Source organism: Pseudocercospora fijiensis, assembly GCF_000340215.1.
Source record: "Pseudocercospora fijiensis CIRAD86 unplaced genomic scaffold MYCFIscaffold_4, whole genome shotgun sequence".
NCBI lineage: Eukaryota > Fungi > Ascomycota > Dothideomycetes > Mycosphaerellales > Mycosphaerellaceae > Pseudocercospora > Pseudocercospora fijiensis.
The window spans coordinates 5,544,476-5,649,236 of record NW_006921535.1 but is presented as its reverse complement, the minus strand read 5'-3'; the positions used below and the strand labels follow the sequence as shown (position 1 = coordinate 5,649,236).

The 104,761-nt window shown below is 48.2% G+C and overlaps 20 protein-coding genes across 20 annotated transcripts in view; 9 read left to right on the top strand and 11 right to left on the bottom strand.

Moving 5' to 3' along the window:
* Positions 1-8,915: 8,915 nt before the first annotated feature.
* On the bottom strand, positions 8,916-12,641 carry MYCFIDRAFT_215378 (uncharacterized protein; the record flags this gene model as incomplete). Its single annotated transcript, XM_007928619.1, has 1 exon — positions 8,916-12,641. The coding sequence occupies one exon, from the start codon at positions 12,639-12,641 to the stop codon at positions 9,099-9,101; it is 3,543 nt and encodes a 1,180-aa protein (XP_007926810.1). The 3' UTR covers positions 8,916-9,098.
* Positions 12,642-14,468: 1,827 nt separating this feature from the next.
* Positions 14,469-16,009, bottom strand: MYCFIDRAFT_211380 (uncharacterized protein). The gene is made up of 3 exons (XM_007928618.1): positions 15,455-16,009; positions 15,162-15,404; positions 14,469-15,112 (listed from the first exon to the last, which is right to left on the bottom strand). Exons 1-3 carry the CDS (start codon positions 15,683-15,685, stop codon positions 14,735-14,737), a joined length of 852 nt encoding a protein of 283 aa, XP_007926809.1. The 5' UTR covers positions 15,686-16,009; the 3' UTR covers positions 14,469-14,734.
* Positions 16,010-18,235: 2,226 nt separating this feature from the next.
* Positions 18,236-19,727, top strand: MYCFIDRAFT_137302 (uncharacterized protein; the record flags this gene model as incomplete). The annotated part of the gene is made up of 2 exons (XM_007928617.1): positions 18,236-18,874; positions 18,924-19,727. 2 exons carry the CDS (start codon positions 18,236-18,238, stop codon positions 19,725-19,727), a joined length of 1,443 nt encoding a protein of 480 aa, XP_007926808.1.
* Positions 19,728-21,079: 1,352 nt separating this feature from the next.
* Positions 21,080-23,295, bottom strand: MYCFIDRAFT_47080 (uncharacterized protein; the record flags this gene model as incomplete). The annotated part of the gene is made up of 4 exons (XM_007927644.1): positions 21,080-22,577; positions 22,685-22,891; positions 22,953-23,158; positions 23,215-23,295. 4 exons carry the CDS (start codon positions 23,293-23,295, stop codon positions 21,080-21,082), a joined length of 1,992 nt encoding a protein of 663 aa, XP_007925835.1.
* Positions 23,296-24,131: 836 nt separating this feature from the next.
* MYCFIDRAFT_175065 (uncharacterized protein) lies at positions 24,132-26,132 on the top strand (the record flags this gene model as incomplete). The annotated part of the gene is made up of 5 exons (XM_007928616.1): positions 24,132-24,193; positions 24,227-24,328; positions 24,568-24,661; positions 26,002-26,034; positions 26,064-26,132. The coding sequence occupies 5 exons, from the start codon at positions 24,132-24,134 to the stop codon at positions 26,130-26,132; spliced, it is 360 nt and encodes a 119-aa protein (XP_007926807.1).
* A 36-nt stretch (positions 26,133-26,168) lies between these two features.
* MYCFIDRAFT_175064 (uncharacterized protein) lies at positions 26,169-29,906 on the bottom strand (the record flags this gene model as incomplete). The annotated part of the gene is made up of 30 exons (XM_007928615.1): positions 26,169-26,206; positions 26,234-26,332; positions 26,370-26,435; positions 26,477-26,482; positions 26,515-26,526; positions 26,565-26,599; positions 26,643-26,734; positions 26,761-26,857; positions 26,900-26,915; positions 26,954-27,002; positions 27,057-27,068; positions 27,093-27,136; positions 27,179-27,197; positions 27,233-27,275; positions 27,306-27,386; positions 27,445-27,553; positions 27,586-27,958; positions 28,003-28,043; positions 28,076-28,107; positions 28,149-28,395; positions 28,443-28,532; positions 28,562-28,612; positions 28,640-28,783; positions 28,813-28,945; positions 28,969-28,997; positions 29,022-29,342; positions 29,366-29,409; positions 29,445-29,484; positions 29,528-29,666; positions 29,697-29,906. The coding sequence occupies 30 exons, from the start codon at positions 29,904-29,906 to the stop codon at positions 26,169-26,171; spliced, it is 2,712 nt and encodes a 903-aa protein (XP_007926806.1).
* A 22-nt stretch (positions 29,907-29,928) lies between these two features.
* MYCFIDRAFT_175063 (uncharacterized protein) lies at positions 29,929-31,092 on the top strand (the record flags this gene model as incomplete). Its single annotated transcript, XM_007928614.1, has 7 exons — positions 29,929-29,976; positions 30,000-30,030; positions 30,092-30,143; positions 30,172-30,602; positions 30,638-30,678; positions 30,711-30,993; positions 31,025-31,092. The coding sequence occupies 7 exons, from the start codon at positions 29,929-29,931 to the stop codon at positions 31,090-31,092; spliced, it is 954 nt and encodes a 317-aa protein (XP_007926805.1).
* A 2,794-nt stretch (positions 31,093-33,886) lies between these two features.
* On the bottom strand, positions 33,887-36,822 carry MYCFIDRAFT_154172 (uncharacterized protein; the record flags this gene model as incomplete). Its single annotated transcript, XM_007928613.1, has 2 exons — positions 33,887-34,730; positions 35,169-36,822. The coding sequence occupies 2 exons, from the start codon at positions 36,820-36,822 to the stop codon at positions 34,018-34,020; spliced, it is 2,367 nt and encodes a 788-aa protein (XP_007926804.1). The 3' UTR covers positions 33,887-34,017.
* Positions 36,823-36,846: 24 nt separating this feature from the next.
* On the bottom strand, positions 36,847-37,153 carry MYCFIDRAFT_175061 (uncharacterized protein; the record flags this gene model as incomplete). Its single annotated transcript, XM_007928612.1, has 4 exons — positions 36,847-36,938; positions 36,968-37,026; positions 37,055-37,094; positions 37,135-37,153. 4 exons carry the CDS (start codon positions 37,151-37,153, stop codon positions 36,847-36,849), a joined length of 210 nt encoding a protein of 69 aa, XP_007926803.1.
* A 22-nt stretch (positions 37,154-37,175) lies between these two features.
* On the top strand, positions 37,176-40,305 carry MYCFIDRAFT_85435 (uncharacterized protein; the record flags this gene model as incomplete). The annotated part of the gene is made up of 2 exons (XM_007928611.1): positions 37,176-39,963; positions 40,286-40,305. The coding sequence occupies 2 exons, from the start codon at positions 37,176-37,178 to the stop codon at positions 40,303-40,305; spliced, it is 2,808 nt and encodes a 935-aa protein (XP_007926802.1).
* Positions 40,306-41,057: 752 nt separating this feature from the next.
* MYCFIDRAFT_182857 (uncharacterized protein) lies at positions 41,058-41,679 on the bottom strand (the record flags this gene model as incomplete). Its single annotated transcript, XM_007928610.1, has 1 exon — positions 41,058-41,679. A coding segment is annotated over exon 1 (481 nt), but the record flags the coding sequence as incomplete, so codon positions are not given.
* Positions 41,680-44,427: 2,748 nt separating this feature from the next.
* On the top strand, positions 44,428-48,420 carry MYCFIDRAFT_85437 (uncharacterized protein; the record flags this gene model as incomplete). The annotated part of the gene is made up of 1 exon (XM_007928609.1): positions 44,428-48,420. One exon carries the CDS (start codon positions 44,428-44,430, stop codon positions 48,418-48,420), a length of 3,993 nt encoding a protein of 1,330 aa, XP_007926800.1.
* A 348-nt stretch (positions 48,421-48,768) lies between these two features.
* MYCFIDRAFT_175057 (uncharacterized protein) lies at positions 48,769-49,197 on the top strand (the record flags this gene model as incomplete). Its single annotated transcript, XM_007928608.1, has 4 exons — positions 48,769-48,819; positions 48,879-48,944; positions 49,053-49,137; positions 49,172-49,197. The coding sequence occupies 4 exons, from the start codon at positions 48,769-48,771 to the stop codon at positions 49,195-49,197; spliced, it is 228 nt and encodes a 75-aa protein (XP_007926799.1).
* A 42-nt stretch (positions 49,198-49,239) lies between these two features.
* MYCFIDRAFT_175056 (uncharacterized protein) lies at positions 49,240-50,379 on the bottom strand (the record flags this gene model as incomplete). Its single annotated transcript, XM_007928607.1, has 10 exons — positions 49,240-49,436; positions 49,462-49,545; positions 49,616-49,630; positions 49,666-49,680; positions 49,717-49,771; positions 49,797-49,806; positions 49,844-49,878; positions 50,074-50,137; positions 50,187-50,281; positions 50,368-50,379. 10 exons carry the CDS (start codon positions 50,377-50,379, stop codon positions 49,240-49,242), a joined length of 582 nt encoding a protein of 193 aa, XP_007926798.1.
* A 218-nt stretch (positions 50,380-50,597) lies between these two features.
* On the top strand, positions 50,598-51,577 carry MYCFIDRAFT_203694 (uncharacterized protein). The gene is made up of 2 exons (XM_007928606.1): positions 50,598-50,910; positions 50,982-51,577. Exons 1-2 carry the CDS (start codon positions 50,818-50,820, stop codon positions 51,417-51,419), a joined length of 531 nt encoding a protein of 176 aa, XP_007926797.1. The 5' UTR covers positions 50,598-50,817; the 3' UTR covers positions 51,420-51,577.
* Positions 51,578-52,022: 445 nt separating this feature from the next.
* Positions 52,023-55,496, bottom strand: MYCFIDRAFT_175054 (uncharacterized protein; the record flags this gene model as incomplete). Its single annotated transcript, XM_007928605.1, has 5 exons — positions 52,023-52,035; positions 52,075-55,185; positions 55,240-55,336; positions 55,377-55,446; positions 55,488-55,496. The coding sequence occupies 5 exons, from the start codon at positions 55,494-55,496 to the stop codon at positions 52,023-52,025; spliced, it is 3,300 nt and encodes a 1,099-aa protein (XP_007926796.1).
* A 24-nt stretch (positions 55,497-55,520) lies between these two features.
* Positions 55,521-57,313, top strand: MYCFIDRAFT_175053 (uncharacterized protein; the record flags this gene model as incomplete). The annotated part of the gene is made up of 17 exons (XM_007928604.1): positions 55,521-55,534; positions 55,564-55,582; positions 55,611-55,643; positions 55,673-55,880; positions 55,906-55,925; positions 55,952-55,994; positions 56,032-56,065; positions 56,100-56,137; positions 56,171-56,298; positions 56,336-56,378; positions 56,409-56,573; positions 56,601-56,848; positions 56,874-56,956; positions 56,983-57,064; positions 57,107-57,170; positions 57,215-57,227; positions 57,283-57,313. The coding sequence occupies 17 exons, from the start codon at positions 55,521-55,523 to the stop codon at positions 57,311-57,313; spliced, it is 1,266 nt and encodes a 421-aa protein (XP_007926795.1).
* Positions 57,314-57,374: 61 nt separating this feature from the next.
* On the bottom strand, positions 57,375-73,416 carry MYCFIDRAFT_175052 (uncharacterized protein; the record flags this gene model as incomplete). The annotated part of the gene is made up of 11 exons (XM_007928603.1): positions 57,375-57,459; positions 57,525-57,545; positions 57,575-57,593; positions 57,624-57,769; positions 57,799-57,808; positions 57,834-57,905; positions 57,930-58,233; positions 58,267-58,361; positions 58,385-58,466; positions 66,622-66,635; positions 73,404-73,416. The coding sequence occupies 11 exons, from the start codon at positions 73,414-73,416 to the stop codon at positions 57,375-57,377; spliced, it is 861 nt and encodes a 286-aa protein (XP_007926794.1).
* A 28,375-nt stretch (positions 73,417-101,791) lies between these two features.
* MYCFIDRAFT_71168 (uncharacterized protein) lies at positions 101,792-102,644 on the bottom strand. The gene is made up of 3 exons (XM_007927751.1): positions 102,476-102,644; positions 102,272-102,332; positions 101,792-102,221 (listed from the first exon to the last, which is right to left on the bottom strand). The coding sequence occupies exons 1-3, from the start codon at positions 102,567-102,569 to the stop codon at positions 101,924-101,926; spliced, it is 453 nt and encodes a 150-aa protein (XP_007925942.1). The 5' UTR covers positions 102,570-102,644; the 3' UTR covers positions 101,792-101,923.
* Positions 102,645-103,239: 595 nt separating this feature from the next.
* The window catches only part of MYCFIDRAFT_136844 (uncharacterized protein), a gene marked incomplete at both ends in the record, with an annotated part of 1,998 nt that continues 476 nt past the window's right edge, over positions 103,240-104,761 (top strand). The window contains 3 exons of the mRNA XM_007928602.1: positions 103,240-103,327; positions 103,383-104,169; positions 104,242-104,752. Of these exons, the coding sequence (XP_007926793.1) occupies positions 103,240-103,327; positions 103,383-104,169; positions 104,242-104,752 (1,386 nt within the window). The remainder of the gene's footprint in view (positions 103,328-103,382; positions 104,170-104,241; positions 104,753-104,761) is intronic.

Sequence of the window (104,761 nt, the reverse complement as noted above, 5' to 3'; positions counted from 1 at the left end):
TTAAACCGGGAAAGAACTTACTCTAGCGTACCTACCTATAGCTAAGGATTTTGCTCTTAAGAAAGTAGATAAGGTTCTTATAATCCGAGCTAACCTAGATCGGTAACTTAGAACCTTCGAGTTCCGGACGCTATTCTTCGAAAGCCTTAACGATTGCGAGGAGCTCCTTATCGTAGATGTCGTAATTGTATTCCGCGGAGGACATTTTCTTAGAGAGGTAGGCTACGGGTAGCTACGCATCTTCCGGGGTCGTTCGTTAAAAGAGAACGGCGCTAGTTATACTGTCGGAAGTATCGGTTTCTAGGCGCGTTTCTTTATCGAAGTCGAAGTACTATAGGATCGGTATAGTCGTAAAACTTTGCCGTAACTAGTCGAAGGCTTCTTAATAGGCCGGTAACTATTTAAATTTAACGTCTTTTCGCGTAAGTACTATAAGTAGACGGGCGATTCCGCTAAAATTCCGTATAAATCTCCGGTAGAAGTTAGCAAAACCGAGGAAGCCCTAGACTTCTTTTACGTTTCGTAGTACTCCCTAGTTTAGAACGGCTTCGATCTTACCGGGATCTATTCGAATACCTTCTAAAGAGACAATAAGGCCGAGGAATTTTACCTCTTGCTTATAGAATTCGCACTTATCGATATCGATATATAGTCTAGCTTCTACGAGTTTCTTAAGTACCTTTTCGATATGTTCGTAGTGTTCCGCTTTCGTTTTGCTATAAATTAGGATGTCGTCTATATACGCCGAGACGAAGGCGTCTAGGAATTCTTTAAGCGTATCGTTAATATATAATTAGAACGTACTAGGTCCGTTATAGAGCCCGAACGGCAAGACTAGGTATTTAAAAAGGCCGTAACAGGTTCGGAAGGCTATTAACTATTCGTCTCCCTCGGTAATACAGATCGCGTTAAAGGCGGCGATTACGTCGAGCTTAGTAAACTAGCGAGCCTTCGAAAGGCGTTCGAGCGTTTCGTTTACGAGAGGGATTAGGTAGCGGTTCTTTTTCGTTAACGCGTTAAGGCCCCGGTAGTCTACGTAGAAACGGAGACCTCCGCCGGGTTTCTAGGCAAATATAACTAGTACGGCTGCTTCGGAGGAACTAGGGCGGATAAAGCCCTTTTATAGGTTGTCTTCTAGGTATTTCTTTAGTACGAGGAGCTTATCTCGAGATATCGAGTAGAGAGGGCCGTACGGCGGCGGCTTACCGTCGATTAGCTCGATTTTGTAGTCGATACCTAGCCGGTATAGTAGTAGAATGTCGGCGTTCTTCTTCGAAAACTAGTAGAGTCGGTACTAATACTCCTTCGGTAGTTTCGTTCTTAGATCCGTTAGTTCTTCGTCGAACTTTCGGATAGCCTTCTCGATATCCTATATTATTATAGCGAAGATCTAAGTACGTTTATCGCGGGTAAGACGCGAGAAGGTAGCCGCGCTAATAGCGAATACAGTACGATCTCGGGGAGTATCGGAGGTAGAACTAGATTCGTTAAAGTAGTGCTTAGTGCAATACTTGCTCGTAAAGGACAGAGATTCGGAGGCCTAGTCGATAACCGGGTTATGCTTTTTAAGCTAAGGAAGACTAAGAATAACGGGGTAAGTCTTCGGGAGTTTCGTAAGGAAAAATATAATATATTCGGTATACGGGCCGATAGTAATAGATAAGTAGTAGATCTAGGTTACCTTACTAGCGGCCGCGGTCGTACCGTTAAACATTTCTAACTCCCGAGCGTACGTAAGGTCTTAGAACGTTAAGCCGAGCTCTCTCGTATAGTCGTAATCTATAAACGAGTAGCCGGTTACGCTGTTATTAATAAGAGCTATAGTTTTTAATGATTTCTTTTAATTTCCTATTAACGTTTCTACTACGAAAGGCTAGTAGACTAATACTTTCTCTATAGCCGAGCTAGAGAAAGGGAAGGTAGTAGTAGATACTCTTAGTTTTAGAACGAATAAACCTTATAAGCGACTATATATAAGGTTTAAGCTTTTCCCTAGCCGCTCGGAGTAGCGCTAGCTAGTAAAGGCGTATCTAGAGTTATAACATTCGCGGCGGCGACTCGCTATATCGTTAGCGTGTTTAGCCGGCCGACGAGAGACAAGTAGAGGCGAGCAATATATCCTTTTACTCCGTAGTAGATGCATTCTCCTACCGTATAGCGACGTTACTTCTCTTCTTCCGAAAGCTTGCTATTTACTAGGGGCGCGCGTAGACGGGCGCCGAGCGAGGCAGCGCTTAAATCTATCGGATCGGCGGTAGGCTAAGCGCCCGGCGGTGTTAGGGCTATAGCCGGAGCTAGTACTAAAGCCGGCGTCTAAGCTATCTATAACTTCGACGGTAGCGTAGCAAACGGCGACGTAAAGCGACCGGTATTCGTACGGGCGCCTCCGCGGTTAGCGATAATTTTCGCGAAGTTTCGAGTCGTATTATCGATACGCGTAAGTAAGGCGTATAGTTCGGTAATGTTTAGATTCTCCGTATCCTTATCGCGGACTTATAGTATTATTTCTTCGCTAAGGCCGCGCACTAAGATCTACTTAGCGACGTCCGGGGGGTATTCGGCGTACCTAATCTCGTATTAGAAGGCGGTATAGTATTCTTAGTAGGTCTTGTTTGCTTGCTTAAGTTTGTCTAAGTTTAGGCGCGTAGTTTACTTACGGTCGGGGTCGCCGAAACTAGCGTCGAGGGCCTTCTAGATAGTAGCCGTTATAGTTGTTTCTATATTTTCTAAGAGGCTACGGTAGGAATCGAGGGCGGAGCTACCGAGTAGAGAAAACATAAATCCGGTTTTTAAGGCTTTAGTCGGATAGTAGTCGGCGTTAGTAAGAAAGCGGATCTTAACCTATATCTTAAATTCTTCGTACACTTTACGCTTACCGGTAAAGCGTTCGGGGTCGCTTAGCTTCTTACTCTTGTTCGAAGTAGGTATAAATAGGTAAGAGGCGGGTACCGCGGCGCCTAGGCGAGCAGAGGCGAGCTACGACTAGAGGCGGCCTACTTCGTCTTCTTTTTCCGCGATAGAAGCATTCGCGTCGCTAAGAGCCGTACTAAGGCTAGTACGGGAGACCGAGAGGAAACGAGTAGCATCTTTATAAGCCTTAAGCAGGTTAACGAGCAGTTCCGGGTCGGTAGCGTAGGCGTAGTCTAGCTATTCGCGCGTAGCGGGGATTTTATTCTATACTAAGCTTAAAAAATTAGGTACTTCGTTAGGTCTTGTGTTTTAAATCCATTCGTCGGGCGTGTCTATCTTAATAGAGGCGTTTTTTAAGGCAGTTCGTAATATAAGGGTTAGTAGCTAAGTAGTAAGAATATATACGAAACTTTAAACTAAACTAAAGGGAGCACTAAATTAATATAGCTGCTATCTATATAAGACGAACTACGAAGAAAGGAAGAAGGGTACTTTAGAGGGAGAGCCCCTTCCTTAGTATTCCGCCCTACGGCCGTCTAGCGCGTCTAACGCGTAAGCGCAAGTATGTATATCTGCTATCTCGTAGCGCCTTTATCTCCTAGCTAACTTATATAGCGCGCGTATACGAACTCGTTTAACCGCTCTTAAGCAAATATGTTTCTCCTAGCTCTTCCCTGCCTTCTAGTTCCTTCCTACTACTCGGATCTGTCCTACGACTCTATATATCTCGCTTACTATCGTCCGTATATATATACGCGTAGTTTAGTATAGTCCCGTCGTTCGTATATTAATATATAACGTATTGTTCTACTATATGCGGCCTCTGCGGGAGTCCCTAAGATATTACGTTATACGGCTAAGTAGGCGGCTAACTAGGCGACCTAGGCGACCTAGGCGACCTAGGCGACCTAGGCGTACTAGGCATACTAGGCGACCTAGGCTAACTAGGCGACCTGCTTCGCTAGAGGCCCCTACTACTAAGGCAACTCAAATCCGACATTACTTTATAGCATAGCGGCTAGCTTATAGGACTTGTCGGTGCTTTCTAGGCAGCTACTATAATACTCGTGCTTCTTTACTATAGCCTCGATACGTTATATCTACTCTTCGGTACTATAGGCCGTTACGCTATTAAAAAGTTGCGTCTCCTTAGTAGGGTTCGGTATATCCGGTAGCGGAAGGCCGGCTACGCTATAATCTTTAGGCGCGATATAGTAGCAACCGTAGTAGTTACACTCGCGTATATACCCTATCTTTATATATCGTAGTAGAGTTTATAGCCGATCCGTATCGTTACGGACCTATACGAAATTTATAGCGGCGTCTACTACTGCGGCGTAGATAGTTAGGGCCTTATTCTTAAGCTCCTAGTTTTGCGGGTAGAAGGCTACGTCTCGGTCTATAGGAAGGTCTATTCTAAACTAGACAGGTACCGAAGTTACCGTCTACGGCGCTAGAACGACGTTCTCCTCGCCGGAGTATATAACCGTACGGAACTTAACCTAATCTTTGCGGCCTACTAGTAGGGGAATCTTCGCCTTTTTATAGGAATTAATCGTTGCCGTACGGTATAGTATATCAATCTTAATGCCTTCCGGGCCGATAATGTCTATTACTATAAGGAACTTAGCGCTAAGCTCCTTAACGATATATACCTTATAACGTATATAGGCGATAACCTTAGAGCTCTTAACGATTCCCGGTACCTAAAAGTCGAGATCTACGTACTCGCTAATGTCCGTAGATCCTACGCCTTTAACCTTTAGTAGAGCTACTAGACGCTTACGCTCGATATCCGGGCGTATCTAGCGTAGGAAGGCCTCGTCGATAAGTAATACTATAGCGCCTATATCTAAGCAGACCGCGTACTCGGTACCGTCCTTCTATAGGCGTACGACTATACGTAGATAATAATAGCCTCGAAACGCGTATCCTCCTTTAATCTTTAGTAATATAGCGGACTTAATAAGCCTAGCGTCCTCTTCTACGCTATCTCTCTTAGGCGTTAGCTCCGTAGCGTACTTAGTACGCCTATAGTCCTATAAGAGATTATTGCTATCGAATTTTATACTACAATTTAAGTATAAGAACTTTAAAGGCTATATCGTAGCGAAGGGTTCTATAGCCGGGGGAAGGTACTTACCGATATATAGGGAGAAGGGCGATAGTAGCGGAACTTCGCTATAGTATACTAATACGGAGTCCTATAAAGAGGCGTTATTATCTACGTCGTCTAATCCCTAGTAGATGTCTACCTAGTCGTTAAAATATATCGGTACGGAGTGCGGGCTTACTAGCCTCGTAGAGTAGCGTAAGCTTAATCGCGGGCGTAAGTATAAACTCGGGTATAGGATAGAGGTAGGATCTTCGCCCTAAGGCTCCGGTTCCTACTTATTAGCGTAATAGTTACGTAGGGCATTATTGTCTTAACGGCCGCGTTATTGCTAACCCTAGGTATCGCGTACGTCCTTTCGTATACCCCTATCTTATCGTCGTCTACGATTAGCGTTCCCTTTGCTACCGCGCGCTTCGTAGCCCCGATTATTATTACGTAGCTCTACTCGGTTATTACGGTTAGAAGTGTACTCTTTTTAGCGTCCCTCCCCCGCTAGGGCTTGCTTATCGTTTCCTTAGTCTCGATACTAATACTAGTTTTAATTAGTATAGCTACTATTTCTAGGGCGCTTATTACCGTAGCCGCCGCTATAGCCGCCGGCGTAACCGCGACCTAAGTTGTCGCAATATCCGCGTACTACTACGGCGTACTAGTCGTCGAACCTACCGGCGTAACCGCGACCTAAAGTATCGCAATACGCGCCCGAAGAATTAGCGTACTAGTCGCTATTACGAGCGTTTCGATACTATAACTTACTATTATATCTATTATAGCCTCGCGCCGTACCGTAGGTATCGGACTATATATATCTACGGTACTATACTTTATACTTGTCTTCTACGGCTCGCGTAAAAGTATAAATCGTATCGCTTAGTAAGGGCTTATCGAGCTTATCCTATAGGCGCGGTTCGAATCGTAGCTATGCCTAATAGAGGAGGGCGTACGGCCTATTTAGGTCTATCTTAAGACCCGCCTCGCGTGCGTAGCGGATGCAGTTTATAATAAATTACTAGGGTACTCTACGGTTACGTACGTCCTATACTATATAGGATTCGGCGTATAGCTTATCCTAGGCCTCGACGATAGATCTGCTAAACTTATCCCTTAGTGCCTTATACTAGCGCTTAATGCCCTCTCCTCCGCGGATAGTATCGCGGTTATTACTCGTTAGCTCGTAGATAAACTATTACTATATAGCTCTACGTAGGTACTTAGTAAGCTAGGTACGTACTATGCGGGCGTAATTAACTGCCGCGTAGTCGTAAGCCGCGTCTAAAAACAGGTATACCGAGGTAAAGGTAACCTTGTTACTATACGTATAGATGTCCTAGCCGTCTAAGTCTATATATAGGGCGTCGGGGTAGAAGTACCCGATATCTATCGGGTTAAACCTCTCTAAGCGCTAAGAACGTTACGGGCTATAATAGGGTAAGCGGCTAAACTAAAAGTTGTCGATATAGTACGGGTTAACGCGGTAACCTCGAGGGCTAAAGTTCCTACCCTAGGTACCGGAATTACCTAGGCTCGGGCTTAGAGGGCCTCCGCTAGCAGTACCGCCTTAGATATAGCGGCGTTCTCTAGCCTCGGTATTACGTTATACGTTATAGCGTAACTAATACGGCTAGGCCTTAACTAGGTTAGGTAGTAGGGCTAATAGGACTTGTTCCTACGGGACCTATTCGTTTAAACCTATATACGCGAGGCGTTTAGCTCTCCCGGTATCGAGCCTGTCTTATACTAAGCTTAACGGGATGCTCTAGCGTAACTAGTCGATCTCGTCCCTAATTTTATCCCTAAGTTACTATATTTAGATAACTTGTTAATTTAATAGTTGTCTAAATAGCTAGCGTATCTTATTGCGTAGGACGGCTAGGTTAGCGGCGTTTAGGATTTCGCCGTTAGCGTCTTTAGCGGCCGTATTAGCGCTAGCGGCGTTCTAGTTCTCGCGTACTAGGACTTCGCGTAGCGCGCCCTCTCGTAGGCGTTACGGCTAGGGATTGTCGTAAGCTAGCTGCTTACCGTTACGCTAGTTCTAGGAGGATAGTCCTACGGCTGTATTACGTACTCGCTAGCGGTCCGCGACTAGACGCCTAGCTTCCGTACCTAGGAAAGCGTTAACCGATCGGCGGCGCTATATCTACTATCGAGGAGGTAGGTCCCGCTCGATACTAGGTTCTACGTATACTAAGTCCGTACGCTAGAATTCTAGGTCTATATTTTAGGACATGTCGGCTGTATCTTTAGTAGAAATAGGTAGAATTAACGGTACTTGCTACTATGTCTCGGGACCTCGATACTAGAGCTTAGGACCTAATAGAGAGGACTCTTAGTAAGGCTTAGTACCTAAAGAAAGGGACTCTAGACTGCTCGGGGCCGGAAGCTCCTACTATTCGGGCTTAGGGCTCTCTCGCTCCGGAGCTTGCTACTTAGGACTCTACTGCTCCGTATCCTAGTACTCGGGCTTAGGACCGTATTGCTTAGGACCTTACTATTTAGGGCTCTACTACTTAGGGCCGACTAAAACCGGTAAGGACAAATTAGGACTACTTATAGGTAACAGCTCTAAGGCACTAAGTTCTCGCAGACCTAGGGGAAAAACAATTAGTAAGGACCTATAGCGTACGTACGTAATACGTCGCGTACTAGCTACTAAAATCGTCCGACGGCGACGTAGCTATAGGCTAGTATCCGGACTTAGACTTGTAGGCACTACTACATCTAGAGAGGGTAGTACTAGTTCCGGAGTAGGAGCCGCTAAGTCGTTAGGTCCTATCGTATCTAAAACTATAAGTTCGTTATAGAGAGCAAGTAGCGTCTTCGCTACTGCCGTAACTAAAGAGCGGTTAACTGCCTAATCCTAAGGGAAACCGAGAGTAGTACCGCCTCTAGTATCCGAGAGTTTTCGTAGTATATATTCTTCTAGGGGCTAATAATGCGTAGTAATTTTCGTAACGACTACTATAAGCGGGTCTCTTTACTTCTAGTACACTAACTTAGCGTAACCGGCGTTAGCTAAGAACTCCTTAAAGCAAAAAGCGATATTTAACGAGTAGGCGTCTAAATCGGGGCGTGCGGAAGCTAGCGTATTTGTAGAATAAGCGTAGGCTCGGTAATCTTATAAAAATATAGGATAAGTATAGAGTTAAGGAACTAGACTAAAGTCGGGAAACTGTTAGGATACTTATAGGCTCTTACCTCGACTAGTACCCGCTTCGGTAGGTGCTAGTATAGAGTAAACAAACCTAGATAAGGAAGGCGGGCCGCCTAGTCTAGCGATTAGAGGGCTATAGGGCGCCGTCGATTAGAGGGCTATCGATACGTAGCTATATATATACGGAAGATAATATACGGAATTTAGAGGACTATTATAATCGTATCTATATCGAGCGTAGGTAGTTATTATAGTTAGGTAGGTAGGTCGGTGCCGCTAGCACGGGACCTCGCGGTCGCGTTAAGCGGCGGCGGTAGAGTTTTTTAGTTTTTTAAGGTGCCCGTTCGTCTAGTACTTAGGTACTATTTAAACGGAAATAGATCTAACTAAAGCGAAGCTACTAATTGTTATACGAGGGACGATTAGTAGTTAGGCAATAGTATAGTATTAGGCTAAGTATCTACGGTTCTACGGAAGTATATATAGGCCCGGCGTTCCGTACCTACCGTAATAGCGGGCGAGTTAGCCTATTACTAAGCGCTAAGCCCTGCCTAAGGCATTAAGACCCTAGCTTTACTCGAGCCTAGTTATATACTAATTACGTATAACCTCTTTAGTCCTAACATTTAACTTTAATCTCTTAGAAAGTACTTTAAATTAGAGTTAACTACAAAAAGGAAAAAGAAAAATCCCCTAAATTTCTTATATATAAATTATTACTAGACTTGAATTAACAATATCTATACTTCTTTTCAATTTAGTCTATATATACAAACACATTATACTACATAAAACATAACACAGTCTTTTCGGTTTCATGCATGTCTGTCATTTATTACCCACTTCTGTTTATCGTGGCCATCCAAACGCCACGCTAAACCTCACAAAAAAAAACAAAAAACCCCTCCTCCCCCCACCTCCTCACAACCCTTCATGCCTCTCATTATCATTATCATCAAGAAAACTCCCCCTCCTCTCCGGCGTCGGCGTCCCAAACTCCAAATTCCCGGACGTTTCACGCAAAGCGGCAGCGGCACCGAAACTGTTTCGGGAAATGCTGTCGGCGGCTCGGCGGTGGGAGACTTGTTGGTGGCTAGGAGAGCCGAGTGAGTGGCTTTGATTGTTGACTGGGCTGAGAGAGAGGTCGGGGACGGAGTCGAAATTTTCGAAGATGGTGGCAGTGGTGTCTGGGTATCGGGTTGCCGCGAGATCCTGGGAAGGGGTGCGGCGGGAATTGCGGCGGGGGACGGAGGGGGCGGGTTGGGCGGGATGATGGGTGGGTTGGGTGGTGGGTTGCCGGCTGTGGTTGGGCCAGCTGATCTGGTCGACGGCGCGGAGCCAGGATTGGTCGCCTTCGGTCTGGGTGAAGGGGTTGTTGTTGGAAGCACTCGAGGGGAAGCGGGATGGGATGTCGAGACTACCAACAGAATCGATTGGTGCTAACGCAGGAATCGGCTGGTCGGAGTATCGCAAGGGGCCAGCATGAGCCCCTTGGCTTTCTTCTGAGCGGCGTCCAGTGTAGCGGCTTGCCGTCGTTGCCTGACTAGGGCGGCGCTCAGGAGTCGCTGAAACGCCCATCGAGTCGGCATGTTCGTAGCTGACCGGCTCCAGACCAGGCGCGCCCAGTGCATCGCTGTCAGGACGAACGTTGGTGATGCGGCTGGCGCGTAAGCTGTCTCGAGCGCTGCCAGGAGTATCGTCGAACCCGAATTCAAAGTTGTTCGTCGGCGGATGTTGTGCTATGTTGTCAGTCGGGCTGATCGATCGTTCCACGCTCGACTTGGCAAGAGCTCCGTCCATCCTAGGCGAATCTGGAGTGTCTCGATAGGGTTCTTGATGCATCACAGGGCTGGTCTGCATTTCGACATCGTCTACAGCTGGATTCTGCTGCATCCCCGGCGGCATGCGAGCTGAACGCACCACCTCGAAGCCTTTGCTTTGATCCTTTTTCTTCTTCCCTGCGAAGCCGGTGAAAAATGTCTGCAGCCAGCTGGTGGCGGCGGATGCCGGACCTTCAGGATCAGCAGGACCAGTCTTCAGCTTGCGGTTCTGCTGCTCCTTAAGCGGCGGACCTCGATAGTACTGGTCGACTTCCCGAACGGCATAATCAGTGCGTGGCCCAGTCTCGTCCGCGGAGCCTTGTCGGTCGCGGAGATACGCGGGAGCTGGAGAGCCATGAAAAGCGCCGCTGTCGTAGCTGGTGTCTCGGTGATGTCCAGCGGGGCCATGAGGCGAGTCAGTGTAAGGGAAGTCAGCCGTGCTTCTCGTCTTGGCTCCAGGATTAGCCAGAGTTTCGATCGTCGTCTTTCGTGGTCTCGGAGGTCGATAGAAGGCGTCACCTTCGCCCTTCGCAAGAGAAGTCCTGCCATTTGCGACGCCAGCAGAACCAAACGTCGCCGTCTGCTCCAATTCGTCTCCAGGGGAGCTGACCGCCTCGCCGCCTTGGCTGAAGTTTTCGAAGCCGCTCATGCGATTGAGTAGTTGCTGGCTACTAGCCGAGATTGATCTACTTCGCGTTCCGTAGCCTTGACTTCTGGTGTCGGCCTTGTTCAAGATGGCAGCGCTGCTCATCATACTACCACGATCAGCGGTGCCTCGATCTTGACGTTTCTTGAGCATGCGCCAGTTCAAGATACTACCTCTCACTGCGCCACTCGAGTCGCCTCCAGCACCCAATGCTCTCGCGATGACCTCGACGAGCGTTTGCGCGGCGTTGAGGAAGAAGCCGAAGATCAAGACGCAGGCATGGAGCAGCAGGATGATATAGCCAATCCAACCTTTCGGGGCTTCGGTCACGCCAAGCGTGGGCACAAACGCGATCATGAGGAGTACTGTCACCAGACGTACGCTGGCGAAGAAGGTATGGTATAAGTTCATGCTTGTCTGGCCTTGGAAGGGTCGGAAGCCGTTCAATGTCAGGATGAGAATGACTTCGCAAATGGCGAGGACGATGATCTGGCCAATGCCTGAAGGTTGGACCGCACCGATTGCAACTCCGCGCATGAAGGTGATGAAGACCGGGACGAGCGCGAAGGGAGCTGCGCTGTCGCTGTATGTGTTGTAGAGCGGGCCGTAGAGCAAGACTGTCGACATGTCATCGAATAGCAGGGTCCGAGGTTTCGTGGAGAAGATGATCCTCAATATCCAACCGGCCCAGACAATCATGATCAGAAGTAATACTGCAGCGCAAGCTACGACGCTCGTCGAAGAGTGCGGCGCGATGACCAGCTGGAAGAAACTTAATGCGACGATGGGTAGGATGAAGAAGTTGAACAGGAGCCTGACCATGTTGCCCAAGGTGAAGGGCAGATTCTTCTTGCGCAGGTCTTGTTCAATCCTTTTGGTGGCGATATGAAAGATCCAGCGACCCAGGAAGCCAGCCTGACAAAGCAGGACCACCATTCCTGCGATGACGAGAAGCCAAATAGCCATGCACGCCCAAGTGTCCTGACCTTCCGACATTCCAATGAGCTGGCTCATCCCTGTCAGGCCATAAGTGGCGTTTGTCCTGTATAGTCCATCCACGAGACTCTGCGTGCCACTCCCGCCACTGACATAGCTCTCGTTGAAAAGCAGGACCGACCAGCTCGTCTGACGGACGGCCGGCTGGAAGAAGCCCGGGTATTGAAGCGTCAAGCTTCCCGTCAGGACGACAAATTGAATGTATTGCAAACAGTCTCCGAAGCCAGGTGTGACAAGTCGAAGCAGATCCTCGTCCCTACCGTAGTTACTGCTCCATCGGAAAATATCCGAACTGCCCCACGGAGACCATATTGCGGCCGAAAGCGTTGCGACACCCTTGATGATGAGGATGGCAGCCGGAAGCCATGTCAAGAGGCCAGCGATGCTTGGTCCGAGATCCGGTGTAATCTGGACACTGACACAAGCGACGTCCGATCCACCAGCATCGCCACTGATAACGTGGACTGTGGTTGAGATGGTGCTGAAAGAGTACGAGCTGCCAAAGTCGTGCGATATGAAGAAGGCAGGTAGATCTTGTGGATTGCTGGCATTTGCGCTGAAGGCCGGGCCCAATGGACACGAGCCATTGACCAGAGTCGGACAGAATCGCTCGCCGCGATTGTCGTAGGCAGTGTATGTCAAGATGTGGTAGTCGGCGGTCAAGGTCGCATATTTGTTCGCATTGCCCACATCCACTATCTTTCCATTCTCTTCATCATCGTTATCCCAGTAAGTGGTGTCGCTGGCCGGCGGAAGTTCGCTGTCGAATTGGCGACCGGATACATTGCCATAGATGGTAAGGTTGAGGCTGTGAGGTTGGTTTTCACCGAAATAGGCATCAACGAAGTACGGCGTGAACTGGAGGAGCTTCGGATTCGAGTGCTTGGTGCTGTCCGGGAGGCAGTCCTCGAAGGTGATGAATGCGGCGTGCGTAGTCGATAGAAGTCGGAGGAGGAAGAATGCTGCGGCGAAATGCAGCGCGCTGCGCGAGAGCGCCGTCATTGCGTAGGTGTCATGGAAAGCGTGAAGTGAAGCGGGTTGAGTCGGCGTAGGGTGGTTGAACAGCTTCGGGCTCGGGCAAAGATGCTGAAGAGTGGTGGCGTGCGTCCAATTCAAGCACTCACCATACACATACAAAATCGCCAAGAATGTCCAAGAAGTGTAGGTATTCTAGTAGCCAGAAGCAGAAGCGACAGTATCTCGTACAGCAATCGTACGCCCCCAGAGCAAAAGCCGCGAATGCAGAATAATGGGAGAGGGAAAGGAAGAGCTGTGCTGCCGGGTGGGACGAGATCTGCCTGCTCCCGTAGTGCTACCACTGGATGTCAGCGGCACCGTGTGGCCGTTCACCACCCAGCCAAAGTCGTCCACGCGCTATTCTAGAACTACAGTAGCCTAAAAATGTTAAGAACTGATCCCAGGCGCAGTTCTGCTTGGCATTATTGTCTGGCCCGGGCCCTGATGACGCCTCCCACCTTATCTATTATCAGATTGCCTACTTTCTACTCTATACTTTTCGTCCCTTATAGTTAGGTATTGTATATACTACCTCTATCCGCCTCATTTTCGATCTCTATAACAAGCATCTATCGATCTGCTACAGCTTGCTAATTAATCTAAGTTCTGTCCCCGCTATAGGACAAATAGAAACACTGCCCGAATGCGAGCGAGTTTTCCGCGCCGAGGCCGAGCAGAATACGAGTTCTATGTACATTCCTTCCATGTCACCTTCTTTGGGTACATGTATAGATTTCGGATGTACTCAGGGGATAGAACTACCACTACTGTAGCCAGCTTCCAATTCGAGAACACTCCCACGAAGCGCCATCGTTTCAAGCCTCGACTGTCCCGTAAAAGATCGTGGCTGTGTTTTTTTTTTCGGGATGCCCAAGCTTCCGGCACCATCGGCAAGCCGCGTATCCATTCTCAACAAGCCTTCCACGTGATGAGGCTCAATGCTCGAGCTGAGCGTGAAGCTCCGTTTCACAGAATTGCCGCAGACAACACCAATCATTCACTCGCTCGATTAGCCTGAGAAAAGCATGGGCAGAAGAAACGCCAGCCACGACTTACGACGACGAAAACCAGCCGTTCCCCTCATTCAGTCGGACATCGTTGCGGCAGTGCTGATTCCTCGGCTTGACGGAATCCAGGAGAAAGGAGACGCGACTTGCGATCTTCCAGACGAAAGAGCATGGTAAATGAAAAGAGGTGCATAAGTTAGCAGACGCTTCTGGATCCATGGAATATCGTGGACAGTATCGCCGTCTGTCATTGCCTCTGAGGATGTCAAACAGCGGACACCGCCTCCAGCTCAGCTCCTTCGTGAAGAGATGTTTATACCAGTGCAGCTGCATATCGCTCAAAGAAGTGGAAAGCAGTGCGATCATCTGCATCTCTGCTCAAGCAGTAGTATATGATCCTATGCTCTTACTTCTTATAGGTAAGTGTGCTACCAATCTTTCGCCGTTCACCTTGTTCAAATCGACCTCAACATGCTCTTCTTGTCTATCATCCTGCTGGCGGCGAGAAGCTTCGCGGAGACATTCGACTACGTGTGAGTAACGAATGCTGCGCCAAGCTTGATCACTACTTTGCTCACAGCATACAGCATCATAGGCGGAGGCACTGCCGGCTTGACCGTCGCTGCCCGTCTCAGCGAAAATCCAGACGTTACCGTTGCCGTCCTCGAAGGTACTGCGTTGCTTGCATTCCGCGCCGAGTCCACCAATGCTGACATAATCCCCCACACAGCTGGAGAATGGGAAGGGGGAGGGGGAGATGGGTGTTGATTGGGAGTTGGGGGTGGGAGGGGCAGGGGAGAGGTGTGGATTTTCCCGCTCTGGGGTTATTGTATTGGGATTTGGATCTACATATGCCTTTATCCAGTATCATGCTTTTTTGCCTTCTATAGGTTCAGCTCACGGCTGAGTAGGTCGCAGCTCACTATACGAAGAGGCGCGAGAGCTTCCAGGTCGTCGCATAGATGTGATGGTTTTGACATGTCGTCGCCGTGGAGAAAATGCAGGGGGCAAGTGTGCGAACGAACGAGAGGAAATGCCACCCTTGTCGTGCTCGCCTTTGACCCTTCTGATCTACGTGAAGGTGACTTTACGCATCCACCGGAAACGCCCAACGGCGAATCGGAGATCATCGGGCGTGGGCAGCTGGTTCTTGTAAAGCCGGCGGTGCTTGTGGTCACTCCATTTCCAGGGCACAGCTTCAGAAAGGGTGAAGGGGATCTTGCTCTTGTGCTTCTTCCGTCCCAGCAGCTGATTGATGGAGTCGGTGTGTCCCGGTTCTCTTAAAAGCAGATACGCTCTTCCTAATCGCCTCCGTGCCTCTGGACCGATCATACGCAGCCATTGCGGAATATTGAGATCGGCCCACGAAAAGGAGAATTCCCAGAGCTCGCATGTGGCCTTCGTGGCGTACCAGTATGGGAGGAGCTCGTCACGGAGCAGCTTGCAAGTCTGTGGAGTGTTAGCAGTGGCGAGGTCGATGGAGCAGTCGCTTACATACCCGAGTGATGCCAGGTTGGCGCATGAGTGCGTTCTGTTCCCTCTTATCCTTGCTCCAGCGGTTCGAGATCTCGTCTTCTGCATCGATGGCGAATTTTCCAATGGTGTACCATATCTCGAGGGGTAGGTGAGGGAGCGCGACGACCTTCGAGTCCTTGAGTAAAGCTTTGCGCTTGGTCTTCTCGCGCAAGGCCTTCTTTTCCTTGGCTTTGAGGATTTTAGCGTTCTTAAGCTCAGAGAGGAGCTGCAAGGCTGTTAGTATTCATATTCGTCAAGCTCGTGAGGTGCGCTGACCTTTGCTGACTCCTTTGATAGCTTTTGGAATGCCATGCTGGGCGCAAAGAGGGTGTGTTGTAAGTGCGTCGCTCCGAGGCTTCTTAGGATCGAGGCTGTTTGGAGCTGGAGCTGGTCTTGAAGGGGTTGATGGTCGACAGGTGATGATAGCCGGCTGCAGTCGCTACTTGTAGGCAGCATGTTGAGCATTGACCAACCTCGCTGCGGGCCGCTCAAGCTCGGAGGCAGCATGTGCGTCTTGGCTATTGTCGACGCTCGTGAATATCTCGTGATCGTCTTCGGGCTTGCCTTGCTCGCACGTGAATGGGGTCATTGTTCTTACGCTTCGGGACTCGTGTGGTTGTACATTGGCGTATTTCCAGACTGTCTGTGCAGTTCCACGCTTGCTGCTCCTAGCAGATTTGCGATGCAGAGGGCGATGGTCGTACTCTTGAGACGTTCGTAAATTCGGAGCAGAAAGTCGTCATTGTCGACGGGTCTGAGGTCTGAGGTCTGTGGTGCAGATTTTGCGTATATAGGCAAGCAGTCGTATGTGAAAACGACCCAAGTCTCGCCGAATGTACCAATGGAACAGGACTTTCAAGAGGATGTTGAAATGCCATACTCAGCCGGCCTTTTCACATGTCTGTTCGCACAAAGGCAGTTCCTGTGGTCAAAGCGAGGTCGGTGCTTGGTGTGCCAAGACTTTGTGAAGCCAAACACCAGCCAACTCCCACTCACGCACCCCCTTCACGATCCCAGCATGTTCTACATTTTTGCCAATCCGGTCAGCGGCTGAAGGAATCATTGGGGGGCCCAGGGTCCAATGGGGGACGGCATTTGGGGCCGGGCCCAGGAACAGGCGAGGACGAAGCCGCGGGTATCGAAGCAACGAACGAGAAAAGGACGCCATCTGCGCGTGCAACAGGCGAAGTACCACTGCCTCGGCTCATTGGGACCGGGCTATCGGTATGTCAGGCCACCGGATATAACTAGTCGTTTGAAGAGGCGAGGAACTCCGAAGTAGAGGCTGATATGGATGCAATACCCACATCCATCTCTACTGCGCGGCCACTCGGCCAGCGCTTGTTGGCCGGACCTTCTCCACGTCCTGAGCACGACAACGAGGCCAAAAAAGGCATATGTTGGGCGGAAACCCATGCCATTTGTCACTCGCAATGGTGCAAGGCAAGGATCGTTGACGTGCTCGTGATTTGTATGCTGAGGCCAAGTCACATGCATTAGGCTTTCAGCACTCTGGCACAAGGTGGCGGGGAATCGAGCACGCCATCACCACCTCGGACCCAAATGCCATGGTCCATTGGATTTTTTCCGAAACATGCTTCTTCCACTGGCGCTCGAGCACAACGGCAACGCCAACGATGCTGTCATAGCATTGGACCAGCTGACCGGCCTGCCCAAGTTGCCAGGCCTTCCCGGAAACTGACCACCCGGGCCCTCTGGCATACATATCAGCGGTTGATGCACCCTGCGTTGGAGTGGGTTTGGATCACTACCCATCCTGACCTCAGAGCTCCTCTCATTACTGCTCTCGCTCTCTTTCTCTTGGCCACGGCGATTGGTCTCGCAGTACACATAGCAATGCCGTCAACATTTAGCAACTCGCCCTTCCTCTCCCTCAGGCCCGACTCCGCCTGTGGGAGGACGAATGGGCATTCGTCAAAGTCCTTCTCCAGCCTCAGTGGCGCCGCCAGTCCAACCACGAACGGCACGAACGGCTACTCACATGCGCACGGCAATGGCTACACGAATGGCTCCTCGAACGGCGCTGAGTCCCCACCACCCAACGACGAATTCCTGCGACTCGACGCACCACAGCAAGATCTGCTCCTGCTGCATGGTCCCAGACAGAAGTACAAGCTGGAGAAGTCGAAAGACATCCCAGACCTGAAGGGTGATCGCGAGATCTTGATTCAAGTCCTCGCCATTGGACTGAACCCGGTCGACTGGAAGGGGGCAGACTATGGCTTCAGCCAGCCGAGCTATCCCTGGATCAACGGGCGAGACTTTGCCGGCATTGTGGTCAGAGCTCCACGAAACAGCAGCCGCATTCAGCAGGGAGACGTGGTGTTCGGTCCATCGACCGACTACCGCGATGTCAGGAAGGCAGCATATCAAGAGTACGTCGTCACGACAGACTACAATGTCACAAGGATACCACAAGGCGTCAGCGTGAAAGAGGCTGCAGCACTCGGCGTGGCCTACGTGGCCGCTACTGTTGCTCTCGGCATCAGCTTTGGCCTTGACCTCACAAACCTGAGGAATGGCCCGAGAGGACCGGATCTCTTCAGCCTGACCAAGCAACTCGATCCTCGCGACGTGCCCGAAGACATCAGAAATGAGATCTTTGGCGGCATCGCTCAGTCTGAGCGGCCACAGCCTGGCGAATGGCTCGCGATCTGGGGTGCAAACAGCATGACCGGCCAGCTTGCCCTTCAAATCGCAAAGCTGGCAGGCCTGAAGGTTGCATGCATCGCAGATATCGCCAGAGGTGGACCACGCCTTTCTGAGCTTGGAGCCGACTTTTTGGTTGACAAGTACGATGACAAGCGCGCCGTCGACATTTTAAAGGCCGTGACTGGGGGCAAACTTCGCTTCGGCATTGATTGCAACGGCAAGGACTCTGCCACATCATTGCAAGACGCTCTCACTCAATCCGACAGCGGCCTCAACTCTCATCTTCTTGGCCTGAATGGCATGCCGAAGAGCGTTGGCCGCGGAGTCGTGCATCACCAAGTGCCGATCAAGGCATTCCACGAATTCCCACAAGTTGGCGAGGCCATGTCTGTATGGCTCGAGGATCTACTGGTAGCACATTCTCTACGACTTCCTGAGGTTGAGATTGCCGAGGGCGGTCTGGCAGGCATTAACGACGCGCTCGATCGCCTGCGTACTGGAACGATTGGCGGCAAGCGAGTGGTTGTTCCTGTTGGCGAGGAGAATCACAAGCGAGAAGCGGCCTCACCTGTGAATGGGAGTGTCCCCAATGGCATTGGTGCTGTGTCGAACGATCACCACGACCTGAGCTATGCCGACACACTGAATTCAGACCCCGACCGCGTCCGTTTCGCATACTGGGTGCCCAATGTGTCTGGTGGTCTCGTCATCTCCAAGATCAAGCAGAGGACCTCCTGGGACCTCAAGTCAAACATTCGCTATGCGAGAATCGCAGAGCAGGTTGGCTTTGAATACGCTCTATCACAGATCCGATTCATGGCTGGATACGGTGCCGACAACCAACACGAGCCTGTGTCATTCTCACAAGCTTTGCTGATGTCGACTGAGCGCCTGAAGGTTATCGCTGCGCTTCTACCAGGTCCTTGGAACCCAGCGGTCGCTGCTAAGCAGATTGCATCGATCGACAATTACTGCGAAGGTCGCGTATGCGTCAATGTAGTATCTGGTTGGTTCCGTGCTGAAGTAAGCGTGCATAAACTAACATGGCTTCATTCACTGACCATCTTCGCAGTTCGCATCCATCGGTCAGTGGTGGCTTGACCACGCTGAGCGTTACCGGCGTTCGAAGGAATTCATCCAATGCTTGAAAGGCATTTGGACCAACGAGAAGTTCTCTTTCACAGGCGACTTCTACCAGTTCCACGATTACCCACTCAAGCCAAAGCCGCTCAACCTGCCTGGCCGCCCATACCCCGAGATCTTCCAAGGAGGCAACTCCGACGATGCCAAGGAGAACGCCGGCTCCGTATCGGATTACTACTTCATGAACGGCAACACTCTCGAAGGATTCCAGAGCCAGATCGGCGACGTCAAGGAGCGCGCGAAGAAGAACAACCGCGAAGGAGAAGTCGGCTTCGCATTGAACGCCTTCGTCATCTGCCGCGAAACCGAAGAAGAAGCCATCCGCGTCCTCCAAGAAATCCAAGGCAAAGCCGACGCCGAAGCCGTCGAAGGTTTCCGCCAACAAGTCCAGAACGCCGGTTCATCCACTTCCAACAAAAGCGGCATGTGGGCGAACAGCAAATTCGAAGATTTAGTGCAATACAACGACGGGTTCAAGACCAAGTTGATCGGAACCAAGGAACAGATTGCCGAACGCATCGTTCTCCTCAAGAGTTTGGGGGTGAATATTATTTTGACGGCGTTTTTGCACTATGAAGAAGAAATCGAACATTTTGGTCGAGAGGTCTTACCGCTGGTTCGGAAATTGGAAGAGCAAGGGAGGGGGAGGAATACAGAGTTGGAGATTTCTTTGACTGGCGATGTTTATAGGGCGAAGGATCAGAACAAGGATCTGGAGAAGGAGAAGAAGTGAGCGGGTCCCTGTTTCTTATTCTTTTTTTTAATGTGAAAAAGTTGGAGATTGGATTTTTTTTTTGGGTGATTTGGTACTGGTCTAATTTGTGATACCATATAGTGAGATTGAGATTCCTGCCGATGAGCGTGAAGACAGTTCCTCTTCGATTCTTTCCGTACCCACTGCTGCAGACAGTAGTACCAATAGACCTGTCGAGACCGAGCCTTTACCCGCACCGGTAAAGCCGAAATTGGAAAGACCGAAGCCGTTGAAGCCTTTCTCGCCCATGTCAGGAACCCGGGACGAGGTCGGCCAGCTCGGAGCTGTTGATCTTGCGGACAACGACGACGATCTTTCTCAATCTTATCTGTATGAGAGAGCTACCGAGGAGGTAGGACCTGCGGCTCTCCCTTCAAATCAGGATGGAGATTCTGGCCATGACACGTCGTTCTCTTCACGAAAGTCACGCTATGGGGATATGTGTGTCGATTTGAGGACGAGGATGAATTCGGGATTTGTGACGACAAAGATGGAGGAGGAGGAGGAGGAGGAGACATCCAGGGAAGGAGAGAAGAAAGATGGATCGGAAGAATTTTGTTTCAGAGGGCAGGATTTCGTGGATGATGGGTTGCTTTATGAAGGGAGAGCTAGGGAGGGGAGTTTGAGGCATGTTTTTGGTGTCGGGGGAATGACAACGAGTGCTGGGAACGATGAATTGCCTTCCTCTGTCGAAGGATCCAGTCTAAATCGTCAGGAGTTTGTGGATGATAGCTTGCTTTATGAAGTTCGAGCCGCTGCTACGACTTTGAAGACGAGATCGCAGCCGGAGAAGAATCAAGAGGGAGATGGATCGAGGATGGAAGGACGTGCAGAGGAAGAGAAGGCTGAAGATACTCGAGTCGGCAGCGCGATTACGAAGGTATCGACTCCAGTAGCCGTGCCAGGGGAACAGATACTCGCCACGACGAAAGAGAGAGGAGATGTATCAAAAACGATACCCACGACGTCTACAAACGCAGTTCGAAGTCTGGCTTCTCCCAGTGAAGCAAGCCGACCTGTTTCGAGGCGTGAGAGTGTCAGAACTTCTGGCGAGGGAAAAGATCGTGGTCTGTTGAGACGAGTTCGGGATAGTATGAAGAGGAAGAGTAGGAGTTGAGATCTCTCTCCTCCCCGTCTTACGGGTGACGTTCCAGGTCAATTGCCAGAACGCGGTCAGAGCGAGATTCTCTGCGATTCGATGGTATTCACGCTATCTCGCAGTCATCCATGTCGATGCCATGCTATGCTATTCTGCGCTCAAGACGCTTACTGGAAGATGCTGGCCTTCGCCTCATCTGTGTCGATGCTATGCTATCCTGCGCTCAAGACGCTTACTGGAAGATGCTGGCCTTGGCCTCATCCGATGCCTTGCTGGACTTGTGGAGATGGGCCATGGTATCGATGACCGTCTCGACATGCTGGTATGCCAGGACCTCCTTCTCGAAATTCGCCAGCAGCTGGGCCGACTTGAGAAAGTTCTTGATCTCTCTACCATTCAACTGCTTCTCGGCCAGCTTCTCGACTTCCTTCTCACTCATGTTATGTTCCGGCAGTCGCTTCAGGAACGTCTCCCAAATGCCCTTCCTGCTCTTCTTGTTCAGCTCCGGATACTCCAAGCTGAGGTGGATGCGCGATGCGAAGGCGGTGTCGAAAGTCTCGACGCGGTTCGTGGTGAGGAACATGATGCCTTGGTAGTATTCCAAAACGCGGAGGAAGATGGAGACGAGCTTGTTGCGCTCGAGCTCGTGCATGTTGCGCTGCTCGAGGAAGATGTCGGCTTCGTCGAGAAGGAGGATGGCGTTCCAGCGAGAGCACATGGCGAGGCAGTCGTTCAGCTTGTGCTCGACGTCGGCGGAGCTGATGCCGAGGTCGCCAGCAGCCATGATGAAGAGCGGCACCTTCATGCGCTCGGCTACCGACTCTGCCGTCAGCGTCTTGCCAACGCCTGGCGGACCAGACAGGAGAATGATAAGGCCTTGACCCTTGCCGGCAATGACATCGTCGAAGTTGCTGCCATCGGTCTTCATGTGTTCGCAGAAGGCCAGGATCAAGGACTTCTGTGCCTTGGGGAGAGTCAGAGCGTCGAATGCGTCGTCCGAAAAGGTGTTGTCTGAGACGCAGTTGACGAAGAAGTTCAGCCAGACCTTCTCGCGGAGGGCGTAGCCACGCACGAATGGCGAGCACAGCATCTTCTGGTCTTCTGTCAACGGTGCGCGCTCCTTGTCGTTCGTCTCGAAGAAACCATCTGCGGGCATGCCTCCACCACCGTGAAATGTAGCTGCAAAGGTGGCCAGCACATCGTCGTCGTATTCACGCCGGAAATCGATTCGAGACTGCTTGCCCGCAGAAGACGGCTTGGCGTTGAACGAGGTGACATAGACTGCCTGGTCCGGAGCGAAGCGATTGAACCCGAAGCCGTCAATGACCACTCGACCGCAAACAGTCGTCTTGTCCTTCGTTCCGTAAAGCGCGTTCTTGCGCCAGCCCACGCCGTTGTACGAGCGGTAGTGTGTGCCTGCCAGTGCCTCGACCTTTCCGCCTCGCTCGATCAGCTTTGCTTGAATGCCCTTGACATCGTCGTGGAAGTCAATCGGGTATGCGCTGAGGTTTTGGATCAGAGCAGTGCCCTCGAAGTTCTGGATGCCAATGCGGTGGGGCTGTGTGCCGAAACGCTGGCCGTCGTAGTCGACGTAGACGCATGTCAGCCAGAAGCAGGGGGTGCCGTCTTTATCCGCGCCGTATGTGCTTGACTGGAGACGGAATGCGCGGTCCTGGTTGTCGCTCTTGGCGTAGATTGTGGTGCTGGGATGGAAGAGGACCCACAGGTGGCTAGGGAACATAAGTCAGCGGCGGGTTGAAAATGCAGTGTCTGGTTGTGAACGTCTGTCTGGGAGATTGCAGGGGGCATGTCGATAGGTCGAAATGGATGAACTTACTCGTAGGTGATGACACGGTTCTGCACCATGTCGCCCATCGACTTTTCGACATCGGAGAACTCCTGAACAAGCAGGCCGTTCAGCAGATTGGCGTGCTCGATGCGCTTGGAGAGCTGGTCAGAGTCGACGTTGGGACGCTTGCGCTGGTCCTCGAGCTCGGCAATTTTGGCACGGAGGACTGGCCACCGATGGATGAGGCTCTCGCATCTGTGCAGTGTCGATTAGCATGTAGTACAGGACGAGTGGAAGAATAAGAAGGTCGGCGTACCGACCAGAGAACTCGAGGTTCTTCAATCCAGGCGTCACGCCTGGATATCCCTCGAGCACCTCCGCAAGCAGCTCGCGCAGGAGAGGGCTCTGCACCGAGATCGAGTGGATCTCGAGAACTTTCTTCGGATCATTGTAGACGCGCTGGTGCCTCACAATGATGGCGAACTTCTCGCTCTCTGAATCCTCGGCCGGCGCTCCAAGGTCCTAAAATGAGCTGGTTAGCACAGTCAAGCGCATCTGCAGAGCTGAGATGGTCGCACCTCTGGCATCTCCGTATGCCATTGGAAGTTGCCAAGGCGGTCTTCCTTGCCGCTATACAGCTGCTTGATGACGGCCTCCATCTCAGACCGATCGGGGGTGGGGTGGCAGATGGTGTGGAAAGGTTTGAAGGGGAAGTGGAAGAGAAAGCGGAACAGAAGGCGATTGTCACTTGCACTTTTGTAGGGGCAAATTCAGGCAGATGGAACGAGAAGCTGCCCGAACTGCGAGCTGTCCCTGCGGCAACCAACGGCGCGGCCAACCTGCTGTCAATATGGGAAAGACGTAGAATACGCGGTCAAATTAGAAGGAGAAGGCAATAAGGAGCAATCTCTAGAACTTCTCTCGACCCTCTTCTGCAATCAACCGGGTACACGCAGCAGTTCTCTTTATCATGACATGCAAGATGCCGCGCATCTATGCTGTATGTCACTCCCCTGAAGTGGTATAGCATGGTCCTCTTGCACGAGCCCCTTACGTCGAGACCTTGCCAGTACAACGGTCGACCTGTCACCTCAACTCGACCGTGAGAGATTTGCCCGAACACCGTTCGATCGACAGCAATACCTAACGATTTCGTGTCATTCTTGGACCTTCCGCTCATTCGCCTCCGATACCACAAGCTCCGCCACCGCAAAACATAGCCAACGCTTCGAACCTTCCGACAAAATAAGACTCTAAGCGTCACAGCTCCAGAGAGTACGATCAAAGCTGGAGAAAGGACGATCACAGCTGGACAGAGGACGATCGCAAGGGTTTCAATTTCAGACAGCAAGCATGCCGCTTGATTGCGATGGCAGCGAAGTCTCTGTTGCCGCCTGAGCGCCACACTATCGATCTCCGGCATTGGAAAGAGTCGTTCATAGTTGTCCACGAAACGTCCATGAACTGCAATCGCGCCCCTGAAGCCCCCGATGCAATGCAAACGATACCCGGAACACCAAACTCTTCAGTAATTGCTCAGAGTATGCGTTGGCGACCGTGAATGAAATCGGTACGCCGGTATGGGATCAGGCTGGATACTATACTACCATTTTCCGAGACCGTAGAGACCATCAAGACTAGAGTATACCAAGAGGGATGGACACTTCTTTTTCATCGCTTATGCAAGCAGACGTAATAAGTTCAGCTACCGTAAGCTCGTCAATTCGAGTAGAAACATACTTTAGGGGCTCTATACAAGGGGCTATCAAGCTTAATTCGAGAAGGATCTGGCACGACATTCTCTATAGCTCTAGCTACGACGAATTCAAGGCTATAGGATAAGAACGCGTTGGTCCCTAATAGCTACAACTCTTATCAGCTTTGCATATCGCAGAGGCACGCTTAGACTAGTCGATGCAATAGAAAGCGAGCGGAGATCTTGCTACGCCCGGGAGTGGTCGTAAAGATAACCGCAGACCAAATTTCGCTCTAAAAGCGAATGCTGACGCCCCTGACACAGCTGCAGTGCGTTAGCAGATTCGTAACTTACACCGTTCGATATATTAAACTACTCTTTCGACTTATCGCGTCTCTGTTCAGGCTACGGAAAGCCTCTGCGATCGTAGTAATCCCGTACTATACGCCAAATACGCCAATTAGCGTAGATAAGCGCGAATGTAACGGTTACTCCTGCCTATAACTCGCTATACTCGCTGTATTACGGATTTACAAATCTTTGCTAAGCGCTTCGAACACTAGATGCGATAGAGCTAATACAGAAGTCGTCGCCGTAGTAGTTTTAGAGGCAATAAGGAGAAAAGATATATAATTAGCTTGTTTATATAGACTCGCTACTCTTATCGTCTTCGTAAAGTCTACGAAGCGAGATTGCGGGCCCGAACGGTCCGATATAGTAGAAGCGATTTCGTCGCTAGAGGAGATATAATACGCTACTAAATATCTTATATAGAACTCCCTATTTTCTTTATCTTCTCGAAGGCCCCTAACTGTAATCGCTAGCCCTAACGCTTCGATACGTTAGAAGAGGTATCGTTACTATAGCGGTTCTATAGGCGTTAAGAGGAAGAGCTATTAGCTCTCCTCTATCGAGCTTATTACTATCTTAGTCGTAGGAAGGTCTACAAATCGAGACTATAGACTCTAACGCTTTAAAAAAAAATAGAAGGGGCTCTATAACTTCGCTAATCTAATAAGCCTATAGGTAGTTCGCTTTTCGATCTTATCTTTTAGACTCCGAGTTAAGATACTCTTTTAAGACTTAGAACCCGAAGCCGCGCGTAGGGACACTTTACTACGATAGAAGTAGCATTCTCGTAGTATATAGTATAAATTTCTAGGGTTAATACGTATACTAATCTACTAGTTAGCGCCTTTCTTAAAGCTATTACAAACCGTAGCTACTCGTATAGATATCTCGATACGTTAGAAGCGGTATCTTCGCCTTACTTAACCTATAGGTATAGGTAACGTATCGGTTAATCTTCGAATCTACCGCTCCGGTTTAGTTTATTTCCTTAAGCCTTCGCAAATCGTAGTAAGCGGCCTAAGCTCGTTTATAAGATCGAAGTAGTTTTATTACCGTAGCAAGCCTCTAAAACTAATACATAATCCGCGTATTAGTATTCTTGTCTAGGACTCTAGTTAGCTTCCTCCTTAGACACTTCGCGGACAGCAACTACGCGCCTAGTCGCCCTAGTTTAATAGAAGCGGACTCGTGGTTCTACTACTATAAGCCTTTACGTAATAGTCTATTGGTCTCCTTTGTATAGAACTCTAGTTAGCTTATTCTTTTAAAGCCTTTACAAACCGCAGCCGCGGGCACGAAAGTCTTGATGTGATGGAAGCGGACTCATAGCTCTGCCACTACAAGGCTTTACGTGAGTGTCTATTTGTCTCCCTTGTCTAGAACTCTAATCAGCTCATTCCTTTAAAGCTTTCAAAAGCCGCAGCCGCGGGCCCAGACGTCTTGATGTGATAGAGCGGAATTACCGTATACCGAACCTGCAGATGTCTAGGTGATGTGTCCGTTGACCTCCCTTGTCTGGAACTCTACTTATCTCAGTCTTTTGAAGCCACCAAAAACCGCAGATACAGGCCCGGACGTCTTGATGCGATAGAGCGGGCTCACCGTATACCAAACTCGTAGATCTCTTAGTGATGGGTCCATTAACCTCCCTCACTAAGGACTCCGGTTAGCTTATTCTTTTGAAACCATCAAAAACCGCAGCCGCGGGCCCGGACGTCTTGATGCTATGGAGCGGGCTCACCGTATACCAGACTCACAGATTTCTTTGTGATGTGTCTATTGGTCTCCCTTACTGAGAACTCCGATAATGTTGCCGCCCTGGAAACTTCACAGTCCGTTGTCGCTCGCCTGCTCGCGTCGCAAGGATAGAAACGGTGTCACTTGCAGGCCCGTGGGTGTTGTGTCTATTGACTTCCCTCACCGAGAACTCGGATAATCTTCCTGGCTTGGAAACTTCACGATCCAATGTCGCTCGCCTGGTCAAGTCGCTGGGAGAGAAGCGGTGTCGCCGCCTTCAGGCCTGTGGGTGATGATCTATTGATCTCTCTTGCCTAGAACTCCGGTCAGCCTGCTCTACAGATACATCACAAACCACCGTCACAAGCCCGGTCGCATAGCTGGTATAGAAGCGGTGTTGCCATCTCAGGTCCGTGGGTGGTGATCTATTGATCTCCCTTGTCTGCAACTCCGGTAAGCTTACCCCTTAGATACATCACAAACCGCTGTCGTCCGCTCTGTCGCATCGTTTGGAATAGAAGTAGAGTCGCTACCTTCTCTAATTTCAGGCCCGTGAGTGATGTACTTCTTGACCTCCCTTGTCTGCAACTCGGGTCAGCATGCTCGATAGATACTTCGCAAATCGACGTCGCTCACCTGGTCGCGTCCCTAGGATAGAAGCAGTGTCGCCACGCTCTCCAATTCGCAGGGCCGTGGGTGATGGTCTATTAGCCTCCCTTGTCAGCAGCTCCGGTCAGCATCCTCTATAGATACATTACAAACCGCTGTTCGTCCGCCCTGTCGCGTCGCTGAAATAGAAGCGTTGTCGCCACCCTCTCCAATTCGCAGCCGTGGGTGATGTACCTCTTACTCTCCCTCATCTACAACTCCAGTCAGCTCCCTCACAAACCGCCATCGCCCGCTCTATCGCATCGTCGAAAGAGAAATGAAAGTGGAAACTGGAAAGGAAACTCTGATATCGTCATCCTTGCCGCGCACCGCGCAGCGGCCGCAGCCAAAAGTTTTTTTTTTGAAAAAAATTTACAAATTCGAAAAAACAAATTCGTCAAAGGCCGCAGCCTTCTCCTTCTTCTCCTTCTCCTTCTCCTTCTTCTCCTCTTCCTTCTTCTCTGAAATATGGGTTAGCATATGTGCTATTAGAAATGAGGTGAGGTGTATAGCTTACTCTTCATCGCGGAAGCGATGGCGGCGGCAGCGGTGTTGGTGGTGGCATTGGTGGCCACCTTTCGGTAGGCCACCAAGAGGCCGGCGCCGGCGACGAGGCGGGCAGCAGAGGTGAAAAAAGATGCCCTGGGCGCTACTGTTAGTAGTGGTATTTGTATGGAGCGCGTACAGAAACCTACATGCTGGCGGTTGTGGTGGCGGCGGCGGTGCTGGTGCTGGTGCTGGTGCTGGTGCTGTTGCTGGTGCTGTTGCGGCTGCTGCTGCTGATGCTGCTGTTGATGCTGCTGTTGATGCTGATGCTGTTGCTGTTGCTGTTGCTGCTGTTGTTGCTGCTGCTGCTGTTGCTGTTGCTGTTGTGGTTGCTGCTGCTGCTGCTGGTGTTGGTGTTGGTGTCGCTGGAGTCGTTAGAATTGCTCACTTTCACAACTGTGTATTCGCGACTGGTGGCCAGTGCTCCGGCTATTGTTGCCTAGCCTACACTGTTGCGTCACAATACGTACAGCGTGATTCACTCATAACGGCGCTACCTAGCTTGCTTGATTAGGCAGGAGCTCTCTACTTCACTTCTTCCCACCACTCTTGTCCCCATTGTGCTCCTTCTCCTTTTGACCCTCAATCTTCTCATTCTCTCCGTCCAACAGCTGTTTATCTTCTGTCAACCCCTTCTTTGGCTTGTCCTTGACCATAGTGTAATCGCTGAGACCCATTCCAGCCTTCTTTTGCTCATCAATGGCTTCCTCCTTGGAGATCATCTCGAACTTGTCTTTGGAATCTTCTGCGGGTGTCGGATTCTTGGTCTTCGGGTTGATGACTGCATCTTCTCGCGGTAACATATTAGCGAGCTCTTAGCTTTGTCACTGCTGTTCCCCTTACCTTGGTAAATGTCGGAAACCTTGCGTTTCTTGCTTGGAGAGTCGTTTTTGGACATGTCGTTCCCTGTCACTGGTGCTTATGCTTTGCAATGAGCGATTGGAGACTGTCAGGGCTTGAGCCGTTGCTGAAGTAGATCTCTGTCATGTTTGCTGGGTCTCGCATCTTTCTGTTTCACGATCAACAAATGGAGATGAAGAGAAAGGTTCTTTGTACGAGCTGAGACCCGCAGCTGTGGTCTGGCACAATCCAGCATCTTGTGAGAAGAGTCATGCCCGTTGAATTGCCGGCAGGAGCAGGGAAAAGGCTCCAAAGACGGCGAGATTTGCCTGGAAGTACTGCAATAGCTCTCGTTTACAGGTTGCAGTGAGGAAGTCGATGTAGATGAGGTGGAATCTAGGTTTGCCAAGAGTGGGTCTCCTTTCCCTCCCATTCTGTCCTTTCACGATTCCCGCCGTATCGCTCATACCACTTCTTCCACCTGCCCATCGCTATACATTATTGTGCCAAATACTCCCATCCGGCCGCGGCCTAGATCGTTTGCTCAGCCCACACACAATCGAGAACCAGATCTGCTATGACCACGACCTCGTATGGTCAGGACGAGAACATTAGCCTCTTGAGTACCTTGCCAGATGTGTGAGATGTGCGAATTCTCAGACTGATTCATGAATGAATGGCATGGACCTGTTCTCTCGCAGCCCAGAATGCCTCCCAGCCTTGGGTGGCAGGGGCTTTCCGGAGCCAAGTCCGAAAACTCAGTCTTGACATACCGCACACATTCGTCCATGGAACGTCGGTCCTTGGCGCTTTGACTTGCTGATTTCAGGCGTCCAGGACACAATGTAGCCGAGAAGGTTCTGACGATAGCTGAAGCCGTGCCGTGGTCTGTAAACATAGTGTCGATTCACGTCGATCCAGTCGTATCGACGTGGTGGAGCCTTCAACATTCAGCCTGATGCAGGTGCCGTATTGGTCGATGAACTATACTGAGGCTGACTGTAGGGCTCTGTAGCCTTCCAGAAGACCCCTGATAGCCTATACGATCCTTTTCCGAGCTCTTGAAACATCACAATTCAGACCTCGCCAAGCCTTGTCCATCTGCAGGCCGCCAAAGGTACGAAGAGCTGGCGGCTCATTACCCTGTTGCCAGTGGTAGTAGTCTTGCACCGGCTGAGTCGGCCAGATTCTGAATTTTGCGATGCAAGTGCTCTCGAAGGAAATGTTGCAAAGGCTTTGCACCGGCGGGCAGTGCAGGAAACCGCAGCTGCGTTGACGCTTGAGCGCATTGGAGAAGAGCAAGTCAACGTGGGTGAAGTTCATATCGATTGCATGGGAAGACGCCATTCGTGGGACAGCTGAAGGTGGCCAAAGGGATCCTGCGACTTCAACCTCACCGTTGCTCGACTGGATATGAACGTCTGAGCCAAAGAATGTCGATTTCGCGTCCATTCTTGGAACCCGAGACTTCGAAATGGAAGCAGACAGCGTGCGCGCGGTACTGTGCTTGTCGGTAGCCGCTGTGGAAGTGTTGTGACAATTCAGAACGGTGTCACCGGCCCCGTGGTGATGCTTGGTTAATTGAAAGAGATCGAAACTACGAGTAAGCTAACGAGCTTGCCAATGATTGATTAAAGGCTTGTGTAATGTGAGGCAAGAGTCAGAACGAATCTCGCTGGGGCAGAGTGAGTTCAGGGCAGATCTTCGGCTGTTCCAGCAGAGTGAGTATTTATCAACGCATTAAAATTCCCTCCAATCAGGGAAGTAGCTCAGGTCCCCAATGCCGTTGCCTCTCCGTACGTAATGCCCCGTTGCGTATCCTTCCCTTACTTTTTTTGTTGGTTGCGGGTTCGAATCTGACTCGGGAACTTTGTCAGCTTCTTGTTCAATCAGCTTTCAATATCTTTTTTTATCTCATCTACTTCATGTGCATTATCACCACAAGCACACACACACACTCACTCTCTCTCTCTCTCTCTCTCTCTGCCTCTGTCCCTCTCCCTCTCGTCACCACGGTAGACTTCTCTGCGTACGCTTTCGCCAACCCGCTACTCCCATCCCACCAAATTATTATCGAACCAAGAGCCAGGCGCAAAGCGACAGAGCACAGTCAAAATGACGGGCAATGCGATGGCGATGGCGATGGATGTGGAGAGAAGTTCCACTCCCTCTGTGTTATCAAGATGAAGGACTAAATGATATACTACTGCCCGGGCTGTGGAAGGTGTTGGAGTAGAAGCGCAAGGCTTCGATTAGACGATGGTGTCCAGCACCTGGAAAAGAAAGAAATACGAGCAAAAGCATGAGCGACATCTCCATCCCACGCGTGATCATGGAAGGACGAACGATGATCGTTCCGGTGGACGTGCCCTACTACCAACTCCTTGCCTACTACCGATGATCACGAGAATTAGGCACCGTCCAAGCGCGCGTACTGATCATGCGCGGCAGCTTTTCAACACAGACCACGGACGCGGCCCCTTCATTGCACTCGGACTGGACACGCTCGGCGTCGTCTCGTTAGGGCTCACGAGTTCACGTCTGTTCTAAACAACATCTCGGAGAAAGAGTTGGGGTCAAGGGGATCGATGCAGAGCCCGGTCAGTATAACGAATGTGAATCACGAGAGTCTTCTTGATGTAATGTCCAACTCATTTTCATTACCACCACGCACTCTCTTCTACCACCGCCGCAGACTTATCCGGGTATTGTCCAAGACCACGCTGCGAGTCCGATGGCACGAGATCCGAGTTCTTCTCATCTTCTTCGCCAGGTACGCCGGACTCTGACACGTTCCAATCCACAACATCTGCTCAGGTTCTCGCCGATATCGATCACTCGAGAAACTGCCCAGCACATTCGTCAGACCCAGAATCCCAAGCTTGCGCCGCTGCTCCTTCTTCTCATACACCCGCATCATGATCATCACGACCTCCTCTTTCGTCGGACGCAGCCGCAACTTGGGCGGTCAGCGAACTCCCTCCATTCATCGAGCAAGACAAGGACTTTGATTTGTGCTTTGGCCAAAGAGTCGGAATCATTGCGCGCAACAACGGCTGAGAACTTCTTCCAAGCAACAAGATCTGTGACACTGACACGCCGACACCTGTACAAACGACCATCACGCCGGTGAGCGCAGGCAAGCCTTGAAACATCGAGGAACTGAGAAATGTTCTGCTTCTTCGAAGGGCTTCCGAGCCCTTGGAGAGAAATATGGACATGGACTCTGTTCGAAGCCAAGATCTCGTTGCATTCGACTGAGGAAATTAAGCTGGCCCATAAATGAATATCGAGCTGATGGTACTCCCGGAAGCCCCCGTTCGTCGACAATGATATCGGGAGCGAGAATCAGGCTTGAGCATATTGACGAATCTAAACCAGCACGAAAAGCGGTGAAGTATACCGAAGGCAAGAAAAGTATCGTGACGATGGGAACCTTGCTCTTGATCTTCTTCTTAATCGGGATGGCATTCGAGATGTTACAAATGCTGGATCAATCTTTCGAGCATAGTTCTATTGCTTGCGATGCAATAAGGTTGTTATATGATATTGCGTACCATGCTTAAGGTTTTTTTCCGGCGAGGATTGAAGGGCTCTGCACAAGGTAAGACGACATCCGGGACCAGGACCGAGGTTATCCGAGAGAGTTGAAGCGGCGATGGACAGACGAATGTTGCATCGAAGGAAGAAGACTTTTTTTCAGCTCTAGCCAGCTGATGCAGTGGTCCCAGGTGTATGAGACGACATTCCGTTTAAGCTTGCAAAAGAAAACGTACGAGGCGCCAGAAAAGTGATGGGATGCTTAAACGACATCTGGAATTCGTCCAGGCACGGGCAGGATGAAGATGAATAGGAAGCGTTGCCGCATCTCTGAAGCATGGTGCCAAACGCTCTCCACGACTGTGAAATAGGAATTGCATTCTCGAAATCTCCACCCAACCAGGACTCTCGCCATTTCTGCTTGACAGGCTCACTCATCCAGGTCAGGCGTTTCTTCTCAAAGTCTTGCTGAGATCCAAGCAAGCTCTTGAGGATCTTTCGACATGCTGCTGAGGGAAATTTGATAGCACGAGCACATTTTACCAGCCTGGTCCGCAAGTTCCGTCGGATAGTAAGATCTCTGGTGTGCTTTGATCTTCGCTGAATAGCTCTGGAGTCAAGAACATTTCGGAAGACACCATGATCAAGTCCCAAAGTGCTGGATCTGTGTTGCTCCGGAGCAGCGGATATTGAGCCGTACGTCACCATCCTCCAGCTCTCCTAACTTAGTGGCTATTGAACTCCATGAGGAGTTGATTTCTTGGTCTAGGTTTGTGGGAGCAAGTATAGCATCAGCTGGCTCCTGGCGAAGAAGTCCCATGCCAAGACAGCCGAGATCGGGTAATAGACCAGACTGAGGCCATTGCGAATCGGGAAATTGGATGGCTCGAGTTGATCAGGCCCGCGACTTGTCTGCCAGAGTCAAAGACTGACCCAGTTGTCCATGAGCCGACACACAAGATTTCATCCCCTCCGAATCTCCACTGAATGAAAGCGTTATGCAGCCGAAGACCTTTCTGCATATCTTTCAAGCTATCGATCGCAGTCTCGACCATCAGATCCCATGTCGGACTGTAAGGGGGATGCCGTGCGAGAGTACCAATTCATGAGAAAAACGTTGCCGTCGTATCCTGCAGGCGTACTTCTTAACAGGGTCATCAGCTTCAGACTTTTGCCAAAGCATATGAGATTTCCTTCTTCCTATATCGCAGCGAAGAAGACTTTTCTTGGAAGTGGAGTGGCAGGAAGATCGGCGCCAAGTAGTGTTTCTGGTATTTATCGATCGACCCCATATCCTTCCGAGAACGTTTGAGGTCATGTCAAAATGAGGCCCGAACATCGGGGCAAAGCAAGCGGCCTGATCAGGATGGTGATTTGGGAGTGGATTGCGATCCAGGTCGGCCTTCCTCCAGCGCCCGATTCTTGAAGAACGCAGGAGACTGCTTTTCAAATGTAGCTTTCACCCTAGACGTATGCTCTCCAGTTCTCCAGCACTAGGTTCTCGACAACCAGGTCCCGTATGCAATAGATAGAGGACTAGTACGATACGCACAATCGGAATCTGACAATGCGGCGAGCGGAAAGGCGAAGTCGTAACTGCTCATGAAGCCTCAATCTATATCAACTCACGTCCTCAGTCGAAAATCAAGCAGCTCCTAAATTGCGGCTGTCTCCTCTGAGCTTCGCCTATAACTCGCTAGAGCATGCACAGCTCTCTCGGTCAAGGGAGGCGCCTGGATGGAAGTCGTTAGGAGTATTGTGATTCTGGAGATTCTGGTATAAGAATTGGATTGTCCCTCCAGCAGGCATTGTTTCCCGCTGTACATCTAGGATATTCGACAGAAGACGGGACGAAAGCCTGGGATCAAGTGTATGCAGAGGGCAAAGCTTCGTAGTGGGTAACAAGCTCCAGAGGAAAATCCCCTCACCGCTCGCTCTGTCATTCACAATCATTATCTCAAGAGCAAGATAGGTAGTATCTCTATCCCAATCCACCTTCACTAAACCCCAAACAACGCCCAAATCAATCCGCCCCAGTCAAATCCAAAACCTCAATCCCACTTTTCCTCCACCCTTTTCCCTGTCCCTGTCCCTGTCCCTTTCCCTTCACCTTTAAATTTTCCGTCGTCGTCATACTGCTCACAAGTCTAGCTTTCCCACCACTTTGCGCCCAACCACTTCCATCGCCCGAAAGATCGATTTCGTCGATTTCGATTTCTTTCCAGGAACCTGGAAGGGAGTCGCGGGGGATGATGCGTTTCTTGGTGACTTGAGCAGAGATTTTGAGAGATGACTGGGTGGTGTTGGAGGGGCGCGGGGAGCGGCGGAGGGTGGTTGATGAGGAGGAGGATGATGATGTGGGGCGAGAGGAGGGTTTGGGTCTTGATTTGGGTTGCTGTGGCTTTTCTGTCTCTGGCTGGATATTGATGCTGGGCTCGGATGGTCGTTTTGGTGGCTGAGGAGTGCTGGCGAGAGTGATTGCGTCGATTTGACTTGATGTTGCCGGTCGTTCTATTGCTGGGTTTATCGTAATCGTAAGGTCGTCATCGTCTCCAGTGACTGGCGCTGTTTTTGCTCTCTTGAGAGGCTTTCTTCGTCTGGTCACCGAATCTGGTAATCTCGGTAGCTCGTGATCATCTCGAATGAAGCCTCCTCTCAATCTTGGAGGCGTCGGCATTGACGGTCGCGGAGGATCAACCGGCTTGGCGGGCGATGACGATAACAGATCTATAATTTCTGAAGTCATGCCAGCGGATTGTTTTCGAGGTGAAGGAGAGAAGTAGGACGCAATTGATCGCTGGCTCAGCGCAGGAGAAGCAATGTCCTCAGATCCCCTCTTACGGCGTTGGCGTTGAGGAGTCTTTTGAGCGTCGAGCTCTTTCGACTTAGACTTCGGCTTTGCAAATTGGGCAAAATGACTCGTTGTGGCTTCGGGCAGAGGAGGTGCTCCCTTTGAGGCCCTGGGCGTCGTCTCGTCGTCGGCCTCAAATGGGCGGCTTAGCGAAGCACTGGGGTTGTCCCGTATGAGCGGTCGTGGAGAATCGTCTGGCGACGGACTTCGAAGGTGCTGCGTCGAGGGCATCTTGAAGCTAGGCATTCTTGCGACCACCTCATCCGCCTGCTTTTTCTTGGACTCCGGCGCCGCGGTTTTCTTCACCCGGCCATTCGCACCACCCGACACATCCTTGAGAGGTTGTCGGCTATCCTGACTGCTTGCAATATCGCTGTCTGGCCCATGCTGGGACGACTTCATCACGCGAGTGTATGAATGAATTGCGTTTTCAGGCATGTCAGCTGCTTTCTTCTTCCCCTTGCTCGTCTTCTTGGCGTGCATATTATCAGCCTTCGCATCATTCGCTCGAGCCTGCCGTCTTTGCTTGCACAGCGGTTTGGGATCGCGAAGGCTCGCCTCGTAATCTTCCACAAGCAAAGGACATCCCACTTGCAAGAAATTCCGCATCAGCCATATCTTCTCAGGCTGGCCTGGATGATATGGCTTGAAGTTCCGCTTCTTGGTGGGAGATGCTGGCTCTTCGTCTTCGAGCGCTGTGCTTGAAGGTATCTGCGCCCACTCGTCGTCTGCCTCACTTTGCTCTTCAACGCCACCTGCTGGGAGGAAGTCGTCATCTTCATCCTCCAGGCTCAGGTCAATGGGTACGAAGTTCTGAGGGACAAACGTGATTCGGTATTCCAGTTCAGCATCTGTGCTGCTGTGGTTCCGCTTCCCATGAATGGCAAGCACATGGGTTTGCTCCCGCTCTGCTTGCGCATGTGTGTCGAGCTGGCCCTTGTCGCCAAGTAATCTCAACTCACGCACAAGCATCGCCGGTGCCAAGTTTCTGACGAACTTCTTTGCGCCTCCAAGACATCTCCAGTCAAAGGCATCTCCGGCGAAAGAGCGCAGAGCTGGGAAGTCGATCTCCTGGTCCCACTTCAGATCTGCTCGTAAGCGCATCAACTTCTCGGGAGTCGACGTGCAAGGGTCTGTATAGTATCCAAGGACTTCTCTGTTAGGAAAGTCGTCTGGTATTTTCAGAGTGTTGTTCTTTCGCGAGAAGTGTTTGGACTCGTTTGTCTGGATCTCGTGTTGCAGTCGCTCTCTCCAAGCCTTCAATCCCGACATGTCTCGTCTTTTCGCCAGATTCACCAGCTCTCTCCCAAATCCAGCCCTTGCGGCATCGCATCCAACTCTTGGCCCGCAGCCAGGTATGCCTTCGGTGATGTAGTCTCCTCCGCTCATGAGCGCAACCAAAATCATGCCTTCGCGATCCAAGCCGCTCTTCTCCTTCGTCTCTGCGGCCCTGTATACGTTGACATGTGTCGGAGTCTTGTTCGTGCTCTCGGCCGTCCAGTTTCGCAACGTCGTCCCAGATCCAAACATTAAAGTGTCCACATCCTCACTCAGCACCGCATCCACGATGCCTTCTCGCTGAAGGAGTGCGCATTCTGCTTCGGCCTCGCCCGGCGCAACATGCCATGGAAAAGCAAACTGCTTCAACAGCTGTTTGGCCAGAAACTCCGGCACGCTTGCGACGCGCACTCCAGGACCTCCGACCTTTTTGTTGCGCTTGAAGAGGGGCTTGTTCGGGCCATCGAAGACGAATAGCGGGTGTATGTTGAGGGTCAGAAGCCTCAATAATCGGTAGTAGAATGTGCGTAATGCTGGGTTGGACCCGCCCTTGCCAGCCTGAATCTGAAATAGCCATATGGAGATATCGATCGCAAGGCGGAATGGTCGGTCGTGGGCGGCGAAGTGGTCGGAGGAGAGCTTGGCGAGGGAGATGCGCTGGCCTTGGCCGATTTCCTTGAAGATGCCATGAATGCCCATTTCGAGGCATCGATTCCAAGAGAATTATCGCAATCCCATTGTTGGTCCAATATCATTCGAGGATATCACGGTGGTGGTGGTGGGGGTGGTGGTGGTGGTGACGGGGGTAGGGTGGGCTCAGTACTGTAGTCATGGCAACCGGCACATCGCGGCCGCACGTGAAACAGCTTTTGATCGCGGTGAGGTCCAAGATGCGGGCGAAGACTTGGACGCATTTCATCACAGATATCACCAAATCGCAGCATTGCACACGGCGACAATATCTCGGGGCTCTTCACGTGCAGAAATATGCGCGCGGAAGCAGTCATTCACCTCGCGCACGATCCACCATCGCAACCTTAAGTACTCGCATAATGTCTGACTTCAGTCGCGATTCTTCGCCCGATCCGATCATCCTGCCGTCGTCGCCTCTGTCTGGTCGTACGCCGAACAATGTCAGGAGCACGCGCAAGTCGAGTCCGAGCAAGAGAAATGCGCGAGCAAGTCCGTCAAAGTCGATGACATTGGATACACCGCACGCAGGCGAAGCGAGCCCTTGGCGGATCAAAGTCACCGTGCAGGCCGAGCCGAGAGATGGCAGCCCGGGCAAGAAAACGACCACGACCATGACGGTGCCCTTGGAAAGCCCGAAAAAGGGACGAAGGTCGAGCAGTCCCACCAAGAAGCCGACGCCTGCGAAGAAGAGGGGGAGGAAGCGGAAAGGGTCGCCAATCAAGGACCCGAGGAGTGCACCGCAGTTGAGAGCGCAGGAGGACGTACAGGCGGAGTTGGATTGGAAGCCTGCGATGGTGCAGGACGATCTGCCTCCGCCCTCCCAGACACCGCCGAGAAGGGCCAGCGGGCGATTGGCGAGACTGAGCGCACAGTGGTCAAATGGTACGGGAAGAACGAGGCGACTGACTATGGCAAGGGAGGAGCTGGACCAGGCACTTCAGGATGCCATGGGCCCGGGCTGTGAGCGCCTCGGAGACATGACGCTCAGCCGGGCAGAAGACTTCACCATGATTTCAGTGGAATCGCTGCACTCTGCCAAGGAAGCCAGTCTGGCGCATATCTCCCAGCTTCATGCTGAGCGATCAAAGTCAGATAGATCGGGGCTGAGTGTATCATACTTGCCTTCGTCGCCGCCCAAGAGCCAGTATCCCGACATATCAGCAACAGCAGCGAAAGCCAGATCAAGTCTAGGATCGCCGTTTGAGCCTACGCCTTCGAAGAGAACCTCCCTCAGTGTACCCTTCTCGGTTAAGAACTCTGCCAAGGGCAAGTCAAGCTTACGCCATGATGTCGATGCTATGAGCTGGAAGCCAACTGGTCTTGCTAAATTGCGTCCTTCGTCCAGAGCGGAGGAGGTGCAATCAGCTCAAGGGTTGGAGAGTCGATGGCGGGAACAGCGGCAAGCTGTCAGTCAGCAGATCTCCAATGCTGACTCTGACGACGTTGTGGTAGTGAATGATGACGGCAGCGAATCTGAAGACGATCTCAATGCTGCGAATGCCGTTCAGGACGACCTGTGGCAAGATGAGGCATCCCAACCCGCGACAGGAAACCCTTCCAACGACGAGCGCGAGGAGCGCGTAGATCCTGACTTTCGACCCACACACTCACCTTCAGAAGCCGAAGACCCGAACTACAAGCCTCCCAGCTCACAGACGCGATCACACAAATTTGAAGACTTGTTCGCTCATCTGCCGGAAAAGCCACTTCGACCTAAGATTCCGAAGACTTGGCGGCGTACCTCAGGCATGGACTTTTCTTATGTCGACTCTCCGGCACATCAACCGCCGGGGGAGACTATCGAGCATAGGAGGCAGTCTGCCGATGGTAGTGGTGTGCTGACGCCTCCAAGTACGGACGAAAGCGAGCAGGGCGATGAAGAAGAAGAAGAAGACAATGTTGCTGCTGACTCGCAAGGAGAAGCTGACGATCAGCTGCGAAGCGAGTATACACCGTCAGAGCAGGAAGAGCAGGAAGACGACGTCGGCAGTGGTGAACTGCAAAACGAAGTCGACAATCAACTGCAAAGCGAGTTCACCCAACCTGAAGCAGAAGCTACGCGCTTCCACCAGGACGATTATGATGACCATGAAATGATTGATGATGAGGAAGAAGCTTCGAGAAATGACAGCAAGGATCCACTAGATGAGAGCACTGCGGGTGGAGCGAGGACTGGTCCTGATCAACAAGCACTGGCCGAGTCTTTCACGGACAACACGTCCCAAGCACACCTCAAAGACAAGCCCAAACGAAGGCCGGCGAGGAAGCCAACCATGGATCTGGACGAACTGCTGGACCTCAAGAGTAGTCCGCAGAAAGCGCTACCGCAGCAACAGCCTTCCGAACATAGCTCAGCGAAGAAGAATGCGAGCCCTCTTCAGCTATCTTCATCCAGCAAGCTCAAGAACTCCCAAAGCAACATCTTCACAACGAACGACGCTTTCAATAGCGTACGCACGGACGATCTCTTGACGAACCCTCCAGTGTCTCGACACCTCAAGGAGTTGCGAGATTCTGGCGTGAAGCAGTTCAGTGAGTCTGGACAGTATCCTGATGCTGAGCCGGTCAAGGCACAACCTGCTGTCGGACAAGCACAGCCGAAGAGAAGAGGTCGACAATACTTTGGGCGCAACCATCCGAACAATACTCAGTCGACCGTCACCGATAGCTTTGCCAGCACGGGCAGCATCCAGATGCCAGCTCATCCGCAGGTGCAGATTCAGATCCAAACAGCACAGTCACAGTTGAGGTCACGAGATACTGCACAAGCATTCCGGAAGCCTGCCGTTGCGGTCGAGCGCGCCATGTCGAACCACAGTCGTGAGATGAACAACGTGAGGCAGCAGTCTCAGCATGACCCAGCACATCCAAAGATTCCAGCACCACACCATGACGAGGACTTTGATGCTGGGGAGGACCATCAGCATTCCCGCTCCATGCATGTTGACACTTACGACGAGGAAGAAGACGTGGACGAGGAGGATGAGCAAGATGAGGCCGCTGATCCAACAAGAAGCTACCAAGAGAATCTCAACCTCGACTCACCAACAAAGATCAAGATCAACTTTGGCGACTCCAGCACGCGCGACGCTTCCTGGCTCAGTCCCGCGAATCGACGACCGCCACTCTTTGAGACGCAGCAGACATGTGCTTCAGCTCCTTCGCACCCACCGCCACAGTCGACATCTCACTCCAACTCCCCCTCAGCAACAGCCCCAAAACCCAACCCATCCACCTCAAGCCTCCTCTCCCGCCTCAGCACAACCCTCTGGTCCACCCTCACCCGCCCATCTCAACCTCTCGTACAACTCCCCACCCCCCACCCAAACCCCTCCCACGCACCCCTCCCCCCCTTCCCCCCAACCCCCCGCTCCCAAATCCGCTCCCGCTACGGCATCCTCTCCGACTCCCACCCCTGGACAATGTCCCACATGCGCACCCTCCACCGCATGCTAAACTCCACCCTCAGCGGCCGTCGGGACTCTCTGATCCCCACCTCCGGCCCTCTCCCCACCATCCTCAAAAACCACCTCTCGACTCAAAAAATTTCAATCTCCGGGCACGAATTCTCCTTCACGACACAACACGCCCATGTGATTTCCACCTTCTTCCACACTCTCGTGTCGAAATCTACCATCGACAGAGGGGATGTGGAATGTTTGGGTGATGCGGTTGCGAGGCTTTGTCGAGGGTACTATGATCCGGTGAGGCATGGGGAGGATCCCGTTTATTCGGAGAGAGAGTGTGAGGTGGGGATGGGAAGGAAGATTGAGGTGGGGTTTGTGATACGTGCGTTGGGGGATTGTGTTAGGGCTAATGAGGTTTTGAGGAGGAGGTTGGAGGAGGAGGAGTTAGGGGGGAGGAGTAGAGTTGGGTGATTTTTTTTTTTTCTTTAGGAGTTTGAGGGTGTTGGATGGAGGTTTTGTTTTTTGGGGGATTGGATGGATGGATGGATGGATGATGGGAATGAATGAATTGCGAGAGAATGATACCCGGATTGTGTGAGATGGTTTGTTTGTTTGTTTGTTTGTGTTAGATTCTGGAATTTTTTATTCCAATTGATTTCGTATTTCTGAGGTTCCGTGTCCGGTTAATATTCTAAGTGATTAAGGATGTTAAGGATGATTCTCTACGATTGAATAAGTAAGCTATTTCGACGGCAGGACGAGATAAAAATGAAGGGAGCATTATTAAGAGCATTATTAATATTTCGTGCGCGTTAACGAGGACTACTCGTAGTAGTGACTTTTTTCTCTACTGACTCCCAAAGCTCTCAACCTTCTTCCCCTTCTTCCCCTTCCTCCCCTTCCTCCCCTTCCTCCCCTTCCTCCCCTTCCTCCCCTTCCTCCCCTTCCTCCCCTTCCTCCCCTTCCTCCAGTTGCGACCTGGCCAAAACATCCGGAATAGTCCAGTCCCTCGTCTCCCTCGTAAAATCCCCAGATTTCATAGGAACCCGAATCCCATCCTCCAACATTTCCTCAAACATACTCTTCAAATCCCTCTTCTCCAGCCCTCCCGCCGGACCGAGACCTTTCGCTTTCCATTCCTGATCTTTTTGCAAAGCGCGATCCAAAATTTCTGGCAAATGTTCCGTGGGTCGGAGACTACCGACTTCTTTCAGATCGGCTTTGAGGGTGTTGAGGAGAGATGTGGAGCGTGCGCGAGATTCGGGAGAGTCGGGGTCGAGTTTCTTTTGGGAGGCGTAGTCGAGGAGTTGCGCGTTTGTGGGGGAGTGGGAGTGGTTTGTGGTGAGATTTCCTGCAACGTACATGTCGTTGGCGACGCCTATGACGAATTTGCCGGCCCAGGAGTGCCAAAGGTGGGTGGTTCGGATCTGTTCGATTTCCTCGATTACTGGGGCATAGGAGACGATGCTGTCCCGGATTCGCAGCCTCAGGCGGTAGTTCGCGTGTCCGGCGACGCAAGCGTAGCGCCAGATGACTCTCAGCATGTTGTAGTTGCGGCGGTGCCAAGCGATGGAGAACAGAATCACGTAGCAATGTGCGTTTGGCACGAGAGCGCCAGGCTGACCAGCCCGACACCATTTCAAGACGGAAACCGCAGCCCTTGGATCTCGGTCTCTCAGTGCCATTGTGAGGAATATGCCCATGGTTACAACGTTTGGAAGTCCAGAACCCACGCCCTCTTCGGCAAACTTCTTCATGAGCGGGCGAACGGCCTCGGTGTGTCCTGAGGCTACGAGGACTGCGAGCATGCTGTTCACTACGTTTATCTGCAGCCAGTTGAATTGTGGTTGGCCAAAGGATTCGGCCATCCTGATTTCCTGTGCCTTGAAAAAGGTCTCGATGTCCCCTCCGCCGGCAAAGTGTGCCGCTATCTGTGTCGTGGCCGTGGTCTTCAGAACGTTTAACACTGCTTTGGTGTCGGAAAAGATTCCTTTCTGGCGCATGATTTCGATTATACGATCGGAGTATTTGGGATACCGCCGGAAAACCAGCTCATGTATTGCAGCCCAGGTTTCCCCGGTGGGTTGCAGCCGCTTGCGTTGCATTAATGCCATGGCGTATTCGAAATTGTGAACATCGCCGAGTCTGGCTGCTCTGGTGAGCAGTACGTCGAAGTTTGTGCTTTTGAACTGGAAGCCCGCATTTTCAAGCGCAGAGTAGATGAATCTTACGCTTGTAAAGCTTTCGGATTTGATGAGGTATCGCCAGGCTATTTCGAGAGCGTTGGGGGTGATGAGAGGAATCATGCTCGGGTCGGTAAGCAGTGTAACCAGCTTATCCCGGACCGGGTCAAATTTTCCCTTCCTGCCATCCGGTAGCTGGCCGTCGAACAGCTTACGGAGCTTGAGGGTAGGAATGCTTGCCGTGATGTCCTTTACATACGCGAGCAGGTCTGAGGCGGTACGAATCGAGGTATGGTGGGTGTCGAACAGCTGGGCAGTGTCAGGCGCCGAGCGTGCACGATCTTCCGCCCACACCGTATATATAGGTACAGACCTTGCACCGTCGTCTGCTTCCAACGGCTTCATGGGTGCATGTGCAACGCTGGACGGTGGTGGAGTGGCGACTTCAGCTCCAGCAATCGCGCCGGGCTCCTCTTCTACTGTTGTCTTTCCACGCGCGAGTTGGCCATCCGCTCTCACGCCGGGCGCATCAGCATGATGGGAAGATGGTGACGGCTCAGTCGATGCGGATCGTTCAGACTCTGTTTCTTCAAGAAGGTCGCTGTCTTGGTCTTGCACTGCCTCGCCCTGGAGGGTGAATTGATCCAGATTCCCGGGCTCGACAGGCTTGCCATGATGCGATATGCGAAGCATTTCGGGAACAAGCGCCAGAGCATCTCGAATTTGCGCGTCTGTCCCCTTGAAGACTAGACCCGTGAATGAATGAGGGTCGTTCTCCAGCATCAAGTCCAGTGTGACCTGAACGTGGCAATGCGTGCGTAGCATAATTTCGAGAATGGCCGGGCCCTCCATATCAACAAAAGATGCGTATACACCTGGAGGCAGCTTGTAGACCTTGGATCGTGTGGCCCACTTCTGGGCGTCAGAAGGCGATGCCTGCTCCAGGGCCATGAGGATGCTTCGCCAGACGCCTGCATCTCGCTGCCTGAAACGTTTGCGTGCCAATGCCTCATTTCTGTCCTTCACCCATCGTTGCCGGTAGTGCCCTCGATGGTAGTGGCGATCGAGCTCGTCCCTTTTTTTTATTTCAGGCGCGTATTCCAGTGCGCGTTCGCTCATGCGCTCGAAGTAGCTCTCTTCCAATGCATCTTCCGACGCCTGTGCTCGCTGGTGTGATAGAACACGTCTCACTTGAATTGCATCCTGGCCTTCTCCTCCACCCAAGTCGCTGTCGGGAGCGGAAAGCAGCGGCACATATGGCTCTGCTGGCGTCGCGTCTGGGGCGTTTGCTACCGCAGCCGCAGCAGCAGCAGTCGATGCGTACCGTTTGCATGGCGAGAGTGTGGCTGTTGCTCTGCATCGATGGGTTCGTCGAAGGGTCACGGGACTCGGGGCGGAGGGCGGAAGAGGGTGACGTCCATAGCCTGCCCGACCGTATGGCCCATCACTTTGATCGGTCGGGGCGACACTGACGATGTGTAGAGGGGTAGGGGTAGGGGTAGGGGTAGTGGTAGTGGTAGTTCTGCATTGCGCTGCGTGAGCGTGGATGATGTTTCGCAGCGGCCTCCTCAGCGAGCCGTGACATTGCATCTGCTCCTGCGCATCGTCTGCACTCGGGCTGGGCGAATGTAGCCTTGTTTGCGGTATACCACTTCTTTCGTGCTGTGCTGTGCTGTGCTCGGGAGTGTTGGTCGAGCTCCGCGTCTGTTCACTCGCATTTTTTCAGCCTCAGCCTTGGCCGACGAAGAGCCGAGCCGGGCGGGATTCCTTGCGTCGGTGCTTGGCGCTCGTCGCCGCCGATGCGCGTCAAGACGCGTTCTCCCAGCTTGACGACTTTCACCTCACCTCACCTCCCCTCCCCTCCCCTCTACCACCGACTCACTTTTCAAACGCATCTCATTGCTGGTAACGATCACAAGCAGCACCAATGGCTTCATTGTCTATGTAGATATCTTCCCATCTGCATCGAAGCATTGTCAGGCGCGCCTTCTACGCGCTTGCAACCACAATTCAGCCTCCCCATGGCGAACTCTCCGCCCGCACAAGGCCAAGACACCGCGATGATGGAGCGCGCGACGACGACCAGAGGCCTCTGCGAAGAAGACGACTCGCCCACCGGTTCGCCAGTGGCAACTGGTCCCTCCAAAGGCTTCTCAAACGACGCCAAGGCCACAAACATCGACTCAACAGTGACCTCTTCAGTCGCAAGCTCGACGGCCAGCGACGATGACTCGGAGGGCGAAGTTCGTCGACCCGTGGGGAGGGCGGCGCGCCGCATGCTAGGTGGCGATCGATCAAGCAATGGCAGCCATCAGCAGACATCTTCAATGGCGCAGCCGTCGATGACAGCCACATTCGATGCCGACGACGACGATGAACTCTACACTGCAACCCCGAAGCGCAATGTGCGAGCGCAGAGCAAGTCGCCGTCTAGCCAAGCGAGTGCGGCACGGTCAACTTTATTCGTCAGCCCCGCCAGAACAGAGCGGGAGGACAGTGACGATGACCTTCCGGACCAACCAACTGGGCTCAAGTCAAAGCTTGCGGCGCTTGTGGCAGAAAAGCGCGCCGCGAGGCTTGCGCGAGAAGCAGAGGAAGAGAGCGGACGTGCGGACTCTGCTCACGTTTCATCAGATCTGCCGGACGAAATCGTGCAAGGTTCGCAGGATCCATTGGACCCGGAAGTGGAACGCATCATGTCCGACGCAGTGAAGCCAACTCGTAAGGCGAGCAAGAGGGCTTTGCTGGAGATGGAGCGTGAGACGCAACGTATGGCTCGCCAGCAGGCTCTGGCCCATCAGATGAAGACGCGCAAGAAATTCACGACGAACGACCTCTTCGCCAAATTCAATTATCGCCCTGCAGGACAGCCTGTAGGACAGGTGCTACCAGCGCAGAATGATCCCGACACTTCTGCTTCGTCAGCACCCAGCAGCGATGCGCCCGCGAGAGAACCATTCAGCACTCCTCCATCAAGTCCGCCCACCCCACTGGATCGTCCAACGCCTTTGGAGCGTCAGAGAGCGCTTGTCGAGCAAGGTGCTTTAAGCAAGATGCAGCCCGTTCGCGAGGACCGCCTGCCTACTGTGATGGAGATGCCCAACGAAGACGAGCTTCCCGACATCGCTGATATCTTCAGCTCGGCCCGCAAAGTGAAGAGAGCCGAAGTACGACCGATCATGGCAATGCCTAGTCCCTCAAAGGCGGCTCCAAAGAAGGGCCTTAAGGTTGCACGTCTCGGCAAGAATGCCGTCCCTCCTGCAGCTAGCGAAAGCAGTGACGATGACTTGGAAATCGTCAAGGAGATGCCTCATCACTTGAGTGTATTCGACAAGGCCAAAGGAACCCTGAAGCGACAGCATGCAGATTCGGCTGCCATTCACAGGCTCAAGCACCTGGCGCATGTTGGCATGGATGATTCCCGCACCGCCAGCCGCAAGAACGGCAAAGCTCAGCGCCTTATTGGTGCACAAGCCTTGGAGCAGCAGCTTCGCTTGAGAGCCAAAGAGCAAGCTCGAGCTGAGCAACTTGAGCGGATCGCGGAACTCAAAGCGAAGGGGATCGAGGTACAGACTTCCGAGGAGCATGAGCGTGAGCAAGAGATGTTCGAGAACTTGCTCGAGAAGGCCAGGTTGGAGGCAGTCGAGCTTCGAAAGGCTGAGAAGAATGCTACCAAGGGCGAAAATGGTGGAGCAGCTGCAAGCGACGATGAGAGCGAGGATGAGGATTACGTCGACGGCTCCGGAAGCGAGGGCGATGGACGTGACAACAATGACATGGTCGACGATATTGCCGACGAAAGCGAAGACGAGGACGAGGAGGATGGCAGTGACAGCGCAAGTGACAATGGCGAAGAGGAAGCAGAGATCGACAATCCTGCAGAAGCGATGGGCGATGCTGGAAGTGAAGAGGTCGTTGAGGCTACAAATGGAGAGCTTCTCACACAAGCAAGCCCAGAACAGACTCCTATGATTGGACGAAAGCCACGAAAGTCTCGCATCATCGTGGACGACGAAGACAGTGATGGCGACGTCCCTCGGCAGCTGCCAAACGCTACTCCGACTGCGACTTCGACCCAGGCTGATCCATTTGCGGCCTTCGGTTTCGGTGCTGCAAAGCCTGCTAGCTCGTTGATGAGCCCAACACAGATGTTCAATGCCACGATGCAGACGCCTACCCAAATTACTCAACAGGACTCGCTGGATGTTCTCAATTGCCTTGTACCGCCAACATCGTCATCTCTCCCACCCGTGTCACTGGACTATGGGGCACAAACATTCGACGATACACAAGTCAGCATGATTCCAGGCAGTCAGGTCGAAAGCCAGCCAATCAAGCTAGCATGGGAGACGCAACCACCAGAGACGCCTCTTCAGACCATGAAGAGAGGTAGTTCCAATCTGACTTTGGCAACTCCAGGGTGGGAGCCGTCGCAGGATGCAGGTCTGCCCGAGACCTGGCAGGCCAACGCTGGACTAGAGCGAGAAGACACCTTAGACTCTGCATCGGCCCACGATACACAGTCAACAGTGCGCCTTCGCATCAGCGAGTCGCCAGCCGCGATCGCCACCAAGCGCAACCGTCTTGTGCGCGGTAGGCGAGTCGCAGTTGAGGAGAGTGACGGGGACGACGATACTGCTCCAGTAAAGTCATCAAAGCTAGAAAAGAAGAATGCTTTTCGTGAAATGGCTCGCAAGCGTAGGGAAGCACTCACCGAGGCTGAGCGGGCGGAAGCCGAACGAGAAGCCAAGGAAATGATGGAGGATCAGGCCGAGGAATCCGAAGACGAATATGCAGGCCTTGGAGGTGACGACTACGTTGCGCCTGAGACGGACCAGGACCGAGAAATGATCGATTCGAGTCATGTTGAGGTCGATGAGCGACAGCTTGCTGCACACTTTGCAGAGCGACAACGTGCCGAAGATGAAGCTGGCGCCAACAAGTTGCTGAGAGACCTGCAGACTGGCGCTTTGAGGAGGAAGCAGGCCAACATGTTCGACCTGGATGACGATGAAGACGATCTTGCAGTCCGGCGGCGACAAATGAGACAGCGCGAGGAGGCTAGGAAGAGAAAGCTCCTGCTTCAAGACGATAACATTGCTGGCCTGGCAGAGGGCAAGCAGAGCAAGGGCAAGGATGCCTTCTTGCGGGCCATTGCTGATGACGACGATCGGGACGACGACGCTCTAGACCTCTCAGATGGAGATGAAGAGGAGCAGACGAGTCAATCCGATAGCCAAGCTTCGCAGCAGCCCACAGAGACGAGTGCACCACTGCGAGAAGTCAGTGTTAACAACATGAAGCGTCGTCGCGATGTGGATTCGCACGAGCGTCCATCCGCCAACAAGCGTCGTACGAACACCTCTGCATTCAAGGCTCCGACTTCTCTCCTAGAAGTGAAGCAGTCCGTCAGTTTCTTGCTCGACGAACCCAACATTCCCATGGCTGCTCCGAAATCTCTGGACAACAACTCCGATTCCGAGCAGGAGGATGGAGAGACAGCACAGCACGACGACGAAGACGACCAAGTTCGCGCAATGGAAGAAGAATCCTCCCGTCAGAACGACGGAGGCTTCGCTCCCGACCGCATCGCCATGCCACCACCTAGACTCCCAGCATCACAACGCCGCACCCCAGCCGTCGTCGACCGCCTATCCCTCAAGCGCGTCCCAAGCGCCACCGACAGCGCCCACTCACGCACCGCATGGGCAGCCCCTGCCGGCGGCGGCGGCTTCAAAGTTCCATCTCTTCTCCGCCGCGCTACAACCAACACTGCTACTAACGATCGTGGCGTGACGACTTCCTTGTCCCGCGAGAACAGTACCGGTATCAGCGGTGTCAAGATTGGCGGCAGCAAGAAGAGCAGTCTGGCATACCAGGCTCGCGAAGGCGAGAGGCGTGCTATCGTCGAAGCTAGTAGCAAGAGGAGGGCGGAGAATACTGCTCGTATTGCTCAACTTCGTCGCAATGCTAGTGGGGGTGTTGGAAAGGGTTTTGCTGGCAGGTTCGAGTGAGCTCTTTTATTGCATGAACAGCCCTCGGGAGAAGAGGGTGATGAATTTTTTGACTCGAGAGGTCTCTGGTATAGGGAGGCATGGTGGCGGTTTGACTGCTCTCGTTGCATTGCATTGCATTGCATAGCGTTTTGAAGTTTGAATACGTGGGAGCATGAGCATGAGCATAAGCATGATTGTAATGTTGATTTGATCACTTCCATCAAAGCATCCAAGGATTTTGAGTATTCTAAAATGAAAGCACAGTCTCTAAAAAAAATACTCGTTGATCTCGCTTGCTTGCGATGTTGATTGAGGTTCGCTGCCTCTTTCTCAGGCTGATTTCCTTTGTCGTTTTGGTTCGCGGATATGGAATCGCAAAGCGGTTGTAAATTCCCAACCAACCATTGTAATATCGGTGTCTGAATGGAGGAGATACCTAGGACGTTGTTGCAACTACATATAGTCACATGAACTAGTTCCAACTCGAAGTTTGCGATCCACATCACTCGGAGATGATACAACAACAACGCATACTGCAACTCGTTGGTTGCCTAAAAATAGGTATACCCTCTGTTGATTAAACAACAACAACAACTTTTCACTATGCCCCTGCATTAAAATACGAGACAGCTTCAGTTCGATGCTTGTAGTTAGTCGGATTCCTCACCGGCACGGCGTTTCAACCACTAGCCGCTGTTATCATTCGACGAGTCGACGACATTCTGTTAGGCGTTGGTGACAAGCTTGTCGAATGCAACAATGCATGCAGAAATTGGAAACTTATACCGAGAATGAGCAGGAGAGCCTCCGCGAGAGGTTGATGAATACGATGCCCTTTCAAAAATGCGAAAAAGTGTAAGTATTCGGTATTGGGAGAGGAACATAGTATTCTAGCCGATATACCAAGGCGGGATGTTGGTATTTGGTGTCGAGGGCTCCGACTTCGAGACTTGCAATGGTATTGTAGAAGTCTTGTTGGATCTCTATGCTCGATTTGAGCCGCTGCCCTCGTAACGGGCCGTGGAAGTCATTCACTTGACCCCTACGAAAAGTTAAAACGTCTTGCATGTCGTTTCGAATGGCAGAGTAGCATGCGAGTATACGTTACGTCTCCTGGTCTAAACAAATATGTATGTCGACGATCTAAAGAATGTTTGGCTAGGCCTTTAGATCAAATACGAAAGTCTAAGCAAATTAGTTCTACGCCGGGGACTTTGATCGATCAATGCTAAGTCGATTTTCGATCATTTGTTATTGCAGCACGCAATGAGTCATAGACTCATCACGCAATGCAATTCTAGAATCTAGGCCCACCCCTTTGTGGTTCTGGATTTCTATACCAAGAAGGAGAGTTTGATGGCGAAAGGATCTTTTGCTTGCACAGCAACGCGCACGTACGGATTTCTTGTCAGTTGACAGCCTTCCCGCGTCGGTGCACCACCGGTCTTTCAATTTTATCTTGAGCTCGAAAAGGGACTTTGAACAACGAAGGGACTTGTTAGAGACTCTATAAGACTATTCCTGGATGATGCTACCCTTTAAAGTTTAGCATTTGTTGCATGCCGATATCTATCTAGGTCTGAATACGAAACTCAAGACGCTTTTCTGCATAGCGCGACAATATATTATTAAATCAACAACACAATATGTACAACTATAGTAGGGCGGCACAGTCCTCCCTGTCTTCGCGGAATCAAGGACCCTTACCCTTGGAATTAGCCGCCTGCCGTAATTGCTACAACAATTCCTTCGATACCGGTACCTTACTACCCGATCATTCACACGAGCCGGAAAGCTTCGGAAAACATAGCCTAGAGCAGATCGGCAGATGAGTTTTGAAGAATTTCAATAAAGCTCCTGCAGAATCTCGGGCGTTGTACTGTCAATCGGCACTTTTCGAGTGATTTTTCGACCTGTACAACGACGATAGCAAGGGAAATAAGATAGAGTTTAGTGCCGCAACACTTCAACTAGCATATAGAATTTACATGCCTAGGCAAGCTAAGATGAACCCGTTCCTAGAAGCTACGAGATACCCTAGGGCAGATTGGACGAATCAAGTAGATCTCTATAATGCGAAAATACAATGCTGAAGTAGGGTAGCTAAACCGCAGACTTCTCTGGCGCTCGCAGATCGGGTATATAAGGAGCATTACTTCCTCGTTTGAGATAAGCTTTAACTTACTTAGCAACATGTCGGCTTCTGATTTAACGACTTCCGTTTTACAATAGATACTCGCTTCTATTCAACGACTACAATTAAGAATCTTGCAGCAAACATTATACTAGAACAACACTTTCGCGTTCCATTCGACTGTACATACGACCAACATATTCGTTGCACCAGCCGAGCCCTATCTCTGGACAGCCATCCCTCATTGACAACAAATCCTCCAATCCGCTCGCAAAAGGAAAATGCACTTCACATCAATCCTGGCTGTAATCACAGCCTCAGCAATCAGCCATGCCCTCGCCGCACCTGTAGCAAACGCAGACGCAGACGCAAACGTAAGTCTCCAGCAAAAACAATCCAACGCCACTCAAAACCACATGCTAACCATTCCTTCCCCTCCTCCCAGCCCATCTCCACACTCATAACCCGCACCGACGACGCCAAGTCAGCCGTCAACCAAGCAGCCCAGCAAGCCGATCTCCGCGACCAAGCACAAGAAACCTGGGCCAAATTCTTCTGCGTACCCACCTGGCCCTACTACTGCACCAAAGAAACCTACAGTGTCAGCACCCCCAACCCGCCTTCGAACAACAAGCACGGCTACGGAGTCCAAGTCGAAGCCGACGGCACCACGGTTTTCAATTATGGGAATTCGCAGTTGGGGTTTCATAGGGATGGGAGTGTGTTTTATAAAGATACGGATGGGAAGAATTGTGATGTGACGAATAAGGGGGGGCCGAAGGGGGATGGGTGTGCGCAGTATTTGTATCTGACTGGGGGTGGGGGGCCGGTGTTTCCGGGGACGGTGGATCAGTGTGTGTTTTTTGGGGTGAATTGTATGTAGTATGTAGTGTAGATTGGGTGGCGGGGAAAGCAGTAGGGGAAGGGGGTTGCATTGCGTTGCTTTTGGTGGTTGGTTGGTATACCTGTTGGTCTTCGTCGAGTATATACATATCTTCTTTCAAGAAAAGAACGCGGATGGTTCTTCTGTTCCTGACGATGACCTTTTTTTCATCGATATCTCAGGACCTTCGCGAAACCTCAAATTGACACTTTGGAAGTGATGTTCGTCGATCTTTGCCGCGGCAGATTCTGTGGTTCGATTGTTCTTAGCTGCATGTGATTCTTCAGAGTTCATGATTGTCGAAAGGAGGAATTTGAATTTGCGGCAACATCTCTGACTCCATTATGTACTGGCTTCCTCGCTTTGGTATGCTACAATCTGCCCTTGTCCGGTACTTTGCCGCTTTCCCGCCCCGACGTCCATCTCAGAAGTTTCTGAGCTCAATTAAGAGCCTTTCACTTCTTTGACATCTGTCTAGGGTTCAGGATTGCGGCGGTCCAGCCAAGTCGACATGCATGTATCCCTTCGAGAAGCTTCTGGCGCAAATCAATGGCCTTCCACTCTCTCTAATGTCCCATGCTACTCTCTTCCTCTGTATTCATCTCAGCCTGATATCCTTTGTTTCCGTCACGATTAACCTCCGCGTCTATCAAACGGCCCATGACGGTATAACTGGTAGACAGCGCGTTGGAAAGCCTCGTCTTCAGTCATGCCGGGATTCTGGTAGACTGATGGATCTGGACGATCAGCCATCATCACAGGTCCAGTCCCAGCTCCAGTCAGATTCATGGCCTCGGTTGGATCGACGAGTGCCGAGACATCGTTGCTCGCCATCTGTGGTTCACCAGCAGTAGGCTCTGTCTCCCCCTCCTCTGTCTCCCCCTCCTCTCTCTGCTCCTCCTCGGTCTTCTCCTTTGCCTTCGCATCCTCTGCGTATTGCACTGCAAACTCTGCCTTGAGCGCCGCTTCAAATGCGTCGCCCTCTGGGTCCTCGCCAGGCTCCTGCTCCTCCTTTTCTCCACATTCCTGCTCGTGCGTGGCTTCTTCGCCAGTTTTGCTCTCATTTCCATACACCTCTTCATCGAAGCCGTCATCCACATCTTGATCTTCATTTATCTGAGGCTTGTCTGCCTCCTCTTCTTGCTCACGCGTGGCTTCTCCGCCAGCATTGGTCTCATTTCCGGAGAGTTGTTCGTCGAGGCCTGCATCCCCATCTGCCTCTTCGTCTGATCGAGACTCCTCCGCCGCCTCTTTCTCTTTTGCCACCTCAATCGGCGGATCCACCTCCACGTAGCACTCATGGCAGAGCTGAAGGTTCCAAGCAGTAAATCTGCGAGCGCTCTCAGCTTCGTCGCTACTGCCTCCGTAGAGGGATGCATCAGGATCTCCAAGATTTATCAGTTTGCCAGTGGATTGGTCGTACTGGCTTGGATCGCCTACACACTTCTTGCCATTGACACAAGGGAAGGTCTGGTTCTCTTTTCTGATGCAACGTTTTCTCGTGACTGCTTTTATGTGTGGGCGGTAGAAGCAGAGACGAGGTAAGGTTGGGTTTTCTACGGGCGCTGACTGCTCGCTTCGACGGAAGAGTCCTGGTATGCCGGATGATGGGTTTGACGTGGAAGGCAGAGTGGTGGAGGAAGAAAGGGAGGAAACTGATCGCTTCGACGACGGTGCTGCTGGTGATGGGGCAGCATCTGATGCCACGGCTCCACTTGCGGCCTTCGTGCTGGATTCGTGCTTCTTTTCCGATACTGTAGGTTGTACCGGTGGGTTGGAACTTGTATGATCCTCCGCTGACGGGTTTGATGATACCGAAGGCATTGATGTCAGCGACGATACTGAGTCTGTCGCACCTGCGCGAGGAGGGTCTGCATTCGAGGAGGACGAGAACGAGTCAGCGACGCTCTGAGCATTCTCCAGTACCGCAATCGGTAGAGACGATTCCGAATCCGTAGCGCTTCCAGACGTGCGCGGTGGTGTCTCAGGCACAGTCTTGCTATTCAGGAGCGCAGACCGCATGGGCAAGAATGCATCGCTCGTCTGGTCTTCCTTCGGCAATGACTGAGCGGCGTGCTTCTTATCGGTGACCGGTAGCACTGATTCAACGTTACCAATCGAGCCATTTGGCGGAGTGTCAGGCTCTGCGGGACTGATCGGCGGCAGCTCAGGAGCCGGATTAGCCTTGAAGAAGGCCAGTAATTTGGACAACTCGGGATTGCTCGAGTGCGTGTTGGGCTCAGCTGCATTGGCGAGAGGTTCAGGCGAGTGGAGAGCTGAAGTGGTGCTCATTTGATGATCTTCGCCTTGCTCTTGCGATGAAAATGGAGGCACGAAGCCCGAGGGCGCGTCTGCGATGCTCGGCGTATCTCTCGTGGATGGGGGAAGTGCCGAGATGGTGTTGGATCGTGAGGATTCTGGATTGATGAGTGCCTCAAGAATCGTCTTGGGCTTGTGAGACGTGGACTGGGAAGCTTCGAGGGTCGTAGACGTGGCTGACGAGGAGGTCGATTCGGGAGAAGTATGATTGTCCGTCTGTGTGCCGGTATCTTGCTTGCCCTGAAGCTTGAGGACTTTCTGGGCAGCATGCAGCTCGTCTGCTTTTGCAGTAGCCAACCTCTTGGACAACTCTTTAACTTCGGAAACAAGCTCGTTCTTCTGCGCTGATTCATGTGTCGTGAAGATCGTTCTAACCAATGCTTCCCTGGCTTCCGCGAGCTGCTCTTCCAGGTTGGCCGTTATAGCAACTCTGGCACGTTGTTTGTGAAGCGCGCTGATTTCGTCCTGAACCGCGAACTTCTTCATTCTCCGCGCTTCAAGAGTCTCCCCAGCGAGCTCGGCGAGTTTGAGCTTGTCCTCCGCCTTCTCTGCTCTTGCCTTCCAGATTCCCAGGTCGTTGCGGGCCATGCCATGCTTCTTGCATTCTGCCTTGAGCTTGGCCTTGAGAGTGATGATCTCTTCCAGATCCTTAGTAGCCTGACACTCTTGCTTCTTTTTTGCTTCCAAGAGTTCAAGACGCAGTGCTTCGTTCTGTCGGAGGATGGTTTGATTATCTTCGACGGGCGTCGTCGGGGCTTGTTCTGGGAACTGGGTCGATTTATCTTCCGACTGACCCACTGCAGAATTTTGCAGAAGGTTGTTGTCGCTGGCTTTTGTCTCGTCTTGAATGTCTTCATCTATGGTGTACTCGACTGCTGGATTCCTCCAGATTTGCCAAAGCGCGATGCCGACAGCAATTAGCAGCTGTACGATACCGTCTTGTATCAGCGAGAAGACGAGACCTGGACAGTACTGGACTGCCAGCGCGACCAGTAGTATCACCGAATGGGCGCGGTTGATGTACGTCACCAAAGGAGTATTTGGGGCCAGACGGGCAAGAATGAGGAGGGCGACTTGAATAAATACGGAAGGATGAGGAGAGAAGACCCAAGAAACGTTGCCATGATTCAAATCAGGGCCGCTCGTCGCGACCATCAGTCCTTGAGATGTCGCGTTGTGGACATCGCCGCCATCGCTGCGCGCAGGTGCTGGAGGCAGTGATGGCCAGAAGGAGGACTGGGATGATGACAAAAGGTACTGTGGCGCGTCGAGTCGGGGTGTGTTCCCAAAACCACTGAAGAGCGCAGCCAGTGCTGCCAGCGGCAAGCCGGGTCGGCCGAGCACTGCGCCCATGTTGGCGGCTGTGGGAAGTGGTGGTTGGGGAGGCGCTCGCGATTCTGTTCTGGTGTCGATTTGATGCCAAAGTGCGCGCGCCAGATGTTGTGTGCTGGGGTGCGCGTGGGAAGTTGGAAAAAGCGCGGTGGTCGAGCCTTAGGCAAACAAGTCGCCGCGGATGAAGCTAGCCAAATCGGGGTAAGTAAATGTGGGGCAAATTAGCAGCGTGAGTGAATGATCAAAGATGAGATTTGCAGCGTTCACTTGCGCAGCAATCACCAGTGTATACATCGTGTCGTTCACCTATAGACTGAGCATGAGTAAAGAGGATGCGTGATTTGTATGCGATGGTCCTGTTGTCCACAGTGCTCGCCTATCCTTTCGTCCTTGCAGCGCGCTGAGCGGACTACAAACGCCTAGCATACCCTTATAGAGGTGCTGGAGAGCATGCGGCAAACAATGTTGCACTCCTCAGACAATCTCGGGCAAGACAGCAGAACACCATCACTGTGGCAGTGAGCTGTTCGGGCTGCACAGCAGCCTGAATGGCCCTTGTCATCCGCATCTTCAGTGCACTGGAAAGGTTGTCCGTGTTTCAGCGCCTGACTGTACCCTCTCTCTCCCAGTCAACCGGCCTTCAGAGCCCATCTCTTTCAACCATGCTCGGCATTTGTCGTGTCGTCTTTGTTCATTCGTGCGATGTCAACATCGGAGACAGGTTTAGGACAAAGGGCGGATCTATTCAGTGGTTCCAGTATCCCAGAACAATCATTTACACGCAAGATTTTTGTTTGACAGCAGGAGGACGTGATGTGATGTGTTCACGGTGCAGAACAGAACGGCGGGAAGGAGGTGTGGTCAAAAAGTTCATGCCTGAGGTGTCGACGGGGCGGAGACCGTTTCCCTTGATGGCAACTTCTCGTACCTTACATCACACGCGCTTTTTGCCCACCGAAAGCTTCTGCTGATAGCCATACGATGATCTTCAATGTGTGAGTACTCGTCTTAGCCATAACTCACATACAGAACTGGCGCTCTTGGCGCTCTACTGCAATGTTGGCAGCGTCCCCGGGCCCCTGTCTTGCAGTTCAATCCAGGTAGGTGTCTCGAGGATGTAGCTGATCTAGAGACGGTCCCGGCCTGCAGACACAGTATCGCTACTCCAGCAGCTTCACTTGGTCGTCGTGACTCTGTGGTATTGGCCATATGGACGGTATCTACCATGGTCTTGAAGCTGGCGAGATCCGAATCATCTCATTGAGACCATCGCGAGCTTTCAACACGCCTTTTCGTTGCTCTCTGGAAGTCGTACCTTTGCTCAAAGCGCAATATGAGGCTCTGTCCTACGTATGAGGAACAGACGACAAATCGCGGGAGCTTCACTGCAACGGCCAGGCTGTTTCAATCACGCCCAACCTCAGTCTGTGCTGACTGTGACCAGGTCTCTGGAGATCCTGAGAAATCGATCTTGTTGGATGGGCGACCATGGAGCGATCGAGTGTGGACGCTGCAAGAATTCGTCCTAAGTAAACATCCTTTCGTCGTCTGCGGGTCTCATGCTGCTCCTTGGAAATTTATGTCGTCCAATCATATATTCGACAGTCTCATCATGGCTCTTCACACGAATCGAAATTGATTCGCACATGAGGGAAATAAAATCCGAACCATGTACAAATCTACCGCTGCCCGACTATACCAGGGCTTACCGCATTGTTGATGCCGTGCTGGCTCTAAAAGCTACAGACCCGAGAGACCACGTTATCGGAGCGCTGGCTGTTCTTCGAAAACTTTTATGTCCAGTTCGATGGACTATCATATGACATAACTGCCCCTGAGATCTTTGTTCAAGCGACCAGAATCCTGATCAGCCACTCCCAGAGTCTGTGGCCGATTCTTTGAGCTTGCCGAGACGTGGCCACTTCGAGCTCCCGACTTGGTGCATCGATTGGCCTTCTTCTTACTCGATCTATGGATGGGCCGAGAGGTTCTATGTGAGACATTCCAGAAGACCTAGACATGCTGAAATCTTAGAGTCAAGCCAGCGGCCAGACGAGCTTGTCGTGCGCTTGCTCTCCGATCGCGTTAGTCTGCGCGAGAGTGGCGAAGAGCTACATGGAATACTGTAGTGCTTCGCCTGTAAGGATCTGTCATTACGTGCCACTCGATTCTCTCGCTTAGTCGAGGTTCTCGAATACTTCACTAAGGACAGCAAATTGCATCCCAATTACAAGTGCTATTAGACATTGCGGTAAAGACACGCGATGCTGCGCTATTATATTTGGAAAATATTGCAGACAATCCTTACAGCGAGACGGCCTTAGCAATCACTCTTGATTCACGGCCACTAATAATAAAATCGGCTTCTGGTTTTGCCGCGGGCTTCAACCTGGAGATCAAATCTTCTTCGCAATTGGAGCCCCATTCCTTTTAGTACTGCGACCTGAAGGTTACAGATCAGGCCACTTCATCTTTCTGGGCCCAACGATTCTAAGCGGAACGACTCCCAATTGTTGGTCCCAACTCAGCACGAAACATTAGAACAAAGTACACTGGTCTGAGAAGCGGGTAGGTTGCTCGAAACGCCACGACGTATGACGCTTAATATGATATTCCGGACTTTTTTAGAAGTCATTGCAATGGCTATACTCCCCCTCATTCCGTTGCCTTCACTACAATCAAGGTCCCATAACCATAACCTATTCGCACGGCTTTACGTTGTTCAAACAAGCGTTTCCCTTCCGCACCATCAGATTAACTCACCGAAGTACTCCTCTAGATCAAACTTACAAAGAAAGTCAAACAGCAATACACCATCCCAGGGTTCCGGCAAATCTCATTGTTTTCGTCGAATCGCACGCACTGCAATATCCGTGAGAAGGTGAAAGCCGACATCAGAGCTGCTACGAACCTCGAATGCGATCACGCCGCCAAATGGTGCATCTCCGCTGCAGCAAGCGGCTGTCTTTGATCCGCAGGCTGGAGTGCAGGTATTTGGACTTGCTTCGAGAGTTGCTGGTACGGCTGCGACGGCGGCGAGCAGGAGGGGAAAGATAAGCTGATGTTTCATGGTTGTCGAAACGGGCTTAAGCAGATGTGCAATGATGATCAAGACCGTGATATTCTTGCCTCGAGCAGAGAGAAGGAGAGGCGAAGCTTCAGACTTGAAATTTGAAGTTCTTCTGTGCTACCACACCCATGAAGCGCGATGTCGTTCAGCTGAGAGCAGTGGAAAGGCGCAGCGGAATACATTGAACGGTTGTCGGACGTACCCGCTCAAGCGGTCATCAGCTTACCATCATTCGCACTCAGACTGGATGAGCTTTGAACTTTCATAGCGGGAATGAGGCATAAGTATGCAAACCCCTCTGCATAATTGATGAACTCGCTATACCACTCACTATCCACTGCCGTAGCCTCGCCTCTCTAATGAAATCCTATAAGAAATAAAGCTTCGAAATATTATAGGTATACTTGGTACTAAAGCAGATAACTGTTCTAAGTTATAAGACTAAGTATATTACCTATTATATATCTTAAATTTAGCTCTCCCTTAGTTAAAAGAAAGTCTATAGTAGCTCCGAACGTTCTAATATATTATATATTAGCGTAGAAAAATTCTAATATTCTATATTTTAATTTTTAAATAGAGTAGAAGCGACTATATCGTAATGCCTTATCTAATAACGGCTTAATATCTATAGACTTATAGCAAGCCTAAGATAAAACCCTACGAGCGCTTAATACTATACTAGTAGGCTAAATGCGGCCTAAGGTAGCGAGAAGTATATATAAGGAATTAGTTTCCCTTCTATTTTACTAGACCTATTCCTTACTCTAACTCTAAAGATATATAGATCTAGAAAAAGAAGGAACTTAAATACCTAGCGTTCCCGAAGATTATAGCTGTGGTTTCTATACCGAGTTAGATCGCGTACTATACGCTTAATCTAATATCTCCGTAAATTAGGAAGAACTACTACCTCTACGTATATAGCGGTTACAATAAGGGTTATATTAGCAGGTAGATAGGGTAGTCGTAAATTAGTATAGTATTCGATAAGGATCTAGGAGGAGAGGGAGGAAGGCAGGAGAGTTAGCCTAACGCTAAGCGCTAAGCCCTGCCTAAGGCATTAAGACCCTAGCTTTACTCGGCCTAGTTATATACTAATTACGTATAGCCTCTTTAGCCCTAATATATGCTTCCCTTCTAAAGGCCGCGCCCTCGTAGCCTGTCTATATTCCAATCTCGACCTCTATTGCTACTAACTTAGCAAATCTAATAAGCTGCTTAGCCTCGCTAAATTAAACACTTAACTACCTAATTATATAACTATGTCAAACCTTACCTTCTAATATAATATCTAACTCTAACTGCGCTATCCTTATATATAATAAAGTAAAGGGATATAAAGCTATAAGAATTAAGGGCTATCGACTAATTATAATATAGGCGCGTCTTCCCTACTATAATAGGTAGACGTACGAGGTATTATAGCACTGCCTCCGCTCTAAGTAATATCGTTCCGAGTTCTTTGCGTCTACTCTAAAAGACCTAGCTATATCCGCTTCCGAGGGTTGTCCGCTTCCGAGGGTTTGTTCTTATTATTACGAGGGCTATTATTGTTCGTAGTTTCGCTAGCCCTAATTAGTTAGGTTTAGTAGCCTTCAATTGTTAATCTTATCTTATCTTTTTAGAAAAAAATACAGCTCGTCTAGTTTCTATAAGTAAAGGCTATTATAAGTGTAGTAGTTAAGGTTCGCCTCGCTTAAAGGGTTAGAAAGATCGAGGAGTAACCTATTGTCCGTAAGATCGACCCCGGCTAGCTTAGCTCTATAGTTTTGCCCTTAGTTAGTCTATTAGTCGCTTAATCTTTTAGGCGGCTTAAAGTTTTAATTAAAGTTTTAATTAAAGGTGCCTTAGGCTCGTAGTATAGGTAAGGTTGTATCCGTAGGCGTAGTAATAATAGGTTAATAATAGCGGCGCTAGTCGTCTTAGCGCTAACTTTACCTTACTCTTAATTTCCTTCGACTAGTAATACTTTAACTAGCGACATACTCTGTAATACTATTACTAATATAGCCGCGCTAGCCGTGCCGCCCTTCGGTATATCGCTACTTATGCTACGGCGCTATTATTATTATTGCTAGCACTATTCGCTTACGCGCGCGCCGCCTTTGCCGACCGCCTAGGCCTCGAGGCCTCGTTAGAAGGAAGGAATAAGAGGGGGACCTATAGGGTACGTTAGTAAAGAGGTAGAGTCCTTAAAAGAGCGGGCGATTAGCTAACGTATTATAGCGCGTTATTAATGCTCGGTACGCGTTCGCTATAGTAGTGTAGTCTTATTGTCCTAGTTTGCCGGCCTCTAATTAGTTAGCTAATAGCACCCCGGGGGTAGCATTGTTCCTAGGCGACATTATAGGCCCTTAGCCTTCTTCTTATTCTTTACACTAGTCTAATATTTATCTAACAACTTAGTTATATCTTTAAAAGAGGCTTTAGCTTCCTACGAGTCCTATTTAGGTAGGTAGCCTTGCTATCTTAGGAGGTATTCCTTCTTGCCTTGCCTAATCCGGTGCTTTAGAATACGTTCTATAGACTACAGCTCTTCGCTATTAGCTAGTATATCCTTAGATTTAGTAGGTGCTTTATCCTCTTTACGTAGGTAGTACGGCTTAAGGAGGGATACGTAGAAGGTGTTATAGATAGTATAATAAGGAGGGAGCTACAACTAGTAGGCCTAGCTATTACCCTTCGGTTCTCGGATGCGGAATAGGCTAATATATCTTAGTGCGAGCTTAGGCCTTGTTTTGCTATTAGGTAATAGGTATTTGCGGATACGGAGGTTCTTCGTACTAAGTATAACTATATCGCCTTATTTAAAGGTTATTAGCGTATAGTGTTTGTTATAGTAGGCCTTCTAATAGGCCTAGGCCTTTGCTAGTTTGTTAGCTATTATAGCGTAAATTTCTCGCATCTTTTAAACCCTCTCTATAGCCGCTAGTGTTTTAGGGGCTTAACGCGCTTCCCTTTCCTTACGCTCGGCCTCGAGCGAGGTAAATGGATCTTATAGTAAGGCAGCGTTTTGGCCTATTATAGCTATATACGGCGATACCTTAGTTAATAAGTAGATACTGTTATTATATACGAATTCAGCTAGTTATAGGAGGTTAACCTAGTCGTTAGGGTTTTTATTAATGTAGCTACGTAGGTACTACTATAGGGTAGCATTTTGCTTCTCGGTTTAGCTATCTATTTATAGATAGAATGCTATAGACAGGCGATGCTTAAGTCTTAGTTACAGGCATATCTTACTCTAATAATAAGATATAAATATCGAGCCTCGGTTAGAGACTATCCCTTTAGGGGTCCCCTAATAGGTATAGAAGATGTTGTTCTATAGCGCTTCTGCTATATTAATAGTAGTCTAATCTTTCCGCGCCGGGACGTATCGAGCGCCCTTAGTAAACTAGTCTATAACGACTAGGATAGCGTTAAAGATGTCTTTGCTTCCCCTTCGCTTAGTAGGGGGAAGACCTATAATGAAATCTATTATAAGCTCTGTAAATGGCTTATAAGGGATTAGCAATAAGGACAACTCGCTAAAAGGCTAATGCTTTAGTACCTTAATATGTTAGCATACGGTATACGTATTAACGTATTCCTTTATGTCCCGCTTACTATTTAGCTAGTAGTATATAAGCGATAGTAGCTCGTACGACCTCTCTATACTATAGTAACTAGCAAGCTTACTATTATAGTGTCGCTTAAGAAGCTCTTATCTAATCGATTGTTTAGCGGGGATATAGTATCTGCCCTTGAACTTTAAGTAACCCTTATCGTCGATCGACTAATTATTATTACTCTTACTAGATCGAGTCTTTCGCCTACTTATAAGCTTGTCGATACGTTTAGCAGCAAAGGCGTCCCTCTACTAAGCCCGTAATAGCTTATCTATAAACGATTAACTATCCCTATTTGCAAGGTTATTTAATAGCACCCTCGCTATTAAACGAGGTACGTATTATATGTATCTAATAGCACTAGTAGCCGGATTAACTATAGTAGTGCTTTAATCGCTATTACTATATATAGCGATATCGACTAGGGAGTTATTATAACTTCTCCTATCTATGTCCTTAATACGCACTATTAATATAGTAAGAGTATTAATATGCTTCGAGCCGTCGCGGAGTCCGGTAAGCCGCTTATCCTACGCTTACTTATTAACAATATAGGCTATAGCAATCTTATACTATAGGGTTAGAAACAATAAATTAATAGATTGCTAAGTCTCGCTATTGTAATTAGGTCGCCTCGATAGGCTATTAGTAGGGTTACTTACGCCTAGCCGATATAATATATTAAAATCGAACCCGGCGAAGTAGACGGCCTATCTAGCCTATCGACCTATAACCCTAGTAACCTTAGTAATGCTACGGAGGTTGTTATAGTCTATATAGACCTAAATCCTATATTAGGCCCTATCGAGGTAGTGCCTCTAATACTTAAAGGCCTCGATAATAGCTAGCAATTCTTGCTCGTAGGTCTCGTAGCGACGCTTAGCGTTAATTATCTTTCTCGAGAAGAAGGCAATTAGGTGCTAGTAGGTATTATTAGCCTGTTATAATATAATAGCTAATATAGCGAACTATAAAGCGTTAGTCTTAATATAGATCTACTTGCTTAGTATAAAATAGTGCAATAGGGGGACTTTAGTAAAGCGTTGCTTTAGACCGTTAAAAGCGGCTTGTGCTCTATTAGTCTATTTGAACTCTCTAGAAGGGTTTGCCTTAGTCTTAGTAAGCTTAGTAAGTAGCATTATATGCCTCGAATAGCCCTTAATAAAACGGCGGTAAAAGTTAGCAAAACCTAGGAACGATTAAAGCTCTTTAATACTAGTAGGCGTTAGCTACTTAGTAATAGTTTTGATCCGATTAGGGTTAGCCTTTATACTATTAGTTGATATAAGGAAGCTAAGGAAGGGCACCTCTTTAGTAGCAAAGGTGCATTTAGAGGGTTTATAGTATAAGCTATAGGCCCGTAGGCGGTCGAGTACCTTACGTACGGTAGCCTAATATTCCGCAATGTTAGGTAAGTAGGTATAGACTAGGATATCGTCTAGATAGACTACGCAGAGGTAGTCTAATAGGCCTAATAGGGCCCGATTAATGTAGGACTAGAATGTTATAGGGGCATTAGCTAGGCTAAATAGCATAACTAAGTACTTAAAATAGCTATAGCGAGTGCGGAAGGCTGTCTTCTATTTATTACCCTTACGAATGCGGATGCGGTAATAGGCGTCCTTAATGTCTAATATAGTATAGAAGTAGGCGCTAGAAAGGCGATCGAGGGTCTTATTAATAAGCGGAAGTAGACAGCGGTCTTTAATAGTAACAGCATTAAGCCCTCTATAATTAATATATAAACGCAGGCCGCTATCCTTCTTTAGCACGAATAGGATAGGTACACTAGCAGGGCTATTGCTATACTAAATTCGACTATTAGCTAGGTTCTTATCTAGGTACTTACGTAGTATAGCAAGCTCTCGTTTACTAAGGTTGTAGAGGGGCCTAAAAGGAACCTCCTTGCCCTATATAATATCGATCTTATAGTCCGTCTCCTTAAACATAGGCAATATCGATACTAGGTAGTGTTTGAATATATTAATATAGGTCTCTCGAATAGGCTATAGGATGCGAGCGAGTTGATTAGGGTCTATACTATTAGGGGGTATAGGTTTATCGTTATCCCCTAATAGGTCGACCGTTAGGTTAGCTAGGGTTAGGTTGCTAATAAATAGGACCCTAATATTATTAGGGCACTCGCTAACATTAATGTATTCGATGTCCTCTTTCCTAGCGATTCTAAATCGCTATTATTAACTGCCTAAGTCTATAGCGATAGTATAGTGCTTAAGGATAGGGTTGCTAATAATAATAGTAGCTCCCCTATATAGGTTGTCTATATCTACTATATAGGTAGTAAAGTCTAGTAGGCGTTCATTTCCGAGGTCGTCCTTTAGAACTATAGGAATGTAGTAGGCCCTATAGGTTAAGTGCCGAGCGTTATTAAACTAAGCAAGGGTTAGTAGGTTAGCCCTATTTAATTGTCGAAGGTCTAATTGCTTAGCTAGGCGATAGCTAATAAGGGCACTAACCGAATTTCCCGGGTCTAGCATAACCTTAGTTTAATAGTTAGTGCCCTTCGTATCCTATATAAGGTAGGAGCGTATTATAGCTAGTACAATATCGATAGTTTTACGCTATACGAGGCTAACAGTTAGTATAGCGCTTATTCTTTTTTCGACTAATAGGGAGGACCGATAGGGGTAGTATTAGCGGCTAAAAGGTGCTTTCGGTACTTAGCGGTAGTACGGTCGATTCGGGCCTAGTCCTTAGGTTTATCGTATTAGCCTAGGAGATAGCTAGTGCTATTATAGTTAAAGCACTTTAACCCGGTTAGGGGATTGCTATAGCCGCTATTGCTGCTATTGTTAGTTAAGCGATTAGTATTATAGGGATACGAGCCCCTTCTACGGCCCCTATTATAGCCTCCTCTATATAGCCGTCGGCTACGGCCTCTTCTACGGTCGTTACTATTCCTATTATTAGCATTATTGTCTTAGTAGGAACCTTGATTTCCTGCGCGGCTACTACGGTTGCTACGGTTAGTACTAGTCGGTCGGATCCTCGACTCTAGCCGTTACTAAAGCTAAATAGCTCGTTTAGCTATTTCTACTTTAACTATAAATTGAATACGTATTAGATTAGTCTGTTCGAATACACGGCGGCGGTCCAATTTAAGGACCAATTCCTATCTCAATTTAGGGCGTATTTCGGAGATCTATATAGAATTAGTTTTAGCCGGAAGGTCGTCCTCGAGGGTCTTTAAATAGGCTTTAAATAAGCGAGCCGATTGATTAGTCTTTTATTTAGCTCGAAGGTACTAGTCCTAAGCGTATTATTGCCTTAGTATAGGGTTTCTAAGGGTGTCTAGCATAGACCCCGCAGTAGTTCGGGTTGGTTTAGTTTGGTTTGCTAAGCCGAAACTCTAGTTTGGTTTAGGTTGGTTTGCTAAGCAACTATATAAGTAGCTAGTTCGAACTATATAATTTATCGGTTTTTAAGAAGTGTACGAATGTATACGTAGCTTTAAGCAAGCCCTTTGTAAGACTTAGCAGTGTAGCCGGCAGCGTAGCCGGCATTTTTAGTCCTTAGTACTTATAGAATTTTCGAATCCTACTTAGGCTACGTAGTTGTATAAAGGTACTTATATAACCTCAAATCTATAGACAATTAGCTAAGGGCACTAACTAATTAAAAGCATATACATATACATATAAGGCATTATAGTTCAGTTCGGAAACTGTACTCCTTAGGTATAAATTTCATCCTTTCGTTTACGGTTCAATTCCCTAACTGCTTAGTAGAATGTCTTTATCTAGATCTAGGTAGAACTTATCGATTTCCCTAGAAGTCCTCCTCCTTAAGAAGTTTATATACTTTCCTACCGAACTATTCGATAATATTAAGTACTAGGATAGCTCCTCCCTCGGTGTTATATATCGTGTATTATAAAGTGGATAATTATTCCAAGTCTATCTAGGCTTAGAGAAGTATGTACTATAGGAGGCTAGGGCCTCCTACCTAGCCTATGCCTATGCCTGCCTTCGTAATAGAATCCCCCGGTCCCGAAATGTCCGCGACTACGCGGACGGTAGACTTAGTATCTGCATGTATAACAAAAGAGATTTTAGGCTATGCGCCCCTAGTTTTCGTCTCGCTATCCCTATTCTTCCTTGCCCGCTAATACTTAATATCCTATTTCCTCTAGCTAGGTCGTTAACGCGCGAGAGTGTAAGAAGCACTACTGTTCGCTAACTGCGGGGTCTCTAGGATACTCGTTATCGGGTTCTCCTTGCTATAGAGGGCGCAGTTCTAGAAAGCAGAGGCCCTTTTTCTTGTTAGTAGGATACAGACTATTAAAAGTCTCTACGGTAAGTTTTCCGAGCGCCTTACGTAGGCCCTTATCGCCGCTCGGTCGTGCTAATCTATAGAGCGCGGCAAGTAGTTTGAAAAGGTCGCTTTCCTCTTATCTAAGGTACTATAGTAGCGGCAGGTCTTTTATAGCCTTAATCGCATTCGCAGCGGAGTTAGGTTCTTTAGATGTACGCTAGATAGAATCGATAATTAGGGGTAGACTTAGGGTCGGCTCGTCTTCGTTATCGTATTTAATAGTGCCGTCTTCTAACTAGAAATCGGCGAGTATATTTATAAACTCTATAATGTTATCGAGGCTAGTAGGGTCGAATTTGCCGTCCTATTCGGTACCTTCCTAGTCGAATTAGTTGCCGTAGTCTACAACCTCTCTCTAATTCTCTTCTAGTAGTTAGGCAAACGCGGTGCCGAACTTCTAATATAGCGCGATACATCTCTTGTACTATAACCTCTCGTCGGCGTTTAGTTCGGCGAGGTCTTCGTCGTCTATTACTTAATCGCAGCCGCTGTCTTTAAGCGCGTCGCCGACGGCTCTTATAAGGAGGCCGACGCATTGCTTGAATTCTTGCGGGTCGGTGTCCTCCTACTAATTTCCTTATAACGTAGCTAATGCCTTCCGAAAGTCGTCGTCGTTCTATCTATAGTTGCGTATCGCCTCGATTAGCAAGGTACGGCTATCGTCGATAGACGTAGGCTCCGGCGGAATTTGCTAGACTGTCTTTACGGGGCGGGTATATATTAGCTCCGCGAAATATAGCTGTTTTACGGCCTCGAGCTTATCGAGAATATCCTCCCTAGGGGGCCGAAACGCGTTGTCTATAGTAGACCTAGAGTACCCGGTATCCTTAGTCGCGATTTGCTATAGCGGCCGTCCGCCGCTTTAGTCGTCGAGTTCCCGCGTAAAGTGCTTAAGCAGCTATCTAACGTCGTTATCTCCCTTATAGTAAACGATAGTCGCCTAAGGTATAGGCTAGATCTCGTTATTCCCGTCTATTAGGACGAGCGCCTTTATCTAGTATCGAAGGACGGCGGCTTTTAATAGCAAGGGCACCGCCGATATAAGGAGCTTGCTTATTAAGTAAAGCATTAAGCGGTCGCCGTTTTGTTAAATAACGTTTATTATTTGCTTAGGGGCGTAACTTAGCATCTAGTTCGTCTAGGTACGGAAAGCGTTTATGTCTACGTCTCTATCGTCTCTAGATATGCTAGTAACGAAATCTCGATTCGGGAAAGGGTCGGCTTTATTAATTTTCCCGATCTTGTCCTAAGCGGATACTAGCATTTAGGAGACCTAGAAGTGAATGTTTCCGTACTCGTAGTTGAATTTTGATACGACTAGCATTAGATAGTAGAGGTAGGCTTTCTATTCTTTATCTAGGAACATCGCGAGGATAAGCTAGCTAGCATCGATATTAAGTTCGTAAAAAGCTACGGAGCGGCGGATGAAATCCTTCTCCTACTCCCTTAATAGACGTAGCTTGTTACCGGGTAGCACCCGCTCTAAGTCTGCGTTACGGAAAGCTGTTATAAGTCTCGGAAAGTCGAAACGGCTCGTAGGGAGGCGGATCGTCGAATCCGTAAGGAGTCCTTAGGGAGCTAGTCCTACGTAGATAGCGGCGTCTACGATCTCCTTGTCTACGCGAGTTATAGGTTTGCCTAAGTCTAAATTGCCTATATCGGTTGCTTTCTTCGGCGCCGCTATGGATTTCGCGGCTTACGCTTTAGTAGACTTAGCCTTTCCTACTATTGCGGCCTTCCCGGCGGGCGCCTTTATAGATTTGCCTTTCCCGGTACCCGGGTCGGCTTTGCTATCGTCGGCTTTAGTAGACTTAGCCTTTTTAGTAGCAGTTAGCGGGTCGGCTTTAGTCGACTTAGCCTTTTTAGTAGTAGTTAGCGGGTCGGCTTTGCTATTGTCGGCTTTAGTAGACTTAGCCTTTTTAGCGGCGGCTAGGGCCGACGTAGGTACATCCTTACGCTTTCTAGCTATCGAGGTAGAGGCGGCCTTCTACACTTTCGCGGCTTTCTAGGCCGCTTTCTAGGCCTTTGCGTCGGCCTGCTCCTAGGCCTTCTGTTCTTAGAGTTTGGCCTTGAATTTCTTAGTCTATATAGATATCCTCTAGTCGATTGCTTTTTTCTACTTTATATAGTCGGGATATAGTAGTGTCGCTAGGCGTTAGTATCCGTCTTTCGTTATCGCCTTAGCCTTCTCTTCGTAGTAGGCTAAAGGAATATCCTAAAAGATTATACCTTAGGTAGCCGGTGCAAGACTTAACATTAGGTCTATTAGTAGGGCGCGTAGGCCTAGCGGGAAACGGCCTAACTATATCTAAAAGTTGCGGATAACGCGCTCGAAATCCCTAGTAATATCGCTGTATTCTAATTGCTACTTCTCGTCGTCTATAAGCGCCGCGATTAGCTATATATATATCGAGCGCTATATTTTTAGCTATTCGCCCTAAAGAATTAGCGCCGGGTAGGGTTTAGGGAAGATGTCGTAGATAGACTCGAGGTCTTCGACAATTCTCTACCTTAGATCTGCCTTACAACGCTCGAATATGTCGGCGATTAGTCCGGCGAAATAACTCGCTGCCTCTATATAGTTTGCGAGGTAGCCTACTCCTTCTATAACCTAGTTGCGAGCGAAGCTCGCCTTACAATAGCAAGGAGGGTACTACTCTACGTTGCTAAATGTACACTCAGCTATACGTAACGCTAAGCCAACCCCGGATTTCAGAATCCTACATACCTAATTAGTCAACTTCTACAAGTAGAGACTTTCGGAGCTAGCCCCGGTTCTAACAGAGCCTTAGGTAGGCTTCTTACGCTTCACCTCTAACCACCAAATGCGACACGATGCGTTAACACTATAGGCTAACCGTACGCGACAATAATACGATACGCACCCTATAGCGACCCCGGTAGCAGACCTTAGCAGACCCTAGTAGACCTTAGCAGACCTTAGCAGACCTTAGCAGACCTTACGAAACTGTACCTACTCTAGCGATTGCACCCTAATAACAATTAAGGAGACTAAATACAAAGAGATAGATGTAGCACTACTACTAGCAGCTAAGGCTAGTCTTGCAGTACTAGTAAAAAAAAGACAGAAGGAAGAAGTATAATACGTAGCGTATACCGTACACCGCATACCGTACCCGAGGCTAAAAAAAGAAGAATACTAAAAGGCAAAAAACTATAGACGGGCAATACCCGGAGTCACTCTTGCGGATACGATATAGACCTCGAGTATACGACCCTTTAAGACAAGTTACGAATCAACTAAGTAAACATGCCTACTAGACTTCGACCTTATACACTTCCGAAGAAGTGCCGCTACAGAAAACTAGGCGGACTAATTTCTTTAGGGTAGCATAAGGCAGGACCCGCCGCTGGTTTATTAGGCTGCTAGCTGCCTTAGAAAAGGCCGAAGCCTAAATCCCTTAGGTTCCCTACGTAACTTAATAACTAGGCGTAAAGGATTACTACAACTCCTTACCTAGTTGTAGCTAGGCGTCGCTTCGTTATCGGTTGATTGTTATTAGTTAAAGGTCGTGAATTGCAGTGCTATTATATACCCTTATTGCTTACCCTTATTGCTGCTGCCTACGGTAATGGCTTAGTTAGAAGGGGGAGGCAGGTAGAAGTGAGGTTTGAATAGTATACTAGTTGAGTGTTTAATCCCCTATCTAGAAGCTATATTATTAACATTAAGTTAACGCCGACAGTAACATTGCTATATACCTAAAGTAGCACCCAAAGTAGCACCTAAACTAGTACCTAAACTTCTTCCCTCCGAAGCCTACTAAGTTAAGTCGATTGAGCGTGTTTCTAGCAAAACTACGCTAGCAAAAGTAATTAATACGATAACGATAGCGTCCGGAACGCTAATGTCGGACGAAAAGAGGAGGGAATTAAAGTATAGGGCAAGTTAAGACCGAGCCTTAGCGAGTGTTCAACTTGTCCGGAACGCTAACGTCGGACGAAAAGATAAGGGTACTAAAGTAGAGGGCGGTTTAGTCGAGCCTTAGCGAGTGCTCAACCTGTCCGGAACGCTAACGTCGGACGAAAAGATAAGGGTACCAAAGTAGAGGGCGGTTTAGTCGAGCCCTAGCGAGTGCTTAACCTGTCCGGAACGCTAACGTCGGACGAAAAGATAAGGGTACTAAAGTGGAGGGCGGTTTAGTCGAGCCCTAGCGAGTACTTAACCTGTCCGGAACGCTATCGTTAGCAAAGGGCTACAGAATCCAAATAACGCTTATAAAGAGTAGTGCAATTATCCTTCTTTAGTACTATATAGAAACGCGTAGATGCCGCTAACCGACGGGACCTTATATATAAAAGTAGGCACATTCACTTTCGGCAGGCTCCGTTCTTACGTTACGTCGCTACTCCGCTTATGTCGCTTCCGCTTTCTTCTTCCCTTTCCCCTTCCCCTTCCCTATACAAACACTACCTACTCGCAATACACCTCGAGCTATATACGTCCTACGATCTAACAACATCTCCGTAATAGCGCTAGGAGAGAAGAATACCCCTATATCGCACTAGCCTAAAGCGAACCTATCGTTAAGCTAAGTGCGCCCTCTACCGCCGCCGTCCCTTCCTACTAATATGCCGCCCCTTCCTACTACTCTACCGACCCTTCCTTCCGATATACCGCCGCCGCTATTGCCTCTATAGCAACCTCTATAGCTATTTCCGCCCGATCGATAATAGCCGCCTACGATGCGCTACGACTACTGTTTAACTAATAAAGCTACGATCTAGTATATAGGCGTTAAGAAGAAGAATAGACCGCCCGTCAATCGATATGCAGAATACCGTAGATATAGTGTTTAGATTAGTAGGCTCGGCAACTAGGAGATTACTAAGCTTAATAAGCGTATAGCAAGCTATGCTAGCATTTCGAACCCGACTGCCTCTCAAGTCCCGCGTACGATTCTTCCTGCAGCTCCTAATATAAATATCCGGCCCTATTATCCCTTAAGTTAACTAAGTCTAAATATACACTCTCTATAGTAGGCTCAATCGGCGGCCGCACGTTAAGCTAGACATAAAGTACGTTAGACACCGCAGACACCGTATATACCGCAGATACCGCAGACACCGTATATACCGCATACCCTAATATTACAGACCCTAATATAGCAGACTTAACTATAGGAAATTTCTAGTAAGCTGTAGTTTTAGTGTATAGATTGCGGTTATCCTCGCCTATAAGAAGATTAAGCAGGCGAAGTAGAAGATTAATGCGTATATTGCGATATAATAACTATAGGCGATGACTTAACGACTAAGAATAAGTAGTACATCTTTAAGAATTACAATAGCACCCGCTAGAACTTTCTTCGCCCTAATGCTCTAGAGCTAACTAATTGTTGCTACGTACACTAGCCCCGACTCTATGCAATAGCTAGTATTGCAGCTACTCCAAGTGCTAGCGGTTCTAGCGGTACTAGAGGTCCTAGTCCTATCTAGGCTTCGCTACCGTTCTTCCTCTCGACGCCTAGTTAACTACTCTAGTCGAGTCTTTACGACGTATCGTAAGCATCTAGCGGGTCTATATCACTTAGCCCTTCCTCGTAGCCGCTATCGTCTTAGCAGCCGTCGTCTTAGTAGCCGTCGTCTTAGTAGCCGTCGTCTTAGTAGCCGTCGTCTCGGTAGCAATCTCTATAAGCACCTCGCGCTACGGTATCGCGTAATGTACGTTAGCGTTAAGATCGGAGAACTCGCTTCCTTAATCACTAGGAGCCTAAACTAGTCTTAGTTGATTAGTAGTAAGCTACCGCCGCCCTCGACGCGTTCGATAAGTCCCTCCTAGTAGATTTCTATACTAGGATCGATAATAACACATTAGAGACTTGTAATCGATGCTATAAGCGCTAGTTTAGTATAAACTTAGCTAAGAACTATAGCATTTGCAGCCGGTATGTTAATCGAGATTATCTAAGTAAGATACAACTAGGCGACCTATTCCTATTTACTAATGCAAACAACATAGATCCTAGTCGTATTCCGGAAGAGCTTTCGGGGCTTTCTACTACTAAAGAACTCCTTATTGCACGTGTATACGTACAGATGTTAGTATTCTGTATACGAGGTTAGTAGTAGAAGTATCGTAGCTATATCTGCAACTTTCTTAAAGATGTTATTACGGTCTATTATAAGCTACCTCGGATACCACAAGAGCTAGACTTAGTTGTATTACGACCGCGTTAGAAGCCGCAAACTAATTAGGACGATGCGATAGCAGCAGATCCTACGGTAGCGACTAAAGACTATAAGCGGAAGCGACGTTAATTCCGGGAAGACTTTCGCGTACGTCGAGGCAAAGTCCTTAGTACGCTACAATAGTTGAAGTAGAATAACCCCTACTATCGCGACATTCTCGTTAACGATAAGGCTTTAAGTCAACTGCTAGAGGACAACACTATCGAAGACTAGCTTAAATCTGCCGAGTATAACGAGCATGCCGCTATTCCTAAGGATGCTACGCACCCTCCGAGTTCGCCCCCTACTGTCTAGAGTCTAATACATAGAATTGTTATTGCTAGCCCTAAGACCGACGATAGATAGTTCCCGTACTATAGTTGCGGATTCCCTCGAAGCGTTTAGTAGCGGTCTTACTACGATAGCAACCTTCCTCCGGAGCAGCGCATATAGCATAAGTGTGTGTAGTGCGTATACGGTATTGTCGACCTGAACTACTACGCTAAACTCAAGTGGTATATCGCTAGCGCCTATAAGGCTCCTCGTAATCAGTTCTTATACACTACCCTTAGTATCCTAGTAGATGTCAATTAGTACAACGCCGCTCTGTTAAATAAGGCCGAGTGTATTGTACACATTCGTATGCCTACGCTCCCTATTTAGCTAGCCGCTCCGAGACTACCGGCATCAATTCTTATATCGCCTACACCTGCGTTTAATCCTAGATTTGATGTTGGCCCTATATAGGGCGCTAGTGAGCCTAATGCCGATAAATATCTTAGTTATAAGCATACAGCAGTTCCTAATCTTTACCCTAAGCATCGTGCACTTAGTTAGTTGTAGGACTGCCTTCGCCGCCGCCGTGCCGAGCAAACTGTCGCAGGTCTATTAGAATTCCCTACGCCTTAACAGCCTCCGCAGTTGTCTTATATCACTTAGCTAGATTACGATAAGGTTCCTATTAATAAGCTCGATAGATCTTATCCGCTTATAGCTATAGCGTTTCCTACTCTGTTACTATAGGGTAAGGGCGATCCGAATTAGCCCCGACCTCGCAGTGTAACATAGGACTAGGCTATCGATTACTATATGCGATACTACGATAGTCGATTTGCGAGTCACGAGCGCTAGCCATACTTTGTTTTTAACAAAGGCATACGTTACTACGTACTTAAAGCAGCGGCATTCTTTGCTAACAAGTACTAAGACGATGGAACAGAAGTCACTATAGAGATCCTTAAGGCTGCTTTAGCCGCTAATCTAAAGGCGGATAAGGGCGCTTAGCGGCTCTTAAATTCGATCGTCCGTGTTAGTAGGCAGATCCGTAGTACTCGACTATACTAGAATGGCCGCCGCATTAACTTAGAGACCTATGTTCGAGCCCTCGGGAAGCCTGATTTATTCTGTACCGTTAGTGCTGCTAACCTACAATAGGATTCCTTAGCTCGGCTTATGCCTAGATACGACCGATAGAAACGACTAGGTCCTTACGAGCGTGTTAAAATAGCTCGCTAGAATCTACGCAAGTTTCTACACATTGCTAATACTTACGTTTAGCGTCGGTTCTAGCAGCTTCTAGATAAGGTACTTAAGCCTAAGTTCAATGTTGTCGACTACTAGTACCGATTCGAATAGTAGAACCGTAGTAGCTATCACGTCCACTTCTTCTTATAGTGCGACCTCCTAAAGCCTAGTGTTGATACTGCTAAAGCCCGAGAAGCGTTTGCTTAGCAATGGGGTGTCTATATTACGGCACTTAATCTAGAGCCTAGTAGGGACCTTGGATAGGGCGCTACTATTTAGGCTGACACTAATAAGCTCGACAATAACTAAGCCGACCTTGCTAACATTGTTAACCGAGTCTAACGACACGTCTATAGTAACTATTGCTAGGCAAAACGCAAGGATGATCTAGATAGAGAAGCATCGTGTCGGTTCTATTTCCCTCGTACGCACTGAGAGTTAGCTAATGTTAATTATAAGCACAACAATCGTTACCTTAGCTTTACTGCTACCTGCAATAATTCCTTTATAAATTACTTTAATCGTGTCGAGTCGATGGCCTAGCGTGCGAATTGCGATATCACACCTTGTACTACAGTTTATACAGTAATGTAGTACATCCTCAAATACTATAGCAAGACTAAAGTAAAGAGCCGATCCTACGATAATATTATAACAGGTCTCTTACCTCTTATTAACTACTAGAAGCCATTGCTATCTATAGTTGCTAAGCTACTTAACATTCTAATTACAGAACGAGATTGGCCTGTATAGGAGGTTGCTTATTTGAATCTTTATTTACCTCTATAGAAGGGTAGTCGTACCGTCGTCACTTTGGACTGTCGGCCGCAAACCGAGTAGACTGCCCTACTCGACCTTTAAGACAACAATCCTAACTACGATATCGAGATTAGAGATCCTAGTGTTAATGCTGCCGAGGAGGAATATACAGACGGCTAGCGCCGCCGAGCACCTAGCAAAACTATAATGCAGAAGTACTTAACGCGTCTAGAATTAGCCGAGGACGTCTCGCTGTTTTAGTACTTAACGGAATGGAATGTTTAACGCCGCGGCACTCCTAGTCGGCTACGTAATGTCGAGAGGGACGGTCGACTAATTAACTACTTCCCTCGATATCCTTCCGATCTAGCTAAGACTAACTACGGGCAATACTAGCGTGTAAAGATATAGATGCATTATCCGTTCCGCGAGCTTCCGTATTGCTCCCTACAGCAACTATACTCCTTTCTAGACGACAATAACACTAAATTTTACAGTTAGGATGCAGCATTCTAGCATTGCCGAGACAACTACTTACATCTATACGACTACCTATAGGAGATTGACCGTGCAGACTATAACTAATTTATCGATCTACAGTTGTAGGATATCGGCGAACCTACTAACTTCGATGCCCTTTGTAGCCCCTCTCTAAACCCCGGTGTTCGCGATAAGGATCCTAACAACCTTAGAGACCGTAAGCTTGATAGGTCCGCCTACTAGGAGCCTCGTATTAGCAAGTATATCAATGAATATCCTAAGATTTATAATACCGATTAAAACTAGTAGCAGAACTAGAAGATTGCCTATAGTGCCGTAGATCTCGATATATAGTTACAGTTAATAGCCTAGTTTAGTAAACTAAATCGTTATTAGCGATAGGGCTTCGATAAAGTGGTTAACTACTTTGAATCTACGCTTGCCGGAGATTATCCTGCGCTATTACTATTGAATATTGACGGAGTAGGTAGAACTAGCAAGTCATTCCTTATTAAGATAATCTGTACTCGTCTTTAGACTCTAGCTAAGAGCGCTGGCTATCGTAGCAATCCGGTTATCCGCCTCGTACCTACTAGTATAGCCGCTACGAATATTAACGGGTCTACGTTGCATTCCGCCTTTAAGCTGCCTGTTCGAGTTAGCAAGGCTAGTATGCCGGATCTCGCAGGAGCGCGTCTCACCCGTATAGAGAATATACTACGACCTATGCGGTACATTATTGTCGACGAGAAATCAATAGTTAGCTAACCTCTCCTTTAGATGCTTAATTAGCGGCTACGGCAATGTCTAGATAAACAACAACCTTACGGTAGCATAAATATAGTTATCTTTAGAGACTTTTGTTAGTTAACTCCGGTGTTCTAGAAGCCCCTGTTCTACACTGTACTAAAGACAGCAGAAGATATCGCAGGTCAAGCAGCCTATTATACGTTCACTAAATCCCTTCTTCTATAGGCTAATATGCGGCAAGAGGGTAACGATCCGGATTAGGTTGCTTTCCGAGCAGCCCTCGCCTCTCTTCGTACTAGTATAGCTCAAATGCTATACTAGCAGACTCTTATGCAGCGCGCTAATATCACTAATCTAGCAGAGCGTCGGAAATTCGAGGACGCTACCCGTATCTACTTTACTAATGCGGATGTCAACGATCTAAACTACTAGAAGCTCCGAGATATAGGGAATCCTGTTCTACCGATCTAGGCTTTATACAATCGACCGGATGTCGCTAGTATTAGCTTAAAAGGTGTCTACAACCTCGAGAATATTCTCAAGGTATTAATTAGGTGCAAAGTTATGCTTCTTACTAATCTTTGGACTGAATTCGCTATAGTCAACGGCAAGTAGGGTATTCTATACGACATTATCTGGCCTAAGTCCGCTCGTAATAAGAACCTACGAAAGGAACTACCTCTATGTCTTTTGGTTGTATTCGAGGGCCTTAAAGATAACGTACCCGCTTTGTTCAATGTTGGTTCGCGTAAGATTCTCCCTATCTTTCGAGTTCGGCGTAATGTTAATAGGCAAGACGACGACTAGCGTAAGCAATTTCCTCTAACGGTCTCGTACGCTTTAACAGTCTATAAAGCTTAGGGCATAACTCTCGATAGAGCCGTTATTAAGCTTAGTCTAAAAGACTTCTCTGCTAGGCTTATATATGTAGCTTTCTCCCGTATTAAGACCTTTGCCGGACTAATGCTCGAGGAACCCTTCGATCTCGAGCGTATACGAAATCTCGCCGGCAATATACAACGTATGCGCCTACTCGATAAATAGCGCCGCTAGTCTTAGTTTCTTTCTAAGCTACTAGATACCCCTATACTATCTTCTCGTCTTTTTAGCAGTATTAGAAGTGCCTTCGCTAACCTGTCCGACAACTTCCGTATAGCGCTCAATTAGTAGCTACTCCCTTCCGATTACCGTAATAACGACGATGACACGCCAATCTAGACTCTATTAGACTTGCCTCTCCCTAGTAAAGATAACGATTCTATAGACGTCGATAGTGAGCCTAATGCTACTAAGCTAGTCGGCTCGCAGTTAAACGACGAAGAGATTCTAAGTTAGGGCTTCCCGCTAGCATCGGGTTGGGTTTATTATCCTTTGCCTAAAGTACGCCGCTAGCTATTGCTAATTCGCGAAGTTGATATAGATATAGATCGATTACTCTTTATCGAGCAAATCTAGTAAGAGGAGCGTCGTGCTTAGCTTGCGCTACGTTAACAGGTACGTTCTAGTCTATCCGATCCTGTCCGTTTAGCTCGTCTACGCGCTATTTCTATCTCGTTAACTATGTCGACGTCTACGGCAGCGAGCTTAACTTCATTATCTCCCCCTACGCCTCTAGAAGCACCCGCAAAAGCACCCGTAAAAGCATCTCCGAATATAGCTCCTTAGCCGATCCGTCTAGCGGACTAAGACTTAGAGCGGGAATTTAGAAAGCAGGTAAAGGTTGAGTTAGCTCTTCTACCAGTCTTCTAATACTACGAGCAAGAACTAATAGACGCTGTACGCCCTCTCTAGAAGGCTTATTAGAGACGGTTCATTAACGACTTCGAGGGCGAGAGAGTGTTTTAGCAAGTCTTCCGCCGTATATTTCTTACTAAAGCCGAGATTACCGCTACTGAATTACGAATCCTCTAGTACGCGAACAAGCAATAGTATCTTCCAACCGGTAGATGCCCCTGCCCTTAAATAGTCCGCCTTATTAAACTTGCCTTCGAATATTAGGACACTAGTGTAGGTCGTCGTATACAGGTTAACCTAGGCAACGTACGCATTCAAATAAAGGCTAGCACCGGCATCCCTCCTCGGAATTTAACGCATTTCGATAAAGTCGTATATATTCCGCGAGAGCTCGATGTTAGCTCTATATCCGACGAGGTTCTAAAGTCCTAGTATAACGAGGTTGTTATAACCGACCTATTACGTCTATACGAAGAGACCTTCATTCGAGGTAGGGATCTTATTATACTAGATAAGGCTTACCCGTTCCTCTTCCTCTCTAAGGCCGGCGAAACTAATGTAATTGATATATTGAATATAGCTATTAATGCGATCGAGACCTTTAGATAGCTATCTATAGCCAATCCTTAAGCTATCGATTATTAATAGTAGACCGACAACAGCCGCGAGGGTATTTATTAGTACTAGCAGAGCAGCAACGATCTCCTAAGTGCTCTTAACTCTCTTAACTTCTCGCCCGACGATAAGCTCCGAGCTAATGTCTTCCTGTATTCGTCTAATAAGCACCTTATTACTGCGCTTATCGACCTACGTACCGCTATTGTCTAGACTTAGAATTCGTAGCTAGACGTCTACTCGAATAGAGAAAGAGCAATCGGCCCTCTTAGTATACGTCTTGTTCTAGCTTTTGTACGCCTACTCTCGCTCTTCCCGGATGTACGTACCGCTAGCTAGCTATTAGCTAATTAGTAGATATATAAAGAAGTACACTAAGTTACTCGCTAGGCAGACGCGTATAGCTGCGGCACTATCGCTATCAACAACGTAGTCGCTCTTATATAGGGTCAAATTCCTCGCTAGGTCGTCGGCGACGAAGCGCAGCTTCGGGCTTACGTACTTGACCTTCGCATGCAGTACCTAGATACGCTATACAATAGTATAGATTGGGACTTTCGGCCGCCGCTAGCGCGAATGCTAAACATCCCTACAATCCCTCCTATCTAGGCAAATGAGTTTAGTATAGCGTATCACTAGCAGATCCTTTACGAGTTAGAAGAGCGGCGGTCTAAGGCAAAGCAGTAGGCGGAGGCGGACAAGCAAATCTAGGAGTATCTAGCGAAGGAGGCAGCAAAGGCAGCCGGCGAGGAGGTATCGAGTTCTAAAGCCGAAGTGCCTTTAGATTAGTTTAATTTCGAGGGAGGTAATAGCGACGCCGATGTAGATATAGATAATGAGTAGCAAGGCGTACGTAGAGACACGAGATAAAGGCAAAGCCTTTATCTAGATTCAGTCGATTAAGCCTATTTCTACGAAAAGCACGCTAGTAAAAGTGATTAACGCGATAACGACCGTAGCTTCTAATTGGCTAACTATAAGGCGAAAGCTTCGCTCGCACTTCTAGGCACGCGTAGCCGCCTAGGAGCACATTTTATACTAGCGCGTAGTAGGCGACGGCAACAGGCGTTATTTCGCCTTAGTAAATCGTCTGAAAAGCCGTTACGTAAGTAAGACTGTCCCGCTCGTATCTTAGGACAGCGTAGTTCGGCATCGTAAAGTCCTCCGGAGCCTTAGGGGCGTATAAGATCGAGTTATTCGTAGAGAAATCGCCTTCGTTAATATTATATAGCAGCTTATTGCCGGCGGTCGCCTACTTGAGTAAGCGTGCGTTAGCACCGTAGTAAGGGTTTCTCGGTCCGCTCTAGCCTTTCCTTATCTATCTAGGAGGGTAGATCTCGCCCGTACTCTTCTAAATCGCCTTAGGCTATTCGCCGAGGGGGGCGTATTACTAATTTGCGTGCTTTTCGGAACCGTATATAGAATCCGGGTTAATAAGCGCCGTCTTGAATTCGTTAAGGCTAAAATATAATAGCTAGACCGATGCGAGGTATGCCGCTAGTCTATTAGGCAAAATGTTAATAAGCTAGTCCGCCCGCAGTGCCGCGCGCGCGCCGAGAATAGCCTTCTTCCTAGCTTAGGTAGGCTTCTCGTCGTCGGCGTCGAAATCGTACTCGTCCTTAAAAGAGGCGAGGTCCGGCTAGAGGCAGTTGCTATATACGTCGCGGCCCTTATTATCCTTTTTTCTAAACTTCCTCTTATACTAGTCGAGCTTAGTCTTCGAGGCCTTCTTAATATCGGCGAGACGCGTAGCGCGCTCGCCCTCCGTCTCTAATTCGATCTATAGGGCCTTATAGCTGTTGTCTTTAAGGCCCTCTTCTCTCGATTCCTTGCGATAGACCTAGCGTCTAGCCTTAGTCTCTATACCGTCGCGAAGCTTCTATTTATAGAGGTCGAGGCGTTCGCGACCCTACTAATCGTAGGTGTCGTAGTAGTGCGGCGCGTCGGCGTTATAGCTAGTCTCTAAGGTATAGTAGAGGCGGTTTCCTAAGGCGCCGATCGTTTTATAGACCTAAGGTATAGCCGTATACTCGATCCGAGGAGTGCCGAAAGCCGTATATCGCTCGGCGTAGATAGGAGCTGCGGGTAACTATAGCACTAGAGCTTTCTCCGGCCTGCTATTCGTTGCAATCTTATATAGGAGTTTGTGTTCGCGTCGTATTATACCGTTAATAGAACGTACTAGCATACCGGGTACGTCCGAGACGGCGTTAGCCTTATAGCTAGCTCTATCGATATATAAGAGTATATCGGAGAACCTTAGCACCTTATCTAGGTACGGTATACGTAGGATTTCGCCCGGCTTAGGTAGTGCGATAATAAGGCGCTTTGTCTTAGGCGCCTATCTCTTAGTAGCCTTCTATCCTTGCTCTTCTTTCCCGTCGTTATCGGATATATCTTCCTTAACCTCGTCGTTATCCTGTCCTTACTCTTCCCTATCGGTAGACACAGCCTACTTTCCTACTGCTCCTCTATTATCTAGAGTAGTAGACTAATTATCCTCGGGATTTCCCCTATTTCCCGTAGCATCCTTATTCTTAGTTTTAGGAACAGGCTCCCCTTCTTCGTTATTGCTTTTTTCATTTTTATTTTCTTTATTCTCGTTTTCTTTATTCTCGGGAATAGGCTCCCGTCCTCTATTTTCCTTATAGTCTTTATTGCTATCTTCCCTATCTATTTCTATAGCCTTAGGATTCTCTCTATTCTTAACTTTATTGCTCTTTCCTATTTCCTTAGGATCTTCGTCGCGCTATAGCGACATCGTTACCTAGCCGGACGGAGGCGTTTCGGGGGTGCCGCCTAGTAGAGGCGTATATTCTAGTAGAGGTATATCTTCCTAGCCGAATATCGTCGCGCCGCGCTTTAACTAAAGCTTCGACCCGCCGGCTATAGTAGTAATACTTCTTATAATGCTTGTTTAACGTTGCTATAATATAGACAGCTATAGTTGCGCGCCTCGTAGCTATATGTATTGTTACGCCTCGTAGCTATATATATTATTATTATCGTTAATCCGAGCGACAGTTGAAATGTTACTTCGGCGATATAGTCCGAGCTTCTACGTACCGCGTTAGCAACGGTCGCGCGGGTGCGCAAACCTTATTCTAGCCGCGTGTATCTAATAGATAGAAGGCGCTAGAATAGCTAGAAAGTAAGGGTACGGGAGAAGGATAGAGTAGCGTCTTAGGCCCGATGTCTAGGTCTATAATACGTATAAGATCTGTTTAAGTAATTTTCCTAGAAACTTCTTAGATTTCTCCTAATAGGGGAAAAACCTATAGCTATAGGTCGAGGTACCGATTCGCAGTAATTAGAGGGAAACGTAGTATAGTAAAAAAGGACGGTAAGGTATCGTTGCGGAGGATTCTACGATGCGCCCCTACCTATATATTTAGTAGGGCTAGAGTATCTCGCTATCGCTAGATCTCCTCCTTAGTAAGGCGTCTTACCGTCGGGATAAGCGCCCTAGCCTTTAGTTTACGCGATCGGGCGTTAGATACGGATAGTAGACCTAAGGTCTTAGCCTGTTTCCGGGCGTCGTAGCTACCGCTATCGCGGAAGCGATATGCGTCTAAGCTAGTCGATTCGCTTAACGTAGCATTTTTGCTTACTAGCGAAGTTGGCCGGTTCGGGTCTATATCGGCAGCCGACTAACCTATCTACGCTTCCTAGGCGTCGGGTTAGGTAACCTTCTTAATAGACTTAGGATCGCTATCTTCCGCGTAGTTCGGCCTTCCGCCTCCTCTTAGCGGCTACCGTCTTATAGGCTATATATCTCGCCGTAGCTGTTCCTCTTTATTGTTATTAGACTAGAGTCGCTTTACTATCGGCGCGACCTACGTAGGCATTCGCGATATTAGGGATAGTTTTATCTAACTAATCTGCTTATCCGTAATTTAGGAGTCCTCGAACTAGTCGATTAGGTAAGCGTTACTCTCTAGAAGGTCGTCTGCCCTAATCTATTTATTTATTATCGGCTGCTCGTCCTTCTACTTAACTAGATATTCCGTTTTTCCTCTAGAACTGCGCTTCCCTAAAACGCGTTTAGGAGTTATTGCTAGTTGCTTAGACTATAGGTCTATCGGTACGGGGATGCGGTCGTATAGTTTTACGAACGGGTCCTTTGCTAGGTTAGGGGCTAGCTTAAGCTATACGATCGATATTACCGGGTAGAACTTAGCTAATTTCGGCAGCTCTAGTTTATAGGCTAGCTTGCCTATCCTTCTCTTAATCTTAAAAGGGCCTATAGCCTAATTGCTATATTTGCGATAGCTCTAACTATGTACGCGATATCCGTAATATAGCCTAAGTATAGTATAGTCTCCCGGCTCGAAGAACATATACTAATACTTAGCATCGTAGCGGTACTTTATGTCTACCGCTACGAAGGCTATAGATTCCTCGGCTACGTCGCGAAACTGCTATCGCAGCGTTGCGTAGTCTTTTAGCTATAGTTCCCGGAGCCCGATAAAGGCGTCGGTATTCAAATCGAACCCGAAAAGCATCTTATCGGGCGAGACGCCGGTACTCGCATTCTTAACACTCCCGAGATAGGATATAAGGGAGGGAAGGACGTCCGTCTACTATATATCTAGATTTGCCGTAACAAAATACCGTATAGCGATCTTAACGGTCTGATTTGTGCGCTTAGACTAGCTATCTATCTATAGGTAGTAAGCTATAGAGGCGAGGATCGATGCTCCTAGTAGCTTTATTATTGTAGTAAAAAATTTAGATAGCTATTTAGGGTCCCGGTCGCAAATAAATACCTTAGTAACCCGCTAAGATCGTTCTTAGATAGACGTAAGGTATTAGGCTACCTACGTTTCTATAGTCTACTAGCATTTCCCGGGAAGCAGCAAAACTCGCTTAGATTTCTTATAGGTAACTATAAGGAGCGTATCGAAACCTTCGTTAGTAGGCGGGAGTCCTACAATCTAATCCGCTATTTAGACGTCTATAGGAAGTCGATACTTCGAGTCTATTAGGTTAAGCTAGCCGTAGGGCTTATACCGAGTCGATTGGTTCGCCTTATATATATTGCACTAATCGATATATCGTTCCAAATGTCGACGGCAGTTCCTAATATAGAAACTAGCGTTAACTCGATCGAGCGTACGCTAGAACCCCGCGTAGTGCCTTAGGTTATATACTATCTTAAAGATCTCGTAAGTTAGGGCGAAAGGAATATACAATCGAGAGTAAAGTAAAACTAGGTCGACGTAGTAGATAAGGCCGTCCTTCCGAAAGAATCTAATACTATATAAGGACTTTAGGTCTATAGGAACATCGTCTAGTCTCTTAAGCGCGTTCTATATACTACGAGCGGCCGTATCCTCTAAAGAGCGGAGAGAAGGCGGTTTTAGGAGGTAGCCGGGCGTCGCCTTAGGATAGACCTATAGTTTCTCGCTACTATCTTTGCGCTAGGCGGCTTCGAGGTGTGCGGATCTTCGCTTAAGCTCTCTATCTCGCTCGCGTTTCTGCTTCCTCCTCGCCTACCGGTTTAATATTCGATCCGGCTAAGGTTACTGTTCCTATATATACGCTATCTCGATAGACTAAAGGACAGAGAGTAAACGTCTCTACGGACGGTCTTCCTAATAAGCCTATCTTAGCTAGGTCTTAAAGTTATCGGATAGCGACATAACCGTTTTAATATAATAGCTAGGTTCCCCTCGGAGACTATAGAAAAATGCAGGGATCTTATCGTAGGCCTAGTATTTATATCTATCGAGTCGCGAAAGAAAACACTTAGTATAGTCGATCCCGGATAGGGATGCTATATTAACTAACGCTATAGTAGGAAGAACAGGAACGCTTAGATAGAAGTTCGGAAGGGCTAAGGATCGCGGCCTAGGATCTAGGCGAGGGGGTATAGTGCCGGTCTTTAGCGTAGGCCGATTCTAGGCATCGTTTATCTATCGTCTAGATCTTTCTACAATGTATACCTTTTCTACGCTGCTCCCGACATCTTCGATAGACGTAGGGTTTCGTAGCATTTCTAATATTAGCGCCCTTACTAATATCGCGGGAATCTCGTCGAGGCCGCTTGTATTAAGGTTATATCGATTAGGAGAGCTCGCACCTTGCAATCGGGAGAGTATATCGGGAGCGATATAATTCCTACCCGGCCTATAAATAATATCGAGGTTTGTAAACTAGGAAATATACACCGCGGCTTAGATAATTCGGCGGTTAAGGCTAGCCGTAGACACCGTCGTTGCGATCTGTGTCTTTTTCGCTATCGTAGTAACTACACTATAGTCGGTAACTACGATAGTCTTTAGCGCGGAATCCACTATATAAGAGGCCCTCTTAATTGCCTATACTACCCCGAACAATTCGAGTTCTATAGGCTAGTAGCGGGCTTCGGCCCCGGTAAGTGTATAGCTAGCAAATCCTAAGACCTTAAGTCTATTACGCGGGAATTGCTTAGATCTCCGTAACTAGGTAGTGCTATTAACGAAATCCGAAACTGTATCGTCTCTACGAGTTACTAGTTCGGGCTCCTCGTATTCTATGTCTAAGTCTTCGTAGACTTAGTAGTACATTACCCCGATTCCGAATTCCTTAGATGCATTAACGTCGATATAGAGGGTAGACTTAGGGTTAAAATACTAAAGAAACCCTCGGTACTCTTTCGACTATATCGACTATATAATTTCCTAAGCGGTATTTATTTCGTTAGTCTATTAGAGGCGCGCGCCCTACATTTAAGCGCGTCGCTTGCCTCCTTTCGTTTAGGTAGCCTAATAATCCTTTATAGCCGCGACTTTCGCCTGTTATAGCGGTAGGGTAATTCTTCCGTAGTATAGCACCGTAGACCTAAGGTAGCCTACTAGTCCGAGATATTGCTTAAGTTGTTCGGCGTTAGTAGGTTTTTCTAATTCTCGTAGTACTACGAGTCGATCCGCCTACGTTACGAAGCCTTTTCCGTCCACTTCTCTACCTAGGATTTTTATAGAGGGGAAACCTAAGAACGCCTTTCCTAGCTCTAAACTGAACCGTATCTTATCTATTTTTTTAAATGCGCGATTAAGCAAATCTCGGTAGGACTCTAGGTCTACCGAGCCGAGAACTATGTCGTTAATGTACCTATTCGCTACGTCGCCGAATTCCCGTAGGGTGCGGTCGAGCAGTCTTTGCACGTACTATACGCTGTTGCAGTAACCTATAGTAGCGACTTTTAGATATTCCTATCCCCGCGTAGTATTAACGGTAAATTTCTAGCGATCCTTTTCCGCGACTACGAACTAGTAGAACATAGATCTTGCATCTATAATAGAAATATACTTACAGCCGCGTAATTTCGCGATAATGTCGTCCTAGAGTAGCAGCGGGTAGGTGTCCTTCTAGGATATGCTATTGAGGCCTCGGATATCGATTACTACGCGCGGCTTCCTATACGTAGTGCTATCGTCGCGGAAAAGAGTTCTCTAGACTATAAAGACTAGCTATACTAGCGGCGATAGCTTTTCACTATAGGCTATTTTGCCTTAAGTATAAAGCTTATTAAACTACTTATTTACCTCTATATTGTCCTTATCGGACATGCGGTAGACCTTGCTACTAAACTTCTCGTTTTCCTAGCCCGATTTAAGTAGGAGCTCTAGCTATCTATCTTTAGGAAGATCGATCGTCGTACCCCGATCTATCTATAGTTAGGGGTATTTCTCTACGATAGACCTAATGTCTAAGGCTGCCGCGGCATCTAGATTCGCTATATAGATCGTTACTCTAGCCGAGGTTGTAACGGTAGCTATCCTCGTATCTACTAAGATCTTCGTAGCATCGGAAGGGCAGTCTAGGTCTATTAAGTCTATCTCGTCGTTTTCGCTAAGTCCGTAAACAGTAGGTTAAGATTTACGGATCCGCCGGAATTATAGGCCTACTCTAGCCTAATCGCGATTTGCGGAGTCTTTAGCTAGAGGCGGAATTGACTAAAACTAGCCTATAGCGTCGCTTTGAAAAACTGCTAGTAACCGTAGGTCTATCGGTTCGGACATATAGTAGAGCCTATTTATTAGTCGTAGATCTCGTCTAAGAGGCGCGCCGCTAATCTTACGCTCTATCGACCTAGGGTCGGTATCGAACTCGTCGATCTAGTAGAAGTTATCTAGCTATAGTTCCTATAATTCGCCTATACTTCGATATCGCTAAATAATTAAGTCGTTATCGTAGCTAAGGTTGCGAACCTATACCGCTAGCATCTCTAGTCCGGCTATATAGGCGTATACTACCGCCGTATTAGGGAGGCCTAGTAGATTTAGCGCGAAGAGGAAGTCCCTATTTGCGTCCTTTAGGGCGTCGGCTTTGTCGATTTATACCTTAGCTATAACGGCTATACGTAGTAGCACTCTTAGTCTATCTATAGACTTAATATTAGCGCGTAGGAAACGATTAGATTTTAGCGAATAGGCGATCGGTATAAGCGCGCCGTCGTTTCCTATTATCTTAATATATCTAGCGCCCGTATAGATAATAAATCCTACGGGCGTTATAATATCTATCCCGAGGAGCATATTATAGGGTAAGTTTAGCATTACCCTTACTAGCTATTTAATATAGGCTAGAGCGGGTGACTAAGAATGCCTAGCGAAGACAGGAAAGTATATCGACAAATTAATCTATTGCTCGCACTATGTGCTTCTAGCTAAACTACGGAATTCTAGAGGTTGCTTAAGATACTAAATATCGTCCTGCCCTAGTTATGTAGTTAGCTACCCCCGGTCTATTATAGATGCTTTAGTACTAGTATCGAGGCAAACGCGCTTAAAATCCCCTTCCGGAGAAAGGGCGCAGTTCGCTTCGACGATATCGTAATATCTAAAGGCATAAGCTAGGTCTCCCGGAGGGAGTTTTGCTAAGTAGGGTATAATTTGCAATTCCTATTAAGGGCGTTCTCGCACATAATAGACCTATAGTATAAGGTTATTAATAGCACCGAAGGAGCGCTTCCCTATGCGAGCCTTCCTATCGTCTATAGGGGAAGAAATCTTCGAGGTACTCGATAAAATCGTATAGTGCTACGCCTCTCCCGCTAAGGGCGTAGCCTTAGCCGTTTAGGCGATATAGTAGACTTAGGGCTGCTCCGTAACTGATATTATAGCATTCTAAGTATTTAACGCGTCTAGATTAATCGGGGACCTCCCGACAGTAGTCGCTACGCCCGCTAGGATATCTAGTAGCAAATCTGATATATAGATAGAGCTAGGCGTAGTCTACTATAGAGCGATCGTAGCGGAAGAATCTTCTATAGGAAAAGCTACGCCCGCTAGCGTAGGCGCATAATCCGCTACGGGGGGGCGCGATACCGATATAGACTAGAATATTTAGGCTTAGACATCTATTAATAGACTAGAGGTTGCGGGCTATAGTGCTAGAAGTATAGGTGTCGATGTTTAGCTAGGCTGTCCTACTATAATCGTTATTGCTAGATATAAAGATGTTTACTTATCCGGTAGTAAGCGACCCGGCGACTTAGGGAGTTCCGCTACCGCTAGGGATTCTAGAATTTCCGGTAGACTTGCGGTTTTATGCTAGCTAGTAGTAACTAGTTTCACTTCTAGCTCGAGGAGTTTCCTAGAGCTAGCTCGTAAAGAACATTCGTACGCTTCCTAGTAGCGTCCTTAGGGTGCGCATAATCGAGGTAGCTATTAAAAAACTCGTTAGCCGAGCGGAAAACCTCTCCGTATATATTGTAACGCGTCTACCGACCTTCGGGTCGCGTCTTGTCGCGTTAAGGCTAGGCATTTACCTTAGGTCTACGAACCTGCGGCTAGGCGTAGTACACTAGAGTTAACTATAGATTTGTAGGAGGAAGAGCTTAGTCCTCTTCTACTTCGACACCGCCGACATCCTCGCCGGCTACGTACTAATCCTCGGCCTACTCTCCGCCCTCGGCTTAGGTAGTATTATCGTATTCTAGTTCTTAATAGTTAGTCTCCTACCCTAGGTCTACTAAATCGTAGAAGAACGTAGCTTTACTACGAGCCTAGGAATTTGCGGGAATGCCTTAGCCTCTTACATTTCCGAAATTCGTCTGCTATCTCTAAGGATTCGGATACTACGGGAGACCGCGGGCGTCTGCTATTTTCTCGTTTACGCTTGCGTTTGCGCCCTATAGTCTCTAGCGGCTATAGACCTATAATCTAGGCTAACGGCGTTGCTAGAATGCATTAGGTTGCTACCGATTGTAGGGATTGTTGTTTCTAAGAAAAGACGAGCGTCTAGTATTAAAACGAGACCTAGACGCGAACCTAGAGTCTACGAACCTACCCTATACCGAATCGCTACGTCGAAGGTTTAACTTACTATTATAGTAGCCGGTAGTAGTGCTGCCTAGAGGATATAACTCTACCTATATCGTATAATAGGCTTATATTGTATCGATAAGCGTCTAATGCGTCTATAATAGCGTAGGCGTATTAAGATCGCTACGTAGCTCTAGTGCGATCTTCCGGAAGGCATAGTTGATTTGCCTTATAAGTAACTCCGTACCGCTTTACTACGCTAAATGTATAACGTTGATAACGAATTCGCTTACGCTCTTTCGGGCCGCGACTTCCTTAATACGATATTGTTCCGATTCCAATTCGCGCGCCGCGACTAAGGGGTCTAATCGGAACTGCTCGCGCAAGGCCTCCTTCTATCGCTCGATACCCGGGCTAGTTTAAAGGAGCGTACGTCGATCGTTAGTAAGGCCGTAAAGGTACTAAGCTAAGGCGGAGCCCTAAAGGCATCTATATAGTAATAGACGCAGAGTTGCTACTAGATACTCGCCTACTTAAATAGCTATATCGAGGCGAGTAATAAAAGCAAAAACGTCTCGATAATAGGCCGTATTACTAATATATATAACTAGGCCTTTGCCCTTACTCTCCGGAAGGTCCTTATTGAAATACCTAACTTGCTTAGGCTTAAACTTATAGGGCGCGACCTCCTAGCTAAAGTCCGTAACTAGAGTATAAGGAGGACTAGCGTATTGTAGAGCATATACGTCGGCGGGCTCGAACCTCGGGTCTATAAAGCCGGCCCTATCTTAGGCAGGCCTAGGATTGCCTTTAGCGCTAAGGCCTCTATAGGCGTAGCGTTCCGAGCTAATCTCTAGCACGATGCTAGCTCGAGCATTCCGATTCTAATTAGCTAGCTACTTAGCTCTAGTCGCACCTTAGCTAGTTCGGCTACGCATCGCGTAAAGATTTCTATATCGCTGCTGCCCCGGTAGCCTAGAATAGTTATTATTCGGTCGTAGGGCCGCTAAGGCGGCGTTGTTAGACTATATTACCTCTACTAGTTTTCCTACTAATGCCTCTAGCTTATCGTATCTAGTATTGTCGTTGTTAGTGCTAGCGGAGGTATTGTTATTCCTATTATTCCTAGCATTAGTATTAGGATTGGTAGTAGCGTTGTTATTCGCGGTAACCTCGTCGTTAAAGTGTTTAGCAGACTTAGCAATCCTCCTTCGACGTCGCTATTCGTCGGTAAGGAACAATTTAGGGATGCTATTCGTATCGATAGTATAGCGCTATTCTAAGGCTATTAGAGGTAGTGCTCTACTAGCTTCTATACCCTTATCTCTGCTTTTGTTCTTAGCTCTTATAGCCTCCTTACGGCCTTCGTTAAACGCTTATTAGATTTAGGCCTACATCTCGATCTCGTAAGCCTCGCGCTATTCGTCTAATGCCCTCTATAGACGTATACGATCCGTAGCTCGATTATTATCTGCCTTAGTACGTTGCTCGGCTAGCTGCTAAGCTACCTAGGACTTTATTTGTCTAATTTTATCTCGCTGTTTAGCGCCGGCTACACCGTTTGCCGGTGCTATAGATCCTAGAGCTTGCTTGCCCGACATATCTTCTCCTTCTAGCTAGGAATCCGGCAGTGAGCTAAGTATCGAACTGCTAGACACCGAGATTAATAAGCTCTCGCGAGGCTTAGGAGGCGGGTCGTCTTTACGAAAGGCTCCGAAATTCTTAAAAACGTTACCCGTTAGTAGGTTGATTTTGAAAGACTCCCTACGTCTATTAGGCTTAGCTTAGCCTAAGTTCTCGTCCTTAATTAAGCGACGGACGCCCTACTTCTCTAGTCGTAGAGGGATGTAAACCTTGCGGCGACGTAGCTAATTCTCGCCCGCGGCCGGATTCTCGTTAGTAGACTTAAGGTGTTCTGCTAGCTACTAAGCGAAGTATAGGCTATCCGACTAGTGCGAAGTTAGACGATGCACTTATCGTATAGTAGAAAGCGATAGGGAGTTGTCGTCAACCTACGAGCTAATAATCTTAGCGCGTATCTAAGGCTTAGGGGTTGCGTCTTTGTCCGTATCTAGAACGCGGGACTGTAACCTTAGGCGACGTAGAGGTTTAGCCTCCTCCGGATCCTCGCACTACTCGGTAATAGCGATAACTCTATATCTAAGATCCTTCTCGAACAGCTTACTTAGATACTGCCTTAGTTTTAAGAAAGCTAATAGTATATATGCCGTATAAACTAGGTAGTATCTGTCTTCCTTCAATTCGGGAAGAGTACAATCCTCCTAAGCTATAGGCGGCGGATCGTTCGGAGATTCCTAGTCCTTTAATGCTATAGGCTCTAGTATTATAACGTAGATATTAAGAGGCAGAGCGGGAAACCGTCTCGATATCAACCGTAGTTGTAGGCGTAGTAGCTACCGTAAGAGTAGTCGGAACCTCCTGCGTCCTTATACCTAAAAAGGGGGAAGTTAGGAGGGTTAGGTGCCTAGCTCCTGCTAACCCGAACTAACGCTCCTGCCCTTAGCAAGTAAGGGTGTTAATAGAGGGAGCGTAAAGCGCGCCGCGGCGTAGGGCTAGGTCTATCGTCGATCTTCGAGCCGATTCGCCTATAGATCTCGTATGTTTCGTACTAAATTATAGCCTCTTTCTTTGTAGCGTAGCTACGGCGTTCTATAGTGCGGAAAGTGGTATTAGAGTGGTTCGTTAGGATTCTCCTTCGGCGCGGAGGACTTTTCGCCTTAGAGAGGGGAAATAGTAAACCGTAGTTCGGATAGTCCGTTTAGAGACGGTTAGTGCGTGTTTTTACGCTAGTGCTCGAAGCGAAGCTACCATTTTGTTATGCATCGTGTGTTATAAAGTGGATGATTATTCTAAGTCTATCTAGGCTTAGAGAAGTATGTACTATAGGAGGCTAGGGCCTCCTGCCTAGCCTATGCCTGTACCTGCCTTCGTAACACTCGGTATCGGCATAGTATATAAAAGAGCTATAAGGCAGCTCTATAGAACGTTCTACTAGTCACTCGCTATACTAAGGCCGAATGCTAGTTCGTTCCTTAGAACTCTTAGTTATTTAGGAGATATAAAGGGTAGGGCAGGTAGTAACTTCGTATTGTATAAGGAGGTAGAGGCTACTATAGAAGAGGCCTTCAACCTATAGAAGATAGTGAAAGATATAGAGGCAGCTATAGGTCTAGGTACCTAGTTGAATTTTTAGTAGGTAGAGTATAAGGATATTTAGAGGGAGTATTAGGTAGAGTTGCGAAGGCAGATATATAATATACTCTAGAAAACAGGGATAGTGCCTATAACTATAACTATTAGGCTCTTCAACCTTCCTTATTTTTCCCTATTTTCTTTTTATAAAAATCTAAACTAATATAAATCAACCGGAATGTCTATCTTCTTTTAGTTCTTTAAAAAACCTAGTAGCGTAGCTAGTAGCGTAGCCGGCAGCGTAGCCGGCAGCGTAGCCGGCCTTTTTACTCCTTAGTACTAACGGGATTTTGGGAGACTTCCATTCCGTACGGCTAATAAAGTATACTATACTATATATATATACTTAGAGAGTATTTAGAGCGCGGTATATAGCGCCGTATAATAGCGGCTTATTTCGTATATAGAAAAGCTTGTAGATAACACTACGAACATCCTTTCTACTAGAACATCTATCCTACCTAGCACCGTCTCGAATATAGACATTCTAGCCTTTTAGAATCTAATCGAGTGCTTTAAAATCCTTGTCTATAATCGTTATACGCTTCGCGTAGATAGCTATAAGGTTAACCGCTAAAATAGTATTAGCATAGTCCGAAAAGAGGTAGAAGAGAAACATATATTCGAAGATACGAACTAGGTAGGCTTCTATAGCCTCTTAAAGGGCGTCTATCGCGGAGGCTTAGAAGCGAAGGTCCGTTCTATAATCCTAGGCAATTTCGCGAATAAGTCGTTAGAAAGGAGTTTTGCGGATTAGGAGCTAAGAACTCTTCTAATACTACCGAATCTTACGGAGGGCTACGGCTAAAGAAGGATTAGTAAAAAGACAGTAAGAATGCCGGCTACGCTACCGGCTACGCTGCCGGCTACGCTGCCGGCTATAAATAGGACTTACTTCCTAGGCGCTATCGACGCTTCGTACGATTGCTACTAGTAGTAGAAGCGCTAGTTATCGTCTTACGTAGAGCCTTGCCCGCCGTTGTCTTACGCGGAGCCTTGCTCGCGACGCCCTTTCTAGCACCGGAGCTAGCGGTAGTAGCAGTAGCCCTCTTACGTTGATGTACTATACTCGTTCTACTATTTCCGGTCTTATTACGACCCGTAGAAGCACTAGGTCCCTTCTTGCGAGGCGTCGTAACTTAGTTAAATAGACTCGCTATTATAAAAGTCGTCGAATTAAGGAAAAAAGTGCGTTACGAAGGTATACGAAGGCGCGCGCGGAGCGAGGGTATTACGGAGGTAGTAGATATAGAGCGTAGAGGTATAGGTATCGATACGAAGGTTGAATATAGCGGTAATATCGCGGTATCGCTAGGTAATAGAGTAAGCTTCGCGCAAGTCTATATTATAGTAACGTTAGAGTAAGGAAAGAAGGCAGGTACGGCTAAAAAAGGTAGGTACGGCTAAAAAAGGCAGGTACGGGAGACTTTGAAATATAGCCGGCATATATAGCCGGCATAGTAATAGGCGAAAGCCTCCTTTTAATAAATAGCCGGCGTAATAATAGTATCTTACTATAGTATAGATATTCTTTAGTAATGCCTTTACTAGCTATAGTAATCTTATAAGTAACCTAGGCCTATTGCTAGTAAATATAAGAAATATTAGGTAGGCTATACTAAACAAGCTAGTTATTTAGCAGGAAAAGGCCTACTACCGTCTCTATATACCGGCTACGAGTGCCGGCTATCGCTCTAAATTCAACTCCGCCCTATCTCGGAGGCTAAGGTACTAAGCGGAAACCCTATAGCTTATATTTACTCGGTTATCGCGGAGCGCTTATAGGTGAGGTATTAGAAAAGAGTATAAAAAGTACGAGAAGAGTATCCTAGGATATAGGTCGTAAATAAATAAGAGTAGTACGCCTAGTTATTTATATAGTACGTTACTCTATACGACTAAGAGCCTATATTATCTTATGCTTCGCTTATAAGACCTCGACTCTACTAGTATACTATCGATCTCTTCCTCGGTCGCTAATACGCTATCTTAATTCTTCTTCGAGTTGCCGGACTTAGTGCGTATCTATAGCTATGCAATAGCGCTACGTATTATAGAGAATTTCTCGTTAAAGTTTCTCTCTCGTAGGCTTACTATCTGCCTCGTAGTATAGAGGATCAAAGTGCTAATACTAAAGAATCTCCTTATAGTTAGGATGCTAGGGCTCCTTAGGACCTTTGTATTTTAGGTCTAAATAGAGACGTATTATAAACGTTCTATCGCCCTTTCGCTTACTACCCGCTAGGTCGCGATATACGAAGAAACTAATCTAAATGTAGCTCGTCTCTGTAATAGCCGGGTAAATATAGAGCGCTAGGTTTCTACTTCGTACCTTAGATTTACGGACGGCGCGGAGATAAAATCAGAAATATAGCCGGCACCTATAGCCGGCAAAAGGATGCGAAAATAGGCCTCCTCCTAGGTTAATCTAACGACTAAATACAATTTCCAACTAATCCGCTATAAACCGACGCCGAATTTTAGCTAGAAGCTGTATATCTTTATTTTAAAGAGTAACCTACTTCGCATAGATAGTAAGGAGGTTTAAAAGCTTAAGCTCGGTTACGAGAAATGCCTCCGTAGCTTCCTAAAGAGTACTAATCGCCTTAGCCGTAAATCGCATACTAGACCGAAAATCTAATATAATTTCTCGGACGAGTCGCTAGAAGGGAGTCTTAGGGATTAAAAGCTCGGTCCCTCTTTTATTTTAGAAAAGCCGGATCTAGCGAAGGGCAATAGTACCTAGTTTGAAGCGCCGCTTCTTTGTCGTCGAGTCCTGCCTTATTCCCTTTCTTTTAATAGAAAGATAACTTTTCTTCGCAATAGTCTTCGTCCGCCTACTCTTTTTAGCCTTCTCCTATCTACCTATAGCCTTCTTGTTTTTCGGTACTATTTTCCGAGGAACCCCCTTCCTTCGTATATACTACGGAGAGCCTTACTCTTCCGATATCTCGTTCTCGCTACGGTCTCCCTATACTTAGCTTGCTTTACCCTTGCCCTTTAGCCTCTAAAGATATTTATCTACGCATTTAGGCGACGAGGGTATATCGGTAGGACCTAGAAAATTAATAAGCATATAATCGTAAAAAGACATTAATGCTTCTTGCCTTCTAGAATAAATAGTCTTCTATTAAACCGCCTTATTAGGTTATCGTTAGATTCGAATAAAGGATAGTAGCTTAAGGAAGGGGAGGTAGCCGGCTTAGGAAGGCCCGAAGAGCCGAATCCTTAAGGCATGTTTGTCTTTAAGAATATAGGGAAAGGGAAGAAGGAGAGGAAAAGCGAATAGAGAATTAGAAATAGTCCGTAGGTAAGCGGGGTCGGTTGCTATAGCAACTAGTCTGTTTGGGTCCTAGGAATTCGAAACACATTTCGGACATATGCCGGCTATATACGCCGGCTATATTACCTTATACGTAAACGCTTCGTCTCCTTAAAGCTACTCTAAGCCTATATACGTTTCCGCTTCTCGACCCGGTATCGCCTTCTACCTCCGCCCTCCTCCTCTTCGTTATCGCTAATTAGGGTTTCGCTTAGACTAAATTTCGCATTCTCTTCGCGCTCCTAGGTTTCTTCGATCTTAAGGTTTTCTAATTCCTCGATTAACTCCTTTAATATAATCTTTAGTAACCTGCCTTAGCGATTCTAGTAGAGGAGATAGTATCGGAATACTATAATAGATTCGAAGGTAGTAGGCGAGTATGTTCGATTAAAGCGGCCCTAGTAACGAGCGATACTAAAAGACCTCTTATAGCCTATACCTACGCTCGGGATAGCGAGGACGTCCCGAGCGACCGACGCTATCGTTAGAAACTTAGGCTCTAACCGCTGCTATATAGCGAGAATATCGTCTTCGAATTCGTCTAGAAGACCGGTAAGATCTAGAGATTATTAGCCCTCTTTCCGAGCCTACGGGTTTATACTTACTCGCGCGCCGATAGAGATCGAACTCTTCTTTATTTACTTTAGTAGTTGCTTCCTCTTCTGCCTCTACTTCCTACCTACGAAACAGGTATAATATTAGAGCCTTCTAAACCTTCTTTTTCTTTATAGGAGCTGTATTTAGACTAGTTTCTTTCCGACGCTCGTAGAACATCTTTTCTAGAATAGTCTAGTAGTGCTTCGGCTATACCTCGTCCGCCTTCTATTCCGGCCTTTGCTAGTATATATCCTTTTCTACCGGGTTAAGCAAGCATGCAACGCTATAGATATCCCCGAACGAGTTAAAGGTAGCACTATAATATTTATACAACTTAGTATAGGAGGTGTCTATAGCTTTCGTTATAGCTACTTTCTAGGGAACGCTCTTCTTAGCTAGCTTAGCTACGGTTTCCTCGAGCTCGTTAAAGAGCTAGTTATAGTACGTAAAGATAAGGTAGATCGTCGGTCCTTAGGTTCTTCTAATCGTAGCAGTAACCTTCGCGTAATGCTTACTAATATCGACGAGATACTCTACTTAGCGCTATTCGGCGGCGGTAAGGCCGAGCTACTTAATACCCTCGGAACTCTAATAGATCTCGAGAGCGGTACGTAAAGTATATCCCCTCGTAACTATATAGAAAGTCGAATCGAACCGGGTCTTAACGTCTTAGGTAAAACGGAGTAGGCGCTAAGGAGGCCGCTTTTGCTATCGCTTATTCTATGCGATATTCTAGGCATCGGTTTTAGGGCGCTCGATTAGGTTCTTTTAAATAGCCTCGAATCGGTTATATCTCTATAAGCTCGAGTTCGTATATATTGCTAGACGACGAAGCTAGAGAAAAAGAGTTAGAACTATACTAGGTTACCGGCTATAGGTGCCGGCTACGGACAAAAGTTATACCTTATACAAAACGAGAGCGAGGCTCTCTGCCTTATCCCGTCTTATTACTATAATAAGTTTCTCGACTTTCGACTTTGCTTTATCCTTATCTAGGATCTTCTATTAGTCGTCGTTTAATAGTGCAATTTTAAGCGTCTTAAAGAGGGCTCGGATCGCGATTTGAACTATATAAGCGAGGTAGGGAAACTTCTATAGGGATATAACTAGTAACGACGTCGGCTCCGATTCAATAGGGCTAGGGCTATTAATAGGCTCCTCTTTATCGTTATTATCGTACATATTGTCGTACGTATCCGGAATCGTAGCGAGCTTAATATTCGGAAGATTAAGCTAGATTATAGACCTTATAATCTCCTCTACGTACTCGACCCTATCGATACAATTAGTAATTTTAAAGACATATACGAGTGAATTGTATATACAACGCCTTATACAATGTTCGATTATTACTAGCGTTGTCCGTAGTAATCGAGATCAGTTTCGTTATTACGCTAACCCTATCTATTGCCGTATAGATAAGCTTCGCTATATCCTTACTAGTATAGGAACCTAGAATTTTAGGGAATCCGATTATAAGTTCCTAGAGTTTCTAATCCGAATTAATAAAGTATAGCATAATCGAGAGGAAGGAGGCTCTTATAGTCCGGCTTAACTAGCTATCGATAGTAATAGCTACTCGGCGAGTATTACGGAGGATCTCCCGAATATCGTCTAACGCAGCCTCTTTATTCTTTTCGAATATAATACGCTAGGTTGTCGCGCCGAGAAATAGGGGAGGGTAGTTTATAAGATATAGGTATATCTTCTATATAGACTCCCTTTCGTAGAAGTCTTCCGGAAGACCGTTTATAGCTAGTATTTCGTTTACTAGTTGCTTGAAGTCTTCGGGGGAAAAATCGGTAGCCTTCAATCCTAGAGCTTCCTTAAGCGTAGCCTATAATAATTAGCTAGATCTCTACGGTTAATTTAGGTAGCCGGAATCTATAGCCGGCAGCTATAGCCGGCAGCTATAGCCGGCATTTTAGAAGATATACCTCTTTCTAGAACGCTATATCTATATTAACTCTCCTCTCTCCTTAAGATTCCCGATATCGTTTAGAATAGAGATAGTTCGTAGGCGATAAGTTCCTATCCCCTAGTTTCGGGTATTTCAAGATTGAACCGTAGAAGTTACAGACAATTACTAGTTAACCTTTAAGTCGAGAAGTCGTATAACGGTACAATGCCCCCTCTATAAAGAACTTCTAGAATGTATCCGTTCGCTCCTTACTCCCCTATCGTATCGAGTACTTCCGGAGTTTACACTCCTTCGAACGTAAGTATAAAGGGAACTATATCTTATAGACCTATTAATTAAACTGCTCTATATACTCGGGTTTCTAAAGATACGCCTAGCTAGCCTTTTCGAAGATTTCCGGGTTAATACTCGATGTTCTTATATCTCCGAACAACCTTCTACTTAGACTCCGTAAAGGTAAGGACTAGGTAGTAGTACCCTATAATGAATTCCTACTACTAGGATTCGGAGAGGATAAATCTAGCCCTAATCGTAGTCTAGGACTCGATAGGCTCGAAGGTAAGTATACGACCTCCTCTCGACGTTATCGCAATCTCGCTCGTATACTAGACTGTTTCGACTATCGTCTCGTTGTTACCCTTCCTAGTGTAGCGCCTAGTATATATACAATGTCGGTCGGCATATTTTAAGGTTTCGTACGGTAAGGTAAGGACTTAGGAGTAGTAGATATATACTAGTAGCTATAGAGAAACACCCTTTCTTTTATAGTATCGTATCGTTAGGAATAGCTAGGTAGTAAATAGCTAGCTACCTTTTTTTTTTGTTTCCTAGCTACCTAACTACTAGATTTTTTTTCCTAGCTACCCTAGCTAGCCTAACTACTAGAATTTCTTTCCTAGCTACCCTAACTACCTGAATTTTGCCTTCTATACGGCGGCTCTCTCCTACTAACGGAACCGAGCTACTATACCTAACGAATCTAAGCTCGTTTTTAGTCTCAATTTATCCTCTTTCGGTATAAGATACTCGATAAGCAAATGCTTAGGCCGAGTCTAACTACGAAACCTAAGACTAACTAACAGCTCTATTAACTAATCCTAATCCTCGAACTCCTTCCGCTTCTTAGTAAAGATCTTAAAGAGCGCTCGAGCTTCTTCGGGTATCTACGGAGTAGTCGAGATAAAGCCGTATCGCTAAAATAGGTAATCCTTCGGAGGCTTATATAGAGATTCAGAGAATTCTAACGCTAACCTATCCTACTAGTAGCTTAGATTCCGGATATAAGCCCTCTCTACCTTAGTAAAGATTTTATATAGTAGTAGCACTCTGCCTTCGAGAAACGCTTTCTATTTAACTGTTAGTATCTACCGGCTACGAACGCCGGCTATATATGCCGAGTATAGAATAATTACCTGTACCCCTTCCTCCTATAGTAACACTTCTGCCGTCCCTAGATACCTAGCCCTAATCGCATTAATCGCAAGCTACTTTGCCTTTATAGACGCAAAGGCTTCGCTCTAATACTAATAAAGAAACTTCTACTCTATATCGAGGATATAAAGACGACTAGTCTCGATTCTAATCCTTACTAGCTTTTCGTAGTAGCTTTAACTATAATTTTCTAGATTAATAGGACTTATGCCTTAGCCCTTTACTAGTATCTCGTCTCTTTAACTATACTCGATCTACTCCTAGCGCTTATTGTCTATAGCGTTAGGCCCTAAGACTGTACCTATTACTAGATCGACGTATAGTATCTCCTCGCTTTTTTTAGTTCCTTTATTCGTAGTATTAAGCTCTATCGCGGTATCCTAAACTCTAGTATTATTGTTCTCGGCTATCTAAACATCTCCGTTACTATCGGTCGTATCGATAGAGGTAGCGGCTATAGGTCTAAATGCTATTAGTTAACATATTAAAGAAAAATATGCCGGCTATAGCTGCCGGCTACGGCTGCCGGCTATAGCTGCTAGCTACGGCCGCTAGCTAGATTAACTTACGCTGCTAGAACTTTACGCTCGAAAACTAGCCGCAATTCTTTCCTCCTCTTAGCCTTCTCTTAGGTTGTCTTCTTATTCCAACTTTCACTTTTTTCTATAGGCGCTAGCTATCGATAGAATGCCTTATTCCGCGCCTTTCTTCTCTTATCCTTAGCTCTTTTATCCTTATCTATCTTATCCTTTCTCTCGCGGTCTCGTACGGAATTCTTCTTCGTAGAGTACTTCTCTTTAGTCTTACGCTTTTTAGTTAGACGCTTAGGCAAAACAAACTCGCGGTTTTTAGTTCTATCTTCTATTTAGCGCGCGGCGCGCTTCTCTCTTACTATTGTAAGGGAAAGGGGCGGGGGCGTAGCGTATAGTAGTTGTTGTCGGTATAGGTATAGAGGAAGAAGTTAAAAGTATAAAAATGTCGCGAAGCCCTAATTGTTGCCGCCTACGTAACGTTATATAGGTAAGCTTTCGCAACTACGGCAACTACGCCCTAGCAATAGTAACTACGCCCTAGCAACGGCAACTACGCCCTAGCAACGGTAACTACGCCCTAGCAACGGTAATAAAGCGTAGTAAATACAACCTAGTAACTATTATAGCCGGCAATCGTAGCCGGTAGTCGAATAAGAGTGTCCTTATAGCAAAACTACGCCCTAGCAACGGCAACTACGCCCTAGCAACGGCAACTACGCCCTAGCAACGGCAAAAGAGCGTAGTAAATGTAATAGAGTTACTATTATAGCCGGCAATCGTAGCCGGCAGTCGAATAAGAGTGTCCTTATAGTAAAACTAATACAGTCTCTAGTTCAAACTAGGAATCTATATAGTTCGAAAAAACCAAACCGGAACTAGGGAGCTAGTTCGCCGCTAAGAAACTAAACTATATACGTTTAGTAGTTCGGAAACCGAACCACTACGGGGTCTAGTCTAGCATAATAGTCTTATAGGTTTTCTACTAAATAGCGGTCTAATCGTTAAGGGAGTCGAAATAGTTATCCTATATACGCTTTAGGTCGCTATTAATATACTATATAGCGTAGACAACTAGTAAATAGTCGTCTAGAAGAGCCCTCGGTATATTTCGTTAGTTAAGCTTACAATCGCGTATATAATTATTGTATTACTTGCGACTAGAGCCGTTAAATACGGTATAGTCCTTAAGCTTAGTATCCTTCTTTTAGATAGGGACGGGTAGTAAGGAAGGCCCTACTATCGGCTTAGTATTAGTTATTAGGGCTTCCTATAGGCGGCGAATCTCGAGGAGATTATCCTTTAGCTATTATTCCTAACGTAAGGTAGTAAGCCTATTCTAAGTAGCTTCTTAAAGTCTCGCTACTAGCTAGGGACTAAAGGCTAGTTAGCTATATCGATAGTTAATAATGTTGTTAAGAATGTCGTCGATAGGCAATTCTAGGTCGTTACCTAGAATTATAGATTCTTTAGTAGGCTCTCCGGTAGGCTCTTTAGTAGGAGGCACTTTAGTAGGTACTTTAGTAGGCACTTCGGTAGGTACTATGCTACTAGCGTTATCGTTACTAGCGCTGCTAGCGGCAGTACGGTTGTTATTGCTTCGTAATAAGCCGGCTATTATAAGAGGTAACACTAATAATATATTATAGGCTCCTAAGATACGGACGTAGCGGAATTAGCAGATATCGGCTTAGTGCGATTAATTTAGTGTAATAGGCCGTATAGAAGGCCTTACTTAATAATTAGTACGGTTGTTTTAATAGAATAGTACGTATAGGTCCCGTTCTTTAGGCGTAATATAGTTAAATCGATAGTTTTCGTAGCTATACCGCTAAAAGCTTAAAATAAGGACTATCTAGCTACTATCCTTAAAGGGTAGATCGAATACTATATAATAAGGGTTATATTAGTAGGTAGATAGGGTAGTCGTAAATTAGTATAGTATTCGATAAGGATCTAGGAGGAGAGGGAGGAAGGTAGGAGAGTTAGCCTAACGCTAAGCGCTAAGCCCTACCTAAGGCATTAAGACCCTAGCTTCACTTAGCCTAGTTATATGCTAATTACGTATAGCCTCTTTAGCCCTAATAGCGGTTCGTTAGACTTGAATAACGCTTAGCGAACTTTTATCTATATAGCTAGTAGAGTAGAAGTCTCGCCTCCCGGCGCTTAGTACTTCCACTATTTCCGGCTTCTCTTCTAGAACTCGTTAATAGTCCCTTAGTATCGATATACTACCTTAGCTAGAGCAACATACTCTACCTATACGTAGCAGCTAATGTCGATTTGCTTCTTTATCGGGGAATGCGGAATTCGTAGCCTTCATTTTCTAAGAACTGTGACAAGATTGGCGAGGGAAGAGAAGAGGCAGAGAACTGAGATGTGGGCATGGAAGCTGGGTTCATTCAGTAGTTGCTAGGCCTGACATTGGCTCTTTTGACTCCGTGAAACGCCACGCTAAGTTCATACCCATCGACTTTGGGAGTATAAGCAGACAATCTTCCGTAATGAACCGTCTACTCGTCATCCTCGTCCTCCTCCTCAGCCTCGACGGTGGTCTGGGCGATACGGTCCAAATCACGCTGACCGGACTGGGTAATGCGGCGGCCACCCTTTTCCTCATCCTGCTCGAGCACACCAATCTTCTCAAGAGCCTGCATGACCTTGCGGTCGACAGCGCCCGAGGCGTCAACGTGGTGAGATGGGCGCGAGCCACGGTTCTTGGTGCCACCGTGGACCTTGCGCAGACGGCCAACACCGACAGTCTTGCGCATGTAGATGTGGCGGGCGATGGCAGCAGAGCGGACGTAGAACCTGAGGAGTGTTAGGATGAAATGGACTTGGTTGTGAGGGCGATGTCTTACCAGTCCTGGCTCTGTGGTGGGAGCTCCTTGGCGTGGGAGGTCTTGACAGTGTCGGACCAACCTGTAGACGATGTCAGCACAATTCTGACATCAAGTCCCTCGCTCGTCGCGAGATTCAGATCTGGTCGGCGGTGTATGTGTGTATCCATGGTGCGGCATGTGTGCGCGCATTTCCTCCTCTTTTCCTTCAAGGTGTGGCCGTACCTGGGATTGGGAGCTTGCCCTGGCGCTTCAAGAAGGCGGCGTAGGCGTCGATGAACTTGTCGGCTGGGACATCGCGGACGGAGACACCAGGCATGATGGCGGTATTGATGCGGCTCTTGTGGTGGGAGGGAAGAGGTGGTGTTGGTGGAAAGAGCGCTGGGCGATGTGGTGTGCGGTGCTGAAGTGTGTGCGATTGAGACGGAGATTTCTGAAGTGGGCGGCTTGGCATGCCAAGACTCTGCGCTTGAGCTGCTGAGTAAGCGATGAGCACATGACTGCAGCCTGAGGCTGTCCACCTTTCCAAGTTCCCTGCTTCACGCAAGCGCAAGCGCAAGACATCAGTTTGCAGTGAGGATACAGGATTCTGGTACAGTACAGAAGATGTCGCAGTCTCTTGGCATGTCAGAATAAGAAGCGACAGAGCACGAGTTGCATACCTCGATTGTTTTGGTTGCAGCAGCCTGGAACACACCACATCGACGACCGACGACCGACGACCGACGACCGACGACCGACGACGACGACGACGAGAGAGCAAAACAAGCCTGTCGGTCGACGGCATTGCAAGGCTACCGGCATCCTCGGCCCCCCCCCCCCCCCCCCCCGACGCTTCTGATCCGACCATCCACCCATGGAAAAGACATTGTTCGCCACAGGCCTGGGCATTACCGCTGGCTTGGCATGGTACTTGAACTCGACATATGACCTGGCTGGGCGCTTTCGAATACACACTGGTATGCTGCACCCGACTTGCACTGCGGCAAATGCTGACCGAGTACGATGCAGCTGCCGAGACCGACCCTGGCCTTCTCAAGAAGGGCTCCAATTATGAACGCTATGAAACCAGATCAGGTATGCCGCTCCCAATCCAACGTCAGGCTGAGCGACTCTTACTCCCATTCTGCAGGCATCGTCTATCCACGCATCCGCACTTTTTACCATGTTCACGCACAAGCCAAGAAGCTTCCAAAAGACGTTCCCTTACTCGTCTTCATGCACGGCCTCGGCGGATCGATTGCACAATTCGAGAAACTGCTTGCCTCCTTGACACAAGTCGCCACCTGCCTCGCCGTCGATCTTCCTGGCTGCGGATTGTCAGACTTCGAACCAGAGAACGTCGAAGCATACACCACACTCGCCCTTGCCGAGCTTCTGTGCGCTGCCATTGATCGCTACCGCGACCAGGAGAACGACCAGAAAGTCATCCTCATCGGCCACAGCATGGGCTGCTCCATCTCCGCGCTCCTGACAGCGTCCACATCGCCACTCGCAGACCTTTGCTCCGACATCATTCTGGGCATGGTGGGCATCTGTCCCAGAGCAAACCCGCCATCTGAGGAGTACTTGAACCAAGCAGAACGCCTCGCACACCTACCCTCACCGATCTTCGACATGATCCGGATGTACGATCGCTGGGGCGGCATCGATAGCACCAGCGTCTCTCGTGTAATTGGAGAGGAGGCTGATCTGGAGACTAAGAAGCTCCAGCTCCGCTTCAATCAACAATCGAAGTCGCGCGTCTTTCAGAAATTTGCAGCCGCAATAGTCAAGCAGGAGAGGGAAGCAAAGCAGCGTGGCGAGGACAGTCTGTTAGGCAGACGCATTTGGGACGGCATAGAAGTGCCGCTCTTCCTGGTCGCTGCCGATAACGACAAGCTCGCGCCACCTGACCAAGTCAATCAGATTGTCGAATGGTTGACAAACACCACTTCTGCGCGGAACGACGAGATTGCGCCGGGCAAAGCAACACAGAAGTCGTCTCGCAGCGCATCACCACTCTCCCCTCGCTCCGAAGCCACCATGCTAGCCGGCCACATCAGCGGGAAGAAAATGCTAGACCAATCCCCAGAAGCCCAACCAACCTCAATCAAATCCTTCACCAAATCCACAAAACACTCCACCCCGCTCAAAACCTCCATCTTCCCCTCCCCCTCCTCCCACGGCCTCCTCTACGACCAAACCGACATCCGCATCCTCTCCCGCATCATCGAAGACTTCCTCTCGACCCACATCGACCCGCGCCTCTCGCCCAGCTGGCAACTCCAACACCTCACCACCTCCGGAAAATGGGACGTCAAGAACCTCGAAAAATGGAAAAAAATCCTCCCGTGCTCCGCCCCCATCGCCAGCCTCTTCCGCGCAATGAAAACCATGCGGGAAGTCGACGATGTCCATTGCCCGAAGGAATTCGTGAGGAAGTATGGTTGGAAAGCCATACCGAACGGTGTGGCCGTGGTCGTGGACATTAGTTTCGATACCCCCGTTACGATCAGGCCGGTCGATCGC

Coding starts and splice junctions, on each gene's coding strand:
- MYCFIDRAFT_203694 (XM_007928606.1), top strand. CDS start 50,818: ATGCACTTCACATCAATCCTGGCTGTAATCACAGCCTCAGCAATCAGC. Junction 50,911..50,981: donor ACGCAGACGCAGACGCAAAC/GTAAGTCTCCAG, acceptor CCCTCCTCCCAG/CCCATCTCCACACTCATAAC.
- MYCFIDRAFT_71168 (XM_007927751.1), bottom strand. CDS start 102,569: ATGCCTGGTGTCTCCGTCCGCGATGTCCCAGCCGACAAGTTCATCGAC. Junction 102,333..102,475: donor GGGCAAGCTCCCAATCCCAG/GTACGGCCACAC, acceptor CATCGTCTACAG/GTTGGTCCGACACTGTCAAG. Junction 102,222..102,271: donor CCACCACAGAGCCAGGACTG/GTAAGACATCGC, acceptor AACACTCCTCAG/GTTCTACGTCCGCTCTGCTG.
- MYCFIDRAFT_211380 (XM_007928618.1), bottom strand. CDS start 15,685: ATGCTGCCTCCGAGCTTGAGCGGCCCGCAGCGAGGTTGGTCAATGCTC. Junction 15,405..15,454: donor TATCAAAGGAGTCAGCAAAG/GTCAGCGCACCT, acceptor ACAGCCTTGCAG/CTCCTCTCTGAGCTTAAGAA. Junction 15,113..15,161: donor GCCAACCTGGCATCACTCGG/GTATGTAAGCGA, acceptor AACACTCCACAG/ACTTGCAAGCTGCTCCGTGA.